Here is a 144,179-nt window from a genome sequence, read left to right on the forward strand (position 1 = left end):
AAATGCAAATTGAAGTTGCTGTGAGATGCAATGCATATCCACTAAAATCAGAAAGATATTTGGAGAAATGGAAGAACTGAAATTCTCATATAGAAGGCTGAGTGACAGAAACTAGATGCAAAAGAATACATATCATATAAACACCAAAAAATAGATTGAATCAACCTGTGGTCTTAGAGTCAGTATAGTGGTCACCTTTGGTGAGGAAGGAGATATTAATAATTGAGAGTGGGCATGAGAGGTCCTACTGGGATTCTGGTAAGATCACATTGCCTAATTAGGGATTTTACTTTGTGAAAATCTAGCTAGCTGTACACTTATGATACTTCTTTTATTCTAAATACGTTATCCCTCAATAAAAATTTTATTTAAAAAATAAAACTAAATATGAAAAAAAATAGATAACTCAATAGAAATTTCAGAACAAGACCTGAATATACACTTCACAAAAAAGATAATCAACTGACACATAAACATATGAATAAAGTTTCTCAACTTCCTAGTAATCAGGAAAATGCAAACTAAAGCCATAATAAGCTATTTCTATGCACACACCAAAATGGCTAAAATTAAGAAAACTGACAACAGAGACTCATGTACTCTGATGGGGTGTAATTGGTGCAACTACTTTGGAAAATATGTGTCAATATCTCCTATAGTAAAACATTTAGAATTTACACTTTTCTCTGTGATTCAGAAATTCCATTTCTAGGAAATATACTGAATGGAAATTCTGGCACATGTGCACCAAGAGTCTTTTACCCAATGTTCATAGCAACATTATCCATAATAGCTAAACACTGGGCAAAGAAAGGATAAATAAGTGTTGGTTTATTCATACACTGAAATACCATAAATCAATGTCAATAAATGATCTACATGATTTATATGAAATAGCATGATTGAATCTCACAAATATAATCTTGAATATGTACCGTATGATTTATATAAAGTTCAAAAATAGGCATAAGTATAAAATTAGACGTCAAGATAGTGGTTACCATTAGGGAAGGAGACAACCAGAAAGCTGAGAAGGAGGCTTCGAGGGTATTGGCTATGTTCTTTAAAAACCTAGACAATTGTGAGAATCCATCAAGCAGTACATTTACAATTGGTGCACTTTTCTGCATATGTGTTTTATTTCCATTTTAAAAGTTTAAACAAAGAATAATAGATGATAATTGTCAAGAAATAAAGAATTACAGGAATCTTCACTTTGAAAGAACACAATAGCACCCAACAGAATAGAAACAAATCACATTTTATTAAACTGATGAATTTAAAAGGTAAAAATAAAAGCTGCTAGAGAGAAAAAAGATTACTTACAAATAAATGCCAATTAGATTGATAGCAAAGTTATCAGCAGCAAAAATGAATAACAGCAGAAAAAAGATTAATCTTCTAAATACTAAAGAAAAAATAAACATTAACTTAGAATTTTATCACCAAACAATCTTTCAAGAGTAAATATGAAATAAAAATGTTTCCAAACATACAAAGTTTAAGAAAATTTTATATCACTTACAAAACTTCTGTTGAAGAACTACCAAAGATTATATTTTAACAAGAATACAAAATCTATAAAAGAAGAGATTTTCGTCTCCTTTAATTTGAATTTAAATTATTTGAAATGTTAATAAAAATATATTGAATATTTATTGAATGAAGAAGAAAAGCGAACTCAGAGGAAAAGAATAAGTGGTAACAAGCAAAGTGAGGAAAAATTTAAAAATATGCTGGTAAATTTAATTATAACTATTAATTGTTAATTTTTACTTTTAAAAGGTTTATTCTTCTATTTCAAAAGGAATTAAATTCTAGTGAGCAATAATGAGGAATTGGAAAGTGTAGTTCAACGGGTAATGAAAGCATGCTAAAATGATTAGTTTTAGGAAGAGAGAGAAACTCAGCATAACTCTGCGTTTTGCTTGTAAAACATATATTTAAGTACAAATAAGAAAAATTTGATTGTTACTACTATCAGAATAGAAAGAATATATACAATGTTTCAAGAAAAATTAGATGAGAATAGTACAGAATAACTTTATCAATACAATAGAAGGAGGGAAAACAGGGGGAAACGCAGAGAAAGGTGATGATAATCAGAAAACAAAATAATATGATCGAAGTAAATCCAACTTTGAAAACAGATAAATAAATCCAAACAATTTATAATCATAATGTTTGTGGACAGATGAAACTTGACTATTAAAATACAGGACCGTCAAATTATATTTAAGAAAAAATAAAGAAGTTTTATAGTCCCTATACAAACAGCCCTATAACAAAAATATCCAGAAAAGTTGAAAATGAAAGTCTGGAAAGACATAAACCAAAAATAAGCTGCCTAAAACAAAGCTGGTGTTGCAATACTAATATCAGCCCAAATAAAATTTCAAGTAAAGATCCTTAACAGGAAAAATGAAGGGACATTGATGTGGCAGACACATTTTCTTGGTCTGCCCCTCAGCACTCTGAATATTACAGAATGAATAATCACACGCTGGAATGACCCTGGCTACAGCATCAACATACACAGTGCAATAGCTGTCAGAATTATAAGGAGAAAATGATATATCCATAATCATGGTGGAGGATATTAAATTACTTATATCAGAAACAAGTACATCAAGCAGACATAAAATTAGTAAGGACAGGCAAAATTTTCATAACAAAACTAATATGCTTGATGTAATAGATGTATAGGAATCCCTGTGCCCAATAAACAGAGAATATGCATGTTTTTCAAGTACATATGAAACATTTCAAAACCAGCCATATACTAATTTCAAAGAGTCAATATCATATAGATGATTTCCCCAGATATCCATGTAATCAAACTACATATCAAGATTAAAACAATACCTTAAAATTTTGATACTAAAAAAAATCACACTCGTAATTAATTCATGGATAAGGAAGAAAAACATATTGGAATGTTTGAAGTGTTTAGAACTGGATGTCTATGAAAGCACTATGTAACAAATTAAACCCTGGGGGGTGTTAAGTGGAATTTTGAGGCAAATTTATTACTACAATTGCATTTGGTTTGAAAATAAATGAGTAAAATGTCCAGTGGTGCACATCCAGCATGCCAGAATAATAACATCAGAGTAAAACTAAATAAAGTAGAAAAAAAAAGAGTAAAGGAAAGAGCAGAAGCTAATGGAAGAGAAAGCGTAGTAACATATAAGGAAAATTTGATAAATTGAATCTCATCAATAAGAGCTGTTACTCTTGTTAAATGCACAAAAAGAAAAGCTAAAAACTGGAAGGAATTCAAAATAGATCAAAGACTTAAACATAAGACCTGAAACTATAAAACTCCTGGAAGAAAATATGGGGCCAAAGCTCCTCAGTGTTGGTCTTGGCAATGATTTTGGGGGTATGACATCAAAAGCACAAACAACAGACAACACCAAACAGCAAGTGGGATTAGAACAAACTTAAAAGCCTCTGCACTGCAAAAGGAAAAATCAACAAAATGGAAAGTCAACCTACAGAACAGGAGAAAGCATTTGCAAGTGATGTATCAGACAAGGGGTTAATAAGCAAAATTTATAAAGAATTCACACAACTCAATAACCAAAAAAACCAATCTGACTTAAAAAATGAGCTGAGGAACTAAATAGACATTTTTCTAAAGAAGACATTCAAAAGGCCAACAGGTACGTGAGAAGGAGGTCAAGATCACTAATCATCAGGGAAAAGTAGATTGAAATCACAGTGAGATATCACCTCACACCTGTTAGAATGGCTACCATTAAGAAGACAAGAATAACAAGTGTTGGTGAGGATGTGTAGAAAAGGAACCTTTGCCCACTGTTGGTGGATTGTAAATTGGTTCAGCCACTAGAACAGTATGGAGGTTTCTCAAAATATTAAAAATAGAACTACCATACAATCCTGGCAATCTCATTTCTGGGTGTATATTTCCAAAGGAAATGAAAACAGGTGATCAAATAGATATATACACTCCCATATTTATTGCAACATTATTCACAATAGCCAAGATAGGGAAACAACAAGATGTGGATTAAGTGTCTGTCAATAGATGAATGGATAAAGAAGATATGATATATATATATATATGTTGGAATATTATACAGCCATGAGCAAAAAGGATATCCTGACATTTACAACAATATGGATGGACCTTGAGGACAGTATGCTAAGTGAAATAAGTTAGAAAGAGAAAGACAAATACTGTATTGTATCTTTATATGTGGAATCTACAAAAACTCAAAGTCAACAATATGGAAAGTGGAATGGTGGTTACCAGGGATGGGGGGTGGAGGAATGGGAGAAACCTTGTTTAAGGATATGGACTTAAAACTTGTAGATAAAAAGTTTTGGAGATCAAATACACAGTACAGTGATTATAGACAACAAAACTGTATTACAAACATTAAACTTACTAAGAGATTAGATCTTAATTGTTGCCACCACTAAAGAAATGATAACTATGTGATGCATATGTGATATATATATGTATATGTGAAGTCTATAATTATGTGATATATATATCTCAAAACTTAATCGCAAAAAAAAACAAACAATCCAAATAGAAAATGGGCAAAAGACATGAACAGACATTCAGTAAAATCACTGAAGATATACAGAAGGCAAATAAGCACATAAAAAGATGTTCAATGTCATTAACCATTAGGGAAATGTACATTAAAACCACTGTGAGATATCATTACACGCTTACTAAGGGCTAAAATAAAAACGATAGTGACAATAGCAAATGGAGAGAAACTGGATCACTCATACATTGCTGGAGGTAATGTAAAATGGTACTGCCACTCTGGAAAATAGTTTGGTGGTTTTTTATAAACTACACGTACTTACCTACAATCCAGCAATTGTGCTCTTTGGCATTCATCTCAGAAACGTGGACACTCAGGTTCACGTAAAAACCTGTACACAAATGTTTATAGTACCTTTAACTGGAATAGCCCAAAACTGAAAACAACCTATTTGTCCTTCAAAAGGTGAATGATTAAACTGGTTGTGGCACATCTATACCATGCAATACTGTTCAGTGATAAGGAGGAATGAACCAGTGCTGCATGCAACCACTTGGACGAATGTCTAGGGTATTACGCTGAATTATAAAAGTCAATCCTAAAGAGGTCACTGTGTAATTCCTTTTATAGTATTTGGAAATGACAAAATTTAGAAATGGAAGAGAGTAGTTGTTGTCCTGGAAGTGGGACAGGTAGGGGTGGGAAAGGGAATGTAAGTGGCTACAAAAGGGCAACATGAGGGATCCTGGTGGGGATGGAATGATTCTGCATGTTGACTCCTCAATGTCAACACACTGATTGTACCAGGGTTTCACAAGACGTTATCAATGTGGAAACTAGGTAAAGAGTACATTGGATCTCTCTGTATTCTCTCTTACAACTGCGTGTGATCTATAACTAACTAAAAATAAAAAGTTTAATTAGAAAAGCTAATTAATTAAAGATAAATACTGACAAAATGAAAGTATATCTAGAACTTAATAAAAAAAGGAATGTCATCAAACTTCTAGAATATAGCTAACATGACACTTAAAAATAAATCTATATTCATAAACACATTTTAAAACATAAAAATTGAAATTAGTTACCACAAGAAAAAGCTAAGATATTAACTGCAACGGTAAATCTAAAGGTGGGAGAAAGAAAGAAGGAAAGAATAAAGATAATGACAGAAATTAATACAGTAGAATACAAATAAGCAAAAACAACAAAAGAGATGACCAACAAAATCACAACCAGTGTTTTGAAATAAAACATAGCCCATTTGAAGGGCTTAAGAAATTAAGACATAGGGAGAGAAAGAGGATTTAAGAAACACTAGGAATAAAAAAATAGAGTAAATATTTTCAAAGTTGTAAGACAATATTATGAAAATGTATATGACAATAACTACAAAAAGTTAGATTAAAGTATAACAAAAAATTAAAACCAGAATAAACTGTGAACTATGAAAAAAATAGAAATGATAGACTAAACTTTCCCCTCCAAAAAGACATTAAGTCAAATGTTTTATACTTGAGTTTGTACAACTTTCAAATAACAGGAGTTCCAACTCATTTAAACTGTCCCTGAGAACAGAAACGCAGGAGAACTAGATATCAGTTTTTTCAGCTAGTACAACTGCAATTTCAAAGCAGAACAAAGACAAGCTAAGAAAATGCAACCATAGCCCAATCTTACTAGCAAATACCACTAGAAAAAGATTCTAAATAAATTACAAAAAATGAAACAAAATATATGTAAAAGAAAGTATTATATTAAGGTCAAGCAGTGTTTAAATCAAGAGTGGAAAAATTATTCAATATAGGAAAATCAATCCACATAATTCACTATATTAATAAATTAAAAGTGAAAAATCATACGATCATCTTAAGAGCTACAAGAATAAAAAAGCCTCTTAGCAAACTAGAACTAGATGGAAACCCATTTAACTGAGAAGATTATTATCAAAAGATATACAAACATCATATTGGAAGTCAGGAAGCATTCTCATTAAAGTAAGGATTAAAGCAAGAACTCATATAATCATCCCTAAAATTCAGCCTTATACAGGGCCTAATGAAATACAAAAAGAACAAGAAATAAGAGGTCTAAACATTTGAAAGAAAGACACAAAATTGTTATTAAATATAATTGTCTTTGTAGGAAATCCAAGATAATTCACAAATTAAGAAATCAATACTAATTTTTAAAAAAGAAAAAGAAATGCAAGAAATTTGGCAAATAAGATCAATATACAAAAGTTAATACCCCTCCTATATATCAACAAAAAAAATTTTTAATCTAATAGGAAAAAGACACCATTTATAGTAGGAATAAGAACTATTAGGCATCTAAAAATAACTAACTAAAATCACGCAAGATGCTTATGAAAAATTGTTTAAATGTTATTGAAGAATGTATTATGAGTAAAAGAGAAAATATTCATTGTAGCTGATAGAACCATCATAAAAATGTTAATTCTCCATAGATTAACTCTTAAAATCACAATTAATTGCTGTTGGAAACCAACAAGCTAATTAAAACTTAAATGACTCATTTAAAGTTAAATTTCTAGCGTCTGGAAACGTTGGAATATTCTTGTAATAGTAATCCTTCTGCACATTACAATTATAAATCCTGGATTATCTATATATGTGGTGTGCATATACACACTGCTTGTGTTTCTGTGTGTGTGCGTGATACACAGATACACACACAGTTTATTCTCATTTGTGGTAGTTGTATTCTACAAAGTCACTGGGAACACTCAATTAATGAATACTGAACCATTGCTCCTACAGGAAATACGAGGTTCGTTTCCTGCAAGCGTCTGGTCACATTTTCATCAACTGATCAGTACATAACCTTGTTGTATGCATATTTCTGTTTAAAAACATCTTATTTAATATATATTGTTGATTCATTAACATTGAACTTGTGGCCAATTGTACTCATGGTTCAGCAAAGCTGATCTGACATGTGCGTTTTCTCCATAAGGCACATCACAGCTTTCCCGCACTTAGGAACACTAGAGAGCACTAAGCACTATGCTTGCGGGCCATTTTAAAAAGTGAAATCACCACCAAAAAGCACAAAAATGTGAAAAGTGTGGCACTAAATAGACCAGAAAAAGAACACTTATTTATAGTATGAAGCTGAAACAAGAACATAGAACATCACCTCGTTTGACCTAAACCGGGAACATGCACATAGAGCAATGAGTTTTGCTGTTTTGTGCAAGTCTGTGAATGACTGCAAAAGCACAGCGAATATTCACTTAAGGATTTCAAATAAATTTCAGCAAGTTCATTGATTTTCAAATATGGGATCTGAAAATAATATGGATTGACTGGATATCTACACACTTTGTGAAGGTACTATAGAGTGACCCAAAAAAGGACAGAAACTGGAGGCAAGTCCATCTTTGAAAGACGGAAATTGCACCAAGTGAGATTGTTTATCTGTGTTGTTTGCCTAAGGGCACTTCCAGTCCTTATTGTATAGGGTGACAGAAATCTCCAGTTTTACTTGCTTGAGGTGTCAGAGGACAGAATTCAAAGCTGGCAGAGCAGTTGAAAAGTTGAGGGGAAATCCCCAAAAGGAGGAAGTTGCAAAGGGCACGAGCACTAAAATCTGCATATAAAATCTGCTCAAATTCTTGGCTGAATGCTGAGTTATTGGTACACAGGGGAGATTCCAGAGAACTCTGTGAAAACTAAGGTGAAATATAAAATAGCTGAGAGGAAATTTCAGCTGCTGTCCACCACAAAAGAGACAGAGCTTAGAGTTGGGGTCCTGGCAAGTTAATTGCCTGCTGCAACAAAAATCCACACTCGTCAGAAGAACATAGCTACATCCAGAGTCCCTAAAATGTATCAACATGGTATATAATAGAAATTACTAGACATTTGAAGAAATAGGAGAATATGATCTGTATTCAAAGGGGGTAAAACACTGAATAAAAACTAATTCCATTATGACTCAAGTGTTGAAATTAGCAGAAAAGATTTAAAATAACTATCATAAATATATTCAAGTACTCAAAGGAAAATATAGTCACAGTGAATGAAAAGTTGAGGAAGCTTAACAAAGAAATTAAGACCAAAAAATATACAATAAGACCTTTAGAAATAAAAAAGTCACTAACAGGGAGCTGGCCCCGTGGCCGAGTGGTTAAGTTCGTGCGCTCCGCTGCAGGTGGCCCAGTGTTTCGTTGGTTCGAATCCTGGGCGCGGACATGGCACTGCTCATCAAACCACGTTGAGGAAGCATCCCACATGCCACAACTAGAAGGACCCACAACGAAGAATACACAACTATGTACTGGGGGGCTTTGGGAAGAAAAAGGAAAAAAAAAAAGTCACTAACAAACTAAACATTGCTAGATGGTCTAACAGCATATTAGAGATGGTGGAAAAGAAGAGCCAGTTAACTTGAAGATAGATCAACGGAAAATTTCCAATCTGAAAAAGAGAGAAATAGATTAAAGAAAATTAACATAACCTTGGAGACTAGTGAGACAACACCAAGTGAAGTGGTCTAACATACCTGCAATTGGAATCCCAGAAAAGAAGAGAGAGAATGAGTTAGCAAAATATCTTTAAAGAAATTTTCCCAAAGGTAGTGAAAAACCTAAATGTATAGATCCAATAAGTTCAGCAGGATAAATACAAACAAAGCCATACCCAGACACATCATAGTCAAGCTGCTGAAATCCAGAAAGAAAGAGAAAATCTTAAAATCAGCTAGAGAAAAATTATATATTATCTACAGTGAAAGAATGATATAAGTTTGGCTGACTTCTCAGAAACAATGGTAGTCAGAAAACAATGGAACATATGTACTCTGGAAAATAATCTTGATCTGTTATATATTTTACAATATTTGCTCCCAATTAAAGTTATAATTTAACCTTGTCCTTTTTATCAAATTGAAAAGCATTGACTATTGATGTAGTTAAATTTATTAATTTTTCTCAAAAATTGTATTTTTTGTAGCTTATTTAAAAAACATTTCCTAAATCTCAGTATGAAAATATATTCTCATATATTTCTTTTTATTTGCTTAAAATTGTGTTTTTTACATTTAGATCTTTAATTTAGCTTTAACTATTTTTGTGTATAGTGTGAGATAGAGATCGAATTTTATTTTACTTTTTCCAAATGGAGAACCAAATGTCTGAGCACCACCAATTAATCCTTCTTCAGCTGAACCCTTTTCCTTGTGCAATCTTTTTCTTGCTTAGACTCTAACCAATACAGGAACTGACAAACTATCTCACCAAGAAATTTAACGAAGATCAACAATCATTTTGGATATTTTGGTTTCCCCAATGTCCCCATTATCATCATTGCCTTGATTACCCATTTTGCTTTTTCTGACATAAATCGTGGGTAGTTATATAATTTCTACATATGGGAACTGAGAAGCACAATCTGGTTGGAGAGGAAGGCTAGGGTTCTTGCCTTGAAGTTGAGTTTACATAGCAAGCACATTTTTTAATTTAACATTTCAGGAGGAGCCATGGAGAGAAGGCTAATAGAGATCAAACTTTCTACACCAGACTAAATTGATGTTTAGTTTGCTTAATTAAAAACTTACTTTCTTTATCTTATTTGGAAACTTACTTGTCACTGAAATACCAAACAGATGCTCAGGATCCTCAGCTTGCCAGTTCTTTTTTCAAATTTCTCTGTTGATAATTTAACTCTTCTTTCCAATAATGATCGGTACTTCTGATAAAATCAGATTGGCCTGGCTTCTGACGTTTTTGAGTGTTTTTTCTTATGGTCTTGTTATAACTTATTTAACTGGGCTCATTTGATTACCATAAGGGAATTAACAAAAATGATGAAGTTGGCTGCAGAAAATGAAAAAAAAAACAGTAAAAATTGCTTTGTTTTGCTCTTTTCTGAGACTGGACAGAGCAACAAGACCATTTTATCATTTTATGTCCTATATCTTATAGAAGGCAAAGAAACTGCATTAACTGCAGGTATATTAACAAGTCTGGATTAAAAAAACCCTCCATTATTGATCCAGAACTTAAGCTTATCCTTCAATAAGAGAGAAGAGACACTCTTGTTTTAAGCCCTTAGCATAATCATGTATTTTCTGCTGACCTGTGGCCAGAGGAAATTAAGGGACCTCTCCTTCTCAATACTTACTCTATGTTTTCATTTTAGAATAATTTTAAAATTAGTGCAGACTTCATCTGCTTCATGTAGGCTCAATTCAGTCCTAAAAGACTCAAGTGTGGAAGGAAAATCCCCTGAGTAGAGAGAAATACAGAAGTTCCTCTAGCTTCTTTCATGAGGTCAACCACTCTGACCATGAAGAAAAGCACTGACTAGTAAACTCTAAAACATGCACAAAATAAAAAAAATTTTTAAAAATGCACAAAACATAGGCAGGTTCAGTTCATAGATTGCCAAGGTGCAAATAAAAGGGTCACTTTCTGTTGATTATGGGAGAACTTAACCTGGAGAGCCTTTCTCTTTATATAAATTCACGAAATGTTTTCCTTCAAATATCTGCGACGGGAAGAAATGACAATGAATATCACAAAAGGCTAACATCCTTAATATTTGTGTTAATTTTGTTCCTCCAAGAAGCAGACACCAAGATGTGATTAACCAAATGAAAGATTTATTGTGGGAAATTCCTGTGAAGGAAAAAAGAGGAATTGGAGAAGGAGAGCCTTCTGACTGTGATCCACCTCAAAATCCTATGAAGCAGAGGGGAAGGAAGGAAGATTTGGAAAGAAAAGTGTCAGACTGTTGCACAGTTACAAGAAAGTTTTGTCTGACCCATGGGGAGTCCTTGAGACAAAGTCTCCTATTCGAGAAATCCTGTCTAGTAAAAACCAGCCTGCCTTAGAACTTCTGCCATGCTCAGCCATTAGCTGAGCTCCCATATGGGATGGGAGCAGCCTATAGGAAGTGTGGCATGAGCACAAGAATGGATCGAAAAGGACAAAATCTGGGACTGTCACTCAGTTATGCTGAATTATGCAGCAGGAGATCTGAAAGGCACATTTTCATGACTGCTTTAATATACAAAGAATTCTTGCAAACCAATAAGATAAACGGAGGAAACACCAATATAAAAATGGGCAATGGACATTATAACAAATTGTCTTCAGACACTCAGAACCATTTCTTCCCTTCTATGTTCTTCTCTGCACCGAAATGGCTGGAAGAAACTGTCAGCGGGATTCTAGTTTACAAGCCACCAACGAGAGGAATTTCTGTGAGATTTCTGAGAGTAGAAGAGAAGCAGAGGCCATTGTTCACCCTGTAACAGTGTTGTGCAAGAATGAAGGCTTCAGCCAACAGCACACGTGAGGTTTGCCAGGAGCTTCTGTGTTCTGCACGTTATTAATGCTTCGGGCTGCTGAACTCATCAGTGTGGTTTCCTGATATCCATGTACTTCTAGAAGTCCTGAAAGCAAATAGCAGCTTTCCCTGATCTGTTTCTCAATCTTTCCTAACTGTCTTATAAGAGTCTGATTCCTTGTATTAAATCACTTCCTGCTTGAAATACCTACAACAGTTTCTGAATAAACCCTGACTGACAGGAGCATGGACAAGCAATCACAAAAGAATAAATGGAAATGTCAAATTGTATGAAAAGACACTCATAATTAAAGAATAAAACTTTTTAATGAGATATTCTTTACTTATCAAATTGACTAAGGTTTACTTCATTTATAAATACTTATGTACTTGGCAAGTGGCAAAAATAATCCAGATTCTGTCATACGCTACTTTTACAAGTTTACATTTTCCATTTCCATTTGTGAAACCTTTCTAAAAGGCAATATGTGTTATAACCTTTCAAGTGTTCATGATTTTGACCCTTTAATTTTACTTACAGAAGTTAATCTTAAGAGAAACTTAGAGCACAACGCTATATATGAGTATCACAGTAAAAGTTATAAATCACACATTTTCAAAAAAGCTAAATATCCAAATACTAAGTATCCAAATACTTAAATTTATCATGACATATACATTTAATGGAATTACTGTGAAGCTGTTATAAATCATGTTTTGGCAGAAACCTAGTAATATGAGTATGTGTTCATAAAATAATATTAAATGAAAAAGATATATAACTGTAGATACAGTAGGATCACAGTATTGTATATAATGTACATATACACAGATAGTAAATACATATATAATATATTATATATATATTTCTATGTATATCATTCATATACATAGGTTAAAAAATGGGAAAATGTACCAAATATTTAACAGTGGCTATTTCTCCAAGAATAGAATTATAGACTTTTTATTTTTATACATTTCTAACTTTTCAAAGTGTGCTATTATGAACATATATTTTATAATGAAATACAGGTCAATAAGCATTTTAGTGTGCCTATAATAGCACATCAGCAGGTGGAAAAATGAAATAAAGCATTTCTATATTTGGTACAGACATTGATTTAGGTGTTTCACTCTCCTGTCAGATGATATTTGGCAAAGGTATTGAAAAACTTTGATTGATCTGTCTCAACTCACATTTGCTATGCAAGAGCAAAGTTTTATTATTTTAAAGGAATAATTTACCTGATCTAGCTATAGGCGCACTTGGCCTCATAGTCCCACCATAACATTAATACACTGTAGGGATGGGATGTCACCACTCATAGCTTGGAGCGAGTTATTTTCTCAAGGTGATGAGAATGAACAGGATGAATGATGCCAAAGGCAGAATTGTTATTTCATCCAAGGCTTCCTTCGGCAGTGTCTGAGCACTGTGCAGTTTTCTTACATTGATAAAGAATTAGAACACAATGCTTGTTTGGAAAATTGTGACTTCATATTGCATCAATATTGTTGTGAGCAATATTTTTCATTTTCCTCCCACTTTAGCTTTTTAAGCCTTTGGAGAATTGGTTGAAAAGCCAGGTCTTTTTGGTGGATACTAACATTAAGCCCTCTACTCTGTCACTTGGAATCATAAGTACCAGAAAACAGCTCCTAATTCCATTGTGTATTGTCTTCTAAGAGAATGATTGACAGATTCTTTTTTTTTTTATTTCCTTAGATTCTCCCACACTTGCTGACTTTCTCGCTAGTCACTAGCAGAGTGCTGCCAATTGAAGGCATCAAGTGCATGTTGATTGTGAGCCTCTTTTGTCCAATTACACTGGTTCCTCCAGTGTCTTTGAACTCACACACACACACACCACTCTACTATACAACCAATATCGACTTGCCTTCTTCACTTCGCCTACCAATCTGAATCCTGCTTCTCCTGGAAGTCCTAAAACAAGTAACATCATCCCATGAGCCTTCCCAGAACCTCCCCTGCAGCGGACTTCTCAACTTCCACCACACAGTGGTGGAGTCTGAAGTCTACAGAGTAGCACGCGTAGGTCCAGGCAAGAAGACCCCTGCCTTGTGTTTCGGGTTTTCGAGAGCCCAGCTCTGACTCCCTCTGGCCATGGCCCTTTCCTTGGGGCAAAGGGTCCACAGGACCACAGGACTAAGGTAATATCCCTGCTTGGAGCCTGCGCCCTCCCTTCTAGATCATGCTTTGATCTAGACCCAGGGACCCAGAATCTCCTGCTCCAAATGGCCACACAGCCACTTTCAGGGCCTTTAAGCCTTTTTCCTGGGCCTATCCTCTGAAGGAGAGACCACACCACAGGTGTGTGCACCCTGAGACCCATGGCCAAGAAGCAGCTGTCTGGATGTGTGGACTGAAGTGTTCACACATATTTGCATGGCCCTTCAAGATGTGGGACGAGGGAAGTGGGAAGAAAAGGAGGAGTAGCAAGCGGCCAGGGCCAGCTCTCCCACTCTGCCATATTGGGTCACTCTGATTACATCAGTGGGCCCAGGCATAATTCTCAGGTCACTTTGCACATTTCTCCAGCTGAATATACTATGCCCATGTTAAATGTGGGATTTGGACCACTCTGGGTTAGAAGTATGTTTCGCTTTAAAGTAGCACACAAAAGGAGCAGAAAGGGAAAGGATTATTAATAAAATTAATAACAAGTAGGTCGATAAGCTCTGTGAGATATACTCTCACTCAGTCTTAACAACAACCCTGGGGAGTTTTATTGTCTCCCTTCAAAAGTTAGGGAACCAAGGCTCAGAAAGCTGAGTTCTTCCCTGGTCTCATAGGAGGGCAAGGACAGCATCCTTGTGACTCCACAGCCTACTCTCTCTTCACCCCACCTCCCCAGGTGTTTAACTCAGCACCTTCTGGGACATCCATGTCAATCATTCCTTAAAGAGTAACCAACAGATGGACAGTTTCCTCTTTGAGAGTCTATGGTTAACTATAGAAAAATTAGTTCTGAGAGTTAGTTTCACAAAGATTGATGTTCACAAGCTGAGAAGCAGATTTGAAAGACCTACCTGGTAGCATAGAGAGGCCACGCTAGAAATAAGGAGCTGCTCTTCCCAGTCTTGGCACTAGCTATGGGGAGGGGGAGATTGTGAGTATGCTTCTTTGTTGGGGTGGGGGGGGAACTGGGAGTTCCAAAGACCTTTGTACATTTTGACCTTGCAGAGCTGAGCAATCTTCAGTTGCTTTTCTTGCTAGTAACACAACTTCCCTTATCTACCATGGAACAAATCTTAATGGAAAACTCTTATTCATGGTATAAGGTTAATGAATATGAAACTAAACAATAATATCTCGCTCTGGTGGATGGGATTTCCGAAGAACAGACATTACACACATATTTGATGATGAGATGTCAGAGTCACCGGGAGCTGTAGTCCAGCCTTCTCCACCTGAAGGGACTGAATCCCAGAAACAGCAGGTGACTTAGTGTTAAGAGTGAGCCCAGACTTCCTGTCTCCTCACCCGGTATGCTTCTCCTACAACAAAAATTGCAGGATTTGGATGAGCAATCCAATTGTGTATATTTTTAATATAATATTAAAGTCCAATCAAATAATATTAAGGTCTAATCAAATGTAATAGGTGTGAATAGTACCCCTATAGATCTGCGGGGTGGAATGGCATCGTGCGCAAGAAAGAAGGAGATGGAAATCTTAGGTCTTTAATGAAGTAAGGCCCCCTCATCTTCTCACTGGCATTCCTCCAAGGCCTTTTTAGACGCATTGCTATATAAAAGCCTCCCAAACATCCCCGCTGGAAAAAGCAATAACATAATAAACTTTTGTTCGGGGGAGGGAACTCAAGTGCAAACCACTGCTCAAAGTTATCTCTTTGTTACTAGGTTTAAGGGAATCTAGTAAATACTTAAAGCACAGTGCGTTTTGTCTGAATCAATAAAGATGAGAGAAGATGACTTAGGAGATGGGAATCAGAACGGAGAAAATTCTAATGTTTTTCCAATGTCCCAAAACACGTATGGCGTCATTCAATCGCGAGGTAAACAGAACACAGAATCTACCAGAAAAAAAAGTAAATAAGCTTTTCAAATTCCAACTGTTAATGAATCAAGAGGAATTAAAGAGAAGCAATATGCCTTCAAAGGATACATTTTCTTGTAAAAACTGGAAAAGAATGTGTGGCACTTTAAAAACACTAAACTGTGTAAGAAACTAGAGTGGGACTATAATGCTTTCTAAATCTATTTGTCTAAAGAAATGAGAAGTGAATCATATTTAATAAGGTTTAGATATGCTCACTCTATCCTCCTGGAATTATAATTTTATTGCAATCAGATTCATTGAATTTTATCTGATTTTACTTGTATCTTAAAACATCTGCAAATAATATAACTTACCTGCATATTTGGCATAATAACACACTTCTTGATTTTAACAGAACCTAGCCCAAGTATTAGCCGAATCAAGCTGTTGAAAAGTAGCTTTATTGGGCATTTCTTTGAACACACCAAACACTCGGTAATATCCGTCTGGAGAGTGTGAATTTTTCTTTATTTTTAAAATCAGGGCATTCAAAGACGTTATTTACTACAAATAAATCCGGCCCTCCCCCCCCCCCCAACACACACACACAACCACCTTTTTAAAGTAAAGCGAGAACCCAATCCACTCAAGGCAAGTGAAAAAAAAATTACGGCTGTGCGCACTGTGCTTGTTGCCACAGAGTAATACGGTAACAGCGGAGATTACGGTACTAGCTGGGGCTACTGCCTGTGTTACGTCAGCGAGAGCTGCAAAGTTCCTTGCCATTCTTTGCAGATGTCGGGGAGCTGAATATTAAAGGGGTGAATGTGGAGTTATTGGTTGGCAGCATTTTTTTTTCCTGTTCCTATTTCGCTCTTTATTTTAAAATCTCCAGGTAAAGCCATAGCAAGCCAAGAGCTTAAAAACATCTGTGGTGGAGGGGTGAGTCAGCGGGTGCAAAAGGACTAGAAATTGGTTCCACGAAGAGACGATACCCTCTCCCCTCACGGAGGAGGCGTCAGGGCTGCTCCTGGGACCGAAACCCCGTCTGCTCCCCGTCGTGTGCCGGTGGTGGCTCTGCATCTGCGCTCCAGGTGAGTGCGCCGCGGCGCGGGGCGTCCAGCATGGCTGGGAGGGTGAGGACGAATCTCTTGTGGCCTCCCGGTGAGACTGAGCCCCCACTTTCCCCAAGCACCTCCCGCTTTTTTCACCCGCTCTGTCACCGGCATCCCCACCGCACCCCGTTCCCATTCTGGGAAGTTACCTCCTAGTTAACAAGTGTGTTTTTAACCCCGTAATTATCGCCCCGAAGTAGGAGAAAACCGCTTTCTGCGCTTGCTTTTAGTATCACCTGTGAACTCTTGAACTTGTGATTTTCACAATAGCCATTGCCCGGGGGGTCTCACTTCAGGGCCCAAGCCCAGAATCCTTAGAAGGCAAGATGGGTCCCCACTCCAGTACTCCTGCGTGAGTCCCTGGGGTCGGCTTGCGATTGTGGAAATCGAGGTTTCTTAAGCAGACTGTGGCCCCCAGCCCAGAAAATCCGAGGCATCCTCTGTCCACTGGCGCGCGGGCGTGATTTTTACGCCTACAAAATCCGCAGTGACTGCCACCTGCAAAGCCCCCTCTGCAGTGATTCTCACCCCCACCCCCCGGCCCCAACTCCTCCCCCTGGACCCCAGCAGCCCTCCTGGGTGTGGCTCGAGGCTCAAGTCCTCTGGGACCGCTGACCCTGTAGCTTAGAAAGGAATCCTGGACCAACCTAGATCGCGTTCAGCCCCGGGGACCCGCCGGGCTTTGCTCGGGACCTGGCCCTCAGGCCGGCTTGGCTGGGCGAGAGACCGGCGCGCTCCGCATACCCAAGTGTGAATTCCTCGGGCGTGAGCGTGCGCGCGGTACTGGCCCTGCGGTGCCCGGGTCGCAGCGGTTCCCTCTCCCAGGCCGCCCCCTCTAGGTGACTGCGAAGCAACCTGTTCAAATGGCAACCGGGTAGATCTTCCAGTTTCCACCGGCTTGGCTCGGTGCGACACACGCGCCAGCGGCAGTCGCGCCTCGCGGACTTCGGGGATTTTCATTTCGCCGTACCGCCGCTGGTAATCCGGCCGCGGCTGCCGCAGTTTGGGATTTGTTCGCTTGGGATCTTGAACCTTGCCAAAGGCCGCGCGCGGCGGAGCGCGCAGAGCAGGTTCCTAGCGGCGGGGACGCGGCGCGCAGTCCCCTCCCGCGCCACCTCTGCTGCGGCAGGGCCAGCCGCTCCGGGACCGCAGGTCGGCGGGCTGCGGGCCGGGTCCGACCGCCCGTCGAGCCGGGCACGGCCTCGCTCTGCAGGTCGCCTGGCTTACGCCCGCCTTTCTCTTTGCGCTCTTTCAGGAGGACGCGGGCAAACAACGCTCCGCAGCTGCCTCGGTCTTGGCAAACATTTCGCATCCACGTCCCTCGGCCTGCGCGCCTGGAAGCTGGATCTAGCACAAGTCCACCGCGAGCCAGCCACACGGTGGGTAACTGCGGGCCAGGAGAAGTGCCCAGATGCCAAAAGCGCCTGCCTTTGAGAGTCGGCGACAGACCGGTTCCTGCTTGTGGTTTGGAAGGAGGCTGGCGCTGGATTTTTGAATTCCAAATTATGCGCAGAATGCTGAAACTTCTAACCAGGACGGATCAGACAGTGCAGAAAAGCATACTCCCGTAACTCTGGAATTGCACTTTGCACCGTGTCTTCTCGAACTTCGCGCCAAACCTTGGGAAGGGAGGGAGTTGGGGCCTGGGGCCAGCGCAGCGGTTAGAGAGGGTCCGCGGGCAGCTCCGCGCGACCCTGGCCATGTTGCCTTTAATGCCCTGCCCCTTTGCGTGGCCTTCTGAGCGTTTCCAGTGCTGGCCGGGGTTGCTTCCCATCCGCGGGTTCTCTCTCACCCCTAGCCAACCCCAGCGGGCAAGGCTCCCCCGAGCCGAGACCTTTTGACTCCCTGCTCCCCCCGCTCCGGCCTGCGCCCCCGCCCGGGGGTGGCCCTTGAGAGCCGGACCTTGTCCGACCCGGCTGGGACCATGGTGTTTCTCTCCGGAAATGCTTCAGACAGTTCCAACTGCACCCACCCGCCGGCTCCAGTGAATGTTTCCAAGGCCATTCTGCTCGGAGTAATCTTGGGGGGCCTCATCATTTTCGGGGTACTGGGGAACATCCTAGTGATCCTCTCCGTGGCCTGCCACCGCCATCTGCACTCGGTCACTCACTACTACGTTGTCAACCTGGCGGTGGCCGACCTTCTGCTTACCTCCACGGTGCTGCCCTTCTCCGCTATCTTCGAGATCTTAGGCTACTGGGCCTTTGGCAGGGTTTTCTGCAATATCTGGGCGGCGGTGGACGTCTTGTGCTGCACCGCGTCCATCATGGGACTCTGCATCATCTCCATCGACCGCTACATCGGCGTGAGCTACCCGCTGCGCTACCCGACCATCGTCACCCAGAAGAGGGGACTCATGGCTCTGCTCTGCGTGTGGGCGCTCTCCCTCGTCATCTCCATCGGGCCTCTGTTCGGCTGGAGGCAGCCAGCCCCCGAGGACGAGACCATCTGCCAGATCACCGAGGAGCCGGGCTACGTGCTCTTCTCGGCGCTGGGCTCTTTCTACGTGCCGCTGGCCATCATCCTGGTCATGTACTGCCGGGTCTACGTGGTGGCCAAGAGGGAGAGCCGGGGCCTCAAGTCGGGCCTCAAGACTGACAAGTCGGACTCGGAGCAGGTGACGCTCCGCATTCACCGGAAAAATGCCCCGGTAGGAGGCAGCGGGGTCAGCGCCAAGAACAAGACTCATTTCTCCGTGAGGCTCCTCAAGTTTTCCCGGGAGAAGAAAGCAGCCAAAACACTGGGCATCGTGGTCGGCTGCTTCGTCCTCTGCTGGCTGCCTTTTTTCTTGGTGATGCCCATTGGTAAGTCTTTACAACACCTCATCTTAGCAGTTGAGGGAATCTTGACCCTCTTTCCCTTCAGCTGTCCCACACTCACAGTCTGAGAACGAGAAGGGAACTGCGTTTCAAACGGCAAAAGTGGGAGGGTGGTTAGAAAAGGCTCCCTTGCAGAAAAACGAATTTTCATTCCATTTCTACTCCAGTTTCATTTATATTATTTCCTAGAGCACTTTTTCAACTAATGTAAAGTGGCTTCCAGCCAATTCAGATTAATTGGCCTCCTTAGTAAGAATGTCAGCTTTTCTCACTGACTTTAAGCCTGTTTAACTTAAATACATGGTCCTCTTTCAAGTCTGGGAATCTCTGTCAGCGCCAAGGCAGGGCCTGGGAAGGCCACTTTCACCTCTGCTGCTGTGGACCGCAAATTCCCTAGGCCTGAAAGTAAGCAACATGCTTATTCTGAACAAATGTGTAATTTTATTATTAGATTAGATTATTCCTGAGGGTTAGTTAGTTATAATGGTCTGCTTATGTTCTATATCTGTGTTAATTTTATTTTCTGGATTCAGTATGGATGAAAGTATGGTGAGCCACTGACAAGAAAAAAAAAGATTTTATGTCCAAACTAATTTAAGCCTTAAAGAATTCAACATAGTGTTTCCAATAAGTAAATACTTTTCCTTTTATTTTAATAATAAGTATTAAAGCCAACATGACTCTTTATCTGAAATCATTTGGGAAGCTGCAGATGACAGTGTTTGAAAATACTACAGTAATGTTACAAACCCAATTTTTGCAAGTGCTGAATTAGCTGTTGCCAAAACTAATGAGCTCATTGTAAGATCGGCAAGCTGTCCACTCGGAATAGTCCTCTATCTCCGAAAGGCCTGCGTGAGATCCCAAAATGGTTGTTTGCTATTTTTAGTTTGTGAGCTCAAATATAGACCCACACATTGGTTATCCACTAACTCTAGCAAACAAAAAAATATGATAAAAGTTAATAAAAGTGTGTCTCTGGCACTTTAGAGTCAAATTTAAATGGCATGTTCCTAAAGTACTTTAATTTGCAGCTCTGTGTAATAGTCACCGCTATTATTCTTTGAGGGCCAACTATGTTTCAGACACTTGACAAGGCTTTTTATTTTGTTAGTCCTTTCAACCACTCAGTGAGCTGTGCGTGATTCTCCAGAAATCGTAAGTCAGGGGAGAGATTCTTCAGGTTCTAGAGCTCCGCTGTCTAGTATCGTAGCCACACGTGGCTATTTAATGTGAGTTAAAATTAAAGAAAATTGATATTCAGTTCCTCAGTCCCACTAGCCACATTTCAAGTGCTCATAGCCACATGTGGTCAGTGTCTTCTGTTTTGGACAGCAGAGATGTAGAAATTTTCATCATCGCAGAAATTTCTGTCCAACAGGGCTGCTTGAGAGGCCCTTCCAAGTCCACTAACTGACCTTCCATTGTGTCGGCCCATCATTACTGCTTACTTGGCTCCTGGCATTACATCACAGCTTTAAATTTATTTAAATAATGCTCTTTACCTGAGCCACTGCCTGCTTACCCACCTTCCCGTATCCCATATCCTACTTCATCCTGAAGTTTGCACCCTTATTCATGCATCCATTCACTCGGCAGGTATTTACTGGGCATTTGTTCTTAGGATGAACAAGGCAGAAAAGTCCTTGCCAGTAAGATGTTTGCATTCTTTTGGAGGAGATAGACGTAAACAAGTAAATATATCCTAAGAAGTCAAAGATTAATAAGCACTATAAAAAAGTAACCAGGATAAGAGGATAGAGAGTGGCGGGATGACAGGGTGGGTGGTCAGGAAAGTCCTCTCTGAAGAGGTAATGTTTGAACAGAGACCTGACTGCAGTGAGGGGCAAGCCTTGCAAAGTCTGGGAGGAAGGGCTTTCTGGGCAGAGGGAACAGCGAGTACAGAGATGCAAAAGAATCTGACTTGTTCAAGGCAGAGCAAAGAGGCCATTGGAGCTGAACTACAGAGGATGAGGGCGAAGACACGTTAAAAAAGATGCTGGGGAGATAGACAAGCTCAAAGTAATGTGGGTCTTTTAGGCCAAAGTAGAATTCGCCTATTATTCTAATCGTGATGAGAAGCCATACAATTGGAGGGTTTTTAGTAGGTTGGTGACCGGTCTTATATTTTTAAAGGGTCCTTCTGGTTGCTGGGTAGAGAGTGGGCTGTTTGGCAGCAAGAGTAGAAGCAGGGAGACCGGTTAGGAGGCTGCTGGAGAAGTCACGGGGAGCGAGGTCAGGCTGCCTTACGCTCAGGTGAGACGGGTGGAGTTGGTGAGAAGTAATCACACTCAGCACTTATTTCAAAGGCAGAGCTGACAAGTTTGGACATAGGATGTGAGAAGAAGAGAGGAATTAAAGAGAACTTCTGGGTTTGGGGCCTAAACAACTGAGCAAATAGTGAATTTCACTGAGATTGGGAAAACTAGAGAATGACAGGGTTGAAGGGGCTGACGGGAGTGTGAAATACGGGTGTTTATTTTGTATAGCCTATGTTGAGAAGTGTCCGTTAGACATCTAAGCAGAGATGCCAAGTAGGCAGTTAGATGTATGAATTTGGAGCTAAGAGGGGAAGCCTAGCTACTATATAAACTTGGGGCATTTCAACGTAGTTAAAGCCACAGAAATGGAAGGATCTGCAAGAAAGAAAGTATAGAGAGAAAAGAGAGATAAGGACTGAGCCTTGGGACATTCTGATATTTGAGGGTGGGGAAAAGGAGGAGAACTAGCCAGCAAAAGAAATTGAGAAGGAGTGGCCAAGGAGGTAGGAAGAAAACCAGGGGGGTGTGGTGTCCCTAAAGCCAAATGGAAATGTTTCATGAAGACAAGCGGGATCAGCTGTGTCACATGCAACTGCTAGGCCAAGTCGGATGAGGACTGGGAATCAACTTTGGACTTGGCCATGTGGAGGTCTCTGATGATATGAGGAGGTCCTTTGAGGGTAATAGTTTCAGTGGAGTGATGAAGACAAAAGCCCGATTGTGTGTCTTCTTGAGAGAATGAAAGATGAAGTGGGAACGGTGAAAATAGACAATTTTTTGGAAAGGTTTTGCCAGATAGTGGAGTAGGGAAATGGAGTGTAGCTGGAAGGATCTAGAGAGAATTTTCAAAGATGGGAGATAGGATATCATGTTTAGGTTCTGATGGGATTGATGGAATAAAGTGATGCTGGTGGTACAGGCACGGGAAGAGGTGGGATTCAGTGCCCACATGGAGGCCTGGGAAGTGACGGGGCAGCCAGGTTGTATGAGCCCAGAGGCAAGTAGATATGGAGGGAGAAAGGTAAAGATCTCTTTGAAATATATTTATGTCCTCAATGAAATAAGAAGCAAAATCATCAACTGAGAGTGAGGAAGGAACAGGAAATGATGATGGTGTGAGGAGCAAAAGAAGATGTGAAATGTTAGTCTTTGAGGTGAGAGAGTAAATATATAATGGAAATTTTGTAGAGCCACCAGGGAGTCCTGAGGACATGTTTGAGACTTACGGTCATAAATTTAAAGTAAGACCTGTCAAGAAGGTTGTATGTTGCTCTCTAACAGCTAAGAGGCTGAGGATTATAGGGAATGTTGCTGATGACTGACTATATCTAAGAACCATAGTAAAGAGGGGTGTTTGTGAGGGGACATAAACGGGATCAGATTAGGGCTCATACAGAGTCAGATGGTGGAAAAAGGTCAGGAGATGATAAGTGACTGGGAGTTTGGGTCTTCTGGTGGTGACCGAGCTGTCCGGGGAGATGAGCACGGTGGGCTGGGTCCTGAGGTCCTCTGGGGAACAGGGACTCTGGTCTAATCACAGCCTCCCTCTTGGATCTGCTGTCTTGGGGGGTTAGTAATGTTGAGGTGAAGATGGTATGGTGGGAGGGAGTTGTGATAAGACAGGAGCTTCCAGAATCCATGGGCTTCCTCTAAATCCTAATGACGTGATGCGACAGGAGGAAAATTGAAAACTTATGTTAACAGTGCACGACCAGGCTGCTGAGTAGGGCAAAAGATCCCTAAACCTACCAAAAAAATGGCCTACAGTTTCTTCTTGACACCAAATGAGAAAAAGACTATTTCTTCCAGGATTTATTGACTATGTAATAAGTACCAGGCACAGAGTTAGACAGAATAAAAACATAATCTAGTTACGGAGACAGATTAGGAACAATTATCACAAGTCTGTAAGATTGGTCCTCAAAGTGGTATTACAAGTGCTGAAGAATATAACAATAGTTCACTGTGTCTGAAGGTCACTGCAGAAGTTTCTAGAAGTATTGCTGTTGACTGAGCAGGGACTTGCAGACTGCACTGCTTCTGCTGGGCCATCAGTGAGACGTTATTTATTTTTAGTAAGTATCTTAAGTACATTTTTCATGCAAAATGTGGACGAAAGAATAAATAGGCCATATATTATCATACGCGAGGGACATGAGCTCTTAAGTATGACAAGCACCCTCTTGGGAAGAAGAGGTTATCGGTCTGCGCTAGGCTACCAGAGGACAGTGGGATTAGAAACTGAAACCAGAGCAGAGATGAGTGTGGTATATGAAGCTGAGAAGTGAAGCGCCCGCCTGCGCGTAGAAACTGGCCCAGGATGATCAGGTGAGTGAGTCCTCTCCGTCTTGTCCCCAAACGTCACTCCTGTGAGAAGGCTCTGTCTCCTTATTGCCTCCCCACTCCCCTTCTTCCTGCTCCTCCCCACCAGCTCTGGATTGGTTGCTGGACTAAATAATGTGACTGCAGGTAGGAATCTGACCTGCCTGCTCTCAGGTCTAAGTCTTACTAGTCTTGTTTTCTTTTTGCATCCTAAATGTTTGGTTGAAATTCAGAACCCCTCCAGGGGAGGGGGATTACGTTTGAAGTTGTTATCAGTCATTTATACCTTGGAGTGAATGTTTTTAAAAAGAAAAGTTTTGATCATGGTTATGAGTAGAGAGAATATGAAGTTGTTAGCCTTCAACATATGAAAGAAGGAAGGGCGAAAAATGCGCCTCACACAGAAGCCCTGGCACCCGAAGAATGTGCATCCCTTTCACCTATTTCATCTTTTTGCCTAGAACCCACTAGCCCCAGAGGCAATGTGCCAGGTGGAAAACATGTTGGCCTGATATTTAAACCTAGGCTTTCTTTTTCCTAAACTAGGGGACGTTATACAAGTCAGCTGCCTAGCATAGTGCCTAACATAGAGCAAATGGCAATAAATGTTAATCTTATCAGAATGCATATGAGTCACACACCATTACTGACATATGTCAACATAAGGATGTTGCCATGAGGAGTGGATGCCCTTGGAGGTCTGAGAAGCAGAGAGTATCAGAAAGAAAGGGATGAAGTGGGGGCAACATTTACTGAACACATAGTTATGTGTTGGAACTCTGGACACAGTGTCTGATCAAAATACAAAGTAGGCATTATTATTGGACCTAGCCATTTCTGTTATCTCTAAATCAAAGGAGGCAGCATTGGGCTGAGTGGTGGCTCATGTGGACGTAGAATATTTGAGAATGATGTTAAAACAAAAAAGACAGCAGAAAACATCGTGGTGAGAAGGAGAATGTGTTTTAAAATGGGACACTTGGGGGCAGGCAGAGCTGGCAAGGGACTCATCAGGTGGAAGCAGTGAGGCAGAGAATGATCCATTCATTCATTCATTCATTCAGCACAATTTCATTGAGCATCGACTATTTCCAGGCAGCTGGAGAATCACTGGAGATAAAAACAAACAAACGTCTGCCCTAATGGAGCTGAAAATCTGCACAGTTAAATACGTAGCAAAGTTTCAGATGGTGAAATATGAAAAACAGGAAGGAAAAAGGGCAAGTACATATAATAACATGTAAATGACATACAATGACTCTGATCCTTGTGGGTCCCCAAGATCACTTGAGATTGTTGCTTGCTGCAGGTACAAAGGGATCAGGCCCCTGATTCTTAGGGCAGAGGTTGACTCCTGAGAGAGAATGGTGTGGAGACATCTACCTCACAAGTACATCAAATAACATTTCTCGTTCATCCTCCAGTTACTGAGAACTTCCCACGTGCTGGGCTTTACGTAATGCACCAAGCAAAAACAGTCTGAGTTCTTGCCTTCTAATCTCCGTGGGGAGATAGACATTAATCAGATAACCATACAAAAATTCCAGAACTATGTACAATAAAGAAGATGTGGATGGTGCCTTGAAAACATATACTGTGGATAAGGGGGACCCTGGGCAGGGAAGTCAGCAAAGGCTTGCTGGGAAGGAGGGCTTGACTTTGAGCTGATATCTGTAGAATGAGGAGGGGTTCAGCAGCTGAAATGGGGAGGGAGGGAACAGAATGGGCAAAGACACTGACAGGGCTGGTCTGAGGTTCATGATAATTTTCCAGAAGGCCAGTGTGGCCAGAGCTGAAAGGCCAAGAGATAATTGGAGTCAAACGAAGCAGGAGAGAGACGGACCAGACCGACATAGACCTTCAGAGCCATTTTATGAGTTTTTGTTTTTATCTGAAGAAGACCAGGAACAGGGATGACACGATCAAGTCTGTATTTCAAAATATCAAGGCTTAGTGAAAATAAGACTGTGGCTAGACCAGTCGGAGACCTTTACACACGACAGGTGAGACATATCCTGCCAAGTACGAGCCTCCTCATGTGTGGCTGGAAATCTTTACTTCCGTGAGCTGCTGCAGAGTTCTGGAATGCCTCTTCCGTCGCTGCCTCTAGAGCAGATTTACAAGAAAACCTTTCTCTGGTCACAAATAGGATAACCAGACTCGGCTTTGAATCAATCTGGCTCTTTCTACAGGACGAATTTGTCAATGAAGATTTACCATCATATTCAAGCTGGAGGCTTGAGGACATCTACAGTGAGTTCTAGCTGTGCTTGAACAATAGCCGACTCAAATCCGGCCACAGACAGGAAGCCGTTAGTGACAACACTTAGTGACCGAGGCATTAGTGTGTTTTGTTATTTCATAGTTTCAGGTTCGGATGTGAGGACAGTTTTCCAAGGCACTTTCCGTGTCTAGCAGGTTCACCGTGTGTCAGCCCTGCTGTTTGCGTTGCCAGCTGGACACTTGCATAGTGACTTCTCATTTCTGAATTATCTATTTCTTTACTATTTGAAAATTTTCGTCCAATATTTTCATGCGTCATTTATATTTTGACTTTTGTGATGTGAAATTGTTTGTGCTTTTTGGCCACTTTTTATAAAGCCATTTATTTTTATTTCTTTTCCATTTGTAAGCTCATTTTATACGTTGAAGATATTAATAGCATATTTGTTGAATATACTAGGTTGCCAGTTTTCTCATGCTGCATTCAGACATGCTGAGAAAATGTAGCTTCTTTATTTTCCAAAAACCAATGTGATCTTTTTCATGAACTTCCACAGAAATACACACACACACTTTTAGTTAAACCCAATAAGCTCAGGCAGATGCAATGTTTTAAGCAGCGTCTTTCTATATTCAGTCTTTTTTGGATAACTCAGCCTTTCAAATCTGCCCCTCTAAGTTGTTGACCAGGCCTGGAGACTCCCATAACGTCATGGCAGTGGAACAGGGGATAGGAAATTAGGGTGCTGGGCTCACCCTTCAATGTGAATTTCAGTGTCCTGCACTGGTGGGGTTGGCTCAGTCTAGCAACTGGTGCTTAGGCACTGGTGCCCAGCCATCTCTCTGTTATCCCTCAATGAGTGTGAGGCTGCTTGCCCATGGGCCCTTGTCCTGTCTGATGACTCAGCCCCACTCAGTTCTTACTGCAATGACAGACTTTCAGGGTTTGTCTGTGACTCCATTTGGTTCCTGGCTGGAGTGACACCTGCTCTGTTACAGTTGACTAAGGAGTCACTTTGTTCCTACAGCCCCATGATCCCCTTTCAAAAGCTCCTCAGCCAAATCCTCAGCAACGTTCCATCCTTATCTCAAGACAGGGAGAGCCCTGTGGGTTCCTTCCACAACACACCATACCAAACCACACCACACGGCACCATGCAGGCTTGCCGACCCTGGCTTGCTCTCTGCCCAGCCATGCTGGCTGCCCCTTTAATAGGTGCTGTAGCCTTCATTGCTGTGCCATCTCCCAGAGGCGCAGAACAGAGAGTGGGAAAAGGCACCGTCACTCCCACTTTTATCTTCTTAAATGCTTCTATGGTCCTTGTTGAGAGAGGAGCTCAGAACAAACACTGGCTGCCTCTTTCCATCACCTCCTTCCTCATTTTACCCCCGCAGTTCCCCTGTAGGAGGCAGGTGGGGAAGACTTTCCCTTCCTTTGTCTGGCTAAATAGGACACTCCTCTGAATCATGTCCTCCTGCTTTCCAGAGTGGCATCCACCTTCTATGGAAGAGTAACGAACTGCAGGTGGAGAGAGAGACAGGCTTACGAAAAGAGAGTAAAGATGAGGAGTATTTAACAATCTTATAATCCTTATACATATTTAGCAATGATTTCTCCCATTGGCTTTTTTGCACTTTATTGTTTCGTGGTTTTTACAAATATAAGGACATTTAAAATTTTTACGTAGTCACATATTTTAAACTGTTTCTTCATGAATTGTGCCTTCTAAGGGATGCTCACAGAGATCTTCCCCAATGTAAATCAGATAACCTCCAGCTTCTCCTGGTTCTTTTAGAGCATCATTTGTAGTCTACCTGGAATTTGTTTTTGTCTTTTGGTAGGTGACGTCTGTCTATATTTATGTTGAAGTTGTTACCAGATATTCTTAAAAGATTTATTGAATAATCCATCCTTTCCTGTTTTATTTGGAAAACCACTTTTGTTATATTAGAAAGGATCTTTAATCTATTTTGAGACTCCCACTTCTGTTCCGTTTATCTGTCTCTCTACTTCAGCAGTGGTGCCACATTATTTTAATTACTGTGGTTTCATAATATGTTTTAATATTTTCTGGTGTAAGGCCTCTGGATGAATATTCTTTTGCAAAATTATTTATTTCTTATTTTTGAGGGCGATCAGCCCTGAGCTAACATCCACCACCAATCCGCCTCTTTTTGCTGAGGAAAATTGGCCCTGAGCTAACATCTGTGCCCATCTTCCTCCATCTTACGTGTGGGACGCCTGCCACAGCATGGCTTGGTAAGCGGTGCTGGGTCCACACGCGGGATCTGAGCTGGCAAACACCTGGCCGCCAAAGCTGACAGCACGAACTAAACCACTACACCACCAGACCAGCCCCTCAAAATTACCTTGTTTGTCTTCGTACATTTATGCTTCCAGGAAAGCTCAAACTCCTTTTGTCAAGTTACACCCCCTCCCCCACCGACACCACACGCGGGCACGCACGCAGACACACACAAATCCTATCATATGCTAATCATAAGTTTTTAGAATATATAGGTAATTTGAAAAGTGACACCTTTATCATGCTGAGACCTCTTCTTAAGACATATGACATGTCTCTCCAGTTACTTCCCAAATTATTTGAACTATTGTTTACACTTTACTTTTAATCACACTTACTAACACATCCTGGAAAAGCGATTTTACAATGAAGTGAGAAGCGCTGCGTTGGTATTTCAACATTAGCTATGACATGATTGTTGGTTTTAGACCAATACACTTCATCAGATCAAGGAAGTATCTTTCTATAGTTTATAGAACAATTTTACCAAAAACGAATTTTTAATTTTATCAAATGCTGCTCTTTTGATATCCATCAATATAATCTTTTTTTCACTGACGTTAATTTGATAAATGTTTTTCATAACATTAACCTATCCATATATTCTTGGATTAAATTTTATCTGATCAGTGGCATTATTCTTTTTTGTGTTACTGCGTTATACTAAATATTTTGTTTCTGGTTTGCATCTGTATTTCTATGTGAAATGAGTATATTGTTTCACTTTATTGTGCTATCTTTGTCACATTTTGGTATCAAGTTTATGTTAACTTCATAATGCAAATTGTGACACTTTTCATTTTTTTTCTACAATCTGTAACAGTTTAAATAGCATAAGAATTATGTGTTCTTTGAAGGTTTGAAAGAACTTGCCCATAAAACATTTGGGCATAGCTCCTTTTATGGATGCAATTCTTGGAAACTGGTTTCTATTTCTTCCATGGATAGTGGTCTATTCTGATTGTCAGATTTGATAATCTTTGTTTTCTTACTTTCCATTTTCCTTCTCATGGAGGTTTAACATTTTAGTATAGACTTCTACATGAAATTCTGTAATTGTTCATTTCTTCTCTATCTTTCTTATTTCCCACATCAGGCACTTGTGTTTCGTTCTTTTTTCTTCACTGAGATATCCTGGAAGATTATCTATTTTATTAGTTTTTTCAAAGAACTCTGGTCCTGGGTTTATTAATCATTTTAATCTGTTTTTCAGTGCACTAATTTAATCTCTAGAAACTTATTTCTTTTATTTTTCTGGTTATATTTTGTTCTTTTATATTAGCTTGGGTAGAATGTTTAGTTCAGGTGTTTTAATTCTTTCCTGTCTAGGATTCAAAGTGATCAAAGCTGTGCCTTTTCCTCTCAGCAAACTTGGGCTCCTTGCCTTAGGCTTTGCAAGGCGGTGCTCTCGCCCCGTTGATCTGTGTTTCCACTTTTAAGATTACCTTTGTCCTGTGGAGACAGGAGAAGATTCGTTGTGTTGTTGTTGTTTACTAATTTGAAAATAATTGGTGTTTTTAATCCCCCACTTTTAAAAATTAATTTCAAATTTACTGCATTGTGGTCAGAGAATGTGAACAAGATAATTGCTAGCTTATAGAGTTTATTGAGATTTTCTTTGTGACAATGTATGATCAATAATTAGCATATTTAATACATATATATTAACTAAACTTTTATAATGGTGTTTTTAAGATCTTCTTTATCCATTATTCTGTATCTTTACCTTTATCCATCGTCCTCTTTATTTGTCAAATATTGAGAGAGGTATAGTAAAACTTCCCACTGCTTCTGGGAATAATTCTTTAAATTACTTCCTATATTTTTAATAGGTGTTGCTTTATATATGTTGATGCACTTGCTTGATACGTAAAACATTGAGGGGCCAGCCCTGTGGCGCAGCAGTTAAGTTTGCATGTTCCACTTCAGCGGCCCGGGGTTCACCCGTGCAGACCTATGCACCACTTATCCAGCCATGCTGTGGCAGGTGTCCCACACATTAAAAAAATAGGAAGATGGGCACGAATGTTAGCTCAGAGCCAATTTTCCTTAGCAAAAAGAGGAGGATTGGCAGCAGATGTTAGCTCAGAGTGAATCTTCCTCAAAACAAAAAAAGATTGAGTCAATAATATCTTCATTTAAAGACAGGCCTTTTGTCCTATTTATTTTTCCTCGACTCCGATATATTTTTGTTTGCATTGGCCAACATACCTTTGCCCATCTTTTTACATATCAGCTTGTGTATCTTGTGTCAAATGGATTTTTCATAGCCTATGTGTTGAATCTAGATATTTCTCTTAGTAAGGATTTAACTAATTCCCATTGATTGTAACAGATATTTGATTTTTATCTTCTCATTTTATGCTTTCTGGCTTTATGTTTTCTTCCTTTTCTTTGTTTTCTGCTTCTTACTAATTGGACCGTTTTCTTTCTTTCCTGTGGTCATTGGCTTAGTCAGTTTAAGCTGCTGTAACACAATACCACAGACTGAATATCTTAAACAACAGACGTTATTTCTTATAGTTTTGGAGGCTGGGTGCCAGCATGGTTGGGTTCTTGGTGGAGGCACTCCTCCTGGTTCACAGACAGTGGCTCTCCCGCTGTGTCCTCACATGGTGGACAGAGAGCAAGCTCTGGTCCCTTCCTCTCCTTATAAGGGAACTGATTCCATCCTGGGGGCTCCAGCCTCATGACCTCATCTAACCCGAATCACCTCTCAAAGACTCCACCTCCTCATAAGATCACATTGGGGGTTAGGGCTTCAGCATATGAATTTGGGGGGCACAAACATTCAGTCCATAGCAGTGGTGCCTACGTGCCACTTATTGCATCTAATTTAACTCTTAGAACAAGCCCGTAAGATAGAAATTGCTGTGCTCATACGGAGAAGCGGAAACAGGCCCAACAGAGATGAAGTGTCATCTTGGGGGAGCTGCTTGGCTGCCTTCCCTGGAATAGACAAGGGAGGTCTGGCCATGAGTTAGAAGCCTTGGGTTTCTTCTAGGGTCATCAATAGAAAAAGGGGCTTGCATGGAGTCAGTCGCCTTCAAACTTCTCAGCTTCAGAACTTCTTGTTCAAATGAAATCCTACTCAGAAGCCCAAGAGGTAAAATGGGTGAAAGTGATGCCGTGCCCGTCGCAGCCGCCCGCGCACCCTGGGTCGGGCCGCAGCCGCGGAGGGGACCCTGGAGCACAGGTTGCTCTCTGCTAACGGTATCTGATTCCAGACTCAGTAAATGGTATCAGAAGAAGTTCCGGAAGGAGTTCGGTTTGGATTTTCAAAGAAGGGGGGAAGTTGACAAAGGGCATGTCAGCTGTCATTATTCTGGAATGCTGGCAGAGTGGTAGTCTTTGCCCAAAAAAGGTTTGAAAAGGGAACATTGCACACTAACTTTCTTTCTTTTTTTTTATGTGCTATCCACATTTAGCTCATTGCCAGGGCAGTTAGTTGCCAGTGAGAAACCTGCTGTTTACAAGTTGATCCTGTAGTTTGACCCCTTATGTTGAGAAACGTTTTTGAAGTTTACCTGCAATCTGTAGTCGTGTTGTTTTGCAAAGTGATTTCGCTGTCATTAGGAGATAACGAAAGAACAATCTCAGAAATGGAGTTTTTTAGAGGAAACTCTAGGATAAGATGAAATCCCAGAATAACAAACCATTCCTGAAGGAGTCATAGCAGTAGTTCTCAACCAGGGACAATTTTGCCCCCCGGGGGACATTGGCAAGTGTGGAGACATTTTTGGTTGTCACAGTGTCACGGTTGGGGTGGAAGTGCTTTTGGCATCTACTGGAGAGAGGCCAGGGATGCTGCTAAACATGCTACAATGCCCAGGAAAGCCCCCACTACAAGAACCATCCAGCCCAAAATGACAACAATGCCAAGACTGATAAACTTCGGTTATACTATAAGAATTCCTAAAATCTATCAAAATCTTTAGAAACACCACATTGAAAACAGAATACCGATTTTGATTATCATTCAGATTTTTTTTAACTGTCTTTCCAACATCTTGGTTAGTGATTCAGAAAAAAAGCCTGAGGTCTCCAGATGGCTCCTAAAAAGGTAATAGTTGTCTACCCACTATTTTTTTTATTTTAGTAAAATTTACGTAACATATGATTCACCATTTTAACCATTTCAAAGTGTACAGTTCAGTCGCATTTATTACATTGACAATGTTGTGCAATCATCATCACTATCTACTTCCAAAACATTTTCATCACCCCAAAATGAACCCCCCCCGTATCCATTAGCATCCCTCTCCATTTTCCTCATCCCGAGCACCTGGCAACCATCAGTCTCCTTTCGTCTGTGTAGATTTGCCTATTCTTGATAGTGCATATAAATGGAATCATGCAAGGTGTGGCCTTTTGTGTCTGGCTGCTTTCACGTAGAATAGTGTTTTCAAGCTTCATCCATGTCGTGGCAAGTGTCAGCATTGTAATTCCTTTTTATGACTGATTAATATTTCATTGTATTGATAGACCATATTTGATTTATCTGTTCATTAGTTAATGGACATTTAAGTTGTTTCTACCTTTAAGCTATTGTGAATAGTGCTGCTATGCATATTCATGTAAAAGTTTTTATTCAAATACTTGTTTTCAGTTCTTTTCAGTGTATATCTAGGAGTAGAATTGCTGGGTCATATGGTGCTTCCATGTTTAACTTCTTGAGGAACCAACAAACTGTTTTCCCAAGCAGCCACCCCAGTTCACATAACTGCCAGCAATGTATGAGGATTTCAGTGTCTCCACATCCTCACCAATACTTATTTTCCTTTTTGGTTTCTTTTAACCGTAGCCATCCTAGTGGATATAAGGTAGTATCTCATTGTGGATTTGATTTGTATTTCCCTTTCATGTGCTTGTTGGCCATTTGTACACCTTCTCTGGAGTAATGTCTGTTCAAATCCTTTGCCCATTTTTAAATTAGGTTGTTTTGTCTTTTTATTGTTGAGTTGTAGGAGTTCTTTATATAGTCAGGATACTAGACCCTTATCAGATACATGATTTGCAAATATTTTCTCTCATTCTGTGGGTTGTCTCTTCACTTTTTTGATAGTGTCCTTTGATGCGCAAATGTCTTTATAAAGTCCAATTTATCTACTTTTTCTTTTGTTGCTTTTTGGTGTCATATCTAAGAAACGGTTTCCTAATCCAAGGTCATAAAGACTCATCCCTTTGCTTTCTTCTCAGAATTTTATAGTTTTAGTTCTTGCAGTTAGGCCTTTGATCCATTTTGGGTTAATTTTTATACATGGTATGAGGTAAATTTCCAACTTCATTCTTTTGTACATGGAAATCCAGTTGTCCAAGCACAGTGTGTTGAAGAGACTATTCTTTCCCCATTAAGTGGTCTTGGCACCTCGTTGAAATTTGATCGACTATGGTATATGGGTCATTTCTCGACACTCAGTTCTTTTCCATATTCCATGTTTCTTATTCTTATGTCAGTATCACACTGTTTTGATTACTGTAGCCTTGTAATAAGTTTTGAAATTGCTCCCCACTATTTTTTACATTCCCAAAAGCTTAATGGAAGTTTTCAAAAAGACTCTTCTTTTTTTAGAAAACTACATAGAATAGTACAGGTACAGAATTCCTTTGGAATTCCCAATTTAAAAAGCTCTGAAGATGGAAAGTTCTACAGTACTAATTTGGGACCAAAACCTGAGTAGATCAGAACTCATTTAGCAGCAAACCCAATCTGAACTCACATGAATCTACAGATTCTATGAGATCTATGAGAATATAGATTTCAGAATATAGAGAACATAGAATATAAAATCCATGAGAATATACATTTTATATTCATACATTGAGTTGCAGAAAGATTTATGTGTTTGATTGAGGGGTGCTGCCCCACACCCCACTGGTGGTGTTATACAATGTGCAGTATATGACCCATATTATCTTTAGAAAATCTGAAAAATCCTGAATTATAAAACACACGTGGCTCCAAAGGTCCTGGAGAGGAATGGTGTACCTGTATTATTTAACTAGAGCTATTATTGTTTAGGGCAGCGCTGCTCATGTTGTAATGCTCAAAACTGCTGATTTTCTGTCTTTGGTTAGAAAAACGTGAGAAATCAATGATCACGATGTGTTTTATGAACTGGCATTTGTGACGCAACTGATCTGTGTTAGTCAATGTGTTAGGCACTTTCCCTATTCTAGTTCGTTTTAAATCATTCAAAACACAGATTCTGTGGGGAAAAATAATAAAGTGATCTTTGGCAGTGAAAAGTTGGGAGTGGTTTTTCTGACCTCTGTACATAAATCAGGAGAGACTGAAAAGGAAAGCTCTGTTGTGGATTCAAGGTCCTACTTAGCTCCTGTGGGTGGGAAACCAAAGAAAGTCTGCCTCCCGCCGTTGGGGCGCCGGCATCTGATCTGGCTTCTGTGTGGGGACTAGCCCCGGCCCTTTTCCAGGTGTCTGCCTCATCGCTCCAAGAGGAGGCAGACCTGCCAGGATCCCCTATCACCTCTCTGTGGCCCTCTGCAGCCATCATGGGCTGTTTGTGATTTCCACATGATTCTCCTCTTTTAGATTAGTTTGCATAGTCTGGAATTTTGCTCTTCCCTGAGTTATTTTGGTTTAAACATTGCCCTTTTGGCTCATTCTTTAAAATGAAAGTACCCAGGCCATCCGTGAGTGCACACATTCTGCCTCTGGTGCATCTAACCCTATAGCCTTAGCTCATTATTCAAGTGTCATTCTATTTAACTCCATCATTCCCCTATAAAGTTATGAGGAGGTGTTTTTGAGGCTCGTAGAGGTCAAATAGTTTACCTAAGGCCACCAAGCTAGCAACAAAAGGTCCATCATGATTTTTCCCCTATAGCATATAACTTCCTCAATAGAAACGTATTGATTGTATGGCAAACAAAGCATGAGCTGTAGTCACCATCTCCAGAAGAAAACAGAAAAACCTACCCTTTCTACCCTGACCGTGTCGTGATTAGCTTGAATAGTGTCCTGGATGAAGGGAATAAGCAGACGAATGAGAGGAATTGAAGCTGGGAAAAGCCAGGACAAATAGAGGGATGAGCAGAAAGTGAGGGGGAGCAAGGAGTAAATCATTAACAATGTGAGTCTAATGTTCACTGAGTCGTCAGCCCAGTACTTATCCTGAACTTGCTGATTCGTCAAGAAGTGTTTCTGAAGCACTCAGCATGTACTGTGTGCTCAGTTCTGAGCTACGTCTTATGGAGGATACTGGATATGACCCACTGCCTTCAAGTCTAATTGGGGAGAAAGGCATAGTTACCAGGACAAGATAACATCCCTTATAAATGCTCTAGGAGTTCAGAGGTGAGATATGTCAGGCAGGGCTTAGAAAGTCGTGGAAATCTCTGTGGAGGGAGGGAGTCTTCAGTTAGATCTTGAAAGGTAGGATTTGAAAAACCAAGATCCAGGGAAGGAGTGAGCATGGCATGTTCATGGTCTAATGAGATAATCCCCTGGAGAGGTGCTTGAGTGTGTGTGTGTGTGTACACGTGTGTGCACATGCTCGTGTGAGTGCATATGGAGAGAGCCATGGAAGGCAACATTGACCAGGCTTGGTGGGACAACATTCTCCAGGATGTGTTTTTGAAAACTGTACAAGGATTTTGTCCTTGAATTAAGAGGATGTGGGGAGCCACTGTGGGTTTGGGCGGGTAAGTGACATGGTGAAGCAGTGTTGGAATAAGATTAGACCAGCAGTGATGACAAGATGTGTTGAAGTGAGAGACTCAGGCTGATTGTTTAGGTTTGAATGAGGACCTGAACAGAGGAGTGGCCATGAGACACAGAGAGAGTGGGGATATTTCAAGGCAGAGTCAGTGAAAATCAGAGGCTGCTTATGAGGAGGCAGAGTGGGAGAAACAAAAGGTAGCATTTGTACTTTGAGTATGGGGTGGGGTTGTGATGCCATGGACAGAGATGCTGGGAGGAGGAATATATTCTGGAACTCCTTTAGTTTTAACCATGGTCAGCTTGAAATCATGGTACTTAAGTGAAACTATCTAGCACTGTCCTGTTCAATATGCAGCCTCTAGCCATGAGTCATGAATTAAATTTAAATTGAAATTGGGAAAAATTAAAAATTCAGTTCCTCAATAGGCTAACCACGTTTTGAGTGTTCAATAGCTACATAGGGCTAATGGATACCATATTAGACAGTGCAGATGTAGAACAATTTCCATCATCTCAAGAATGTTCTATTAGACAGGACTGATCTAGAGAACAGTAGCAAATGTTCGCATTATGGTGAGGAGAAAGTCTTGAGATGAGAATGGGAAAATTGTGATGCTAAGTCAATGGGTCATCTCTCAAGGAGGAAAGCCTAAGGCTGAATTTAGGACATGTATGAAGTTGGGAAAAATAGGCAGACGAAGAATAAACAAAAATTGTCTGAGATTTTGGAAAAGTGGGAGACTCAGCATAACATAAAACCCTGGCAACAAAAAGAGGAGAAAACGTCAGTGAGGAGGGAGTGGTGCCAGTGTTAAATGCTGCAGAGAAGTCAAGGAGAAAGAGAACCAGGAAAAAAGATGTTTTTAGTAATCTGAGGTCATTTGTGACCTACAAAACTCAATGGAGGAGTGAGGGAGAGATGCAGTTAAATAGCAACGCCACCAGCTTTCTCTGAGACTGAGGCAGGAGTTCAGGACTTAGGAACAGCTTCAGTTGAGTAGTGGGGATGGAGGACTTGTTCAGGAGGATGTGGAGAGAAGAAGGGAGAGGAATGAAGGAGACTGAATTGTCACCACCAAGAGCTTCATGGTCAACTATTATTTTTTTCCCTAAGAAAAGGAAGATGAGTACAGAAGAAGAGGGACTCTTCAGGGGTTGATTGAGAGGATTGGAAGGAGAGTGTACCTGTGAAATCCAGGTGCCTTAACAGTTGTGATGGGATGAGAAAGGGGGCATGAGGAGGGGGGTTAGACTTTGGGGGACTGAGGAGATAAGGGAGAAGGGGCGCTGTGGGTGGGCTTGCTGCCGTTGTCTTTGGTGATTGGAACAGTTGCTTGAAGCCAGAGAATGTGTCGGCTTGGTCTGCATGCTTTGGCTCTCCTGTCTTCCCCACTTCCCTTCCACGGGATTCTTCCTTCTGATTGACTTAATTTTGATTTTTTTTCTAATTAGACCTTAACATTTATGCATGGTGTTACTATTGAGCTTTCTAGATTTCTCTAAAACTGTTGCCACTATACACGTGCATTTACTATTGGTCTATGTCAGTGTCATCTGTTTTACATTGTAAGGACAAGAACAGGGTCTGTTTAATGTATGCTGTACAGAGCTCATCATACTGCTATGAACATATGGGCAGCTAATTCAATACTACTTAATTACAAAGATCAATAATTACACTTGTATTTGAAGAGCTTCTTTTAAAAATAGATGTATACAGTTGAATATGTCTGTGTGCGTGAGTGCATGTGTGCATAGTGTATTGCCAACTCCGCTGACCAAAGATAATTCGTCCTCCTTGCCACTGAAGAGTTGTTAGGGATTGATTTAATTTTGAATTTTAGTTTATCATGGGCTGAAACTAAATGCTTTGTTTGCATTATTTTATTAAGTCCTTGCAAACATTTGGAGCGATAGGTATTCTGATTCTCATTTCAGAGATGAGGAAATTGTGGCAGAGGCTGCTTAAGAAGCTTGCCCAGGGTCATGCAGCAAGTACAAGTGGCAGAGTGGGAATTGGAACCTGGTGCTCTCTGGCGTGCAATCTTGCCTGCCCTTAATGTCCTCTGTGTTCTCAGGCCAGTGTGCTAACGCGACCAGTCTATTCCTGCTATCATGACTGGGTTGGCCACAACTGTGATCATGCCCACATAAGGTCTTGTTTGCTCTCTATAGCCATAATTCTCCTCTCGTTACAAAGAGGTGGAAAAATGGTTATGGGGAAGTAACACAAATAACGCCTCCTGGTGTCAACCCAGCCTTCATGGGGGACAAAATGCTTAGCAACTCTTTCAAAGTATCCAAGACAAAACTTGACCTTTAAGCAGTTTCTTCATTTAGAGTTAAATTTGTCTTCAACAAATATGGTTTGAATAAACCAAGACCTCCTGTTTTAGCTTTTTAACTGGGAAGGTAATATTTCCAATTTGATTTTAAATTTTTCTTTTCCCAAATTCCGCATGGCAAGGAAAGAAAAAGGAATCCTAAAGTTCTTGATAAAATAAAACTTCCCAGGAAGTACATTGGTATAAGCCATAGCCGTGGTCGTCATAAATGTCACTTTTACTTTCCAAACCAACGTCTGGGGTTTCCATAGTAACTGCTTTTACCCCAGCTGGTTTGCATCACAGTTTTTGTATAGAAGCCAGTGGAGCTGGATCCAGCTATGCCACAAAGTTCAGGTGTCACTATCAAATGGATCTCCTGGGACAAATACCAGAAAAAGAAATATTGCATGCGACAGCCTCTCCCACCCAACCGCTACCTTCCCAAACACGCGCTCTTTGCTACTGTGCTGACCAAGTGCCCGGAGCTTCCCAGGGTCTGCCGTCCTCTCAAAGTCAAACCATTGGCAGCATCCAGCTGTCACTTCTCTCTATGTCGAATTGTGTGCATTGAAAGGGCATCAGAGCCACAGGCTTTTGATTTTCTAATGTTGCACCCATTGGAGTGTTCTTGGGTAATAGTGTTTCATAAGGGTCAGAATGTAAATTTGACAGTCCAGGCCGAATGCAAACTGGAGGAATTGCATATTGCCTTCCTGTGACTCATCCAGGCTTCCAGATGGAAATGATTTCCCAAGGTCACTGCAAAGCTCGGTACAAAGGTGTCTCATATGGAGAACATATGGCCTGACAGCACAAGTGAAGTTGTGCTGAGGGTCAGGACTTCCTTTCCTGTCCTCACCCTTGACCTTGGAAGAGTGAGCCTGCCCCTGAGAACTTCTCTGCAGTCGTGGGAGAGTCACAAGAACAGCGTGTGCCTTTCCTTCCCCCAGCCCTTCCCACCACCTCCACCCTAGGCCCTGCCCCTGTTTTCTAGGTGTAGTGAAGGAAGGAACTAAGGAAGAAATGTGCCTCCTTCCACCAAATCATTTCCATTTCTTAAAATAAATCTCAGCTTTCTTCTTCTGGGAAGCCACCCCAGAGTGGACTAGGATCTCAAAATATCTTTTATTTACTTTATGCAAGAAACATATTGCGAGCCTACTGGGTGGCGGACGCAAGCAGACCCTGACTTCTAGATGGAGCCAGACAAGTCCTTGAGACCAGTGAGGGGCTGTGATAATTACACAGGCACAGTTGGGAGAGGTGGCTTTTCCATTGTAGGGGGGCAGGGTGTCAAAAAAGACTTCATCAAAGAAGTGACTTGACTAGCATGATCTGTAGCCTTCTAATATATTTATCATGCACATTTCGTAATTATAACATCGCTTTTAAATACATACATCCACGTGCAAATCTGTCTTGCTATCTCCTTAGATTACATAAGTCTTGAATGTGAAAACCTGGTCTTTACTATACTGGGTTCAACCTGACTTGCTTAAAATAGAGCTGAGAACATGGTGAGGGTCGTCGTGGCCTTGACGCTGCCTTCAGTACTGCGTGGACAGATGGCAGGATCTCAGGCAGTTTATGTAGGGGACTGGCCCTGTGCAGACCGTGTGCAGACAGCTGAGTGTGCTGTGCCCAGATTGAGAAATGGATTGACAACTAAGCCCACAGGATAGGGGACTTGCATACAGTCCTTTTATTTCCTACCGTTTCTTTGATACCGTGGTACCTACGTTTTACTCGAGATTTCAAACTTTTGAATTACCATGGTTCAGAAGTATGACTTTCAAAGTTTCACACTTGTTTACTGTGTGACTTTGGGCAGGTTCCTTCTCTTCAGGCCTCAACTCTCCTTCAGTAGAATGGCGAGGTTCGCTTTGATGATCATCTGTTAAGCTATAAATTGTATTCTACAGACCTAACCTGAATCAGTCTGCATCAGCTTTGAATCCTCAGGGCCAAAGCACAGCACTAAGTACTGAATAAATATTTGTTGAATCAAATTAAAGAAACTCAAAGTCCAGTCCTACATGTGAGTGATAGCACTGGTCTGCATGAAGAGCATGGAGATCTTGATGGGCTGAGCCATGTTTTCTCTGACTGACAGAATCAAGGGTTTGGGTTTTCTCCCTGTCACAGAGCCTCGTGTAAGCCCCTTCCAGAGCCTGCCTCTCCTGGTGAGGCAGCGCCCTGGACCCTTTTTGCTGACATTCTGTATAGATGCATGATTTTATTTCACACCACGGTTCAAAAACGTCTCCAGGAGAATCAGAGATTTTCCAATTAGTGACTCAAACTGAAAGATGGACATTTATAAGGTTCACACCCCGTGTTAACTCAAGAAACCTGATCTCTGTGGGTTTTACATCCCAGGGAGCAGTGATCTGATTGTTTCTGTTGGAGTGAGTCAACTTTTGGGTACTTGAGCTGAAGTGTGATGGGCAAGGTCATAAAGCTGCACCTGAAGCCTTGAAAGGAAACAGTGTATTGAATCTGTTAATTTAATGGTTAAAAATATGGAAGGTGGCCTCCTTGGTGACTTGGATCTTGAAGCTGGTCCTTCAGATGTAGATTCAAGCAAAGGCTGGCCTAGGCCTTGTGTTAAATATTTAAATAGAAAAGGAAAAAAATTCAATTATCCAAAGTAGTTAAATGTGGTCTTGTAAACTAAAGAAGGTCTCCGAGTTTCTTTTGTTGCCAGAAAAGAAAACATGGTGTGAAACATCTGTATGATTGAACGCCTGTCCTAGTTTGTACTCAGTTACTTGGCTTAACTTTACACAGCCTGAGAAACAGGAGTCTTGTATCAGTGTAGACAGCCAACTAGAACAACTCAAGCCAAAAAAAATCTGAATTGTCCTGATTGTATGTTGTAGTGCTTCCGGTGACTTAAAGACGATTCTATTTCCCTGTCCTCCGAGTTTCCTTGATAGAGACTAAAGTAATGTGTTAGGATAGGAATCAAAACCAGCAAGGGTGGGCACACTCTGAGCCATAGATCCATTTTCTCCATATGTGTTAGCTTGTTTGGGTGGGCGTTAGCAGATTCATTGCAAACTTGTTTCAGAAAGCAAACCCTTTCTTCCGGTACTGAAAACATCTCCACTGTGGACGTCAGTCAGCCCTCAGGCTATCTGGTTAGAGTAGCCACCAGCTATTGTAGACTCTTACTTCTCCTTTTAACTGTGTTTTTTCATGTAGATTCCACACCCCGCCTGAAGCTATTTTAATTCTACTTAATCAATTGGAGGCAAAAATAAATCAAAAATCTTTTTAGAAGGGGCTGAAAAGATGCAGGCAGACGCATAGTAAAGGAGGGTGAATGCTATATGCTTTTTTTCTATTCACAAACATACATATTTTCCAGCACTTACGTGCTAAGCCATTTTACAGGTATCTTTGTTTAATAGTCACAGTTCTGTTAGGCCCAGCGAGGTCAAGCCCACTGCAGGAGTGGCAGGGCTGGGGTTCAGGACCCTCTGACTCAGGAACCGAGCCCTTTCCGCCGCACAGCGCTGCCTTCCTGGGCTGGTCATCTGCTTCTCGGCGGCTCTTTGAAACTGCACTGAACTGCCTGAAGCCTGAGGGGACCTGAGCACTTATCTTTGCTATCACCCACAGCAAACACCACTGCTGGCCCCTCCCGCAGAAGGCGAGGGACGGCATCGCCTTCTGAATAATGAGCAGAGATTTTGTTAGAACTTTCTGAGATCTCTTTGTAGTTTAATTTGCAATCTTGGCATGGGAGAGAGGCCACTCATTTGCTCTTACACAATGTGCTTGCAGTTTGAGAAAACAGCTAGGAGGGGAGCAAAGCCACCTCGGTTATGGCCACGTAGCCTAAATAATTTGCTAGACTTCTCTTCGTAAAGCGTTTTTAGTGACATGGCTGCAGTTTGATATTTGCTATTATTTTTGAGAACTGTGGATCATTTGAAATTTTTCTCCTAACACAATGATACAGTGTAAGAACAAAGTCATTAGTCCAGGGGCTCTGGGTAATTTGGTGGACTTTCTCTTCGAGGATATGGAGCAAAGAAAGGTAGAAAGGGACTTTTGCGGTATTAGCGCTTAAAATGATTTATTGGCCAGAGCCGTGCGATTAGACTCATACAGTAGATCAGTAGCGAGTTCATCGCCACGTATGTGGCTCAGCTGAGGAGTGGGAAGATCCCACATCATGAACGGGAACACCTCAGGTGAGTTCCAGCGTGGTCACTAACCACTGACCTTGAGCACGTCACCAAATGTCTCTGCAAGGATCTGCATTTCTTGCCTGACAAATGGGGTTTGTTTAAAAACTGCCCCAATTACCTCAGAGTAATGTTATAGGAGAGTCACGTGAGGGAAAATATCTGAGTACTTTAAAAGGCTAAGTGCTATAAAAATATAAAACTGTCTTGTTACATCAACCACATGGCGTGAAGAATCTTCAGTTCGAGGGGTAGCCAGTCTGTCGGTGACGAGGTTGGAGCTGGGCAGTCGCTGGACAGGTGCCCAGCCACTGACAGCTTGTCAGTGATCTGTGAAAAAAGTAAGTGTTTAGAGATGTATATAGCAATATGACACAGCAATTTTGTGTCTATTGAATATAGTAGCAAAGATTGTGGCTTATATTTGCTTGGTATTTTCTTTTTCGTTTCATTTTTAGTCATTTACTTTTCTTACATTTAAAAAAAGTACTGGCGCACGGTGGACTTGGAAAAAACTGGCCCTTCGCACAGATGATGTGAGAAGCTGTGGAATGTGAGATATCAACAGTCCAGGAGGTGACTGAAAAATTAAAATGAGTCTGCATATTTTACTCATCCAGAGAAAGGCTGACAGGAAGTGGAAAATGTAAGAGTTCGTTCCAAATGGATGGGTCACTTTTCTCCCAGATGTTTGGCGTCCTGTAGACGCAGAGCTCAGGCTCTGGTGTCTGACCTTGGAGACTCAGTGACTCAGTGTCGTTAAAAGGAATATAGATTGGAAGGTTAGGGCTGCAATTGTTGTTCCCAAGATGGTGCCAAGGACCACGGGCGCTCCTGGCTCTCTTCCTTGGCTGATGGGACCTGAGTGGAAACTGCCACGAGACTGAATGGCATTCACAAGACTCCGTGGTCAACTGAGGAAAGAGAAAACACTGATTCCCTGTGCAGACACACCTGACGTGGCTGAGTGCTCAGCAGACAGCCTAATTTCCATTTTGGTATTGATATTTATATATCAATATAATTTTAAAATATATTTTAAAAATATCAAATAGAACAACCCCCACCTCATTTTGGCTTTTCATCCATATTTATTTCTCCAGATGAAATTTAGAATTGTCTATTTCTAAATAAGTTTGCTTGGAATTCTGTTAACTTATATATTAAAATGAATGAAATTAATATCATCACCGTATAAACACATCCCATCCAAGAATGTTATCACTTCATTCAAGTCAGTTAGTTTTTGTAGATTTCTCTTTGTTTATTCTATACCCTTTTGTTAAATGTATCCCTATTTTATATTTTTATTGTCACTGTGCGTGGAATCTTGTCCCCCATTACATTCTAATTCTAATTATTGCTGATATACAAGAAGGCTATAGACTTTAATACGTTTAATGATTAACCAGTCACCTTCCTGCTCTCTTATTACAGTTCTTTTGGGTTATCGAGATATAAAAAAATCATTTAGTAACTCTAGTCCTCCTTTCCAATACATGTAACTCACCTGTTTCCTGGCTAATTGCATTAGCTCCTGTATTCAGAACAATGTAAATAAATGAAGACATCCTGTCAGAACATGACAGGCTGCTGGATCTTTCTTTCCATATCAACAGAAACACGGAGCCTTGCAGCTCTCTGCCAGCCTCCTCTTCCCCGCCACTGTTCCTCAAACACTTGCTGATGGAAGTCAGATCTCGTTCAGATGACCGTGAAAGACAACCTTGGGAGAATTATGCAAGTTGAATGCATTGTCCCCACTTTGCCTTAGCAATACAGTGTAAGAAGGAGAAGGTGGGATCGAGGGACGGACTATATGTATAATCATGAGGTTCCTACATTTTTTATAGCATCTTAATTATCTCAAGAGGGTACCTAACTGAGTCACCGGGCTTCCTAGTTAGGGCTGCGTCAGAGCAATTGCCTCAATTTTACGCCATCCTGTATAGCTCTGCCTCCCAGGGAGACGGCAGGTGTCCTTCTGAGGTCTTTACTTTGTATTTTATACTTGATTTCAATTCGAACCCGTATTCAAGGTACCCACCCCTGACAAACAAAAGGGAGACAAGATTTATCCCTTGGTTCTATTTCCAACCCATTCAAAAATAGAAGGCAGTCAGAGTTCTCAGGAGTAGACATTAATTCAGCTGGGAGGCTGGGCGCCTGGTTTCCATTGTGACGAGGTCAGGGGAAATCATCAGGCCAGTGTTACCAGCAGAACTGCCCAGGCTGGGAGTCTCGTCTGTTTCCCTTGGTACAGAGTCTGGTTAGGCTTCAGAACTGTCAGCATTAGAAAGAAATTTAAAATCCGAGAATCAAAGAGGCTGCTGTTTCTTCTGCTTACTCTTTTTCTCTGTTCATCAGCACACACCCTATCCTTAATTTCACAGATATAAGTAAATGCGATCATGCTCCCGTGCAGCGGCTGCTGCACTGGGCCGTTGGCTCCCTTCCCTCCAGGGCTGAAGCGCTCATCCGCCCAGTGCTGGCAGTGCTGACAGCTCACAGCTCAGTCTCACCTGCTGGTGATCGCCTTCTGCTGATGGGAGCTGCCTCCCTTCTGGGGGCAGCCCGCCTCCAATGACTGGTCTTCGTCCTAATTTGGGACAACTGTCCAGAGCACTTCCAGCTCTCCTGGGATTGGCAGAGGCCCAGCTTGCTTCACTCCCCCACAGATGTGATCCTGAGGGCACATCCCCTAAACCTCCTTCAGGCAACCCTCTGTCTCAGAATTCCTTCCCGGGGAGCAGAGTCTATATCTCAATCCACTTCTCTGACCTACACAACCAGCTTGAATTTTTTAAGTGTCATTCTTTTGCTTTCTTTTTTTTGGCCAACTCCTCCCATCTCTTGTCCTGTGTAGCAGAATAAGCCCCACTGACGTCTCCCAAGAAAACACATGTTCACAACCTGTTCTGTACCTGCCTGCATTTCTCTTCTGTTCATTTAGTTCTCTGTGAAATAATCTGTAGTCTATTGCATTCCTCTGTCAATGGCTCTCACCTGGTTTCCAAGCTTTTGCCTCCAGATGGTGCACATCGTTTTATAAAGGTGCATATGAACGTAGGTGCTTTTGCTTCTATGGGATAGACTCCTAAGAGGGGGATTGTGGCTTAAAGGATATGCGTACTTTCATCAAAAGATGTTGCCTGATGACCTTTTTAAGAGCCTGTTACACCATTTCACCAGCAATGTCGGAGAGGTCCCTGCTGCTTCTGTTCCCACCGAAGATGAGAGGCCTAGTCTTTGATCAGAACTTCGTTTGGGCCTTCACCATTTCTCACTGCAGACCCAAGCTTGTCTCTTCCCTGAGGAAAGGAAGGAGAGTTTGGTGAGGGGAAGACAAGGCCAGTGGGCTTGAGAAAGTCCCTAGGCCTCCAGGTTTCTCCTTCCTCTACATGCATGAGAAATACGGCGTGGAGACCAGCAGGAGCTCTTCTCCTGCCTGCTAGCCTGGAGCATACGGCTGCACAGGGCTCCCTGAGCAGGGGCTGCTGCGGCAGTCAGCTCCAGAAATGTGAAAGGGCACACTAGAGAGCAAAGGGGGGCAAGGATGGGCCTGGGAAGGAGAGGCGTGCCTCGTGTCCCCCTGCCCTGCCGAGAAGCGTCCTTAGCTAGTTCCCTGTGAGTGCAATTATGCTGCTCTTGTCCCTGAAAACAAGCTGGAAGAGAACTAGCCAGTTACTGGTGTGCCCAAAACAGGGAAGACTGAGGTGACTATTCTTAAACTGAGGGAAATCTATTTAGGTTTTGGGGGCACAGGTGTACCTCCTCCAATGTCCAAGATGTCAGATGTGACCTGGCACCTATGTGACCTATATACCTTTCCAAACCGACCATGATCAGTGACGGGGTGCAGTGGGGGGCTCATTGCCAGCTGGGTGTGGCTCTGCCTGCCTGGTTGGGCACTGGGCATGAAGCATTGCTGATTCTGTCTCTCCCCGTCTTGCCATCATCAGCATCTCATCTCCTCTTTTTGGTGTATGAAATGAGACTGACCCTACGTGCTGTTATTGTAACAGAGAATCATTATCCCAAATAAGCATTTCATAACTCAATCTATTCTTGCCAATTGTTTTAAGTCTTTCTTATTAGCTATGTTAGGCATGCTATTATCTTAATCTTCTTAACGTCCATGTGAAAGTTTGACAAGTCAGCAGAGGATCCTGCCTTAGCTGCCAAGGATACATGATTAGGTTACAGCTCCAGAGCCCCCGCCCCCTAGCAGACTCATCTCCTGAGCATATTTCTTTATAAAAGACCTCGGTCTCCTGGAGTCTGCGGAGGCACAGTGCAGCCATGAGAACAAAGACACTTATGAAGACCAATATCTTGGGCTTTCACCAAATCATTTAATCTGGTGAGAAAATAAGTAAAGAGGAAAAAAAAGGGGTGTGTGTGTGTGAGAGACAGACCCCAACCAACCCCATCTAGGAGGCTACAGCAACAATCCAGGCCAGTTCTGAGAGCCTGCAAAATCATACTTTAACAATCTGAAGAAGTTAACACAAAGTCCAGAGGGAGTAGTTGACACTGTGGTCGAACTTGGACCATTCTTTTCCTGAGATCATCTCAGGGTAGGAAAATAATTGGGTTTTGGCAGCTGAGATGACTGTGGGCAGAACAGCTTATTTCTCAGTTAATTCCTTAAGTAAACCATCATTTCTGAAAACTCTTGCCCTGGCCACACTGAGAAAGCTTCGACTGTGTTGTTCCTTCAGCCAAACCAGCTTTCGTTTTACCTTCTGGTAACTCCTTCCCTTTCTGTGTTAAAAGAACACTGTCTGACCCCAGAGCTTCACCCTTTCATGGCCATTTCCCTATGGTCCAGACATGTGTCATCCTCACACTCAAGAACAAAGGAGTCCTGACGACCAGGTTTGGGGTTCTCCAGACTGCAGAAGAAAGCAAGGCTCAGAACCGGGTTGACAAGAGTGAGATCATAGAGAGCATCATGACTTCACAGTCATGTTCCTCCAGGTCCTCCCCTTTCCTTGGAAGAAGGGTATCCATGGGCGCCCCCAAGATTCGAGGGCAGGTACAGACGGAATAGCTATGAAGCATCTTCTGTCTGGCAGGGACAGCTCTGGGCAGGAGCTGCTATAGCAGTGGTTCTCAAACTTTGGTGAGCACAAGAATGACTTAGGACGCTTAGAAAATGTATAGATTCCCAGCCCCACCCCCAGAAATTCTGCCTCGTGCAGGCTGGAGAGGGGTCCTGTGCTTCTGACGCAGATAGTTGATTGAACTGAGTCTAGTAGAAGCTCACTCTCACACACACCTGACGTTCTCTTCAAGCATTCGGCGTTTCTTCTCCCTGCGATACCACAATCCACCCCCCACACACACCCTCGGCATTTAGGAATGTGGAGCCGCTATTTCCCTAACGAATCAGCCTCTGCTCAGCTTGCCTGAGCCTTACATCAGGATTTTCAGTATTTCCTCTGTAGACACTTACCAAGAACATACAGGGTTGTCTGTAAGTGGAATGATGGGTGATGGAATTACTGGTCTTTCTCTAGGTTTCTATTTTCTGTTAGGCTATTCTTCTGAATCCTGTTGCTGCCTCTTTGCCCATGTTCATAATGAACTCCAAATGCGGGCTCCATGTGTTCAGAAGTGGAATCAGGAGTGTGCGACTTCCAGCCACAGTTCTTTGACACATGATTAAGCATTTTATCTTTTTGCCTATTTTTCATTGGTTGTTGTTTTCTTTCTGCATTTATTGAATTATCCATCTTTTCCTTGCCATTTTTTCTTGCGGATATAATTTATAACATAATTTTAAGTGCCAAAGAAAACTCCATTAGAATTATATTTATTAAAAATATGGGATGAATTGGAATCTTTGCAATATTGTTCTTTGCTTTAAGGAAATTCCATCTCTCCTCATTTTCTCATTTTTCACAATGTTCTTCAGGACTTGTCTTGTCTTCCTGTAGCTCCTTTCCCTGGCAGCTCTGTTATATGGATACTACTAGTAGCCATTAGAATTTGCCTTGTTTTGTGGTTGGTTTTTGTCAGCACTGTATTTCTTCCTCTTGTCATATGGTCTTGAATCCAGCAGGGTTTATCCAGGCTCTTGCTTTGCCAGCAGGTAAGGCAGGCAGGCTGCCTGTGGCTCTAGAGGTCCGTGTGGGTGATGGTTCAATCCCCAGGCTCAGATGACAGCTGGAAGGCACCCCCATTCCTGGTGTGTTTCCCAGCTTCAGGCAGTTATTTGTGTAGTGTGGCTCTGCTGTACTGAGATGTGTTGCTTTTGCAAAATTATTATGTGCCAGACACCATAAACTTGACATGCACTACCTCATGCATACAGCCTCATAAGGTAGGTACTGTTATTGTTCAAATTTAAAGGAAGAAACAGAAATGGAGGAATCCTAAGATTAAGTGAGGTGGCTCATAGAGCTGCCATGTGGCAAAGGCAAGACTAGGATCAGGTCCTGGGCTCTAACCTGATGTCCTGCATGCGGTTATGACACGTCCCTAGCAAATGCTAGGCGTTCACTTGGGTATGGGCATGGTTGCTGTTTTCAGTGTTTAGGTCAATTGATTATTAGGCCACTGACCACGAAGACTCGAAAGAACTAAACTTCACACCCTACGGCTTCATTTAGTAGAGAAGAGTTCTACAGCAATGTAGTCACTCTCAAACCAGGAGGAATGCATCATATGTGGCAATGCCAGTATCACAGAAAAAATATGTATGTGAAGAAAGAAACAAAGTCAGTCCTCGGTGTCCTAGGCTTCAGCACCCAGCCCTGGGATCTTACAGCCTTCCTTTCACCAGCTGGTGGAGCTGCTCCCTGGATACAAGAAGCATGGACGTGTTAAAGTGTTCACCACTGATGAAGGATTTATGCGTGACTCCTTCCAGGCGTACAGTGTTTTTGTTTTAATCAGAATAGGCACTAGGGAAGGCAGCTAGCATTCTTGAGCTTAGCGTCAAATCTCCTGGTCTCCCATGAGGGCTCAGAGGCTCTCAGAACCACAGGCGAGTAGGATGTATTTGGTTAGACACCAATCTTCCTCAACAAAAAAGGGAGACAGCCTGGTGATAGGGAGACCCGAGACGGTCTTTCAGCGCTTGTGAGGGAAGTGTTATTATGAGTTGGTTTTACAGATGAGAAAACAAAGTCTCAGAGAGATTAAGTCTGAGTTACATATCACCCAGCTGGCCAGTGGCAGCATGGGATTTGAGTCAGCATCTGTCTTGGTCCAAAACCTTTCCGTTAAACCTCAACATTTTCTGTGACTCCAATGAGACATGAAAACCAGAGCCATGGTTTCATCCTGTGGTAGTTCTGTGAGAAGCCAAGTATTGTATAAACATGAGTTATTGTCATAGTAAATCATAATGATTAAAAAGTTAACATTTATTTGGTGCTTGCTATGTGCCAGACGCTGGGTGAAGCATGAGTCCTCTCCTGTCGTCCTCACAGGAATACCATGAGGGGGTTGCAAACCTTGCGCTCTGTTTTACAGATGAGGAAGCTGAGGTTTAGTGAGTTGAGGAAATTGCCCAATGGTACACAGCTGTGTCATCGATACATACAGAGCCCTGGCTCCAGGCACAGCACTGTGCAGCGTGCTGGCGAGCTAGCAGAAGGCCCAAGGCCCTGCTGTCTGTCCGGCTAGGCTGATGTGTGCGTATCAGGTGGGCGGGGTCGGGCAGCGTGAGCTGGGTGCCAAGGGCCTGGGGCAGACCAGCACTGCAGAGGTTCAGACCAGGAAGAGATGAGCACAGACTTGATGAGCTCAGTACCTAGGGACCAAGATACTTTTAAGGACTCATGGAAATCTTTTAATCTCCTTAAAATCAGAATTAAAAAATAAACTTTCAGGTCAAAGAAAGTGTATTAATGCACAATACATTCATCTTTATGCCAGCAGAGTCATATAGTGTGATTTTTAATATTTCGTATGGAAGAAGGGGCCCGTGAGGGCAAAAGCAGCTAGAGCCACGGAAGTCACCTCATGGCTCTGCTGCTGCATCCTGGATGCAGGTCGCCCCCAGGCCTCAGAGGGCAGCAGAGCCACAGGTGGAGGGAGCTGGTAGGAGAGCTGCCTGCCAGTCAGAAACACCCAAGTCTAACTGGAAATCAATTCAGAAAGTCATCCCATGAGATGATCGCCTTAGTCAATTACTCTAGCATTCCTTATTTCATTTTCTTAAGAAAAGTGAAGGAACTTATGGTTACACAGTCTAAGGAAGTTCACAGAGGGAACTTCAACTTGAGCTGAGCCTTGACAGGCATGAAGTACTGGCTCAGCTGTAAGCACCCTGTTTTCATTGTCTCCATGATGAGAATAAGGCCACCTTGTGGGTGGGTTGGCTGTCTCCTTAGGAAGAAGAGGCGAAGACTGCGCTGGACAGAATGTGTTTCTGATGTGGCCAGTGGCCAGCCCAGCACCTGGAACATTGGAGGGATTCAAGGAATGTGTTCTGTGTTGAACTGAACCGTTGCACCGTGGAAAGCTGTTTCTGCAGCTTACCAAGCTCACGCCCTCATGCAGACACCAGAGTGCAGAACTCGGAAGTGGGTTTTCTGTTTTAAGCAGGTATCAAATAGGCAACCAGCTCTGTGCCCAGCATCAAACCAGGACACCTGTGGAAGATACAAGAGAGATGGGAGATTTGGTCCTCACCCTTAAAGATCATTACATCAGAATGGGGAGTCTAAATTACATGACAATACAATTCATATATAATTATGAACTAGATTTTGATTTTTTTCTAAAGAAGTGTCAAGAGTTGTATGAGGGCTGAAGTGGTTAAGGAAGACTTTCTGAGGAGGTAGCATTGACCTGGGACTTAGGGAATCACCAGGACTGAAGTAGGAGGGATCAGAACATTTTGACGAGAATAGCTTATGGCTTGCAGGTGGGGTGAACAAGCCTTTGGGGGATGCAATACCCTAGGATGACCAGTGAAAGTGCTTGTGGGCACTTCACAGGTCAGGCAGTAGGACAGAATTAGGAAGTAAAGGAGATCTGTCTTCCTCCCTACATGCCTTCCACCTTTTTCAAAACAACCAAACTCTCTCACGTGGGTGTGTGATGGAAGGAAGTATGGTTAAAGGCAGGAAGCAGAAAAGAGAATGAAAGACAAGAAGCTACAGTGGAAAGTGGAAAACAAGCTAGGGGGTGGAGGGTGACGATTCCCAGTAGCCCTTAGTGAAGAGATCTCATAAAACTCTCTTAAAGACAGGGCTCTCTCAGCACAAAAGAGGGGACCGAGGCCCTGAAAGGTCTAGCAAGCTCAAGGTGAAACCTGTGGGTGTCAGTGGTTTCTCTGCAGCATGCAGGCATCACTGTTTTATGCAGTGCTTGAATTCAGAAAAATAAAACGCTGACAGAATGGAGCTGGCACGTTGTTACACTGCTAATTCAGTTCCACGCTGTAAATCTGCTGGCTAGTTTAAGAACTGATGCAATCAAAATCCAATGTCCATTTGGAAATGGAAGCCATTCTCTCTTTCTGTAGAAGATTAAGAAGCAAGCTTACTCATGGATCAGAGAGCCTTGCTGTCTTTTTCCCCAGAAATAAAGATGGGCTCATTTAAGCCCATCTAAGATGGGCCAATTTCTACCTGTTCTCCTGCAATTAGTGTTTAAGTGACTGTCACTGAGTATTAGTCACTCCAAGGAAATGAAATGATGCTATGGTAATTGGCCATGTGGGTTTCTTCCCTTCCCTGGGGACTTTGCTTGGCTCGAAGAGCATTTTTTTACATATGCCCTGTCTGCACTCTTTATTTAGCTAATTAGAAGGCTTAAGGGAATGAGCTGGCATTGGGGTAGAAAGAAGGGAAGAGGAGGGGCAGCATATTATAAGGGGAAGATCACTTGATTGAAACAGAATATCTGGGTTCTAGTCCAAACTAATAAATTTTCTCTTCTCTATGTGCTTATCTTTGACAGCTGTGTTACATACATTATCTCGATTAATCTTCATAATAACCCTATGATGTTGGTATCATGACCCCCTTCACAGAGATGAGAAAAATAAAGTTCAGAGAGGCTGCCCTAACCAAGGTTCCCGAGCTGGAAAGCGGCCGAGCTGGGATGGGCACTCTAATGGGCCTTAATTCCCAGCTGTGGTGTCCATGCTTAGTAGCTCCTTACCAAACAGACCTCTGTTACCTGGAAGAAGTCACCTCACTTTTCTGTCTTCACTTCCTTTAACTGTTCATGATCCCATGAAGATGCTGGCTCTTCTGGAAACTCTCAGGGCCTTTTGTTCTAACTCATGGAAACTGTCAAGCATCCTTCCTTCCTTTCTCTTTTTTTTGATCCCTGTCTCTTTTTTCCTGCTTTTTTACCTCTTTCCTAAACATCCAAACAAGGGCTGGTGTTAACAGGTGCAGGCGTTGAGCAAGGAGGGGCAGGAGAAGGAGAGGGAAGCAGGTCTGTTCATTAGGTGCTGAGTTTTTCAGCCCTGAGCAATACTTCCTTCTAAATGAGCTCAGAGCAGCATGGTACAGGGCAAAGACCCATGGGCTTGGAGTTTGAGGATTCCGTTTTCAGTTCTGCGACCATCGTATTGTGAGGCTTTGACCAAATGACGGTCTTGTTGCACCTCTGGTTCCTCATCTCCACAACCGTAATCGTAATATACATCAGGGAGTGGTTGTTTCCTTGAAGTCGCAAAAACGTACAAGTGTCAGGTGTAAGTAGTGGAACTGCGGTCCTGCTGGAAGTTTTGGGCCATCAAGTTCTAATCCTCCATTTTACACAGAAAGAAAAGGAGTTGAGTTTCCTGGTGCCACATAGATAGCTAGTGGCACAATATGTCAAGAACCCAGGCAGCCTGACACGCATCCTGGTGCTCCTGGAGCCAGACTACTTGTCCTCACTTCCAGGGCGGAGGAAAGGTTCTTTTTCTTTGTGTAATTCACAGCTGTCCCGGAGAATAATGAACTGTCAACAAATCTCATCTACTTTCCTTGGATAACTTTTTGAAGGGAATCAGAGATAGGGCTCCCCAGGGACCAGTTTTTCATACCAGAGCACATTCCCAGTGGTGACCTATCTCCATAATGAATTCTGTGAGGCAGTGCTCCATGAAGAAGCAGATGGAAATTGCTACCCATGCCCAGCCGCCAACGCAGAGCCAGCGTGTGGAGCAGAGCTCAGCAGGTGGCAGAGTGTGGATGGCAGACACTGTACCGTGTGACTGCATGAGTGTGTTACAGAAAGGAGCAGGCAAGCCACATATTTTGCTTCCCGATGCTGTCCTCTCACATTTTGTTCATTTCTCGCTCGTATTTATTCTTCTATTCATGTCTATAAAAAAATGTCAGTTCTCATTGGGAAGGGGAAAAAGCTTTCTTGGCCTGTGCTCAAACTGTACTTCAGTTATGATATTGACTACACCTCACCTTAGATTGTATACTACAGTGTCTTCAAAGCATATTTTGTCTTCCATATTTTTATTTGCTCTGCATTAATCCCCTGAGGGTTATTGTTATCTTCTTTTACAACAATGTAAGTGTGTGTTGTCTAATATAGTACCACTAGCCACATGTGGCTATTTAAATTTAAATGACTTAAATTGAGTGAATTAGAAACCTTCCCTTTCTCAGTCATACTAGCCATATTTCACGTTCTCAATACCCACACACTAAGTCTTACTATGTGTAATTTCTTTTAGCACTCAAAGCAATTTATGAGGCAGGTACAACTTTACAGATGAAGAATTTAAGTCTTGGAGATATTTGCTCACTTGCCAAGATCATATATGGCAGAATGGTGGTGGATATTGGCCAGTCTGACTCCAAAATCTCCTCTCTAAACCACCATACTATACTGTACTCCTCATGGAGAAATAGAGACCAAAAAATTGCTTACACAACGTGACCGGTGACTCCTGCTTCCAGGAAGATGGAGTAGATATACTTCTACTTATTCCTTCCACTAAGTACAACTAAAAATCTTGGACATCATATATAAAACAAACATAGGAAGATTCTGAAAGATGGAGAGAAGAAAGTAGACCAGCTATAGACCTTCAGCTCTGAGGAACAGCACAGGGATAAATTTCCTGGGTTTTCTTTTTTGCCTCATATCTCACGGACTTGGCAGAGTTAATTGAAAGAACATAACCCATTTATATGCTGTCTACAAGAAACTCACTTCAAATATGGTGATATATGAGAGTTGAAAGTAAAACAATGGAAAAAGACAGATCATGCTAACATTAATCCAAAAAAAAGCAAGAATGGGGGCCAGCCCAATGGCATAGTGGTTAAGTTTGGCGTGCTCCACTTTGGCGACCCAGGGTCATGGGTTTGGATCCCAGGCATGGACCTACACCACTCATCAGCCATGCTTTGGCAGCGACCCACTTATAAAGTGAAGGAAGATTGGCAACAGATGTTAGCTCAGGGCTAATCTTCCTCAGCAAAAAAGAGAAACAGAAAGAAAGAAAAGAAAAGGAAAGGAAAGAAAGAAAGGAAGGAAGGAAGACAGAGAGAGAAAGAAAGAAAGAATGGCTATATTAATAGCAGATAAATTAGTCTTCAAAGCATGCAAATTAATCTGACAAAAAGTTCGATCCAACAAGAAGACACAGCAGTCCTAAATGTGTATACACCAACAAACAGCATAGCTGCAAATTATGTGAAGCAAAAACTGATATAACTGAAAGGAGAATTAGACAAACCCACAGTTATACTTGGAGATTTCAACACCCCTCTCTAGACAATTAATAGAACAACTAGACAGAAAATCAGCACACATTCAGAACTCAGCACACTATCATCAAGTGGGTCTAATTGACGTTTGTAGAATATGCCACCCAACAATAGCAGAATAAACACTCTTTTCAAGCACTCACAGAATATGCATTGTGATAAACTATATTCTAGACCGTTAAACACACATTGACAAATGTACAGTTAAAATCATACATGTACATGTGGTCTCTTACCACAATGGAATCAGACAAAAAAATCAGTAACAGAAAGATAGACACTTGGGAGACTAAACAACACGCTTCTAAATTATCCATGGACCGAAGAGGAAGTCTCAACAGAAATCAGCAAATACATTGAACTGAATGAAAATGAAAATAAAACTTATCAAAATGTGTGGGACACAGCTAATGTAGTGCTGAGATGGACAATTTATAAAGACTTACATTATCGAAAAGGAAAAGTCAAATAACCTGAACTCCTATTACAAGAAACTAGAAAAAGAAAAGCAAAATAAACCTAAAGCAAGAAGAAAGAAGGAAATAAAAAGATATAAGCAGAAATCAATGAAATTGAAAACAGAAAACCAATGACACAAAGAGCTGGTGGTTTGAAAAGATCAATAAAATTGACAAACATCAACTGGCAAGACTGACCAAGATAAAAAAGAAAAGGCATAAATCAGCAATATCAGGAATGAAGCAGGATATCACGACTGATCCTGCAGACATCAAAAGGATGAGGGAATGCTGTGAACAACTCTACACACATCAATCTGACAACTTAGATTAAATGGACTAATTTCATGAAAAGCAAGCTACCACAACTCACACAGTATAAAATAGATAATTTAAATAGCCCTATAACTGTTAAAGAAATTGAATTCATAATTTAGAAACTTCGGAAAACAAATCTCCAGACCCAGATGGTTTCAGTGAAGAATTCTGTCAAAAGAAGAATTGACACTAGTCCTACACAATCTCTTGTAGAAAACAGAAGAAGATGTAACATTTCTTAACTCATTTTGGAGATAGTACCAAAACCAAAGACAGAGTAAGGAAGGAAGGAGGGAGGGAGGGAGGGGGAGAGAGAGAGAGAGGGAAAGAAAACCACAGTCTAATATTCTTCATGAATATAATGCAAAATTCCTTAACAAAATAATAGCAAATAAAATTCAGCAATATATAAAAAGAAGTATATGTCATTAGCAAGAGGGATTTATTCCATAATTCTTCATATTAACACACCAAAGAAGAAAAATCATGTTAATTAATATCGAAAAAGCATTCGACAAAAGCCAACATGCAGTTATGACAAAAACTCTCAAAAAACTAGGAATAGATAGAGGAACTTCCTCAACTTGACACATTATCTACAACAATCTATAGGTGACACTAAACATAATAGTGAAAGAATTAATGCTTTCCCCCTAATGTCTGGAACAAGGCAAGGGTGCCCACTCTCACAACTGTTATTCAAAATATTGCTGGAAGTTCTAGCCCATGCAGTAAGGCAAGAAAAGGAAAGACAAGACATACAGATTAGGGAGGAAGAAATAAAACTGTCCTATTTATAGATGATATTACATCTATGTTGAAGATTCCAAAGATTCTATTTTTAAAAAATCCTGGAACTAATAAGTGAAATTACTGAAAAGTCTCAGTAAACAAGATAAACCAAAAAAATGTATATTTATATACTAGTAATGAGTACATGGACACAAAAATTAAAAATACGATACCATTTACAATTGATCGTAAAAATGAAATACTTAGGTTTAAATCTGACAATGTATGTACAGTATTTGTATGCTGAAAACAACAAAATGCTGCTGATGAAAGAAGTCAAAGGAGATCTAAATAAACGGAGGGAACTTTGTGTCCATGGACACAACATGGTGAAGTTATCAATTCTCCCCTAACTGATATCCAGGTTTAACACAATTGCTCTCAAGACTTTTTTGTATAACACTCTTCTAAAATTTATATGGAAAGGCAAAGAAACGAGAATAGCTAAAAACCATTTGGAAAGAAGTTTAAAGTAAGAGGAATCACTCTATCCAATTTCAAAATTTATTTAATAGCAAGAGTAATCAAGACTATCATAATTTATTTTATAGCAAGAGTAATCAAGACTATGTGGATTAGCAGAGGGATAGACACACAGATCAGTGGAACAAATTGGAGAACCCCAAAATAGACTCACACAAGTATATCCAACTGATTTTTTACGAAGATGCAAAAGCAATTCAATGGAGGAAAGAAAGCCTGTGTCAATAAATGATGCAAGAGCAATTGGACATCCATAAGTAAAAACTAAACCTTGACCTAAACCTCACACCTTATACAAAAAATAACTCAAAATAGATCATGGACTTAAATGTAAAATATAAAACTATAAAACTTTTTTTAAAAACAAAGGAGAAAATCTTTGGCATCTAGGTCTAGACAAGACTTGACACCAAAAGCATTATTCATAAAAGTAAAAATTAATACATTGGACTTTATTAAAATTTAAAAACTTTTGCTCTGCAAAAGACCCTGTTAGGAGGATGAAAAGGTAAGTTACAGACTGGGAGAAAAGTATTTGCAAACCACATATCCATTGATAGACTGATGTCTAGAATATATAAGGAATTCTCAAAGTTCAACCGTAAGAAAAAAAATCCAAGTAGAACATGGGGAAAAGGCATGAACGAATATTTCACTCAACAGGATATACAGATGGCAAATAAGTACATGAAAAGATGTTCAGCTCGTTAGCCATTAGGGAAATGCAAATAAAAACACCAGATATCATTACACAACCATCAGAATGGCGGGTTATAGAATAGTGACAACTATTTATAAATAGTTATAAAATAAAAAACAGTGACAACATCCGATGCTAACAATGATGCAGAGAAACTGGATCACTCAAATTGTGGGTGGCAATGTAAAATGATACAGACACTTAGGAAATTTTGATAATTTTTTAAAAATCTAAACACGCAACTACCATACAACCCAGTAATTGCATTCCTGGGCATTAATTCCAAAGAAGTAAAAATTTATGCTTACACAAAAATCTCCACGGGAATATTTACAGTAGATTTCTTTGTAACAGCCCCAAACCAGAAACAACCCAGATATTCTTCAGCGAATGAAAGGTTAAACAAACTGTGGTACATTCCTACTCGGCAGTAAAAAGGAACTATTGATACATGCAACAGTCTCTGGATGAATCTCCAGAGAACTGTGCTGAGCGAAAAAAAGGCAATCCCAAAATGATTACGTGCTGTAGGACTCTATTTATATAACATTCTTGAAATGAGAAAATTATAGAACTGGAGAACAAATTAGTGGTATCCAGAGGTTAAAGAGGAAGCGAAGTTTGGAGCAAAGTAGGGGTGGTATCTTTGTGGTGATGGAAATGTTCTGTATCTTGATGGTATCAATGTCGATATACTGATTGATATATTGTAGTATAGTTTTGCAAGATGTTACCATTGGAGGAAACCTGGTAGTAAGAGATCTCTCTGTACTGTTTCTTACAACTGTATTTGAATCTACAATTATCTCAAAATAAATGTTAATTTTTAAGATATGACTAGCTTTATACGCCTGTTACTTATAGAAACTGCATGTTTTCTGAATCTCAGTGTAACGAAGCCAATTCTCTTTTGTAACGGTGTTCATGTATTGGTGTGTGCATGTGGGCATAGGCACACATGTGCCGACAAATGCACGGCTTAGTAAGGTAGGAGGTGGTAGTAGAGAGGCAGAGTGTGTGGTGTGTGCCCTAGGGAAGATGGTGAAAGTCCACACAGAGAAAGGAATGTTTGTGCTATCCAACTGAGTGGATGTGCGGTTGTAGGTCGAAGGAGATCAAGGACGTTCCATCAAGAAATTATTCCTAGGGAAGAGATTTAAAGAATTTTTTAAAAGAATTTAAACAACTTTACAGAATAAGAGAAACTGATGGATGGTTCTGTCTACTAATATTTTTCACTTAAATAATTATAGTGTCTATTTCATGAGATGATTATGAAAAGTTAAAAAAATACATGTAGGAATACTAACCACAGTGCCTGGCACATACTAAGAGATTATTAATGGTTATTTTTTTAATAGAAAGTTCCCTGTGAGCATTTTATTGAGGTATAATTTCTATATAGTAAAATTCATTATTTTTTGCTGCACAGTTGTATGAGTTTTAACAAATGCATACAGCTATGTAACCACCAGCACAATCAAGGCATTGAAAAGTTCCATCATCCCCCAAACTTTCTTCATACTGCTTTGTAGTCAGCTACTCTCCCCACCCTCAGCCCTTGGCAACCTCTGATCTATTTTTTGTCTCTATAGTTTTACTGCTGCAAGAATGTCATATAAATGGAATCATATGGTATATAGGCTTTTGAATCTGGCTTCTTTCACTTAGCATAATACATTTAAGATCCATTCATTTTCTTGCATGAATTAGTATATAGAGTATAAAACATGGTCTTTGATCCACCTAGAATTATTTTTTTTTTTGAGGAAGATTGGTCCTGAGCTAACATCTATTGCCAACCTTCCTCTTTTTGCTTGAGGAAGATTGTCGCTGAGCTAACATCTGTGCGAATCTTCCTCTATTTTATGTGGCATGTCGCCACAGCATGGCTTGACGAGCAGCGCTAGGTCCGTGCCTGGGATCTGAACCTGGGAACCCTGGGCCACCAAGCAGAGTGTGTGAACTTAAACCACTACACCACTGGGTGGGCTCCTAGAATTGATTTTTAGGTATGATATGAGATTGGAATCCAGCTGAACTTTTTTCCCCATTTAAATAAATGGTTGTACTAGGACCATGTATTGAAACATCTGTCTTTTTCCCACTAATCTGCAATGCAACCTCTCTCATACATTAAGATTCCATATATGTGAGATTGTCTCTGGACTCTCCCTCCTTTCTCTTGGTCTGTTTGTCCATTCCTAAACCAATATAGTCCTAGCTTATTTGATAAGCTTGATAATATCTTGATATTTAGGAAACTGAGCTCCTCTTCCTTCTTCTGTTTCAGATTTTCCTGGCTATTCTTAGACCTTCCCTTGACCATGAAATAGTCTGTTGATTTATGTTATAGATTAATTTGGAGAGAATTGATATCTTTGCAATAATGAGTCTTTCCATGCAAAAACGTGATACATCTGTGATGGTTAATTTTATGTGACAACTCAACTGGGCTAAGGGATGCCCAGATAGCTCGGAAAACATTATTTCTGGGTGTGTCTATGAGCATGCCTCCAGAAGAGATTAGCATTTGAATCGGTAAACTGAGTAAAGAATATGGACCTCACCAATGCCAGTGGGCCGCATCCAATCCGTTGAAGGCCTGAATAGAACAGAAAGGCAGGGGAAGGGTAAATTCACTCTCTCTACTTGAGCTGCAACATCTATCTTCTCTTTCCTTTGGACCTTGGTGGCTCCTGGTTCTCTGGTCTTAGAACTCAGACTGAGATTTACAACATTGGCTCCCCTGGTCCTCGGGCCATGGGGTTTGAACTGGAACTACACATCTGCTTTCCTGGGCCTCCAGCAAATCTGTAGATAGCAGACTGTGGGACTTTTCAGCTTTCATTATCCCGCGAGCCAATCCCTCATAATAGATCTCTTTCTATGTATCTATGTATCCTACTGGTTCTGTTTCTCTGGGGAACCCTGGTTAATACAATACCTCTCAATTTATTTAGGTTCTCCAAAGTCTTTTTTAGAGTTTTGTAATTTTCTTCATAAAGATTTGTTAATTTTTTATTGGTTTTCTTAGATGCCTTATAATTTTGTTGCTATTGTGAAGTGTATTGTATTTAAATACGTGGGCTAATAGTTTGTTGCTAGGTATAGGAATAAAATTTATTTTTGTATATTGGCCTGATATCCAGGAAAACTGTTGAGTTTTTATGAAGTCTAATGATTTGTCTGTTGATGCCCTTGGATTTTCTACATAGCATTCAGATCATCTGTGAATACAGGTGACTTGTTTCTTCCTTTCCAGTCTGTTGCTTTCTCTTCTCCTACCGCGTGGCCAGGACCTCCAGCACAATGTTGAAAACAAGTGTTAGCAGCAGCCACCGCTTCTCACCTCCGACATTAAAGAGAATTGAAGAGAATGCTTCTAACATTTCACCACTGAGCCTGGGGTGGCCATAAGTTTTTGGTAGATGCTCTTTATCTAAAAAAGAACTTCTTTTCTTTTTCCTCATTTGCTAAGAGGTTTTGGCATTTATGGATGTTGAATTTTATTAGTGCTTCTCCTGAATCTTTTGAGAGACACAAGGTTCTTCTCTTTAATATGTTAATGTGGAGAATCATGTTAATAGACGTTTCTAATATTTTCTAATAGACAAAGCAATTCTCTAAATTTAAACCATTCCTAGTTTAATAATAACAATGTGTATTATTAGTATAATGATATATATTTTTTAAATGTATATTATATATTGTTATGTGTGTAATTGTACTAATGAAATAGACTTTTAAGATATAGTTCTGGGTTCAGTTTGCTAGTACTTTGATTAGGATTTTCCCCTTATCTTTGCGAGTGCAGTTTCCCTTTCTCATGATCTTGCCTGGTTTTGTATCAAGGATACACTAGTCATATAAAATGAGCCAGGGAAATGTCACCCCTTTCTCTATACATTGTGCTTTAAGGTATTTTAAACATCAGTTCTTTGAATGTTTGGTGAAATGCACCTGTAAAATTTTCTGGGACTATTATTTGTGAGTGGGAGGCGGCAGGTATGGTTTTGTTTGTTTGTTTTTTCTTTACGATTCTAGGAAATGCTAAAGACAAAAAAACGTTAATGTTGTCTTTGGATAGTGAAACACTAGGGAATTTTTTTAGTTAATATTTTTCCTTTTTTAATTAAAATTTAACTTACATAGAGTAAAATTGACCCTTTTTTCTTTGCATGTTCTTTGAATTATGACGTGTCAGGGTGTTTTTCTTTGGGTTATTTTGTCTTTGTTTTTAGCCATTCTAATAGATGTGCAGTGGTATCTCATTGTTTTAATTTTCATCTCCCTAAAGACTAATGATGTTGAGCATCTTTTCATTTGTTTATTTGTCATTAGTACATCTTTTGTGGTGAAGCGTATGTTCAAATCTTTTCCTACATATTTTTATTGAATTTTGAGGTTTTTAAATATCCTGGATACAAGTCATTTATCAGATATGTGGTTTGCAAATATTTTCTCCCAGTATGTGGCTTGCCTTTAACTTTGATAACAAAAATGACAGAAGTTCTTCATTTTTAGGTAGCTCAATTTATCATTTTTTCTTTAACGGCTCATGCTTTTGGAGTCCCATCTAAGAAATCTCTGACTAACCCCGTAATCCGACTAACTCCATAATCCATCACAAAGATTTTCTACTAAAATTTTTTCTAGATGTTTTATAGTTTTAGGTTTTACATTTAAGTTAATTTTTATGAAGCATAGGAGGCATGGAATGAGGTTCATTTTATTGCGAATGAATATTCACTTTTTCCAACAATGATTTGTTGAAATGACTATGCTTTTTCTATTGAACTGCCTTGAAACCTTCATTAAAAAATGTTTTGGCCAGATATAAATGAGAGTATTTTTCTACTCTCTATTCTGTTGCATTGATCTATGTCTTTTCTTTGTCTAACATCACACTATCTTAATTACTGTAGCTTTATAGGAGATCTGAAAATCAGATAATGTAAGTTTTCTGGCTTTGTTCTCTTTTTATTTCAAAATTATTTTGGCTATCCTAATTCCTTTGCCTTACCACGTGACTATTAAAATGAACTTCTACAAAACATTTTTCTGGTATTCTCACTGGAATTGTGTTGAATTTATAGATCAGTTCAGGGAAAATTGACATCTTAACAATATTGAGTCTTCTAATCCATGAACATGGTGTATCTCTCCATTTATTTAGGTGGGATTTTTTTTAATCTGTTAAACTATTTTTCCCCTTAAAAATTTTTTTCTTTTTTTTAATTGAGCCATAGTTGATGCATAACATTATGTTAGTTTCCAGTCTACAACATAATGACTTGATACTTATATGTGTAGCAAAATGATCACTCCCCTAGTCTAGTTAACGTCTATCACCACACATGGCTACAATTTATTTTCTCGGTGAGAACATTTAAGATCTACTCTCTTAACAACTTTTCGGCCATTTGTGACAACATGGATGGACCTTGAGGGTATTATGCTGAGTGAAATAAGTCAGGGGGAGAAAGTCAAATACCATATGGTCTCACTCACGAGTAGAAGATAAAAACAACGACAAACAAACACGTAGCATTGGAGATTGGATTGGTGGTTAACATAGGAGAAGTGGGGAGGAGAGAGGGCAAAAGGGGTGATTAAGCTCACGTGTGAGGGGATGGACTATAATTAGTTTTCGGGTGGTGAACATGATGTAATCTACACAGAATTCAAAATATATTATGATGTACATCCGAAAATAAACAAATAAATGAAAAAATAAATAGATAAATAAAAGAACGAAAGAAAGAAAACTACTTTCAGATATACAGTACAGCATTATTAACTATAGTCACCAGGCTGTACATTACATCCCCAGGAATTATTTATTTTATAACTGGAAGTTTAGGTGTTTTTTTATTTCTTTCATTAATATTTTGGCATTTTCAGCTACATATCTTGTATATATTTTGTAAGATATTTACCTAAGTATTTCATGTTTTTTGGTAGTATTGTAAATGATACTTTTTAAAAAAATTCAATTTTCCACGTTCATCACTAGTATGTAGAAGTGCAGTTAATTCTTATATATTGCCCTTGTATCTCATGACCTTGTTAAACTTGCCTGTTAGTTCTAGTAGGTTTTTTGTAGATTCTCTGAAATATTCTATAAACAGAGACAGTTTTAGTTCTTTTACTTTTTTCTTTCCTGTCTGTGTGACTTCTATTTCTTTTTCTTCTCTTACTTCACTGGCTAGGACCACCAGTACAATCATGAATCTGAGTAGTGAGGGGAGGCATCCTTGCCTTGTTCCTGGTATCAGAGAGAAAATATTCAGTCTTTCACCATTAATTACAATGTTGACTGCAGGTTTTTGTAGCTACCCTTTATCAAATTAGGGAAGTTCCCATCTATTCCTAACATCCTGAGAGGTAGTAATAGATACTAAATACTATTAAATGACTTCTTGCATTTGTTGACATGATCATATGTTTTTCTTCTTTAGCCTTTGATATGGTAAATTACATGGATTGGTTTTCAAATATTGAGGCAGGCTTACTTTTGTGAGACAAACCCCACTTGATCATGTTATATTATCCTCCTTATGTATTATTAGGTTTAATTTTCTCGTCTTTTGTTAAGGATTTTTTCATTTTTGTTCATGAGGGATGTTTGTCTGTAGTTATTCCTTATTATTATGTCTTTATCTGGCATCAGGGTAAAGTTCACCCCCAAAAATGAGTTGGGAGATATTCCCTCATCTGTATTTTGAAAGAGTTTGCATATAATTAATATTATTTGTTACTTAAAAGTTTGATAGAATTTTCCAGTGAAGCCATCTGAACCTGGATTTTTCTTTGTTGTAAGGCTTTTAACTTCAAATTCAATTTCTTTTACAAATATAGGACTAGTTAGGCTATTTATTTTTTCTTGAATAGGTTTAGCAGTACTGCTTTATCTTCAAACCACATTTTTTGATGTTATATTTTCATTGTCATTCAGATAAAAGAGTTTGTAGATTCTTTGTGATTTCCTCTTTGATTCATGAGTTATCTATAAGTAAGTTGTTTGCTTTCTTAGTAATTATAGATTTTTTAGTTACCTTCTCTAATTGATTTTTATTCTACTATGGTCTGAAAACATAGTAGCATAATTGTAATTCTTTTAAAATTGGTAAGGTTTGATTTATGGCCAGAATATAGTCAATCTTTGGGAATGTTCCATGTCCACTTGAAAAGAATGTGTATTCTGCTCTTGTTAGGTGGAGAGTTTCATAAATTAGGTCACATTGTTTGACAGTGTTGTCTAGGCCTTTTATATCCTTACTTATTTTCTCTTTACTTGAGAAGAGTGTTGAAGTCTCCAATTGTGGATTTGTCTATTTCTTTTATTTCTATCAGTTTTTGCTTATGTATTTTGAAGCTCTGTGATTAAGTGTATACACATTTAGGATTGTTATAGCTTCTTAGAGAAATAGCTGTGTGATGTCTCACTTCATTCCTGGTTGAAAGCTACTTTTTCTGACATTAATATAACTCCTCCAGCATTGTTTTGATTATTATTTGCCTAGAGAATCTTTTTCTATCCTTTTGCTTTTAACATATCTATGTTTTTATATTTAAAACTGGTTTCTTATAAACAGCATATAGTTAGGTCTTGCTTTTTGATCAATCAGATAATTTATATCTTTTAATTAGTCTCTTAAGTCTTTACATTTATATAATTATTGATATGTTTCAGTTAAAATCTACTACCTTGCTAGCTGTTTTCTACTTCTTCCATCTTTGTTTTTTTTCTCCTCCGCTTTTGCCTTCTTTTGTATTCATTGAGTATTTTTTATTATTTCAATTTATCTCCCCTATTGACTTATTATTTAGGCTTCTTTTAAACTTTTTCACGGATACTCTATCATTTACGGTGTACATCTTTAATCATACTCTGCCTTCAAATAATCTTATATCAGTTGCCTGTAATGTCAGGACCTTATGACAGTGTACTCCCACTCCCTTTCTCCCATTCTTTGGAGTAATGTTGTCATATATTTTCCTTTTACAAATGATATAAACTCACAATACATGGCTACTATATTTGCTTTAGTCAGTTATCTTTAGAACGATTAAAATAAGGCTTTATATTTACTTTCAGTTATTCTATTTCCAGTGTTCTTCATTTTTTGTGTGTAAATTCAGATTTCTCCTTCATTAACTTCCTTTCACATTTCTTGTAGTGCGGGACTGGTGGCAATAAGTTCTCTTAATTTTCATTTGTCTGAGAAAGTCTTCATTTCTCCTTCATTTTCGAAAGATATTTGCTCTGAGTATAGAATTCTGCAGTGACTTTGTGTCAGCACGTTAAAGATGTCACATCTTTGTCTCCTGATTTGCATTGTTTCTGACAAGAACTCTGCTGTAATTCTTATTTTTGCTCCTCTACATGTAATATGTATTGTTTTTCCTCTGGCTGTCTTCAAAATGTTCTGTTTGTCTTTGGTTATCAGCAGTTTTTTGTTCTTTTTTGTTGTGCTTCACTTCCCTTTTTCTCATTCTTTCTGCCCTGGGAAGGAACCTTCCAAATAAAGCTTTAGCACTTAATCTTGCATCATTCTCTATTTTATAGGGAAGAGAGACAAATTTTTCATTAATTTTCAGCTTTCTCCTTTCCTAATAGAAGTATTAAAGGCAGTAAATTTCCCTCTAAGTACTGCTTTGGCTGCCTCTTACAAGTTTGGATATATTTAACTTTTGTTACTGTTCAGTTCTCAGGAGAGAGTTTTCTGTCCCATAATCAGGATCCAGGCTGAGGCTGATAAGGTTCCCAGGCAACTACTTTTCCATGAAAGGCCTAGTTCTTTGAAGGTTCCAGCTTTCATGCAGGAATCTCAGTTTATATTCCCCCCAATCTTAGGCAGGCCTGAGGCCCAATCTTCTGTCCCCATATGGTTCACAAAACCCACGTCTCTTGATAACCAAGAACAACAAATGCCAATAAGGCGGCTTTAGGTGAGTGTTATGTAAATAGTCTGTTTTCAGATACCTCTTGTTGCTGGGCTTTCGAGAATTTTTGCTGTCTTGAAACCTAGCTGTGTATTTAAATTAGGGGCCTATTAAATTTTATCTATTGTGTCTAGATTTTCTGTTACAGGAGGTTTTTCAGTATATCTTGCCTGTCCTATTTCCAGAAATGGAAGTCTACATGTGATCTTTAAGTCTCTTTAAGACTATTATTTTACTATCTTTTACCATAGAATTTAGTCCAGTATGTCTTGATGAGAATTTGGTAGTGAAATTTTGATATTTTGTCCCATAATGTCTAGATGATATTGAAAGGAATACCAATATTCCTTGATTAGAAGGAAAAGGAATAAAACACATGTCTTTCTAAATCATTAAAATGAGTTAGATATATAATGGTTAGTATTAGGGGAGGAAGCTACCTAATAGAGAAATTCTGGTTTTTAAATTTTTCTTATAATCTGAAAAATGACATTTATTATTAATTTAGATTTAATGAATGACATTGATTAAAAGTTAAGTTCAAGAGATAAAAGAAAAAGATATATTTGAATTTTAAAGGAATGTTTTTAATGACAAGGACTGTTGTTATGTAAAGATAATATGTGTTGAATACTAAAAATGACAGCAACTCAGAAAATACAAAAAAAAATGTTAAAAGACAACTAAAATCCCACCATCCAGAAATAACCACCATTATTATTTGGCCAACACAGTCTAGATATCTCTCTAGATGGATGACTGGATGATGAGTAGATAGAAAAAAAAGAAAATTATAAAATTGTGTCACATATAGTGTTTTATTTTAAAATGTTTAATTTATTTAACAGAAGAAAAAAATACAATAAAGCTAACTGAAGGAATTATTTAATCCCAGAAAATGTTTCTTCACCGTATTAAATAGTAGTCACTAAAGATATTTTTTAAGTTAAGAAAAAAGATCAGGAAAATCATTAAGCACTCTCTTTTTGTTAGATAAGCCAGACTCAAGTTTTGTGTGAAATAGTCTAATGTTAAAATTTTGCAACTGATTCATTATTTTAGAAATATCATGCTGGCCAAACAAAACACATCTGTGAGCCCCAGGTTGCAAAACTTAACCTAGTAAGAATCAGGACCATGTAACTGGAAGAGAAATTATTCTCCTCCAAATCTTATACAAAAATTTCAGCTCCCAGAATTGTCCTTCTCTTTGTCTAGGTTTTGGAGTCCAGTCTTAAAAGACCATTATGTATGAAATTGCCTTGTGCTTATGGTGTGCTATTACCCAGTGGTTGAAACAACTGTTATAGCAATGAGGAATAAAATAATGAGAAGAATAAAAGAATGGTAACTTATAAAGCTATGTGTTGAACTTGTTACTTTGTCAGGAATGAGCTGGCTGCTTGGTTTGTGTGAGTCTCATAACACTGGAAATAACTAAACATAGACTGAAAGTCCACAATGTGGAATACAGGTCTGGGATCCAAGCATCGGATGGATGGGTGGGTGGATGGGTGGATGAGTGGATGGATGGATGGATGGAGGGGTGGAGGGGTGGATGGGTGGATGGATGGGTGGATAGGTGGATGTATGGGTGGATGGGATAGGTGAGTGAATGGATGGATGGAAGCAAGGGTATTTAAGATCCCTTTCAACTATAGGTTCCCTTCCAAGAAGAGGCTTCATTAGTTCACTCCTTTGTAAGGAGTAGGATCAATGAAGCAGAAAGTTTGGGTGGGGAAAAGGAAAGACAAAAGGTGCCAAATATTTGTTTCCCTTCTTTCTAATCTTGCCCTGAAACGTTTTGTCCTAGTCATGTCACTGAAAATCATTTTACGTGCTCCCTTGGTGGCTTAGACTAGGTTGCCTACCGCGGATATAATTAGATGACACAAATATTTATTGTTTTTGCACTTTCAGAGCAACTGGACAGCTTTCACTACTCTGAAACCCTAACTGAAAAACTTTCCTCTAGTATGTTTTACTATTAAAGCAAGTATAATATTTCATAACCTGTCTCTTGGCTGGCATTTGTAGGAAGGACATGGTTGTTATTAATGCTTAAAAATTGTAGTTAAATTATGTTTCATTTGTTTCCCGTTAATATGCGTGTATCATCAGGAAAGTGGTGTCATTATCATTTAAACCTAAGTATTAGTTACTTGATTATAATTTTTTCTGGGAGATACAAGTTAAAGGAGTGTGGAGAAAGCTGGGGAAAACCCTAGAACAAAAATGCATGAGTAGGAGTTGCCCTTGCCAGGAGTGGAGGCGGAAGGGGAGGAAGAGGCAGGAGTGGGAGCATCAAAGACGGGGAAACAATTTGCAGAGGTTACCTCTGGATTCACCCAATCAGAGTCCGGTTTTCTCAGCTTCCCATTTCAATGGACCACAGTGTCTTCTTCTTCCAAAAAGAAAGTACGTAAAATATACCTAATTTATGAAATCAGACATTTTGGTTTTTTTCTAAAACATGGCTATGTCTGCCAAAATATGTTTATAAGAATATTTGTAGCTGCTTTATTTGTAATAGCCCAACAACAAAAAACAACCCAAATGTCTGTCACCTGTTAAATAGGTAAATATATCGTATTATATTCCTACAATGGACTACTATACAGCAGTAAAAAACCAACTACTGATATGTATAACAAGTGAATGAAACACACAGACATGATGTTGAGGGAACAAAGCCAGGCACAAGAGTGCATACTGCGTGACTCCATTTATATAAAATGGTAAAACTAAGCTATAGTGTTTGAGATTGGAATAGTCATTACCTTTATGAGGAACATTGACTGGGAGCGGGCAAGAGGAAGACTTCTGAGGTGCTGGAAATGTTCTGGGTCTGGATCTGGGTAGCAATTTTCTGTGTGTATACATGAGCATAAAACCATTGAGCTGGATACTGAAGATTTGGCTACTTTACAAATCTTAGGTTATACCTCGATTTTTTTTAACTGCAAGAAATTTGAGAGTCAGTCCCCACTTACATGCTCCCATGGGTTGATGAAAAGTTTTGCGAACGGGCTCTAAGTGGACAGGAGTTTAGCAGCAAAGACCAAAGAGAGATTGGTGTAAGGACCAGTTTGTCTTTAGACAGCTAGATGGTGAGCCCCTTAGAGGCAATATCCAGCTTTCTGCCTCTTTGTTTCTTCCCCAACAGCCTCACACAAAACGATGATGAACAAATAAATGCACCCAGAGGGAGCCTGTGTTCGTTGGTGGATTTAGTGTTTGACGTAGAATGCCCTGCATGGATTCACAGCCTTTCCTTTAAATTCATGTATTCGTATTAGTTAACTCCAAAAACTGGTTGAGCACAGAAGCACGTTTGGAGGAAATGATGAAAGAATAAAATGTCATGCTAGGTGAATCTTGATTTTTTTTAGGTACTTTTTCAAATAATTGGTTAATCATAGTTCAAATTAAGGCAACTCTATTTATTTTACTTTCAAACTATTTGGGGTCAGTCAAATAGGAAGCATACTAGTTAAAAATAGTTATAAAACCTGCTATCCAAGGTACAAAGATGCGTTGGCCATATGTGGTTCTGTGGGAGTGGGCACGTTGGGTTTGGAGAGTGGATCTGAAATATGGGTTCTGGTCTCTGCTGAAGTTTCCATGCCGTCTCTCCAGTGAACTAATTGATGTTCTGCAAGAAAGTATCACTGGGACTATTTTAGGCTGGAACATGCCAGGTCTGCCTTGCCAGTGTGACTTTGGAGTGGGATGTTAATAAGGGCTTGCCTTCTTATTTGAGATGCTTCAGATCATCCCTTAAATACTCAATTGCCTTTAACTGAGGTTCTTGAAAGATTCTCTACCATTTCCTTCCTTGGCACACTGCTGGAGGATTCTAACAGATGCTTTCATTCAGAGTATACATGCAGCTTCTCTCCCTAGTGAAACAGAGCAGCTGTTTTAAGCTTGTTGCCTGTCATCGTTCTTGGGATGGAGGAAGGAAAAAATCCACACTCATGATTACGTTCAGTCAAAATTGCAGTGGGAATTCAGAAATGCAGCGTGAAATTAATGCAAAGTGGAATTTTCCTGAATTACTAGAACTTGCATGACTACTCTTTTGCAAAAATTGCTTTGGTAGTTGAGATGACCACTCTCAAATTAGTCAAGATGTTGGCTTTATTGACTTGACCTATGAGTTTAAAATATTAATAGTTAACAGGAAAAACGTGTACATGCCAGAGGAGCTCGGTTAAGGGAAGGGCAGCCAGTTTTCAAGGGAAATCGCCCTCTGAGAGCCTGAGTTCCACTGCTGTGATAAAAGTTTCAAGCTGAGACACAGAACAGAGTATAATAATCTAAGAAAAAAGTTCCATTAGCTATCTAGGAAATCTGAGGACCAAATTGTTCAAGAGACTTTGCAAAATTTATATGGCAAGCTGTTTACAGAGGTAAGCCATGACCAGGATTGTCACTCTTTCATCTTCATCTGAGTAGCTGACATCACCTTGCATTTTATGAGGCTAAATCAGTGGTCATGGCTATCTCTCAGCCCTTGAGGGAAGAGACCATCCCTGAACTCCAGATATAGCCCAATACCCAGTGTATAATAGAGGTAGGAGCTTAACGCATGTTTATTTATTTGGATTTAGGTGCACTATATACTTCACTAAAGTAGATAGGATTTTGTGTTTTTACAAATGGTTACTATCTATTATTCTATGAGATCTTCCCTATTCTCCAATAAAAGTTGCAAAGCAAGTATCAGTCTAGCCTTCTGGGGCAAGATGTCATGGCTCACTGGGAAATAGAAATGAGCAGCACCCGATCAAAGAGTCTCTACTATGTCTTTGCTCATGGAAGCTGGGACACCAGGATTCTAGTTTAATTTCCTCTACTTGTGTAAGTTACTTCCTTTAGGGCCTCAGAGTTTTTAGGGTAATCAGATAGCACTTCTCAGAGCTTCTGAGCCTTGGAGACTAATGGTTTTTCAGTATGTGGCCAGCATGGCATATGAGGGAAGGGGGAAGAATATTCCAGGCAGAGAAAATGGCATAATCCAAGTCATGAAAGCCAAAAAGGCATATTTCACTGTAGTTCAAAGTGACTTTGGTGTAAAGTTAATTTGAGAGATTAGCGGAAGGTAAGATTGGAAATGCCCATTGAAATTATATTGTAGAGGTAAATTCAGCAGTTATTTACCTAGCACATACCACATGCCCCACCTCATGGGAGATGCTTGGGATAAGACAGTAAACAGGCAGGCAGGTCCCTACTCTTACAGAGCTCACAGATCAACAGAGACATCTAAGTCTCTGATTACAAACAGTGATGCACACTTTCTTCACTAGGCAGTGGGACATGCCTCATGGCAGGAAATAATCCCAACAAAATTGTAAGGATTTGCCTCCCAAAGTTTTCTAGATGGTTATAGTGGAAAAACTATTTATATATTGTTTTTAAAAATGTCCAAGTATGAGTTAACAAGGACCTGAACTAGACAGTAGAAATCAGAATAGAAAGAAAGGACATATGCCCAAAACAGTTGTACAAGAAAAACAACTGAGTTTGTTGCCCCCCACCCATGGATGTAGGGGTGGAGGAAGGGAAGAAATCACAGGCAACAGAAGTTTCTCATCTTAATGAGGAAGAGAGCAAACATGATGTCTCAGTGTATACCTTTTTATTAGGAAAACCTGCTCAGCAGGGAGAGTGGAGGGAGAAAATGAGGTCAGTTTTAGAGCTGCAGTTGAGATGTTTGTGAGGGAACAACATCATCATACTGGGCAGGCAGCTGGAACACACAGGCAAGAGAGCTGTGTCATCAGTGTGGAAGTCATCTATGGAGTCCAAAGAATGACTGAGGTCACTGAGGAACAAAAGGCAACAACAAGTAAGAGACCAAGTTCAAAAACTCTTCAAAGTTCCTAGGTTATCCATGTCCACATGTATATAGTAGGAAAAATAAGGATCAAGCTGAGTATTCAGCAATAGGGGGCTGGTCTAATAAATTGTGCTAAATGCACCCAATGGAATACTGTTCAGCAATAAAAAAGGATGACAAAGTCTTTACACATTGGTAGAGAAGAGTGTACCAGGATGTATTAAGTGAAAAAAGCAAGGTGTTGAAGTATATAATCATATGCTACATTTTGTGTAGGAAATGTAAGCAAATAACACTACATAGACATACTTTCTTATATTTGCATAAAATAAAATGTTGGAAGAATGAACAAGAAACTAATAAAAATGGTTACCTGTAAGGGTTGAGGGAGAACAGAGTAGATGGCATCAAAGGGTATGACATCTCAGTGCATACCTTATTATATTGTTCTAATTTTTGAACAAAGTAAATGTATTAGCTATTCAAGTATGAATTTAAAGAAATAAGGAAATGCAAAGTGCACAGCCCTGTGTCTGGCATAAGGGGCTGGGGACTGGTTCTCTTGCCAAAGAGGAGAAGGAGGCGATGATGGAGAGAATCATCCATGTTGAGAGGAGGGAGGGGCAGAATTTATAGGTGAGGAGTGAAGGCGGGTGAGTCCTGGCATCCCTGATCTATCTCCTTCTCAGCCAGGCCGTCCTACCCCACTTTTTCTGAATATTCGAATATGTTCCTGTTTTTGTTCATGCCACATTCCCACCAAAGGGAGCACTCTCTTCAACGTTTCCCACCAACACAAATCTTCATTCATTCCTTCAGTCAATAAATATCCAAGCACCTCCTTTCACTGCACACAGTGGCAGACCCCAGACCCAAAGAAGGCACAGTCCCTCCCATAAACGGGCTCACTGTCTATGAGGAGAGACAGACGCGAGATCAGTAGTGCAGCGTGGCATTCTGGAACCGCGTCTCAGGTAGGTGGCATTGACTCTAAATGGTAAAAATTTCTAAGACTTGACCAGGAGAGAGATTCCCTCTGGTGAAATCAGAAAGAATCCGAGTGATCCCACTCTTTCTAACTTAATGGTGCCAATCATTTGCATTACTTTCATTTCTTAAATTAGTATTTCTAACCACCTATGTGCTTGGTCACCCTCCTTGATTCTTGCACATACATTGTTATTAATTGCTCAAAGAAGCCCTGTGAAAATAGCTATGAGCTTCCTCATCGTATCGATAAAGGAGGAGACTTGGAGAGGTCAGTGGCTCACCCAAGGCCAGAAGCTAATTCCTCTCAGGAGGCTATGCTTAGTGAGAGGGGGTTAAGTCTGTGATCCTTATGAAGGAAAATAATTATTGTGAAAACTATTACAAGGTGCTCTCTTCTTATATTGATTCTGCCTGGTTCTAGGACCTGATGAGACAAGAGTTTCTGGAATTTTAAGCTCATTCATTGAACACATTTACTTTTGTAGCATTTTCCCCTACGTGAGTTTTACATTATGAACAAAGCCAAAGTCAAGCTCTGTCGGCCCTCAGTAAAGAAACAGATAGTTTATTATATATCTGAGCCCCAGCCCCTTCCCTCCCACTCATCTTCTCTCAGAGCTCACCAGTGTCTGCTCCCTCCTCGTCCACTCTGGTGACCCAGGGCTGTGAGCTCTTCCCTCTTTCTGCATTTACTTCTCTTAAGCGGAGTCCAGAATGTCACATCCTTTCTTGTTTCCGTGACTAGTTCTTTCTCCTTTTCCAGGACTTTCCCTCAGGCCATTTCTAACCAGAGCCAATGGCACTGGTTTCCCTGTTTCATCCTTCAAGGCATGTGGCAGCTTGATTTAGTGACTGAACTCTCAGTTAATCCAGAGCAAAGAGACTTGGGGAGCAACCCAGATTCTCTGGCAATATCAGCGGTTCCACTCTAAACTCTAAGCCATTTTCATTTACTGCCGCATGTGAGGCATGACATCGTCCCACTAATTAATAGCAACTCTTCTCAGGGATGAGTTACTATCTGGATTCCCATGCACCATCTGGAAAAGAGCCTGGACACCGGAGAGTTTCTATTTTTATCCGGCTCTGGCATTGCACTCACATTCCATTAAAACTGAGCCAGAAGTCACAGAAAACTTGAATTGTGCTCCTTTTTTCCACCTAGGGCCACTGTATTAACTTGATAAAGAGTGTTTACACCCTCTTATCTATTCTACTACAAGGGAAGAGTAAAACAGAAGCCTGCTTTCAATTTGAAAAATAAACTCTTTAGCATAAGTACTTAGCTTCTGGGATCAGTTTCACCACATCTGAAGGAAGGCTGTGGGGGAAATTATTTTGATACAAACACAGTTAGGAGGCTGAATGAATTGCAGCCCAGTTAAAAATAGGACATGCTTGGGGTCGGGGGAGAGCAGAGGTGGGGCAGAAGTAGGGGCATGATATAGATTTTCTCTTTTCCTTCAGAGGAAGAAAACTGTTACATTGGCACGCCAGCTCATTCTCTACAGAGAAAGGATGTGGCCACCTGTGGTGAGGTGAGGTAAGGGTGGAGAAGCTAAGAGCATCAGCTTGGGAGCTGGGTTGCAGGAACTGAGATCCACTTCCATTTTCTTTTTGTGTGGTGTCAGGCAAGTTACTTAGCCTCTCATGCCGGTTTCCTCATCTGTAATAATACTTTACCTCATAGAATTTTGGGAAAATTAAATGAGATAATACATGGAATGCATTTAGAAATACTGGACACTGAGTGAACATGCAATAGTTATAGAACTTAATTGACCTAGAGTCTTGATCTCCCTTCATGATGGCAAGCAATCTGCCTCATCTCTAAAATGGAAATTATACCCACCTTGTAGATCATAAGCAGGGAATATTAGTTCAATATTAACTTGTTATCCAGCCCGCAACACTTCGGAGAACAAAAGGAAGTACTATGGATGGTCACAATTAGGTGGTATCTAACTGATCTTTTAGGATTTGATTCTTAGCTTAAAATGAGCATCCAACTCACCAATGGCATTAGAAAAAATTTCGGGGCTATTCTCAGATTTCCAGAATCAACATCGATGGAACCCGGGTGATGTGTGAGTGTGTACATGTGTCTACACATGTGTGTACGTGTGCGTGTGTGCATGAGACTCCAAAGCTGATTTTAATGCACACCCATGGTTGATGGGCACTGATGAACTATGAAATCCCAATTTTATGGCTTCTCTCTAGCTATTAATAACAAACAATGAGAATAAATTAAATTTCTATCAGACCTTATAATTGTTGTTATTTTGCACACATTTCATCTCATTAGATCTCTAATACGAACAACCTCTAAGGCATCAGATATTCTCCCAATGGGACACACCGGGGTTACCTGACTTGTCCGTGGTCATGCTGGAATTAGGCCCCAAATTTTTAGTTTAGATATCTTCCATTTTATTTGATCATTTCTTCATTAAATAAACAGTGACACACGTTAGAGTAATTCAGAGCACGACTCTGGCACTCACGGAATCATGACCTTCTGCTCCCAGACAAACACTAATCTGTTTTCTGTCACTCTATATTAGCTAGGAATTTCTAGAATCTTGCAAGAATGAAATCACACGGTACATACACTTTCTTGCCTCTTTCCTTTCATTCACCATGATTTTGAGGTGCATCCATGTTGTGTATCAGTAGTTTGTTTCTTTTTATTGCTGAGTAATACGTGTATCATAATTTCTTTCCACTTCCACCTATTCATAAACCTTTGGACTATTTCCAGTTTGGGGCTATTACAAATAAAGCTGTTTTGAACATTCATAAATAAGCCTTTCTGTGGACACATGTTTTCATTTCTCCTAGGGGAGAAATGACTGGGTCATATGACAGGTGTGTGTTTTAACTTTTTAACTCCCAAAATATCCTTTTGCAAAGTGATTGGACCATTTTACGTTCCCACCAACAGGGTATGAGATTTCCAGTTGCTCTTTACCAACAGATGCTGTTGTCAGGTTTTTTTTTTTAAGTTTATCCATAATAATGAGTATGCAGTGGTATCTCATGGTGATTTTACTTTGTATTTTCCTAATGACTAACAATGTGTATTATCTTTTTATGTGCTGATTGGCCATTTGTTTCTTTTTTTGGTGAAGTGTATCTTCAAATCTTTTGTACATTTTTGTTGTTGTTGTGGCATACATTGTCTTATTGAGGTGTAAGGGTTCTTTGTATATTCCAGACACATATCCTTTGGTTGATATACACGTTGTACATATTTTCTTCCAGTCTGAACTTAGTGGTTTAAAATAATACAAATTTATGGTCTTACAATTTTGGAGATCGGGAGTTTACAATGGATCTTACAGGGCTAAAATCAAGGTATCAGCAGGGCTGTGTTCTTTATGAAGGTTTTAGAAGATTCCTTGCCTTTTAGAGAATTCCACAGACTGCTTGCATGCCTCGCTTCATGGCCCTCTTCAGCACTCACGTCGCTCTGACCTCTACTTCCATTGTCACATCTCCATCTCTGACTCCAGCCCTACTGCTTCCCTCTTTCACTAATAAGGAACCCTGTGATTACATTGGGTTGATTTATTTATGTATCCTAAATATCCCAGGATAATCTCCCCATCTCAATATCCTTAACTTAGTCGCCTCTGCAGATTTTCTTTTGCCGTGTAAGGTAACATATTCCACAGGTTCCTGGTATTAGGGCATGGACATCTTTAGGGGGCTGGTATTCGGCCTCCCACATAGTGCCTTGGCATCCTTGTCAAAAATCAAATGACAATATATGTGTAGATCCTCTTCTGGGCTATCTATTATGTGTCATTGATCTGCATACCTAATGTTTCACCAATACCAAACTGTCTTAGTTCGTCTGGCTTTCTACAGTCTTGAAATTAGGCAATGTGAATCTTCAAACTTTGTTCTTTTAAAAATTGCTTTGTTTATTCTAGATGCTTTGTGTTTCCATATAAATTTTAGAATCAACTTGTTGATTTCAACAAGCAAAAACCTGCTAGAATGAGTTTGGAAGTGTTTCCTCCTCTTAAATTTTTTGGAAGAATTTGAGAAAGATTGATATTAATTCTTTTTAAATGTTTGGTAGAATTCACCTGTGAAGCCATCAGGTCCTGGGCTTTTATTTGTTGGGAGATTTTGATTACCTATTACTGATTACTCCTTTCTCATTATTGATCTGTTCAGATTTTCTATTTTTTCGTGATTTAGTATTGGTAGGTTGTATGTTTCTAGGAACTTATCCATTTCTTTTCAAGGCCAGCCTTACCCCCACATGAAAGCCAGACAAGGATACTACAAGAAAAAAATTATAGGCCAATGTCCATGATGAACATAGATGCAAAAATCCTCAACAAAATACTATAAAACTGAATTCAACAGCATGTTAAAAGGATTGTATGCCATGATCAAGTGGTATTTATCCCTGGAATTTAAGGATGGTTCAACATATGCAAATTAATAAATGTGATGCACTACATTAACAGAATGAAGGATAAAAATTATATGATCATCTAGGGGGCTGGCCCCGTGGCCGAGTGGTTAAGTTCGCGCACTCCGCTGCAGGCGGCCCAGTGTTTCATTGGTTCGAATCCTGGGCGCGGACATGGCACTGCTCATCAAACCATGCTGAGGCAGCGTCCCACATGCCACAACTAGAAGGACCCACAACGAAGAATATGCAACTACGTACCAGGGGGCTTTGGGGAGAAAAAGGAAAAAAATAAAATCTTTAAAAAAAAATTATGTGATCATCTCATATAATCATATGCATAGATGCATAAAAAGCATTTGACAAAATTCAGCACCCTTTCATGATACAGTCTCTCAACAAATTAGGTATAGAAAGAATGTAGCTTACATAATAAAGGCCATGTATGACAAGTCTATAGCCAGTATCATACTCAGTGGTGAAAAGTTGAAAGCTTTTTCTCTAAGATCGGGAACAAGACAAGGGTGCCCACTCTCATCACTTCTACTCAATATAGTACTGGAAGTCCTAGCCAGAACAATTCGGCAAGAAAAGGAAATAAAAGGGATTCAAATCAGAAAGGAAAAAGTAAAATTTTCTCTGTTTACAGATGACATGAGCTTATGTGTAGAAAACCCAACAGACTCCACAAAAAAACTGTTAGAACTAATAAATCAATTCACTAGATTTGCAGAATACAAAATCAACATTTTGACTATCTGTTTCTTTACAAGTATTTTGTTGATTAAAAAATGAACAAAGAACCTGAATAGTCATTTTTCAAAAGAAGACATACAAATGGCCAACAGGTATATGAAAAGGTGCTCAACATGACTAATCATAAGGGAAAGGCTAATCAAAACCACAATGAGATATCACCTCATACTTGTTAGAATGGCTATTATCAAAAACAAAAATGATAACAAGTGTTGGCAAAAATGTGGAGAAAAGGGAACCCTTATGCCCTGTTGATGGGAATATAAGTTGATATAGCTATTATGGAAAATAATATGGAGATTCCTCAAAAAATTAAAAGTAAAACTACCATATGAAGCAATAATCTCACCTCTGGGTATCTACCCACAGAAAATGAAGTCAAGATCTCGAAGAGATAACTGTCTCTCATGTTCATTGCATCATTATTCCCATTAGCCAAGAGATGAAAACAACCCAAGTCCATCAACAGATGAATGGATAAAGAAGATGTGGTATATATATACAACGGAATATTATTCAGCCATGAGAAAGAAGTAAGTCTCGCTTTTTGCAACTACATGGATGAAACTGGAGGACATTAAGCTAAGTGAAACAAGGAAGATGGAGAAAAACAAATACAATATAATCTCACCTGTATGTGGAACCTACCCAAAAAAGTTCAACTCATAGAAGCAAGGGTAAAACGGTGGTCACTATGGGCTAGAGGGTTGGGGAAAATGGGGAGATGTTGGTCAAAGGGATACACAGTTGCAATTATGTAGGATGAATAAGTCTAGCGATCGGAAGTTATAGATATGATTACCATACTTAGTAATACTGCATAGCGCTGGAAATATGCTAAGAGAGTGATTTCAGGTGCAGTCATCACACACAAAAATATACCGAAGTCCTTGACAAGTTTTTAGATGTATTCCTAAATATTTTAGGTTTTTAGGTGCTACTGTAAATAAGATTTTTTTTAACTTTTTATGTTACAACTGTTTCTTGCTGGTGTCTAAGAATACAATTGATTTTTATATATTAATCTTGTATCCTGTGATTCTGCTAAATACATTTGTTAGCTCCTGGAGTTGTTTTGTACAGTCCCTGGGATTGTCTATATACACAATCATATCATCAGCAAATAAGAATAATTTTTCTCCATCTTTTCCACTCCTCTGCCTTTTATTTTCTGGTATCCTGAGCAGTTATCAGGTGAAAACAATTCAGTATTTCACCATTAGCTACAGATTTTCCATAGATGCCACTTATCAATTTACTATTCCTAGTTTGCGGAGAGTTTTCACCATGATTGAGTATTTAATTTTGTCAAATGATTTTTCTGTGTCTATTGAAATGATCATATGGTTTTTCTCGTTTATTCTGACAATATGGTAAGTTTTATTGTTTGATTCTTTGAAGATTAAACCAATCTTGTATTGCTGGGATAAACTCTAATTGGTCATAATGTATTATCCTTTTTATATATTGCTAGGAACTTGTCTAATTCATCTAAGTTGTCAAATTTGTTGACGTAGAGTTGATCATAATATTATCTTATTATCCATTTAATATCTATATACTATGTGGTGGTAGCACCATTCTCATTCATGATATTGGTGACTCCTGTTCTCTCTGTCTCTCTGTCTCTCTGTCTCTCTGTCTCTCTCTCTCTCTCTCTCTCTCCCCTTTTCGGAACAGTCTAGCTAGAGATTTGTCAATTTTGTTGATCTTTTCAAAGAGCCAACTTTTGACTTTGCTAATTTTGTCTATCATATGTCAGTTTTCTATTTCATCAATTTCTCCTTTTTGTTATGTTCTTCCTTCTACTTATTTTTGAATTTAATATTTCTCTTCTTTTTCTAGTTTCTTGATATAACCTTAGGTCATTGATTTTAGATCTTTCTTTCTTTCTAATGTAGTCATTTGAAGCCCCAAGTTTCCCTCTAAGCTTTAGCTGCATCTTTGGATGCTTTAGCCGCTTCCCACTGATTTTGGGATGTTTTATTTCATTATTTGTCAGTTCAAAATATTTTCTAATATCTCTCCTGATTTCGCCTTTAATCCATGAATTATTTATAATTGTGTTATGTAATTATAAGATAGTGTGGGTTTTCTTACATAACTTATTGTTACTGATTTCTTACGTGGTCAGATTTTGTATGATTTCTATCCTTTTAAATGAATTGAGACATTTTTTGTGAAGCAACTTAGGGTCTATCTTGGTGAGTGCACCATGTGCACTGAAAATGAACGTGTGCCCTTCACTCCTTGGATGTAATGTTTTATGTAAATGATGATAGATTTTGGTGGTTGACAATGTTCAGAGTGCATATGGCTTACTGAGTTTTGTCTACTCATTCTTCTTTGCTGAGAAAGGACTATTAAAATCTACTTTAATTGTGGGATTGCATCTATCTCCCTTTAAGTTTGTTGATTTTTGGTTCATGGATGTTGAGAGTCTGTTATTTGGCAGGCACACATGTATAATTGTTACATCTTCCTGAGGAATTCTCTCACTTATTGTTATAAGGTATCCCTCTTTATCTCTTGTGTTTGTCTTGGAATCTACTTTCTCTGTTATTAATGTAGCCACTCCAGCCTTCTTATGCTTACTGACTGCATAGTACCTTTTTCCACCCATTTACTTTCAAACTCTCTGTATTTTTTAAGTATGTCTATATATATATCTATAAAGTGTCTGTGTGTATGTTTAAAGTGTGTCTCTTATAGGGGGCATATAGTTGAATTTTGATTTTTTATCCACTCTGTCCATCTTTGCCTTTTCATTGGATGATTTTATTAATCATTAATATCAACTAATTAATATCTGATTTGATTATTTATGGAGCTGGATTTAGGTCCACCATTTTATTTATTTTTGTTTGTCCCCTGTGTTTTTGGTCTCACTCTCCTCCTTTTTATGCTTTCTGTTGGCTTCTTTGAATATTTATTGATATTCTTTTTAATGTACTTATTGGATTTTTTCTATATGTTTTCATAATTTTTTGAGTGGTTGCTTTCTATATATCTATATAAAACTCCATGAAACATTATCATTTTTGTCTTCAGCAGTCATAAATATTGACTTAACTTTAGAGTGAAAAATAACATTATAGTTACCATTTCTGTTACTTCTCCTAAGGGTTCAGGTTTCCCTCTTGTATTATTTTCCTTTATCCTAAGGAACTTCCTTTAGCAATTCTTGTAGAGCAGGTCCACTGATGACAAATTGTCTTAGTTTTCTTTATCTGTAAAAGTCTTTATTTGCCTTAGTTTTTGAAAGACATTTTCCCTGAATATAAAATTCTAGGTTGCCAGTTTATTTCTTTCAGAATTTTAAAGTTGTTGTTTCACTGTCTTCTGATCCACAGTTTCTGATAAGAAATTTGCAAGAATTTGAATCATTGTTCCTGTGTGTAATCTTTTTTCTTTGGCTATTTTAAGATTTTTTTCTTTATCTTTGGTTCTCAGCAGTTGGATTATTTGGCATGGTTTTCTTCAAGTTTCTTCTGTTTGAGGTTCACTGAGCTTCTTGGATCTGTAAATTTATGTCTTCTGCCAAATTCGTGATATTTTTGGCCAGTATTTCTTCAAATATTCTATTCTGCCCCAATCTCTTTCTCCTCACTTTATGGAATTCTGATGATGTCTATGTTATATTTTTTTGATGTTGGTCCACAGGCCCCTGAGACTCTTCATTTTTTTCAATCTTTTTTCTCTCTGTTCTTCAGTTTGGCTAATTCCTATTGATTTATCTTTAGGTTCTGTTACCTTTGTCCTACTGCTGAGCTTCTCCAGTGATTTTTGAATTTCAGATATTGTATTCTGCAATTCTAAAATGTCTATTTATGGTCTGTTTTTCTGCTGAGAACTTCTATCTTTTCATTCACTTCAAATATATTTTCCCCTCTCTTACAGACAATAGTTTTAACAGATACTTTAAAGCCTTTTCTTGTAATTCAGACATCTTGGTTGTCTCAGGGTTGGCGTCTTTTGATTGACTTTTCCTTTGACAGTCACATTTTTCTGCTTCTTTGTATTTTGAGTAATTTTAGACTGTATCAGGGATATTGTGAAGGTTGTGTTGTATAGACTCTGGGTCCAATTGTTATCCTGTAGAAACTTTTTTTTTTTTTTTTGGCAGATTGGCCCTGAGCTAACCTCTGTTGCTAATCTTCCTCTTTTATTTCTCCCCCAAACCCCAGTATGTAGTTGTATATCCTAGTTATAAGTCCTTCTAGTTCTTCTGTGTGGGATGCTGCTGCAGCATGTCTTGACATGCGGTGTGTAGGTCCGCTCCCAGGATCCAAACTTTTGAACCCCAGGCTGCTGAAGCAGAGCATGAACTTAACCCCTTGGTGATGAGTTTGGTCCCTGGAAACTGTCGATATTTTTGAATGTCGAGTTTCTTTGAGACTGAAAATTCCTTCTTACTTTCTATAGGAAGTGATTCTGTTCAGTTCTCTAAGCCTTTGTTATATTTGTTTGAGACTGTCCCACACATATGCAGTGCATGGTGGCTCAGATAAAAGCGTGAGACTTCTCTAGGTTCATACAAATAATTAGGGTATACACTTCTCCAGTTGTCTCTTTTTAGGGATTTCCCCCATTCTCTGACCCACAAGGACTCGTTTTAATGGTACCTCCGGTATGAAGTTTTTATAGGAAATTGAGCCACTCATATAACCACCACCATTCAGCTCCACAACTGGGGCTCACCTTGAGGGCAAAGCCATGAGGAAGAAGAAAACAAAACAAATTGGACTCTCCTCAGCTCACCCTACCCACAATTTGGAAATTGCTTCTCCAAATTTTGATACCTACCCACAATTTAGCATCTTTTACTTTTACTTTCTATTTACTTTTCTGAGTCTTCAGGTAAGTTTTTTTTTTTGAGATATTTGTCTCGAAATTTTAGTTTTAATCAGCGAGAGGGGCAGAGTATAGAGGGATTATGCTGCTATGTCAGGGCAGGAACTCTCTCTGTTTTTTCCTAACCTTTTATGATGAAAATTTTCAAATACAGAGAAAAGTTAAAAGAATTGCACAGTGAATTTCCATATTCTCGCCCTTACCACCTATCTATCCATTCGTTCATATAGCCTTTAATCTACTTTATTTTTCACTGTGCCTTATTTTTGTCCTGTTTCTCATATGGTTTTTTATTGAAATATAATCCACATACTGTAAAATTCACATACCTTTTTAAGTGTATAATTCAGTGGCATGAATTACATTCCTAATGTTGTACAACCATCACCACTATCTATTTCCAAAGTTTTTCATCACTCCAAACAGAAACTTTGTACCCATTAAGCAATATGTCCCCACCCTCTTCTCTCTAAGTCCCTAGTAACTTCTAATCTACTTTCTGTCTCTATGAATTTGCTTATCCTAGATATTTCATATAAATGGAATCATACAATATTTAACCCTCTGTGTCTGGCTTCTTTCACTTAGCATAATTTTTTCAAGGTTTGTCCATGTTATAACATGTATCAGTACGTCATTACTGTCTATGGCTGAATGACATTTCATTTTATGGATATACCACATTTTGTTTATTCATTCATTGGCTGTATACACTTTTTGGTTATTATGAATAATGGTGCTATGAGCATTCATGAACAAATTTTCCTCTAGCCATGTTTTCAGTTATCTGGAGTATATACCGAAGAGTGAAATTGCTGAATCATATGGTAATTCTATTTTTAAATTTTTGAAGAACTCCAAAACTGTTTTCCAAAATGGCTGCACCAGTTTACAATCTCACCAGCAATGTATGAGGGTTAAAGTTTCTCCACATCTTCACTGACACTTGCTACTGTCCATCTTTTCTATTATAGCCATCCTGAAGTGGATGTGAAATGGTATCTCATTGTGGTTTTGCTTGGCATTTCCCTAATGACTAATGATGCTGAGCATCTTTTGATGTGCTTATTGGCCATTTGTATATCTTATTTGGAGAAATGTCTATTCAAATCCTTTGCCTATTTTTTAATTTTGTTATTTATCTTTTTACTGTCAAGTAGCTCTCTGGTTTTGAAGCATACTTTACATATAAGTAAAATACTCAGATCTTAAGTTTCCATTTTGATGAGTTTTGACATATGCATATACTCATGTAAATTACAGGCATACCTTGTTTTATTGCACTCCACTTTATTGTGCTTCACAGAAACTGTGTTTTTTTACAAATTGAAGGTTTGTGGCAACCGTGCCTCGAGCAAGTCTATTGGCACCATTTTTCCAACAACATTTGCTCACTTCATGTCTCTGTGTCACATTTTGGTAATTCCTGCAATATTTCAAACTTTTTCATTATTATCATATTTGTTATGGTGATCTGTGATGATACTATTGTAATTGTTTTGAAGTGCCACGAACCACACTCATATAAGACGGCAAACTTAGTCGATAAATGTGGTGTATGTTCTGACTGCTCCACCGACTGGCCATTTCCCCACTTCTCTCCCTCTCTTCAGGCCTCCCTACTCCCTGAGACAGAACAAAATTAAAATTAGGCCAATTAGTAATCCTACAATGGCCTCTAAGTGTTCAAATGAAAGGAAGAGTCTCACATCTCTCACTGTAAATCAAAAGCTAGAAATGATTAAGCTTATGGAACAAGAGCACTAAAAGAGTCATAGTGCTGAAATATAGTGTAAACAGCATTCCCAACAAATTTAAAGCACACATGAAACGCAGATTCACATTGTTAAACTTCATTGACCAAGAACCAGAAGAAGTAAGGACTGAAACTAGAAATATTATTAAGGAAGAAAGCAAATAAACAATGCCTGAGATAAAAAGAAAAATGGAGATGGATGACAGAAGAAACACTACAAATTGCTAAGGACAGGTGAGAAGCAAAAGTAAAAGGTGACAAAAGTAGGGTTAGAATCCTGAACACAGTTTTTCAGGGACTATCACATAGAGATAAAGAAAACTGTTATAACAGCCAATGCAAAGAGAAGAAAACAACAGAAAAGGAAGAACAAGAGGTCTCTTCCAGAAGATTCAAGAAATCAAAGGGAAATTTAAACCTAGGCTAGGAATGCTGAACAAGCAATGAGGAAGCACACCAGCTGATCAGGAGAAAATAAAGGGAATGTGGAAACAATATACTGAAGATCTATACAGAAGAGACAAAAAGACGATAAGATTCCTTTGAAGAAGATTCTTATGAGGAAGAACCTGTAATTTTAGAAAGTGAAGTGGAATCTGCCCTGAAAGCACTGGGAAGAAATAAGTCACCAGGGATAGACAGGATATTGATAGAAGTATTGCAAGCCACAGAGACTGACTCTGTCAAACTCCTAACAAAGATGCCAACAAATATGGGAAAAAAAACAGTGGCCCACAGACTGGAAACACTCATTATATATATCCCAATCCCAATGCCAAGGAGTACAGTAGCTATAAGACCATTGCTCTAATTTCCCATGCAAGTAAAGTGATGCTCAAGGTGCTGCAACAAAGACTTTTACCTCATATGGAGCAAGAAATGCCCAATGTCCAAGCTGGATTTAGAAAGGGGAGAGGCACAGGAAATCTATTTGTTATTATTTGTTGGCTGCTGGAGTGCTCCAAAGGATTTCAGAAGAAGGTTAGTCTATGCTTTATAGGCTACAGTATAAGCCTTTGACTGCATTGGTTGTGAAAAGCTATAGGCTGCTCTGAATGAAGCAGGTGTGCCTCAACACTTGACTGTCCTGATGCATAATCTGTATTGTGAACAAGAAGCCACTATCAGGACAGAATGTGGAGACAGAATGGTTTCCTATAGAGAAAAGTGTCAGACAAGGGTGCATTTTACCTCCCTATCTGTTTAATCTGTATGCAGAATATATCATACAAAAAACTGCGCTAGACTCAGATGAAAGAGGAGTGAAAGTTGGTGGAAGAAATATCAACTATCTAAGACATGCAAATGACACCATCTTACTGTCAGAAAGCAGCAATGACCTGAAATAACTTCTGATGGAAGTGAAAGAAGAAAGTGCCCAAAGCAGAACTACATTTGAACATCAAGAAGACAAAAGTCATGATTACAGAAGAAATACACAACTTTAATGGAGACAGTGGAGACATTGAAATTGTTAAAGATTTTGTTTACCTTGGTTCAGTCAGCAATTTAAATAGAGACTGCAGTCAAAAAATCAAGAGGAGACTGAGACTTGGAAGGGCAGCAATGAAAGAATTAGGAAAGATCATCAAGTGTAAGGAAGTGTCACTAGATACTAAAATCCAGCTTATCCACACTCTCGCCTTCTCAGTTACTCCGTATGGGTGCAAAAGCGTGACAGTGAAGGAGACTGACAGGAAAAAAATTGATTCATTTGACATATGGTGTTGGAGGAGAACTCTATGGATAGTCCAGACTAACAGAAAGGCAAACAAGTGAATCCTAGAGCAAATTAAGCCTGAACTATCACTGGAGGCAAAAATGATCAAATTTAGGCTTTCTTTGGGCACATCATGTGACAGCAGGATTCTTAGGGAAAGACAATAATGCTGGGAAAAGGAGAAGGTAGCAGGAAAAGAGGAAGACCAAATATGAGATGAATTTACTCCATAAAGAAAGGCATGGGCATGAGTCTACAGGAGCTGAGTAGGGCTGTTGAGCAGGACACTGTGGTCATCACTCATTTGTAAGGTTGCCAGGAGTTGGAGCCAACTTGACGGCACATAACAACCACAGTGAGGAAGGCGTGTTGAAAGCCAAGATAGACTGAAAGTTAGGCATCTTGCACCAGTCAGCCAAGTTGTGAACACAAAGGAAAAGTTCCTGAAGGAAATTAAAAGCGCTACCCCAGTGAACTCACACATGATAAAAAGTGAAACAGCCTTAATGCTGAGATGGAGAAAGTTTTAGTGGTCTGGATAGAAGATCAAACCAGCCACAACATTCCCTTAAGGTAAAGCCTAATCCGGAGCAAGGCCCTAACCCTCTCCAATTCTATGAAGGCTGAGAGAGGAGGAAGATGCAGAAGAAAAGTTTGAAGCGAGCAAAAGTTGGTTTATGATATTTAAGGAAAGAAGCCATCTCCATAACATAAAAGTGTAAGGTAAAGCAGCAAGTGCTAATATAGAAGCTGCAGCAAGTTCTCCAGAAGATAAGCTAAGATAATTAATAAAGGTGGCTATACTAAACAACAGATTTTCAATGTAGATGAAACAGCCTTCTACTGGAAGAAGATGCCATCTAGGACTTTCATAGCTAGAGAGGAGAAGTCAATGCCTGGCTTCAAAGCTTCAAAGGACAGGCTGGCCTTCTTATTAGGAGTTAATGCAACTGGTAACTTTGAGTTGAAGCCAATGCTCATTTACCATTCTTAAAACCCTGGGGCTTTTAAGAATTATGCTAAATCTACTCTGCCTGTGCTCTATAAATGGAACAACAAAGCCTAGATGACAGCACGTCTGTTTACAACATAGTTTACTGAATGTTTTAAGCCCACTGTTGAGAACTACTGCTCAGAAAAAAAGCTTCCTTTCAAAATATTACTGCTTATTGACAGTGCACCTGGTCACCAAGAGCTCTGATGGAGATGTACGAGATTAATGTTGTTTTCATGCCTTCTGACACAACATCCTTTCTGCAGCCCAAGGATCAAGGCGTAATTTCAACTTTCAAGTCTTATTATTGAAGAAATAAATTTTATAAGACCATAGCTGCAGAGATAATGATTTCTCTGATGGGTCTGGGCAAAGTAAATTGAAAACCTGGAAGGGATTCACCATTCTAGATGCCGTTAAGAACATTTGCAATTCATGGGAAAAGGTCAAGATATCAACATTAACAGGAGTTTGGAAGAAGTCGATTCCCACCCTCATGGATGACTTTGAGGGGTTCAGGACTTCAGAGGAGGAATTAACTGCAAATGTGGTAGAAATAGAAAGAGAACTAGAATTAGAAATGGAGCTTGAAGATGTGACTGAATTGCTGAAATCACATGAAAAACTAATGGGTGAAGAGTTGTTACTTAGGATGAGCAAAGAAACTGGTTTCTTGAGATGGAATCTCCTTCTGGTGAAGATGCTGTGAAGATTACTGAAATGACAACAAAGGATTTAGAATATTACATAAACTTAGTTGATAAAGCAGCAGCAGAGTTTGAGAAGATTGACTTCAACTTGAAAGAAGTTCTGTGGGTAAAATACCATCAAACAGCATCACATGCTACAGAGAAATCACATGAGAGGAAGAGTCAGTCAATGCAGCAAACTTCATCGTTGTCTTATTTTAAGAAATTGCCACAGCCGTGCCAACTTTCAGCAGCCACCACCCTGATTAGTCAGCAGCCGTCAACATCAAGGCAAGACCCTCCACCAGCAAAAAGATTACCACTCGCTGAAGGCTCTAATGATGGGTAGCATTTTTTAGCAATAAAATATTTTTCAATTAGAGTATGTACATTGTTTTTTAGGCATAATGCCATTGCACACAATAGACTACAGTATAGTGTAAACATAACTTTTATATGCACTGAGAAACCAAAAAATTCGTGTGACTCACTTTATTGCAATATTTGGTCTATTGCAGTGGTCTGGAACCAAACCTGCAAAATCTCCAACAAATGCTTGTATACTCTATCAAAATATGGATTATTTCATTGCTTCCTGCCCCTTCTTAGTGAATCCTTGCCCTTCTTAGTCAAACCACAGTACTGATTTTGACCTCCACAGATTAGTCTTACCTATTCTTAAAGTTCATGTAAATACAATCATACAGTGTATACTATTTTAAGCTTGACTTATTTCACTCAGCATGTTTTCTAAGATCCATCCATTTTCTTACAAGTATCAGTAGTTTGATCCTTTTTATAGATGAGTATTTTTCCACTGTGTGAATTTATCATAACTTATTCATCCTTTTTCCTGGTGATGGACATTTTGGTTGTTTTCAGTTTTAGGTTTGTTATGGATAAAACTACTTTGAACATTTGTGTACTAACCTTTTTTGTGTGGATATATATTTTCATTTCTCTAAGGTAAATACCTGGGTGTAGAATTGTTGAGTCGTATCGTAGACATAAATTTAACATTATAAGAAGCCGTCAAACAGTTTTCCAAAGTGTTTTTACATTCCCATCAGCAAAGTATGAGAATTCTGGTGCTCCACCACAATTTGGCGTTGTCAGTCTTCTTTATTATAGCCACTGAAGCGGGTGTGTGGCACTATCTTCCTGTGCTTTGAAATTGCACATTCCTGATGACTAATTGTGTGGCACATCTCTATATATCGTCCTATGTCAAATGTCTATTCAAGTCTTTTGTCTATTTTTTATTGCATTTTTTGTTTTTTATTATTGAGTTGTAGGATCTCTTCATATATTGTGTATACCAGTATTTTCTCAGGTATTTATATCGCATATATTGTCCCAGGGCTGTGTTTTGTCTGTTCATTTTCTTAATGTTATCTTTTGATGAGCAGGAGTTTTGATTTTGATAAAGTTTACTTATCTGCTTTAATGGCTATTGCTTTCTAAGTCCTGTCTAGAAAATGCTTCTCTACTCTAAGATCGTAAAGGCATTTTGCTGTGTTTTCCTCTAAAAGCTTTGTAGTTTTAGCTTTAACATTTAGGTCCATAATCCATATCAAATTATTGGGGTTTTTTGAGGAAGATTAGCCCTGAGCTAACATGTGCTGCCAATCTTCCTCTTTTTGCTGAGGAAGACTGGCCCTCAGCTAACATCTGTGCCCATCTTCCTCTACTTTATATGTGAGACGCCTGCCACAGCATGGCTTGATGAATGGTGCATGGGTCCACACCCAGGTTCCAAACCAGCGAACCTCAGGCCACTGAAGCAAAACGTGTGAAGTTAACCAGTGCGCCACCGGGCTAGCCCCTCAAATTACTTTTTGTGCATGATGTAAGGTACAATTCAAGGCTCATCTTTTTTCCATATCGAATATCCAATTATTCTTGCATTGTTTGTTGAAAAGACTTTCCTTTCCTCCATTGAATTGCTGTTGTACCTTTGTTGAAAATCAGTTGACTGCACATGTGGTTTATTTCTGGCGTCTCTGTTCTCTTCCACCATCTATTAGTCTATCCTTATACTCATACAATACTCTTCTGATTATCATATCTTTGTAGCAAGTCTTGAAGTTAGATAACATAATCCCTCCAACTTCATTCTCCTTTTTCAAGTTGTACTGACAACTTTAGATCATTAATATTTCCATACAAATTGATATATTCAAATATTCTATTTCTTTGCCCATCAGATTTGAAAATTTGTATATTTCAAGGAATTTATCCATTTCATCTAGGTTGTTGACTTCATTGGCATAAAGTCCAAAAATATTCACTTATTATCCCTGGGAGCTAGGTGTACAACAGAGATTCCAGAGGTCACACATGTGTGGACACGTTGAAGGAATGTGGAACACACTGAAGAAATCAGAGTGGAGATGTTGTTCCATACTTGGGGCTCAGCTGAGACCCCAGAAAATCTTAACTTAGGAGCAGGGCTGCTCTAGCCCTAGAAACAATGACAAAGCCTAAAGCCAACTGCAATAGAATCAGACTAACCTGCTTGCCGGGTCTTCTTATGGGCACCTGCCCTAAGCTTGCATGGCTAAATATTTGGCCCTAGATTCAAGGGGGCACATCTGCAGATTGCTGGGACTTCCCTGCCCAGCATTCTCCTCTCTGGAACCCTGCCCTGCAGATTTCATCCATCTCGGTCTCTCTGAGCAACAACCTCCTGTCTACTCCACCCAGACAGATGCTCTCTACTTGAACTGCACTTCTCTGTGCCAGAGTTTAGAAAATTCCCTTAGGGAGAAAGCCAGGGTGAATGTGGAGCACATCTCATGCATTTCCTTCTGTCAAGGATCAAAACCGTCCCTACCTAAAAACAGGCAATTCATATATTGTATCCAGTTCTGTCATTTTTCATGCCAGGAAAGGATGTTGATACTCATTATTCTGTCATGGTTGGAACCCAGTAATAAACATTTTAACAATTACATACATTAAATAAACAAATGCAATATAGATAACTCTCAGGATTTTTTTAGCTAATGAAATTCAACATCTGTTATTGAAACTTAGCACCGTGTAAAGCATTGTTGAGAATCACATGAATAAAGTAAAACACCTGCTCTGAGGGATCTCCCAGGACAGGGAGGGAAAACAGATAGAAACGTAGCCAACAGTCATATCCCAACGGTTAATAAACGCCATAAGACAGAGAGCACAAGAGAAATGTTTAATTTTGACCTGGGGATGGTGATGGGTAAGTGATGTTTTGGAAAAGTTTTTTAAAGAAGTAATCTTTCATCTGAATTTTGGAGAATGGGAACTTACAAACCCCCCAAATATCCTCTTTTTGTAAACTTTAGAATCTTTAATAAGCTCTGTATCTTTTTTGCAGGCAGATACCATCCTATCTCTATTTTTTCATTAGACTCCACATCGTCAAATGAGATGGCTTTCCTACACACGTGTTAAATGACATCAAGATAACTGAATTATTATCTCTGTCTAGGGAAATAATTTGGGAATGAAAAATGAGAATAAGGAGGAGGTAGTGAGAGTTGACAGTGTTTGTGACTTGTGTAAGCAAAGGGACAGTCTATCTGGATCTGCTTAATATATTAGGAGTCCTTTTTAGAACATGTTCTTTCTACATGAGTTAACAAAGCTATATTTTTCTGAGTGAGAGAGGTTCAAAACGTTGCCCATCCACTCAGCTAGAAGAGCAGATAATTTGGAGCATCACTGGAAGTTGGTCAAAACCACCTTGTCAGTGCAGATAGTAGCTTATGTCTGACTTTGAGTGGGACAGCCAGCTTGACCACCGGAAGACGTCTTGTCCCTCCTGCTTCCTCTCAGTGCCTTGGACGCAGCGAGTGCTTGATGACTATCTACTGAAGGAATCACCATGTCTTCATCACTTTTCCCTTGAAATTCCCCTTGAATCCCATTTTTTCTCTGTATCCTTAACAAACGCTCAACTACAGCAGTTCTCAAACTTTTTGGTCTCAGGCCTCCTTTACGCTCTTAAAAATCATTGAGACCCTCAAGGAGCTTCGTTTGTGTGGATTATAGCTGCTGATGTTACCATATTAGAAGCCAAAGCTGAGAAATTTTTAAAATATTTATAAATTCTTTTAAAATAACAATAGTCAACCCATTACATGTTAACATATTTTTGCGCAAAGAAACTATATTTTTCAAACTGAAAAAAAATAGTGAAAAGAGTAATAATGTTTTACATTAGTGCAAATCTCTTTTATATCTGGCTATAAAGGACAGCTGGATCCTCATATCTACCTCTGCATTCAATCTGTCTCAATAACACACGTCAGGTCATCTCTGGAATATTCCACAGTACTCTCGCAAAAGGATGAGAGTGAAAAGGAAAATAATGTCTTAGTATTATTATGAATATATTTTCCACCTTGCAGCCCCTTTGGAAAAGAGCTTTGAGAATTGATGGTCTAATTTCACTCCCTTCATTTTACACTCGATTCTAGTCTCATCTCTATAAACATTTGCTCAGGGAGTGAATAAACCTCTCCAGTATATCCTGAACATAAAAGCAAGGCTGTATCCAAGAGTTTTCTGTGATCACATGTTATGGAGGCTGCTGGATTATCACTGTATCAAATCTTAATGCCTTTGCCTGATTTCTGGGGCCTCCTTTCATCTCTGCCCAACCTTTCTAACGTAATCGCATTTCCACTCAGGTTCATTGTGACCCTTCCCTTCTCTTGAAACTCCCTCCTCCCTTGTCTCATAGGTGCACACGTTATCCATTTTCAGAGGCCACATGTAGGGTACATGGGTCCTCGAATCTTTCCTCCATGAATGCTTTCCTGCCTCACTGCTCCTCTCCTCTGATGCTTGTCATGGTGCTCAGTGCTCTGAATTACTGGTGGGTCTCTACGAGTCTTGGTTCAAAATGGACCCAGGAGGTGAGGAACAAAGTCTCACCTCTCCTTGTCCGTCACTGACCCAAACATGTTCAGTCTTCAAGCAAGATGAATTAAAGAGCAAACTCACTTCAGAGAGTTTTAGGAAACTTAGAAATGCAGATAAAAGCACAAAAATTAGGTAATGTGAACTATTTTTATAGTTATATGCTTTCATTCTTTTTTAATTTTTACATTTTTTCTTATCAAAATTATCAAATAGACACAAAAATAGAGAGAGTAGTATAATGGGGATGCTATGCCTATCACCCAATTTTAACAATTATAATTAGATATGTAGGCAGTTTTGTTTTATTCAAATTTCACGTTCCACACAGATTCATTTGAAGCAAGTTCTAGATGACACATCATTTCGTCAGTAAATGTTTCACTTGTACCTCTATACAATACTCTTTTTTGAAAAGCATAACCATAATACCATTATCATCTCTAAAGCAAAAGTCATCAATAACTTCTTGTTATCAAATATCCAGTCAGTGTTCACATTTCTCTAATTTTCTTATAATATTTTTAGAATCTTTTTATTTGAATTGAGATCCAAATAAGGTCCAGATATTATGGTTGGCTTTATGTCTCTTAAGTCTTTTTTACTCTGCAAGTTCTCACTTCCCCTCTCTTTTTTTCCTTTTCCTTGAAACTTCTATTTTATTTTATGTGAGCAGACAGTTTTCCATGGCCTGAGTTTTGCTAACTGCATCCCTGTGATATCATTTAATATATTCTTTTTCTCCTTGTATTTCCTGGAAATTTGTTGTTGGACCCAGAAAGCTTTATCAGATGTTTGTTAGTTTGTTTTAAAATTAATGTTTAGATGGTGTATACTTCCATCAGAAGGGACATAATGTTTTATTGGCTCTCTTTTTAAGATATCAATAATGATGGTCATTGCCTAGATTCATCAATTTGCCTTATTTGCTAGGATTGCAAAATGGTAATGTTCTAACTCTATCATTCTGTCTTCACTTCTTATTAACTGGAAAGCATCTATAGGGAGCAACCTCCATTTATCACACTTATCACTTATCGGGTTAACTGAGGTGTAGATTTTACAAGAAAGGCTGGGTAAATGCCTGATTCTTTACTGGTTTACCAATTTTAAAAATAATAAAGTGGTTATTTAGTCTCCTTCAAAGGTAGTCAGTGACCCCCCGGCCCCCAGCATCATTAAAACTTACGGATTGAAACACATTATTAATCCTTATTGTGATGATTAGTGCTTTTTCAATCCATTTTGAGTCTTAAACTGTGGCAACTTTGGTCAGTGGTAACTTCTTCAGGTTGGTTCATGAGTCCTTTTGACGTGAGCCTGTGGTCTCTCATGACTGCCCACCTGTATCTGTTTTCGTCTGTTTCCTGCCCAGACCTGGCATCAGTCATTTCTCCAAGAATTCTTGAGTTTTTCAGCGGGAGACAGTATTTAGAGGACACAATATAGTGGGGTGCTTATTACGACTGCAATGATCATTGTTTCTAGGTCTTTTAGTAGTCAAAGCTAAGAAATAGGATTTTTTTAAAGATAAAAGACACCATCTGTTTTCCAGGTAACAAATCATTAGTATACAGTATGCAAATAATAAATTGTCTTTCCATTATGTGTATCTCTTGTTCTGTTCTTCTGTCATGCATTGACTTAGTCTTCTAGAACGTTGTTCATTAATTAGTATTTTAGACACTTTTGTTTATAAAAAACATTTTTAATAATCAAAAGATAGAAAAAATACTTCTGCTCTCAGACAAATGCCTGTTAAAGTAAGGGGAAAATCTTACTTCAGGTGTCAGCAAACTATGGCCCCCAAAGCCAAACTGACTCCTTTTTCAGTATGGCGTGTGAATTAAGAATGATTTTTACATTTTTGAATGATTTAAAAAATCAACAGAAGGGTATATTTTATGGCACACAAAAATTATATGAAATTCAAATTTCAGTATTTTCGAAGTTGTCTGTCATTGCAATTTTGATTTACTCTTCAACTGGAAAATTTTCAGTAGATATTTTGCTATGTCTATATGTTTGTCATTCTACTTTGAGTATAGTTTTATCAATTTTTTCTAAGAGCTTTTTAAATATGCACACATATACGCACATATACACACATGTATAGACACATCTCTATATGTATTTGATATCATTTGGAACATAAAATTTAAAAATATAGCTCTATAGGGATGTGTGCCTTTTATCAAAATAAAATAATCATCTTTATCCCATGAAATGCCCTGTGCCCTGGATTCTGCTTTGTTTGATACTGATATTGCTGTCCCAGGGGTTTTTTGCCTTGGTTTGTTATAAAGTTCCAAACCATATTATTCTTTTAACCATGTGATGGTATTTTGTTTTTTATTTTGTTTGTATTTTGGTTCTTTCATAAACAGTACATATTTAATTTTTTTGACTCTGAAAGGCTTTATCTTTTTTTTAATAAAATTTTTCATTTTTTTTAAAGCAGTTTTTGGTTCACAGCAAAACTGAAAAAGTACAGAGATTTCCTACATACCCCAAGCCCCTGCATGTGCATAGCCTCCCGATTATCAACATCCCCCACAGGGTGATACATTTGTTATAGTTGATGAACCCACACTGACACATCATCATCACCCAGAGTCCATAGTTTACATCAGGCTTCACTCTTAGTGTTGTATATCCATGGGTGTGAATAATGTATAATGACACATATCCACCATTACAGTATCGCACACAATAGTTTCACTGCCCTAGAAATCATCTGTTCTCTGCCTATTCGTCACTCCCTCCCTCGATTCCCTTTACTTTTTATGAATCTTTTTACTGTCTCCATAGTTTTGCCTTTGCCAGAATGTCATATAGTTGGAATCATATAATAGGTAGCCTTTTCAGGTGGGCTTCTTTCACATTTCCCTTTCAAATGTATTATACATTTAAAGTTCTTTCATGTCTTTTCATGGCTTGATAGCTCATTTCTTTTAGTGCTGAATAATATTCCATTGTCTGGGTGCACCACAGTTTATGGAAGGATACCTTGGTTGCTTCCAAATTTGGGGAATTATGAATAAATCTTCCATAAACATCCATGTGCACGTTTTTATGTGGACATGTTTTCACCTCCTTTGGGTAAATGTCAAGGAGCACAGTTACTGGATCATATAGTAAGTTTAGTTGTGTAAGAAACCGCCAGACTGTCTTCTGAAGTGGCTGTACCATTTTGCATCCCCACCAGCAATGAACGACAGCTCCTGTTGCTCCACATCCTCACCAGCATTTGGTGTTGGTGTTGCTTTAGATTTTGGCCATTCTAACCTCAATTACAAAAAAATCAAATGTACATTATTATTTGTCGGTCATCTTATAGGTGCGCCCCTTCACCCTTTGTGCCCGCTCCACACCCCTTTCCCCCTAGAAGTTTTTAATTTTAATGAAGCCCAGCTTAACAATTATTTCATAGATCACGCCTTTGGTGTTGTATCTAGAAAGTAATCACCATACCAAGGTCACCCAGGTTTTCTGCAATGTTATCTTCTAGGAATTTTGTAGTTATGTGTTTTACGTTTAGGCCTATGATTAATTTTGAACTAATTTTTGTGAGGGTAAAGTCTGTGTCCGGATTCATTTTTTCGTATGTGGATGTTCAGTTTTTCTGACACCATATGTTGAAAAGACTGTCAGATTCTCTTTTCACACGACTTTAAGCTGTTTACATGGATCTTTTCAACTGATATATTTGAATATCATTGTAATTTATTTTACTCCTCAAAGGATAAGCATGGAAATATTAAAAATATAAACATGAGTTAGCTGGTAAATAGTTACAAATTTATTCCTTTAATGTTATATGTTACGTAAGACCGAGTAGTAATAATCACCAATGTGTGTGACCTTTCTATGTGGCAGACACTAATCCCAGAACTCTATCATGTTAGTTCATTTGATTCTCATAACATGAGGTAAACGTTTAATACATGAGGAAACCGAGGCAGAGAGAGTTAGTGAAAAAGCACCGACTATATTTCTCAGTCAAATATTATTATAGAACTTGATAGATCTTCTTTGTGCTGCTAAGGGCGTGTCCTCCTAGTGATTGAGCACTAAGAGGGTTTTATCAGGGAGCAGTGATAAATTGCACTAAGTGCCTTTTTATATCTATCAAGTTAATCATACATTCTTTTTTTTATCTGTTATTCTTACCTCTCAAGGAAATATTTAATAGACCTTGGGTACATTTTACAAATAATGAAAAAAGATGACCTCCCAATGGAAAAATGGGCAGAAGTAATTAACAGGCAATTTTCAAAAGCAGAAATACAAGTGACTAATAGAATATAAAAAGATATCACATTTTGCTGATCAAATTGGCAAGAGAAAATGAGTACATAGTGCTGCTGAGGGTGGGGAAGGTGGGTGTTCTCTGTATGTCGCCGTGCTAAAAGCAAGAGGGGATCTGGGTTCCAATACTGACGGCTCTTTCTAGCTGCTGTTTCATACAGGCATTTATTCATTCAGCCTGCAAGCATGTGTGGAATTCCTCCTGTTTACCAGTGCTAGTGCTTCTTGCGGTTAAGGTGATTACATTTCGTTGGTGGAAGAGACAATTAAAAAATGTTTCAGAAAGTGACAAGAGCTGATAAGGAATAAAACTAGCTGATGTGTTAGGGAGGCTGACGTGGGAACCAGGGGGAGTAAAGATGAAATGGGTGCCCCTTTACACGGTGTGCTCAGAGAAGGCATCTCTGAGGAGGTAGCCACAGAGCTGAGCTGTAAAAGAGAAAAATCTAGACATGCAAACTCAGGGTAAGAACATCCCAAGAAGACAGGACACAGGCACTGAGGCTATGAGTTTGGGAAATTTTGGCAGTTTGAGAAATAAAGAGATTCAGCATAGCTGTGAAGTGCTTTCTCGCCAAGTGGCAGAGGCTGGGTCACGCAGCCCCTCATAGTCCTCGGCAGGGATTTCCTTCTTGGCTCCTAGGAGGGAAAGAGATGCCATGTGTGATGGGCGTCATGGCACCCAACCTCAATGGGCAGATGTGAAGATTACATCAGTTGCTTCATGTGAAGAGCTAGCACAATGCTTGGCACATAGTAGGACTCATCATAATTCATTGTCATCATCATCACCATGTTGTCATTATTTTTCATTAATGTATGACTGCAAATAGTTGTATCCTCTCCAAAGGGAAATTTGTCAATATGTATCAAAAACCTTATAAAAATTTATATCATATGACCCAGAATTCTTTTTCCAGGAATTTTTCTTGAGAAAATACTCCATAATATGCCTCCAAATCTATCCACACAAATGTTTATTTCATAGTTTATTCATAATACAGAAAACTTTGAAAGTCCAAAATTTCAAATTAGCAAGAGCGGATAAATAAATTTTGTTATATTCATATGATGAAATACTAAGATGCCATGAAAAATAGTGCTCTGGAATAAAAATAAAATAGAAAAATGTTCAAGATACACCAAGTGAAAAAAGGCTGATCACAGAATCACGTGCTGTAAATACCATCTCAGTTGCTTAAAATGTGTTCTTATTTCTAGGCTGTAACTTTATAGTTGATTTTTATTTTGTGTGTGTGTGTGCATGCGTGCATGTGGGCACACATATTGTGGATATTACAAAGTGTACAAATTTAGTTTGTATTAATTTTTTAAGTTAAAAAATACAATAATTTTTAACTTAATTGCTTTGGCCTTTTTCAAACTGTTTTGGTGCCTAAATATGGATAAACTAATTCCAAAAAGAAAGTCGCTATCGATTTTTGCGTTAGGAAGTTTCCGGCAATTTCTTAAGAGTCGATTCAATACAACCTCGTTTTCATGCTTTGAGTCTGATTTGGGCTGTGAAATGTAGCGGTGAGCACTCAGCCCCACACAAAGAGCAGTGGTGCAGAGGTTCGGCACGTCCCGTATCGGGGTGCAGTGCAGGCTCCAGAGCCAGGCAGAGTTGGGTTTGAACCCAGCTTCACTCTTACTGGCTGACTGTTCTGTGGCAAGTTATTAAACTCTCTAAGTCTCATTTTCCTCAGTTGTAAAATGAGGATGAACAGTATGTACCTTATAGGGTTGTAAGGAGATAATGAGGTAATGCATGAAAGGCACTCAACACAAAGCTGCTGGACACCTGAAAATGCTCAATAATTTGTGTCTCTTATTATAATTATTACTGCTAGAACTGCCATCATCACCCCCATGGTGCTCTGAAGACCTCTTGTAGGTTTTATGGGATCATGAAACTTTGAAACAAAGCAAAAAAACTATGTCTAAAATCCAACGAGCCTTTTCGTCTAAAACAGACAAAAATAAGAAAGAAAGTGCCAGATGTGGTAGAAAGGCCAGATGGCTCTTCATGAGGAAGGCCTTCCAGAGAGAAATGCAATGTAGTAAACATGTGGCCCTCACTCTAGTCTGGACGGAGCACAACTTGGAAAAGCACCTATTATCTACCTAGTTAGACTCAGCCTAGTCCTGGGAAATTCTCAAGCGGGCAAAATTATCCTTTTCTTTTTTGTAGGCAAAATTAGATATTATTGGGCAGCAGGGTATTCAAGAAACGTGAACACATGCCACTGTGAATGTCCCTTTTCTCCAATACACTGAATAAGAGCCAAAGTTCTCTCGAAGTACTTGGAGATTCTCAGAGCAGCTGCTCTGAGAAAGGGACAGGTGAAGTGCCCGGCTGATGATCGTTTAAGGAGATAATCAAGTGCACAGGTTATCGGGGAGGGCTCACGGGTGGCCAGAGTCGTAGAGCCAGAACCAGAATCCCCGACGCATCGTGGTAGGAAGATAACTCGTGGATAGTCAGAAGGTCTGGTTTCTGACCTCAGAAAGTATCCCTGAAGGTTAAAAAGTGACAAGATGAGCACTAATGGAGGAGCAGTAGAATGCAGTAGATGCAGAACTGGTATATATGGAACAAGAAATGGCCCAAATGTAATGAGTGCTTACAGCCAGGCTCTGTGCCCATAAGCATGAGGAAATGGAGGCACAGAGAAGACAAGAAACTTGTCCTCGTCAGTGGACTGGTAGGTAAGTTCTCAGGGTTTCCTTCCCAGGGACAAGGAGCAGCTCTAAAAAGCCTGTGGCAGGAATTGGTATTTTTATGCAGCACAACTGATGGTGACTATTTCCATTTTCGTCTCCTTCAACTTTCCCTTACTCTCCATGTTCGAGAACTGCAGATTTCAGTTCTCCTTTTAGGCCTGCACTTTGTCTAATGCTTATTTACAAATGATGAGTCATATGTTCTGACCGTGTCTTACCTGATTGTTTTCTAAGCATGCTTTATTAATAGAGTTTTGTCGAAAGTTTTTTGACAGAACATAATGTTCGCAGGTTTTCACATGACCAACCACATCTATCCCGAACAAACAAAATTATTAACTTTCAAGAATTTATTTTTGTCTTAATGACTTGAGTTATACATGTCTCTGCTGTCTGAAAAATAGTCCATGAAATGTGTGATTAATTTTTTTGGCCATTCCAATGATTGTTTTGTTTTGAACTCTAAGTACTGTAACACTGTGCACTATTTTCACTTTAAAGCCAGCAAAGCAGAGCCCGACCCTTAGATGGCATAATCTGGAATTTAAAAGAATGAGCTTTGGCGTCAAATGGGCCTGGGTTTGAATCTGAACTTAGCCAATTTCTTTAGCTGTGAATTCAACTCCTTAAGCCTCATTTCCTTCATCGGTAAAATGGTGTTGCTATCTTCACATAGGGCTGTAGGGGGGAATTAAATTGGATAATTTTGTGAAATATATTGCTTGATGTCTGGCATATAATAAGCACTCAATGAATGTTAATTTTATTCATGAATAGATATTTACTAAACACCTACAGTGTTCCAGGCATAATTCCTCTCTTGATGAAATTTATATAGGCAGAGACACTAAGCAAGTTATCCCACCAGTAATCATGCGAGAACCGTCAGGACAGGCACTGTGAGTGAAGACTGTAGGCTGCTTTGGTAGCTTTTAACAAGAGAACCTCTCCTAGTCTGGAATCTGGGCTGTGTAGATGGGTGCAAAGAGATCAGAGATAGTTTCCTTGAAGCAGAGGAATTTAAGCTAAGACCTAAAGCTTGAAGAAGAGTTAGTGCCACAGAGGAGCTTGGGGGGGAAAGAACATCCCATGCAAAGGGAACAGCAGATGTGAAGGTCCTGGGGCAGAGAACATTCCAAAATCAAGAGAGGATCAGGGTGATCAGAGGAGGTGTCATAGAAGGTACACAAGACTGGCAGGTGAGGAAGGCAAGACAGATCGTATGGACTGATGAGTCATATTAGTGATGCCGGATTTCATCTAAGAGCACCGGAAAATGTTTAAGACATATAAGCAAAGATGTTACCGAACTGGAGTTGCATTTCATACAGATCATAGTAGGGAAAGGGGAGGATGATGCATGCACGTAGAAGACCGGAGAGGTGTGAGCAATGTTAGGTGGTATAATCTTCTGGAGCTATCAAAATGGAGGTATAGGGTTGACTGCCATGTTTTTGTCACAAACAAGTGAGTAAATGTTAAATGTCACCTGTAAAGATAGAGAACACCAGAAGACAAACAGATTAGGGTATGTCATTCGGACACATTAATATTAAACTTCTTGAGAGACATCAGAGTGGATATGCGTGTATGGGTCATGAGCTACAGAAATAAGCAAGGACTCAAGCTATACGCTGATGTCTAAATGTTAGCCACAGATATTAATCTTGAAGGTGTCCATATTTTTTAGAGTAAGTTCTCTGAGTGCTCTCAAATAACTAGAGATATTCCTACTCTTGCAATTGAAAACTTCAGTATATTAATTAATAGAATGATTTCTGAACTGGGAATCTGAAGGCCAGAGTTTTTAGTCTAGTCCTTCCACTCACTGTGTAACCCTGGCTAAGTGCCTTACCCTTTCTGTGTGTTCACATCCTCTTCTATTTGTAGCCCAGATGTCAGCTTGGCTCTTGGAGCCTACAGGGTTTACAAGAGGTGATTATAAATGATTTCAACAACAATTTAGATCAAAATGTGTGTATTGGATCCCAAATAGACTATGAAGAAAATTTAGGAATTATTGAAATACATGTAGACTAGTCCCACTCCCAGAAAAAGGTATATCACACTAAGCATATCATTTGTCAGATCCAATAATATGTCCATATTCTTATATGTGTGTGCGTCTCGCAATGCTTCTAACGCCCAATTTCTTTATTGCAACATTAAAGAAGTGAGACATTCAGAACGAGCAACTTTTTCTCCCCTAGTAGTGTTTGCTTTTTCAGGAAATTCTAAAGCTTCAGCTTAGCATGTGCCGTAAAGAGTGTTTTAATAGGATGCTTTATGATGCTTGAATCCTAGTATGATAAACCTCAATGCGTGGTTATCCATCCTGTCCTAGGCTATTTTCATCGGTGGGAAGACCAACTTCCAGGGCAGCCCAAATCTGTCTTCCTACAGCTTTTAGCTATTGGTCAGAATTCTACACCAGACCAGTGTGCTAGTCTCCTTGTTGGTCTCCCTGCCCCTAGCAGCCTCCCTGTTTAGTCATTCTTAGACAAATGTAAGCCTAAGAAAAACTTAGGAAAGTGGAAACCTGCCAGAGCCCCCGGGTTCTAACATGTTCCTAAGCCAGCCTCTTGCAATCACTGATACCTGTCTTGAGACGTAAAATGGAGCTAACTTCTAACTCACCAGAATCAAACTGGAATAAATGAAAATGATGAGTATCATTATTTTCATTTTGACAAACTGTTGTACCTTTCTTCTCTTCCCATGAAAATTTTTCTGTGCCTGAGAGACAGACAAATTGACAAGAACAGCCAGGTAGAAGTTCTGTTGTGTCAGCACTTGCCTGGGGAGTGAACACAGCTGTGCTGGAGCTGCTGAGGAACGCTGCTGTTCTGAACAGCACAGCCAGAAACTATCGTTTGTGGTTATCTGATGTGTTCTGAATTAATCACCTAATTTAAGCAAATATTGGGTGGGCATTTCAGAGGGGAATCAAGACAGTGGGAACAACCTTTCCTTAGGAGCACGACTTTTGTTGGTCATAGAAAATCACACCGTGTGCCAGGGACTAGTGCTTTTTGGGCAGCCTCGAAGGCACTTGTCTCTGTCCTTGGTTATTCTTCACTGCTTTCCATGTCTGTCCTTCAGTCGTGTTTATTCCTGACCCAGGCCTTTTGCAAAAAGTTCTGACCCATGCTGTTACTACCACTGAACAGTTGGAAATTCATGAGTGGTTTCTACTCTTTGCCCTGGGAACACTTTTTAGTGGACATGCTGCCTTCTGGAAGCCATGTGTTTATTCCTTAGGATTAGACTATGATATATCAACCACTATAACCCTGAACCACATCCTTGTGACCTAAAGATGCTGCATCACTCAATTAACAATTACACAAATGTTCAAATCTTGTTGATCATTCTGTAATACTAACTAGAGTCTTTGAATGGACACTTAGATCACCATATTCCACTAACTAGCGATCCAGTAAAGTGGATTTTCAGTCTCTCAGACCTGTGGACCTAATAAGTCCTAGTACAGAATTTGTACTTTGTTTTGAATTCACTGAAGAAGAGTCATTGAAATGATTTGATTAAGGAAGATATAATCAGGTTTGTGATCTCAGAATCTCTCTGGCTGCAATATGGGAAGTGGGTTGGAAGGATGTCAGACTAGGAGCAGGAACTCAGAAGATAAGATGATACAGAGTCCCACCTAGAGATGATGGTGGCCTGAACTGGGATGGATGGTGACAAGGAGAATGAAGGCTCAGTGGTCTGGGCTGGGTGATTGGATGTAGTGGATGAGGTGGGAGAATGAAAGGTTGAGGATGACAGTGAGTTTCTGGCTGGGACAACTTAGGCTAAGGGGTGCCATCTGCTGAGGATGGAGCAGAGAAGAAAGAATAGGTTTTGTGAGAGACAGTGGGTTCAGTTTGGTTATGTTAAGGATGAGAGGGTTTGGGAACATCAGCAGAGGTGTCTGGTAATGTTTGTGTATGCAGGACTGGAGCTGGGGAGCCAGATATGGGCTAGACAGAGAGATTTGAGAGTCATCAAGGTAAAAAAGGGAATTGAAGCTGGGGAAATGGATGAGCTTCAATGACTTCTATCTTCTCCCTTAGAGTATCAGTTTCAGTTGAGACTGCAGAAGACTTAGTTAAGTTGGAAAAGAATGAGGACGTCCTCTGCAAGCAAAACTGGGATTTCTCAACACTGCATTTATTATGAAAGATGGAGACGTAGTCAATTCTTTTTTTCAAAGACGTTTGTAATCAAAACGGTGCCATTCTTTATTGCCTTTTAAAATTAAAGAGTAAATGTCCCAAATCCATTTCTGCACTTCAAAATTGGTTTGCTCACCTGTATTTAGAAGCCATACTACAGCTTCCAAAAAGACACCTTTTATTTTGAAAATAAGTTATTAAAATGCCTATGCATATGTGTTCTGTCAGTTTGAATACCACCCACTTTTGATGGAGATCAGACCCTCTGCTGGTCTGATCCAGCTCGAGCCCGGGACTGGGGAGAAGTAGCAAGGGTCTACAGACAGCCTCCACCCCTGACTTAACCCAGGCAAGGGAGGGGCTGTGCGGGAGCTGAGAGCGGAGAGCAAAGTGCTATTCATATTCCGCCTCGTGCTGAGCTGGATAATATTCCTGGAGGATGGCTGCAATATCAGAGAACATGCCTCTGGGTGAGCCGGTGGCCAGTGAGAGAAGCTGGAATGTCATTTCCAAGTAGGGAATTGTCCAGAGAACGCAGATGCAGGATCTTTACAGGCAGTCCAGAAGCAAAAGTCCGTCTGCCTTCTCCCCTGTTCACCTCTTACTACATAAGCACCAGCCAACTCACCCATGTCCTTGCTGGGAAAACTCTGGAATGGAACCTACCTTAGCCCTTAAGCTGAAAGTGAAGGGACATCATCCTGAAAAGCTCCTGCACTTCCCCCTGAGAACCAGTTTTCACTGTTTATGTCACTGCTTCAGATTTGTGGCGTTTGGCCTTGGATTCACGTCCCACAAATATGAGAGCCTGCTGATGACTATCGCCTCTTAATTATAGGCTTCGGCCTTTCCTACAGGACCCTATAAAATGTCTTTATAAGTACTGGAAGTAATAATATTATGAAGTGCCTGCAATGTAGCTGTATAAAATTATTTGTAGAATGATTTTGTTTTTATGTAAATAGGAGTGCTTGAAGATCAGGAAGATAAAATGTTGGAATGTGGGTTAAGACAGGCTCTCTTTCTTCACTTGAGTATTTCCAGCTGTAAGTAGTTGAAGCAAGAGTTTTATTCAAAATGTCACTTTCTTCCATCAACAAATGTCATCTGTTGATTCAATAAACATTTATTGAGCATTGTGTTCATCACCGAGGGAGACGTAACTGAAGGATAAGAAGTAGTATGTGTCTTTAAAGAGACTAAAAGCATAAGGATTGAACGTGTCATTCATTCAACATTATTTGTCATGAGCCTACTATATGCTGTAAACATACAGTTTAAGTAGGTATTGCGGATACAGCAGTGAAATGAGCAGACAAAACACTCTGTCTTCAAGGAGTTTGTATTCAAGGAAAAGAACAAGAGAAGCAATAAGTACGGCAGATGGTGATGAGTGGTATAGAGAAGAGTAACTAAAGGTCATGCTTGGAGGAAACAGTGAGAAAACACGTCAGACTGTAATGAAGGAGGGGCCCGTGGAGGAGCTGGATTTTGAACACAGCTTTGAAGGTGGACTGAGTCTTTGAATGGATTGAGGTTTGACTGGGGAGAGGGGAGAGGGCCAGGTCACTGCAAGAGGAGCAAGAAGTGAAGTGGAGAGCCATGCAATCTGAGGCCATAGTCAGCTTGGAGGATCAACAGAGTCACAGTAAAAAGTCTACCATGGCAAGAAGAAAGGCTTGGTGTTGGAAATTAATTCAGTTTAACAGGCATTTATTGGAAATATTCATAGAATGTAAGCTCCAAGGGCAGGAACCTTATGCATTTTCCTGACCATTCTTTCTCTAGTATCTACGACAGTGCCTGTCACACAGAAGGTGCTAAGCAAATTATTCGTTAAGTGAGTGAATAGTGAGGGAGAGGATTGTGTAGAGTTATGAAACCAAGTGATTAGGGACCTTAAACAACAAGGTGATGAGCTTGAACTTGATCGTATCAACAACAACAAAAAAATGCACAGCACATGTCTTGGCAGATCTCACTATTATGAGGTTCCCTTAACTGTGTTACTGAGCCCCTTGAAAAATCTCCCTTCCCTTTAGTTATTTCTGGGAATTTTCCCTCATGGCTTCCACTACTTTCTTCCCTGTCTATCCTCTCACCTTGAAGATGACCAGATGACCAGTAGCCATAGCCTCTCCGGCCCCAGATATGCATGTGTGCAACTCCCATATTAGCAAGGAGTATGGGAGCTCTGGAGCTGCCAGCAGCCTGGACCACGCCATGCTCCACGCAGAAAAAGAGCAAACACCATTCCTACTCGGTGTAACCCACTGTCAGGGGGCCTCGGAGTGTGGCTGCATGTGCCCCTACAAAGGTGTGTCTCATGACAAGAGCCCTTGGGTTTCTCCTCCCAGCCCTTCTTTCCCGCCTTCTCAGACACAAATCTCTAGGACAAACATCAGGATGTCCTCCTGCAAACCTTGGGTTCCCTCCCCTCCATTCTGCCCTCTTCCCTTCTGGCCATCTCCCCACAGGGTTCCTTAATCATCTGGCTTGACACACTGGTTTTCACTGTTTCCTATTTCAGTTTTCCTGGAAGCATATGCTTCTACAGAGGGAAAGGAGTGGTAACAATTACCTGGTCCAAACCTTTCATATCACAGATGAGGAAACTGAGGCTCAGGAAAGGAAAGTGACTCCCCCAGCCTTAAACAACCCATCTAAGCCTTACTGATTCCTGATTCTGAGCCCTTCCTTGATTTCTGAGCAGGAAAGTGGCACCATCCTGACGAGGCTGCAGGGTGATGAGATGGGTACCATGGGCTTAGCAATGAGTGAGGCTGGAAGTGAAGAGACCCCTCCACACTCTGCTGCACAAGCAGGGGTGCTGGGGATGGGGTGAAGGGGAAAGGAAAGCCTGAAAGATGTTCCAAAGGAAAACATTAGTGGGGCTTGGTGACTGGTTGGAATGTTAGAGACAAAGAGGAGGAGGAGTCAGATACACATTCTTCTTTCAGGAACTGAGCCAGGCCTTGCGCTCACACTACAGCAAGAAAGACAGCCTGGCCCCTGGCATGGTAGGGCTTCTTGAACAACCTGGAGGATGAGACAATCAAAGAAAACAAGAGAACAAGAAAACATACAGGGGGGTGGGGGTGGGCGAAATGGTTGAAGAGATCAAAAGGTGCAAACTTCCAGTTATAAGATGAGTAAGTCCTGGGGATGTAAGTACAGCGTGGTGATTGTAGCTAATAGGACTGTCTTGCATATTTGAAAGTTGCTAAGAGAGTAAAGCTTAAAAGTCCTCATCACAAGAAAAAAATTTTTGAAAAAAATTTTAAAAGGAAACTTACAAACCATGATATGTGCCATGAAAGAAAGAAACCACACTAATGGGTGTGTGTCTGAGGCCTACTCTTCCTTAGACGGGGTGATTGGAGAGAGCTTTCGTGTAGAGATGATTAGAGGATGTTTCAAATGTGTGAGACTCATGAAACAATGGTGACCATGAAAGTGGCGAATTTGGAAAATCAGCTGGTTTATGAAAGGCGAATGCTTTTAAGGAAACAACCTATAAAAGAACATGATGACTGCATTGCTAGCATTTTCCCCAATCAAATTATCTTTTATTAAGTAAAGGGGAAAAAAATCTTGCTATCCTTTGAAAGTGTTTGAGTTATTTATTCATTTCAAAGGGGGACACACAACACAAGGAGCTCTTCCAGGAAAGTGTGCACAGCAAGTTACTGCAGCTGGGTCACGGGTCCTCTCTCCCGAGGTGTTTGGGCCAAACACGCTCATTCTGAGAGACACAGTCCCCTCTTCTAAAGCAAGAGATACTGAGGCTGGCCCAGTGGCATAGTGATTAAGTTCACGTCCTCTGCTTCAGTGGCCCAGGGTTCATGGGTTCAGATCCTGGGCACAGACCTACACACCACTTGGCAGCCATACTGTGGCAGCACCCCACATACAAAACAGACGAAGACTGGAACAGATGCTAGCACAGGGACAATCTTCCTCACCAATAAAAATAAATAAGTAAATAAGTAAAAAGAGAAATACTGTTTGGGGCTTTGGTGACTGAAGAAACATTTTGAAGAGCTTTCCTTCAAGCATCTTGGACTTGTCCAGGGTAAAATCTCTGATTATGCAGAGCTACCCTTGGCCATCAGAAGGACCCCATAAAGAGTGTCTCCCAACTCCAGAAGTCTGAGGTATGAGAGAGCGTCTCCCCAAGCAACCTCTCTGTTTGCCTGGGTTGGAAGAAGCGGTGGTTCTTGACAACAGTGACTATGGGCCAATATACCCCAGCCCCAGGCAAAAGGGAGGCACTCCCACCCGACACTGCACAGTCCCCGAAGTGCCTGGGTGTGCTCTGTGTGTAGGCAGCACCCTACTCACCACACCCCCCACACACCTCCACCCTTCCTCACCTTGACTACTATTCTAGCTTCCTGCCGGAAAGTTCAGAAAAGACTCAACATATTAACTCTCTCAAGGGAGCAACCAGATTACTTCCCTCAGAGGCATAAGGTGAGAACTATGCTGTTTCAAGCCCCAGTTAAGTAGAAGAAAAGAGCAGGTTCTTCGAAAGAGGTGTTGACCTAACATCCTCTTGCCCTGTAAGTTTGATGCTCTCAGCAGGACATATGGGCCAAGTGAGCTGTGCCAACCAGAGGTAAGGCTTGTTCTCAGTAACTGGGAGTGAGGCTTAGCCATCCTTTGTGTCTCCAAGACCGCTAGGAGAAACCCATAGAAGCTGGAGTCCTCTTCTCAGGAAAATGAATCTCTGTACATACACAGACGTGTATTTCATTTCCTGGGAAGTCTATTGATGAATCTTGGGTCGTGAGTCTAGGGCTCTAGTCTGCAGTTAATCTGGCCAGCATTCTTAGAGATTCCTGACCACCATTCTAGGTAGATAACCTGAAGACTATCTGGGTGGCCCCTGGATGAACCTTAGGAGGGCTTAGGCAAACAAGCCAGCCCAACATGGAGGCATCTAGTAGACGCTGGGATGATAAGAAAATTGGGGCTATGCTTACACCCTGATTCCTACAGTTTTTCTCTAGGGTTTAGTTCAATGGAGCAGAGTTTTCTTCCGGCAAGAAGATGCCAACTGCTCTGGCCTAAACATTGCTTGGAACTGGAGCACCTTGGCCTGGGGAACTGGCAGCCTATTTGTGTGACAGCCTGTGTCTGTCCTCTGTTGATTGGATGTACACCAGTCACAGTGGATTGGTACCACATGCACAGAGAGACCACTGGTTGGACAAGGAGAAACAGTTAAAGGTTATTTTCTCCTATAGTCACACAACATTAGGTTCTCCTTTGGAGTCCAGAGTTTTTTAATTGGAGCCATTTAAACTCCAGTTTTTAGAATGTGATACCTTGCTAATGAGCCCTTCCGAGATCATCACCCACTGTTCTTTTTTCCAATGTCTGAGCAGCACATTATGGCTTTTTAAATGATGTAGTTATTGATGGTGCCTCTCTCCTCCTCCTTCTTCCTCATTATCTCTGCAAATTCTGACAACAGCTGGACATAGTGCCATTAACATTTCTCGTGCCATTGTGGGGTTGCTAAACGGCAGAAAAGATCAGGAGCGGAAATGGGTGAAGCAGAGGAGAGTCTGGGTCTAGTCCTGACTGGACTACAAATGAGGCAGGCAATTTTGTGAAAACCACTTCACCTCCTCAGCCGTACTCTCTTCATCTGTAAAGCAGGGGCTGACAGTCCTTGCTGGTCTCTAAGTTTCTGCCAGTCTTCACGTTCTGGCATTCGATGACTGTAGTTAATTTGGGTTTATCATAACACAATCTCTCTCAAAGTTGTCATTAAGATGTCAAGTTTTCAGGTAGGTGAAGTGAAGCGTGGATGCTGGGAGACTACAATGAAGAGGACTGACTCATAGCTTTCTGCTTCCACACTGAGTCACCTTGATTCTGAAAGGGTTGAACTGAAGAGGAAACTTCTAATTATCAGTGCTGGATTGGAATTTGAGAACTCCACTTCTGTCTTCACTGCGTGTCAGAGTGAGCGCTGGTGGAGAAACTCACTTGGAGACTAACATTGGGAGAAAAATGGTTTTCTCTTGTATTGGGGGCATTGAGTGCAAACTTTGCTGTAACTTTGTAGCTAAAATGTGACTATAATGGCCAAGCCTTCACTAGGATGGCTCCCATTGTCATCCATCATAATCCTACGGATGAACCCCAGATCAGAAATGGGAAGTCAACTGTTCCCAATTAGGAGGACATTGAGTGATGAGACATGAGTCGTGTCACTTGAAATTATCAGTTTCAGTTACCCCTTGGAATCTAGAGACCTCAACAGTGGAGTGAGGATTCTGAATCTCTAAGGGTGAAGACGTTGATGGTGTTCAGGGATACACTCAGGCTATACCCATCTCAATCTGGCCAAGGTTTAGTTGACCAGATGTTTGGAGGGTCCTGGAAAAAGAAGAGTCAGAAATTCTTCAGCAGATCAAATAGGAGAAGAAACTCAGTGAAGGGAAGAGTCCCTAGGGGCTTGGAATCTTCCAAAGCTCAGGAATTAAACCAGGCAGACTCACATGCAAGGATGACCTGATCTGCAGGGCGAGGGCTTGAGGGAATTAAGCCGGGCACTGTTTATTCCTCTTGAAGCAGAGTCTGGGCAGAGTCTGTTGAGGAGCACAGCATACCTATGGTGACAAGAGAAATAGGAGTCTCTGTGCGCATTTGGATGATTCCAAAGTCTAGCTCTTCCTATGAAGCATTATGAGAGAAACTAGAATGTTAGATACCAGATAATGCAGAAGGAAAAAAGATAGTGAAAGATCATCACAGAGAAAAACCAGAGGATTGAACAGAAACTGGGCAGAAAAAAAGGAAAGACAAGAGACAGAAGGCACGGGCAGGAAGGAAAAGGCTACAGCTGTCCAGGCCACATGGTGAGTCATAGAGAGGACAGGGAGATGGCCATTCATTCAGCAAAAACTGGGAGAATGCCTTCGAGATGCCAGCATTGTGCTGAGTTCTGGAGCTCCATGATCGAGCAACACTGACATGGCACCTGCTCAGATGAAACTTACAACCCAGCGACTGGGTCAGAGGTCCCCATCCCTAAACCAGGCAGGTTTAACCCTGGTGCTCCGTGCAGTGATGGGTGGAGGACAGGGAGGAGCATGATCCAGCTGCCTCCCATTCTAAAAAGTATCATCATCCTCAAGGAAAAAGGGATCTGAGAAGAATTTGAGGTTGAGAATAGAAATACTGGAGAGTTCAGAGAAGATGGTGCCTGAGCAGGGAGGTTTGGACAGGAAGAAGATAATGGGATGAGGGGCCCCTCACTGGGACAAGGCAGTGACAGCTCTTTTTCAAGCCTGATCCTAGCTCAACGTCTGCTTCCCAGGAGAGGAAAAATGAAGGGAAGAAAGATCTGAGGACGTAAATGATTCAAATGAGGAGGGAAACAGCCCATTGCTGTCTCTTCTTATCTTTTGGAAAGTTCCTGAAGGAAGTATATCTATGAATCCTTCTCCTAAGCCCAGCCAGCAGCTGCTGAAAGAGAATCACCCCCCAAGAGAGAAAGAACACTGCAAGGAAAAACGGATCCTGTGACCTGCCCCTGTGGAACTGTCAGAGTGGGAGTGGGCAAATCGTGCTAGGCTTAGACACACCTAGGTGCTGCTGCACATGTCGTGGGATAAACCACATGGTGTCATTTATGGTAATGCCTCCTGTCCAGAAGCATCTCCCACTCACTGTCTGAAAAGCCAACATCTAGAGATGTGGTTGGATTAGCTAGACAATATCCCCAGAGGGTTAAAGCTGGAGACCATCCGACATTCAAATCTTAGTGTAAATTCATTTTCACCATCTCCCTTTCTCACCCTATACTTCAGCTGCAGGGAGGAAATAGGTGTTTTGAACAGGACGCATAGAGGGGAAACCAGTATTTACCTCTGAAGCTGTGGACACAGGAAGACAGACAGCCAAAGCAGAAAGAGCCTAAGAGCTCGGCCCTGTGTCAGCCAGAACTGGAATTAAGCGGAGGCACTTGAGAGAGGGAAGAGGAGAGAGGGAAGAGGCTAGAAAAAATGTTGAGATTTATAAATGCAAAACTGGGCTCTGTGAGCACAAAGAGTGTCCTTGAAGGAATTATGGGAAATTCCAAGGCTCCCAAATCACTTTATTAGTATTGACATTCATGGTTTATATATTCTTTCTTTTCAATTGAAATTATTCAAATAAGGGAAATACACCCCTTTCTCTAGATGAATTACAGAATAGTGAAATACCCAGACAATAGTTTTTGGTGCACCCTGCTCATTAACCCATTAAGCCCAGGCCAGGATGTGCCTTTGTGAAGCTGGTTCCCTTAATCCCAGGCAATATATAGGCATCCTAACATAAGATGAATTTTTATGTTGTTAATGATTATTAAATTGTAGGTAAGATGTTTAGCCTAGAGCCTGGCTCCAATCAGGTACTCAATGAGTAAGGTTTATTATTATTATAGGACAGCATTAAAAACTTTGGAGGGGCCAGCCTGGTGGTGTAGCAGTTAAGTTCATGCGCTCTGCCTCCACCGCCCGGGATTCGCCAGTTTGGATCCCAGGCACAGACCTACACATGGCTTATGGCTGTGGCAGGTGTCCCACATATAAAATAGGGGAAGATGGGCACAGATGTTAGCTCAGGGCCAGTCTTCCTCAGCAAAAGGAGGAGGATTGGTAGTAGATGTTAGCTCAGGGCTAATCTTCCTCAAAAAAAAAAAGCTTTCGAGCTAGAGAATAATATTTTCTTACTTAACAACCATCGTGTGTGTGTGTGTGTGTGTGTGTGTGTCTTAATTTCTTGGAGACCCATTGAACTTAGCAGAGAATGTGTTTTAGAGATAATAAATGCTCCCACTGACCACTGTACCATTTTGTCTTCTTTGGTTCTGCAGTATTTAAGTGTACTCTTGGTTTATATTTATGAGATCCTCTACTAAATGTCAAGGCATTGTTTGCCAGAGTAGATTTTAAGCACACCCATCAGTTTGTCATGGCTCTGATGGGTCTGTGGAGCAGAGGGAAAAAGTGAGACATAAACTCAAAACCTTAGACCGAAGTAAAAGAAAAAAGTTGTGCAAAGAAGAAGGAACACTGGACTTCATCCATCACTTTATACCTTTATCCATCACTCTATTAGTGCTGTAGCTGTCATGTTTGTGACGACCTCTTTAATCATCATTTTTTATTTAGAAATTGAGTAATTGAGTTAAATAATCCCTAAGTTTGTTCCCTTTAAGGTTCCATGGTTTTGCTATTTTGCTGCTAAGGGCTATGCAATAGTTACTGTAAAAGATGTAAAGAAACTGGATTCCTGCTGTGTAAATTAATGGATAAGACTTGAGTAGATAAAGAGAATGGGAAAGGGCATTTTAGACATAGGGACTCAACGTGAAAGGACAAAAAAAGATGAGCAATGGCTTGGAGAAAATTTTGTAGTGAGCCAGGCTAAAGTAAAAGTGTTAATGTTAGAAAGCTGTTAGGTTGCATCTGTGGAGGACCCTGAATGTCAAGTAATCGACAGGCATTTGACAAGCATTTGGCAGCCATTGGAGTAGGTCAAGTAGGGGAGTATACTGTAACTTTGAAAGTTATCATCAAAGAAAAATAGTCAAAAATCACTGGCCAAAAGTTGGCAAAGCGAATATTTTGTAAATTTGAGATTCTCATTAAAATAGACAATTCCAATATTCAGGAGAAAAGGAATTCATAATTATTTAGGCTGTGCCTATATAACACTGTGTCAGAGAACAAAGGAAATACTTATTAGGTGACCCAATTTTAATATGGATTATTTGAATGGATTCCAACTTATTTTTAAGTTCAGGCAAACAATTTGCATATGTCTACTCAGCCAAAATTTCATGTTTTCATTATTTAAAGCTTCGTAGAAGACATCAAGTTATATTTTATCACTGAGAACTGATGCAACCCTATCTGTTGAGTCAGCTCCCATAATTGATCTTGTACCTATGGACCAAGTGAGAATGGTCTTTGAGGATATTCACAGGGGCTGGCCAGTCAAATGTGAGATACTCAAATGCATTTGGAATCATTTGAAACTTTTTAAAGATATAAAATGAGGTTTGTTGGTTTATTTGCTTGTTTTCCTAGCCAATTGGCCTATTGGCTTGCAAATAATATGTATGAATCTGTGTGTTTTCTTGCAGGGTCTTTCTTCCCTGATTTCAAGCCCTCAGAAACAGTTTTTAAAATAGTATTTTGGCTCGGATACCTAAACAGCTGCATCAACCCCATTATATACCCGTGCTCCAGTCAAGAGTTTAAAAAGGCCTTTCAGAATGTCTTGAGAATCCAGTGTCTCCGCAGAAAGCAGTCTTCCCAACATGCCCTGGGTTATGCCCTGCACCCGCCCAGCCATGCCCTGGAGGGGCAGCACAAGGACCTGGTGCGGATTCCGGTGGGATCGGGAGAGACCTTCTATAAGATTTCCAAGACGGATGGGGTCTGTGAATGGAAATTTTTCTCTTCTCTGCCCCGTGGATCTGCCAGGATTACCGTGCCCAAAGACCAATCAGCCTGCACCACAGCCCGGGTGAGAAGTAAAAGCTTTTTGCAGGTCTGCTGCTGCTTGGGGCCCTCAACCCCCAGCCTTGGCGAGAGCCATCAAGTTCCAACCATTAAGATCCACACCATCTCCCTCAGTGAAAATGGGGAGGAAGTCTAGAGGACAGGAAAGGCCAGAAGGAAGGGGAGATGATCTCAGGTTCACTCTTCCTGGATGACAAGACAGGACCATCAAATCAAAAGGGGGACCATCTGGGAATGGGGTGGCAGAGGAGACTCAACTCATGGGCAGTAAGTAGGACTGAGGGAAGCAGGAGGACATCACACAGCCATCCAGTTCAAAATGATGATAAACAGCATTTCCTTGAGGCTAATTCTCTCTCTGTTGTCCTCTGAGCCCGCTTTCCACGTCTGGCTCTTTCAATGAAAAACACCATGGGAAACAGAATTTTATACACAATCCAAAAGACTATAAATATAGGATTATGATTTCATCATGAATATTTTGAGCACACACTCTAAGTTTGGAGCTATTTCTTGACGGAGTGAGGGGATTTTATTTCCAGGCTAAACTTACTGACAGCTTCATTGGATATTTACGGGGAGCAGGCCTGGAGAGGAAGAGCCTTAAGATGGTGGCCGATATCCAGGCACATTATTTTTAGAGCAAGTTTTAAACTCCACCATTTCTGATATTTCCAGTTTCTCAGCTTGGGTGAAACTTGACAGCGGGATTTACCTTTTGCTGCAATTTGACTGGACGCTGGTCCTGATTCCCTGAGGATGAGAGTGGGGGGCACGCACTGTGTCTCTGAACTAATGGAGGCTCACCCTCTATGCGTGGGTCCAGAGAGTGTTTAAGGAACCAGTCAGGGAAGAGATGACTTTCGCTACTGGAAAATAGTAGAGATGAGAGTCGTCTTTTCAACTTAATTACTACAGACAAAATTCCATAAAGCTGTTCCAAGATCAGATGGAGGAAGGCTGCTTGTGTAACATATTTAAAGACCAAGAGGTTGGGGTGGGGGGTTGCTGATTTCATGCTAAGATAGAGGCTACAAAATTACTCCACAGCCTTTTTGACGTGGCCTCGAAAGGCCTTTCTTGGCAAATCACTTAGCTTTTCCAGCACTCCATTATGAAAATCCAGAGCTTATAATATTTTGAAAGGCACATCTTGACTTCCGTTTTTTTCTCAGCTGCTTCACTATTGCATAATGAATGAGGTTCAAGGTCCCAAATGCTGGTGCAGCATGTTGGAATGAGCCTATGATCCAGGTATATCCTTCCTGAACTTTGAGAGATGCAAATGCCTAACTTGGAAGGATACTGACTGGTCACCAAAAATCATCTAAAGTGGGAGTTTGCAAACAGCTTTTGACTGAAGCTCATTTGTTTTGGTAAAAAATCCAGTAACCCATTCATTTCATCTATTCCCACTTTTACAAGAACTTGGGAAACATACTATTTTTTGCTTTATATATACACCAAATTTTGGTAAACATTAATAACTCAGTATATTAGTAAAGATGAAGATGGTAACTATATGTAAATATTAAAATATTTTTCACATTCCACAATAAGAATGTAAAGTAAGATTTGTGTTTTGGGGATAATTCTTGACTCAAATCACTGGTCTAAAACACCTGATCATTTCTGTGGCCTCTTTCCCCTGTTAGGATAATTTCCTCTAAGAATTTCAAAGCAGACTGTAGCCATTATTTAACATAAATGGCAAAGGTAGCAGCATCATCATCTTTTCCTTCTTCCCTTGCAGCAAAATGATAATTTCCTTGAATCTTTCTAAAAGACTAATATCTTTGTGCACTGCCCTGGAGGATATGTTTGCATTTAGAATTGATTTTGCTTGTTGGTTGTGATTGGACATAGAATATTACTGCTTTCTCAGCCTTTTCTGGAGAGTGTCTTCTTGTTGACCAGACAGACACTCTGCCTGGTGCTCATAACTTGGGTTTTGGAATTAGATGTTGGCTGGATTTCTAGACTCTTCTGGTCTGCCTGCCTGTCCATAACAGCTCTCCCAGATGTAGATGTCCTAGGATGGGTGTAGGCACCAGGGAAGGACTTGAATGTGCAAACCTCACTTCTCTTCTGCCTTGATAGGAAACTTAAGTTTCATTGTTGAGAAGAGCTTCTTTCAGAATCTGAATTTAAGAAGCCACTTTTTCCAGGCTCCCCCTTACAGGAAGAGCATCCCCCTGAAGAGAATGGTAATAGTTTTTCTTCAGCAAAATATGGCTCCATATTTGAGATGATCTTTAAACACCTTTACAGACAAATTTAAATTTTAAATATTAGAATGCTTAGGATCACCAGAAAGTTAACATTAAGGGTACCTCTAATCAAAATAAACATCTAGAAAATGTTTTGTTCATCAGATAAAGGCCACGACAATTGTATTCATGCAAAAGTATCCATAAATAATTGTCTCCTACACTCTTCTGCAAGCCTACTCCCTCCAGGGAGGCAAACTTTAACATTTTTTTCCTTTCCCATAACACAATATTACGTACAAACGTGCCAATTTTACAAGAAATTGACAATGTCACCCAAGACTTCGTCAAAGTGGGATAAACATTATTGGAGTTATTTTTTACTCATCCACAAAAATCTCTGTACCTTTGAGCATGCCAAAAACTATCTAAAATTGTCACAGTTAAACAAATGATTGTCATATTTATACTCACATGTTTACTGCTTCTATTTGGAGTTTGAAGAATTCACCCGGAATAATAGTGGTCAAAATGTGTTCTCTAATGTGTTATAAAAAGCGGTTGCTTTGGGATTGTCTAAACGTCACAGAAAATCAGTTTGACATTATGGGATAAGCAAAATTTGAGTTTCTTCTGCAACTCAAATTGCATGCATTAAGAGAGACCTTGAATCTCTTTATTCAAAAATTTCTCCAAACTATCGCAAGGATTTCAGAAAAGCATCTTACTTGTCATAGTTTGCTTCCTTTTGCCTCTCTCATGTCTCATCGAAGACCGCTTCTGCCTGTAATCACTTAGTGTAGGCTAACACTCTCCAAAACATTAAGGCTTCCAGCTCTCTCACACCTCTTGGACTGGTCCATCTTTGGTAGACAGTGATATGTGGGTAAATAAGTATTTTCTTAAGACTTTTTTGTTAGTTCCTACTGTGTGCCAGGCATCCACAGGGCATTTTGCACCCATTGTCTCTAAACCTCATAGCAATTCCACATTCATATTTCAGAGATAAAACTCTGATAGTTAAGAGTGATTAAGGGCTTTCCCAAGGCCAAGGAGGAACCCTCATACGATCCTGGGTCTCCCTAACGCTAAGGTCTGCGTGTTTCCCCCAGCACCCCTGCCTCATAGTCAGGGTGAAAGTCCTCCATTTGGGATTGGGTGTGCTGAGGATACTAAATCATACTCCAACTGTTTAATGTTTCATTTCTTTGGGATTTGCCTTCCAATTAACCTCAGTAAATATACTGCCAAATCTCCATCCCAGCCAAACCCCGGAGCAGGTCATAATTGGAAGGGTTTGGCGTCTATGATTCTAACTATCAGAATGTACCTCTTTTTTAGGGGATAATGGCCTGGAATGTTTTTCAGGCCTTGCAAGAAAGACAAGTTAGATCAAATTGGAACAAGAGGGACATACAAGAAAATGCAGAAGAGGCTGCATTAGCCTAGAACAGCAACACAGTGTCGACACAAAACACTTCGTGTACTGTGTTGAAGTTATGGGCTCCCAACCACAATTAATTGGCACACCTTTGAAAGTGTGTCCCTTTTTAAAACAAATAAAAACAAATACGACATCACTCTCACTCATCGCTGTATTCCAAGATCTTTTTTTTTTTTTGAGTTGGAGAGCGAGACAAGGAGTTGTAGGTGTTTCTCTAGGAATCATGCGGAGCTCAACGAGTGTGTCAAACATGTGAATTTCGTGTCTGTCACGGTGGGGAAACGGTTCAGAACGCTGATGCACGGGCAGCCAGCGGCCCAGGCAGTCTTTAAAAGTGAAGACTCGGTTTTTGGCTGCAGCATCCACTTGTTCCTGGATCTCCTTTCACAAGTGAAAGCTTTATGTCCACAGCATCTCAGCTCCCTCCACCCCCTCAAAGTGAACCGTGCCCAGACCTGGCCCAGTAGGTTTCCTGGTTGCGGCCTGGGAGTGGGAACTTGTGAGGAACTATTTGCTCGGGCAGGTAATTATTCATGCTTTAACCACAGCTACTTAATCACAGCTTGACAAACATTCTCACTTGCTTCTGGGGCTGGTTCTGCTCAGGTCCTCTTGCCAAAAGAGATGCTGCCTCTGTGTATGAGTACTTGTTGACTTAATTAAGGAAAGAGCTCTGCTCGTCAGCAAAGGGAGAAGGGAGGCCAAGCGCGTGGAAGGTAAACTCTGCGAGCAAAAGCAGGGGAACTGAGAAGAATGCAGAGGTAGCAAAGATGGAGGCAGCAGAGGTATGCTCACTTGCTACTCTGATTTCTTTTTACACTACTAGGACTTTTAACCATGAAACCACCTGCACACAGCGCTGGTCAAGCCCGGTTGGAACACTGTCGGCACCTGCTCTTGTCTACAAACTGTGCTGTGGAGCAGGGCTGAGCCAAGACTGCTGTGGGGTCTACCATCTTCAAAAAGCAATGGCAGCAGTGGCCTCCTGGCCATCCAAAGTCCCTGCAAGATGAGTGAGTGGAGATGACTGTCGTGGGCCTGGGCTGGCAAAAGCAAGTTAGGATTTCAGCAGAGGACACCTGGCCCCTTGCCAGTGCTCCATCAGCAGTGATTCATTCACACTCCCTCAGACCCAAACGTCATGGGGGCTGAGGAAGGACCGTATCTGCCCTGTGCAGGAAAATGTCATTTCTTTGCTACTGCAACGTGGATTACTGAGTCTCCCACCTAAAGAGAAGGCTATGGCGGTGGAGAGGAGGGCGTGTTGAGAAGGAGGGGGAGGACTTACCACCGACATCGCTCAAAGTAGGATGGATGGTTTAGTAATACTTTGCTGCAACTGATAAGCAAGGAATTGCCCTCAAACTGGTTGCTTATTCCTTTCCAAAGACAAAATAATTGTCTTTCCTTTTCGTGTGGCTCAGGAGTTATATTACTTTCCCTCCATATCATAGTCAAGGTAGCCACATTATAAGCTGGAAATGAGTATTGCTAATCTATGAGAAATGCAGACTTAATTAGGTAAAAAATCTAAGAGAAAATTTATACTGTCTTTGGAGAAAAAATAATGAAGGTGCTGATCAATGAAAAAACCTGAATACAGTAGGTAAATTCAGATGCAATAGAAAAGAAACTAAGACAAAAATCCCAACATGAGTTTAATATTTTGTTCCGTTTATATAACACTCTGTATTATCAGTTTTGCCTATCTCAAGTCATTCCTGTGAGGCATAAAGAGAAGAAAGGGATTATTATCTATGCTTAGCATAGGAAGAAATGAGGAGGAATAGGGAAAGCTTTAAGGATTTCTTTGGATAGTCCCAAATCCAGCGTCTGACTCCTTTTTCCAGGATGCCTTCAACATCCCCGGGGTCCACTGTGTTTCCTGAGACCCTGGCTCTCACGTTTCACTCAGTCCTCACTGATCCATGCTTTCAGCTCTCTTCACACCTTCTCTCCTCTTATATCTCTCCAGCAGCTCAGGAGCACAAGATTGTTCCAGGGGCTGAGTGCATATTTGTCTGTGCTTCTCTCATTGACTAAAAGACAAGCAGATGTAATTCTGCTCTTCCTCCCTAGAGAGGCAGCCACAGAGCTAAGGGAATAAGCAGGGCAGAGGTCCCTTGGCTTGCTCAACGGGTGACATGAAAGGCAAAGCCATCAGAGATTGACACCTTAAGGACCTCAGGAATGCAAAAGTCCCAAAGAGAGTTTTGGGAATGTTCCTTTTCCAGTGAGCCTAAGAGTTGGATACACCCTGATCATCATCGTCAGCAAGCTGCTCATTTCCCTCCTGCACCAGGCGCTGCACTTGGCACGAAAAATAGAGAGAGGGACAGACAGTCCCCAGCTTAGGAGCTGGATGCGTTCCAAGCTCATCTGTTGCAAATCAGGAATGCATTTCCCCAAGATGGGTTGTTATAAATTGGGGGGTGGGAGAGATGTTCCCAGATGAACTAAAAAATAGAAATCTATTTAATGTACACCAGGGATTGGCAAACTTTTTCAGTAAATGGCTAGATAGTAAATACTTCAGGCGTTGTGGGCCATATGGTCTCTGTCACACATTTTTCTTTGTTTGATATTTTTTTTTTAGACAACCTTCTAAAAATGTATAAACCATTCTCAGTTCACAGGCCACACCCAAAACACAGGCTGTGGGCCTAATTTAGCCCATGGGCCATAAATCGCCGTCCTTGATCTATGCCATCGCTAGCTTACAGTGCAGTGCGAATGATGCTAACCAGTGGATTTGGTGCTCATCATACAAGCATCTTTTTTCTTTTTTGAGGAAGATTAGCCCTGAGCTAATATCTGCTGCCAATCCTCCTCTTTTTTCTGAGGAAGTCTGGCCCTGAGCTAGCATCCGTGCCGTCTTCCTCTACTTTATATGTGGGACGCCTGCCACAGCATGGCTTGCAAAGCAGTGCCATGTCCGCACCCAGGATCCAAACCAGCGAACCCCGGGCCACCGAAGCGAAACGTGCAAACTTAACCACTGCGCCACCGGGCCAGTCCCCAAGCATCTTTTTTTTAATATGCCATTGACACGTCTCCACTTGACTTCATTAATGTTCCCAACCTGCAGGTGTTGGTACATAAAGTGACAAGTTCATATTCAGGGGTGGGGGCTGCTCCACATAACCTGCTCAGCCAAAAGACAGACTTTAGTATTTATCATTGTGATTCTCTCCGTAGGCATCAGGCTAAGAGGAAAGCACCCACTGTTGTATTCTGTAGAACTGGCAGGTCGGCAGAAGCTCAGGGGAGTCCAAGGAGGTCTTTCAGCTCTTCACCTCCTCGGCAAATTCCCCCAGCACACTCTGGCTGACTCGGAGAGTAGCAACAACCAGTAGGTGCCATTTGACCAGGGCCGATGTGAACCCTGGAGCCTGCTGAAGTGGAGGTCCCCACAGGCTTTGGGACCATGCTTGGCTCCTTGGGCAGACCTCCCAACCACAGCGCCCTGCACCAGGGCATTTCAGAGTCTGCCCTGCAGCTCACCGAGAAGTGGGGAAAAGAAAGAGGTGCTGGATGGGAGGGACATCTTCCAAAAGACGAATACTAGTTTCTAGCAGGATTTCATCTCCTACCCCTCTTCCTCCTTGTCCTTTTCCTTCTTCTTTTCCTATTTTTCCTTTTGTTTAAGTCTGAAATTATCTAACTAGACTTGAAATGGCATCACTATGGGGAAACATAATTAACCCTGCACTGGGACGATGAAGCCATCTTTCTCTGAGCTAGCACTGTCGGAGGGACTTCCTTCCCAGTTCTCTCTCCAGTCCTCATGGGCAGTGAGGGGAGGAGGATGTTCCCAGTTGGAAACAAGGTGGGTGGTTCCGTGGCCTAGGACAGGGTGTCCACAGCATTAGAGATGAGACTGTACAGCAGGGTTTGGTGATAGGGCATGGAATGGTAGTGGGTACAGAACTAACATGGAAGGACGTGGAAATATGGAGGCCAATCAATAATAACACCACCGCCCATGCTGGGCGCACAAAGGAAGGCTTGGGCTGACACTGTGTGGCAGCTTCCCTTCTCCTCCTGTCCCCTGTCTGTCTTGATCCTTTCCTTGTCCCCTCCTCTCTGTCCATAATTCCACCCTCCTCTTCTTGCCAAACTTACAAGCAATGCATGATGTTGGGGTAGATGTCCTCACTCCAGAGGTGCCAGCTCCCGTGGGAGACAGTGCTCTGTGCGTAGCCCTGGGTGACAAGACGGGGCTCCCCTCCACTGCTCCGTCCCCTCCCCGTGTGAGGCCTGGTGCTGCAAGCTCGGCCCCACAGCCTCCAGTGCACCGGGGCAGGAGGCGCCCACGGGTGGGGCACACTCGAGGCCCCGTCCCCAAGGGCTTTTACCCTCTGCCCGTATTGCTGTCTTTCTGTTCTTAAGCTATTTGTTCTGAATAAAGGGTGAAACACAGTGTGCAGCCACCCTGGAGACAGAGCTGGGAGGCAGGAGGGGTTTCTGTGGCATTTCTCCCCCACCACTGCACGTGCACCCCTCTTTTATCAGGTGCCACCTCTCCCTCTGACAGTTCAGAAGTCTCTCTGAGCCCTGCAAAGCCACTTTCTCTCTCTCTTCTTCTTCTTCGTCTTTGCCTCTCGCCTTTGTTGTTTCTTTCCCTTTCCCTTAGGGCCTTCAAGGCCTCTATCAATCCCGTAAAGTAAACTTGGGTCCACATGAGCATTAAGCGGAGATTACGCCTTCTGCAGCATCCCTGAGGCAGAGTTGACTAGGCGAAGGCTGGGCCATTCTCTTCTGCTGCCCTGCTCCCTGGCTCTACCCCACCAGCCCATCTGCTCCTGGAACTTGCTCATGGACTCCCTCAATTCTCTCATCGTTTCCTCCTGCCAGGAGCTTTTCCACTCCAAGCAAAGGGTTCTGGCCTACCCGATGTGCTCCTGCTTTTGCTGATGCAGCTCCATGCATGTGTAATCCCCCCGTATTAGTGTGCTAGGACTGTCATAGCAAAATACCACAGACTGAGCGCCTTAAACAACAGAAATTTATTGTCTCACAGCTCTGGAGGCTGGAAGCCCAAGCTCAGGTGTCAGTAGGGCCTTCTGAGACCTCTCTCCTTGGCTTTCAGAGGGCCACCTTCTCCCTGTGTCTGCACATCACCTTCCCTCTGTGTGTCTGTGTCCTGATCACTACTTAAAAGGACACCCATCACATTGGATTTGAGCCCATGCCAATGACCTCATTTCACTGTAATCACCTCTTTAAAGACCCTGTCTCCAAATCCAGTCACACTCTGAGGTACTAGGAGTTATGAACATACCAAATTTGAGGGGACAGAATTCAGCCCATATTTCCCTTCCTACTCTCTCCTTTCTGCCCATAAAAATTTATCCACAATTCTTTTCCCAGATCAGAAGTTCAAATTCAGCCTTTCCTGGTCATCCTCTCCAAGTTCCTACAGCAATTATCTATAAAATGTATTTAGCAACTAATTATGTACTTTATTGCAATCTTTCTGTTGCTTTTTACTCTTTATTTATTTATTTTTTTGCTGGGAAAGCTTCACCCTGAGCTAACATTTGTTGCCAATCTTCCTCTTTTTTTTTCCATCCCCAAAGCCCCAGTAGATAGTTGTATATTCCAGTTGTAAGTGCCTCTAGTTCTTCTATGTGAGCCACCACCACAGTGTGGCTACTGACAGATGAGTGGTATGGTTCCATGACCGGGAACCAAACCCCGGCTGCCAAAGAGGAGAGCACAGGACTTTAACCACTAGGCCATCAGGGCTGGCTCTTCTGTTGTGTTTTAAAATCTATATCTATTTTTTCACTTTAAAACCCACTTTACACTGTACCTGTATATGTTCCACCTTCTCAACTAGATTAAAACTCCATTGGGGCAGGAACTGTCATTATTTCATATGCCCACAGCAGTCCTTGGCCCTGAGTGGCCATATCTGAGGACTTGGGCCCCTCCTGAGCAGGCAAGCAGACTAGGAAAAAGAGGAACAAGGGACGAGATCCAAGCACTAGTTACAGGCAAAGGCTGGGAGACCAGGTCCACAGTGACTTGGAAATACCAGATGACCTACCAGGAAGGCTCAGGTAACAGGAAGTGGGCTTCTGAAAGGTTACAGTAAGATTCTCATCAAGGGTGCAGAGTGCAGCAGTGGGGAATCTGAAGCCAGCGACCATCTGGAGTCAGGCAGGTATGGGATCCCCTCAGAGACATGGGCACCAAGGAAAGCAGAGTGCCGTTGCTGAATGGGACAGCTCTTTGGCCCTGAGAGCAAGGTGAGACAGAACAAGATGGGATCAAGAACCAATGGCAGGACCCAGTCTTGGGAGATGGGTCACGGAAGACCACATGGGAGGCCATGATCACCACGGGGCCTAACCCCGGGAATGAGTGAATTGACACTGTTTCCATGATATCTGCCCTCCATCAGGATTAGCCTGGAAAATGGGTGCCAACAAGCCTTCAGATAGCGTTTCCTCAGTTCTGTCTCACAGCCTAAGAGAGAGTAGAGGAAAGGAAGCTGCGCTTACTTGACTGGACAGGAGGCTCTAGACAGTTGTTCCTGCTCAAAGGCACTTTACTTCAGACCTTCTGAAGACCTCCTCCCGCTGCCACTGCCTAAGCTCTCAGTGACTATAACAGGACACTCTTAGCTGCTGCTGCTCCTGCCTCTCAAGTCGGCTGCCCATTCTGTGTGGTCTTAGAGTATCTTTGCCTGGTCACCTTGCTGCTCTTGAGAAATTCCATCCCATTTCTGTTTCGCCAACCCACCCAAGCCCCTTGTTGTAAACAAATTCATTGCCACCTGGTGCTTCCCTGAAAACCCTAGAGTGACGTCTTCTCCTCTGCCTGGTCCCTGCTGAGAAGCGAAGCGCATTGATCCTCATTTGGAAATATCAGCGCTGCTCTGACTGCACAGCATCTGCTGTGGTGCTTTCTGGGTGAGAACCGATGGCACGTTGGTTTCCCGTCGTGCCCCTCCCTGGGGATCTTATAGTGGAGGTGTTTCTGGTCCCACGATATCCATCACGATGGAACACCCTTGTCCAGAGTACTGTGTTTTGCCAGCTTCAATCCAATCTAGAAATTACAGGAGGAAAACTCACACGAAAAGGCAGGGCCTACAAAAGCATTAAGTGTATTTAAGGCAGCCCATCCAAAAACAGGTCTGAATGAGTGTAGCAATGGCTTATTGATTTATCCACTAAAAAAATTTGTCTTTCTTCCCACTCTGTTTCCCATTCCTTTTGCTGAACCCAGCCTTATCTTCCCTAATGAAAAGATCTCAGCTCTGCAGCTTGGTAAATTGAAGTCTCAAGAGTTGGAAAGCCCGTGGCCCATTAATCAAAAGCCGAGCATCAGGGTGAATGTGTCTCAGTCCACAGTGCCCCCCAACAGCCTCTGTGTCACAGCAGAGGTGACAGTTGTAAAGTGCAGGGAAAAAGGGAGCAATGGTGAATGCATAGGGAAATGAGCAGCTTTCACCAAAAATAAGGATGCCCAAACCCAACCTGACAGTAGGAAGGCTATTAAAAAGTAAGCTGATGAAGTATTTTTAAGAAAAACACAAGCAAGTATTACAAATATTTAAATAATAATTTATTGCTAGTTTTCCACTTACTTCCTTAAAGGAGTTACACATTTATTAGGGAGCAATTGAATGAAAAAGCAGAGTCCCACGCTCGCTTTTGTCTCTGCGTCCAGCAGCTCACCTGATCCTCCTCCTTCTGAACATCACACGCAGCCCTGATGCCTCAGCCTCAGTACACAAGAGCTAACGTTCTGCAAGAGAAATTTTACTTTGGCTTTTTAAGCCTGAATCAAAACACATGCTTTCTTCATCAAATGTGAAGGGAGAAAAATAGCTACTTTTGTCTCTGGGGTATAAGAAGTCACAAGCAGTCCACTTTCCAGTATTACCACACCTACTTGACCCAGGATTGCAGACCATGGACGGAGTTTGCTCCGTACCATGCACTGGGATAAAGTATGCAGAGAGAAATCTTAAGTAGTAAAAATTACAATTTTGGATCATCTACTATGTCAAAAGCCCTTTGCACATTTTGATACCGTAAAATATAAGATTTTGCAGTCATATTACAAAAGAAATATTTTCACAGAGAACAATACAGTGATGTGAGAAGAATAAAGACAGAAAAGTCTGCAGGGAGTTCAGGAAAAAGAAAGACTAGAACCAGTTGAGCCTTCTGCGTACCTCTTCCTGGAGTTCTCTTGTCCTGGCCACCTGCCTTGCTGATGCCCTGGCTTGATCTGACCAGCTCCACGGCAGAGCCAGTCGTAGGAGGGGAACTTAGTGTGAGCTTGTACGTGGTGTTGTGGGAAGAGCGGTGGCCTGGGAGCCACATGGCCTGGGCATAATTTCAGGTACCATCTCTTTACTAAGTGACCCTCGACAAGTCATTTGACCTCTCTTGGCCCTATTTTTCTCGTCTGTGAAATGGGGTAAGCAAATGACGTGGTGTACATGAAAATGCCTTGTGAGCTAATAAAACATTTCAAATCACAGTAGACCCCAATAAATGCTAGCACTCTTCCTTGTCTTCATTTCCCCTCCCAAATGCTATGTAAATAAAACATTATTCTAAATTAGCACCAAGAACTCCACATGCAGGAGTAACAATGGAATAAGTCTTTCTGTTTCCTTTGCTCTTCATTATAGTTCAGGCTGATATGTTTCCAGAAGTTGGTCATCACCAGTTCAAGACTCTAATCACCCTTTCATTAGAAAGGAAGTCACAAAACTGTGGTGTACCATTGCTTGGGGGCCACCATTCCTAAATTTAGAGCGCCAGGAAGCAAATTCCAAGTTTTGGTTATTTCTCTCCCTACCCCAAGGAAGCTATTTTCTTTGGGTTGGAAATATCCCACCGGAGCATATTGTTTTAATTTTTAAAAATCAGACTCAGTGTACTACTTTCAGATTATAGACAACCCAGAACAAGAGTACCCAGGGCTGGTGTTGCTGTCTTTCTCATTCTCATGTTGACTTCTTACCTGGCAATAGGAAGTATTTTGTCATCATAGTGCTTCTATGAAAGACACTGTATAGAGTGCGGTCACTATACAAAGGATGTGTGTGTGTTTGTATAACTGATGTTAAGAGAAAGAGAAGTAATTTTGACCACTGGAAGACAGGAGAGCACTTAAAGCAAAGCTCGAGCTTAAAATCACTGCAGGAAATAAGGCTGGGCACCACGTGGCCTGGGTAACTGTCACAAGTTAAGTGTTCACAAGACAAACAGCAAATTCCCAGTCGCGACCCACAGGCAGTTTTGATTTCAGTTGGAATTAAAGCCCACAGCATGAGAGCACCGGATCACAGTCTCAGCTCTAATGTCAGGGTCTGCCGGTGAGAGCCCCGGCATTTCTCTGGACCCCTTTAAATGATCTCCAGGACCCTCCTGGGCAGGAGGCTTGACAGGAAAGTTCGTACAGCAGGCTCAGCTCACCACAATGCAGTCGGCCAAGGGCAGCCATCCATACTCAAAGGCTGTGTTTGGCAGGGACCTGCCACCAAATCCCTGCCAAATGGTCTCTTGTGACTTGGAATCTCAAACTTGTTTTAAACAGAGGGGAAAAGTCACTTTCGGGGAAGAGGTTCTTGGCCCAACTCTGCTTTGTATAAACACCATCTATGGCTGTTTCAGTCTTCTAGACTTCGAGAAGCAGCTGCTGAGCTGTGGCAAGGGTGAAAGGCTTGGTATTGGCCCAAATTGAAAAGAAGAGTTTTCTATTCTTTCAGTGCAAGGAGAAGGAAAAGCGAGAGCATCAGCTCATGGGGAGCAGGACGTGCCTGGGCTGGCTCACGGGAACGAGTGTGGGGCTCGATTTACAAAGAACCAGCCCTACCACAATCTGAACTTGTCAAAATGGATACATTGGGTTTCGAGTAGGAATTCCTACTCTACAGAAAGATAAAATTTTGTTCACATTGATGCACAATACCTAATATGTAAAAAGTATTAATATGATTCATTAAAGGTTGATCTGCCTTCTTTGTTGAGGGGACATGCTCCCATTACAACAGCCAGCTTCACGTCTGTGTGTGCTGTCCTCCCACCCACTGAAGGGGGCACCCAGCGCAGCCCCGTTTCCTGCTCCCCACCATCTTCTGAATCCACCTCAGGAGCCTGTAAGTCTTACCTGCCACATAGATTTACATCCTTATCAAGCATTAGTCTAACTAAGGCACAAATCTAACGTATTACTGTTGTCAACACTGGGACAATAGTGACTTAAGCAGTGATTGTGGATGTAAAAAGAAAGAAGAAAACAGGTTTGGGGGACAATTAGCTCAATTTTTTGAGAGTCAGCTGAGTACAACTCCCCTGTTGCGTTCTTAGAAGTTAAACACTGAGGGTCTCTTCGTGCCCCTCAAATTCTAGCACAGCCGTAGGAGCAGAAGCAGCCCTGCCACAGGGCAGAGCCAGCCTCCTCCAGGGGGAGCTGCCATTGCACACAGCGGCGCTTCCGCTCACTTATCCATTCTGTCACATTCAGGAGGCTCCAGAGGGTGAGAAGAACCATGGTGGACACATGGTCCTTGCCCTCAAGGCACCCATGAGTACAGGCAAGTCAACAGTTGCAGAGGGCACGGTATGTGACAGGCATATTCACGCCGCACCATGGGAATGTGGTAGAAGGCACCCAACCCAGCCTCGGAGTTAGGCTTCTCAAAAATGGTGACCTCTCAGCTAGGTCCTGAAAGGCAAAGTAGAGTGAGGAACAGAAGGAATTTTCTAGGCAGGGAAGGAATGAACCCATGCAAAGGCCCAGGGGCTGTGAACCTCAGGCATGTGCTGGGGCTGCCCCCACTCCAGTCTGTCAGGGCACATGGAAGTCAGTCTTGCTTACCATGGTGGCCACTTGGCTGTGCAAACCCCATCCCTCAAGTCCCCTGCAGGCAAACACACCTGCTTTCCTTCTCGCTCTTTTTTAAGCCGAGGAAGAATCAAGGAGCAGCCAATAAATGATGAGTTCAGCGGCTTTCCTGACAGAGCTCCAGTGTTTGGCTTGGCTGAAGATCAAAAGGCCTTGATTTCTTAGTTGTCCGATCCTTTTTGTTCTTGAAGCTTAGCACAGCATTACAAGTGCTAGTGAGCGGCTGGACAAAAAAAAGTCCATATTTTCTCATCGTTCAAATAAACACTTGCTCAAATATGAAGTGGTTAATCCATAAGAATAACCAAGTGCTTTGGGAATCTTAACAAGCAAATCTTTATACAATGTAATTCAGTATTTTTTAAAATTGAGGAATTATTTTTTGCAGAAAATGTTGTGCAATAAGTTTTAAAAGAAAGAGTTTTTCCTTCTAAAAAAAAGGCAGAAAATAATTGGATTCCTATAGCACCCCCGAGGCTGGCTTTCACGTGCTGCATCCTCGAAGGGTCGGTCTCCCAGCTCTTTCGGGGCACCGCTGTAGTAGCAGAGGGCGCCTGGGATTTCAGTACACACCCAAAGCAGCAGAGGCGGTGGGAGAAGTAAACAAAAGTGAAGGCCTTGGATCTGCACTTTTCCCGTCAACTAGCAGTTCGGAAGGACTTGACTTGCTGGGGCTAAGGAAGACAAATCTGGAGATTTGCTCTGTCTGTGGAATTACAACTGTATTTTAGTAAATAAAGCCAATGCCATTTAACCGTAAAGCCCATGACGTTTCTTACCTTACTGCAGCTTTTCTGCTCATCTCCTCCTTAGATCCATTCAAAACACAAACACGCATTTCCACACTGCCAGAGACGCAGATGTGGGCTGCCTGGCTGATTTTAGCTGCTGTGGTTTCCCTGTAATCCTTATGATTGTTGTGGCAAATAAGGTCTCTGTAAGGTACAAGTTCTACCTACGCAGTGCTGGTGAGCCCACCTCGTCCAGGTTGTGGCACTTGGTCAGTTGAGCTGATCTGACCTCCTTCCCCTCCAGGTAACAAACAGAGCTCATCTGAATCGCACTGAGTTTGGGCTGTGCTCTCTGCTATAAGAAGGAGATTCTCTCCTATGTCTATAGTGTGAATTGTTATACTTGAATTTACTGCACCAATTTGTACAGATGCATATATATGACACCTAGGCTGCCTCCAATGGCTTCTAAAGTATTTAATTCCTTTGAAATGGACTCAGTATCCTTGGAATGTGCTGTTTAAGTGTTTATGAATTTTCTACATGCCATTTTTACAGGTCCATTTGTTTATGATGTGATGTGGTGATCAATCACGTTATTTTGTGGGGTTTCTTTTTGAAGAAAACATATATATATTACCAAGCAGATGAATAAATTATTGAAATAATATACTTTATGGATAATGCAACCCACTGTTAAAAAGGAATTTATTTTATTTGTTTAATAAAGTGACTGTTCAAATTATAAGCATTTATATTGTCCTTCTAAATATGGATGCCATAATATTTAAGTGTTGCTCAATATTGATGTATGTTCTCTAATAAAATAGTTTAACCCTCTTTCTTTAGACACATAATGCCCCAGTTCTTCAATCTAATGTATTATTAATATGTCTTTTGAGTGGAGTGTCTCCTTCTAAGGAGAGTTGGTGCCTTTGGCGAGCTAAAGCAGGTAGATTGTACATAAGATTTGCTAGTTGGCAATATTCAAGGCACAGGTGAGAGCCAAAACACAACAGCATCATCAGGTTTAGAGCCAGGGGAAGGTGACAGTGGAAGTCAGACACACAAAAACGTTGAATGTGTTCAAGGCTGGATGTATTAAGTGGTCCAAAGCCAAGACAATAGGTTAGGGGGGCTAGCAGTCAGAGAAAGTCATGGTCATCACAGTTCAAGGAGAGTTCTTGGATGGAGATTCCTGTCTGACTGTGCTTTCAGAACTGGAAGGCCCAGGACTACCCCTTCAGCTCCATTCCCTCAGTGGGACTCCTTGGCAGCATGGTGTCATCACTGGGGACAAGAACTCTGGAGTCAAATTGTCATAGGCTTCAGATTCCCTCAACCACTTGCCACCTCTAGTATCTCAAGCCAGTTATTAAACATCTCTAAATCTTATTTTCCTCTTCTCAAAAATGGGGACATCACTATACATCACTCAGAAGGTTGCTGGGATAATAAAACAATGCATGTCAAATATTTAGAAAAATGCCTAACATCTAGTTAGCACTCAGCAATTATTTTTACCCAAAGCCCTTAGCATCTGAGTCAAATGATAGTGCCACATCTCCTACACTGATTTGGGTTTTGCCAAATGGTGTCATGTCCTGCAGATGTTCTGCTGGTCACAATCCAGGCTCAGTTGGCATGACAATGGCCTGACTTCCTGGATCCCAGGTGGAGAGTAGAGGACAGAGCAGAGTGAGAGGGCATCCTAAGATACACAAAATTTTGCAGTTGTTCAGGCTTTCTTTTCATGGAGCTTGGAAGTGGCACAACTAGTTCATAGACCAACCTCACTGGATTATCCTGGTAACCTTTCTAACTCAGATTTTGCCCCAGGATATAGACTATGGAAGATGGATAATGGAGAAATATGGTCAGTTTTGCCACTCATTAGTCCCTATGGAGGTGGAGAAACAATTTGAAAAAGATGGCTATAAAGACATTAGGACTGGGTCTCTGCTGTGCATTTTTCCATGGCTGACATTTACTAAGGAAAGAGCTGTTCTGACTGGTTCAAAGACAGCATCTCATTTAGTCCTCCTAACAAGCCTATAAGGAAGTCCAGGAATCACTTAGAGTGTCTTGGCCTGAAAGGAATAGAATGCCCAAATAAAAGTGGCTCACACAGAAAGGAAATTTATAATACTTTTATCAATAATTTGGCACAAAAACATTCATCGTTGCCAAAATGCTCTGTAATCAAACTGCCTGGGTTTAAATCCTACCCGGTGATGTGTCCTTAAATGTTTAGCAACCACATCTCAAGGAAAAAAATAACGAAACAAAAAAAGCCACACGATTAGCAGCATTCGTCAATTCTATGATATAAATTCTCCCACAATGACCATATCAAGCTGCCAACATGCTGTCACTGAACACTGTGTTAGGGAGAAATGTACACAGTCATCTCACTGGAGCCTGTATGGGCCGACTTCAGCACACCACAGATCCACCCTGCCCCTAGGAGTGTGTGACCTGAACCTATGTGTGTGCTCATTTCCTCGTGTGTAAAATGGGATGGGAATAGTTCCTTCCCATTGGGCTAATATATGTAAAGAATGTCTGTGCTTAGCTCACAGTAAGCATTCAGCGGATGTTAGCTATTACTGTTGTTAATATAATACTGCTTCATGTAGGCAGAAAGCAGAAGCGATCTCAGAATAGCACAGGTGTTCATCCTTACTCATTTCCTAGTGGAGCAACTCTTCCGAAATACGTGTGGCAGTATTAGGACCCTTTTTCAAACATTCGATAGCAGCTGACTCCTCACCCCCACCCACACTGAATTTGTCAGTGTCTGTTTCAGACACCAAAGTTTGTCAGTGATAATTCCACTTCTTTACATTTTTATTTTAACCAAAGTATTTAATGATTCTATGAACCAATTTTCTCAAACATGGAGCCTTTTAATGCCAAATCATTCTGCCAGCCAATTATTATTATCTCTCCTGTTATACAAATTGCCTTCAACGGAGTTTATGAAAAGTTATTCTGTTGTGTAGGAGGACAACAATTCTGTTGTGTAGTGAGCACCATCCCCGTGCTCACTCCCGGCTTTGTGATTATGTTCTGATCCACACGCTCTTTTCAAAGATAACATATGCACGTGGTAAACGAAGTAATAAAAGCCCTACAGTGTCACAGGATTGGGAAGGGTCTGGGGTTCCTGAATGCCAGCAAACGCCACCCTGCAGTTCTCTTCTGCAGAAAGACAAGAGCCAAACGAAAAACAAAGTACCACTTTTATTAATCTCCTCGAGATTAGTAATCACTTGCTTGATTCTAAAACGTCCAGGTTTAAGGAAGAAACCCCAGTGGCCACTGCCATCCAGCCCCATGAGTAAGGCACTGGTAAGAAAGCTGAAATTGACAGTATAAATATGGCACACCTACTTCTAGAAGTGAGGCCTCGATTATAATGCAATGCGGATGCGAAATGGTCCAGAAAAAGTGGAATCCTGCCCACTCAGAATACAAGTTCCAAGAACAACCAGCCAGAATGTGCATTTCTCTTCCATTTGGCCAGGGTGGGGGAGGTCAAAAGGGCAAAGGACGACAGTGAACAAAGCCAGAAGTTTCTTCATCTCTGTAGGCAAAGGTACAAGTACAAGGAGAGAAGCAGACATTCTTCCCACCCTCCCCACATGAGTACCATATGTGGACAGAAGTTAAAAAGGAGTAGTTCTGTCAGCCTCCAGTCCTACTCTCCCGAGGGAACCACCATACCAGTTTCTTTTGAATTTTCTTCTGAATTCATTCATTCAACACTTATCTGTTGAACGTACAGCATATGCCAGGCATCATCTCTGGATACGTTAATGAACAACACAGAGGGAAAAAGGCTTGCCCCACAAAGCCTCCGTTCTAGAGCATCTTCTAGAAATGCTCTATGTGCATGCAAATATATGGATCCTTTCAATATCTTTATAAAAGCAGAATGAGCCAGATATTCTGATGGGTTACATTGTGCATTTTTATATGTCTGTGATTGAGTAATTGGTCAATCCCTGATTATCTTAGATCTCTGAAGTTTTGCCTTAACAAATACCCCACAAAGTTAATAAAGCAAAGTCCAGTCTCCTGCCCTTTGGAAAGTTACAATTTAATATTACGAGTCCTACAAAAAGACTTAGAGAGCTTATTTTAGAGCTTCTAGCATTTTTAGGGGCCATAAACTTATTTCAATCATGTTGTCACTGCCTGAAATATTCTTGGAACTCTTTTGAGATTGCCTTTGGAGTCAGTTTATGTGTGGCACCTCACCCTTGAAATCCCACATTATTGATGTGTTGCCGTAAATAGTACCAGCCTTGACCATGAAAGCTCTTTCTCAAGCACAGAAGGTGAGCCTTTCAGCTAACGGGACAACTTCAGAGGTCCTCTCTGTTTGACTCTGTGTGTGATTGGTGCCAATGCTTTGACCAAATTGCTCTGTCATCCTGTTGGCCAAAAACAAGCCAGAAGAGTCAAACCACTATAAAAAGCCGTTCTGAATAAATTCAGTGGAAAAAATTAGGTCAATGGTTTTTAAACATTTTTTTTTTTAAACAGTGAAATCCTTTCTTTGGATGGAGTCTTATGCAGAAGCCCAATATACAAAACAAAGAAAAGCAGAGCAGTTCTGGAATAACGTGGAGAGTAGGGTAAAACTCGAGCCACTCAGGCACCACCACCACTCCCACCATCTCCCTGTTGACCCCTGAGGGGTCTCTACAGGACCCTTAGGACTCCCCCGCCCCTACAGCAGGGTCTAAGCAACCCTGAACTACACGTTCTTCTGGCCGGTGGGCATCTCACCTTCGCATAGACTTGGCACACAGCAGTCGGCCAATAAAGGTTTCCCAAGGGAGGGAGGAAATAGGTAGTAAATGCTGTTGCGGGTGAGGTGTCTTCCCATAGAGCTCAGTTTTTAAAGAAGCCTGCTAAAGATCAGTGGAGGGCCACCAACGAAAGACAATTACCAAACAGGGGTTCGTATCTGCAAGAACGATTTCCTGAAGGTTAAAATGCAGAGCAAGCAGAAGTTTATGAAGACTGCAGAAAGACACAGAGAAGGCACACTAACTCTTTGAATGAATAATGTGAACGAGTAGAGGTCCACAGCCTAGATGAAAGATGTGATGATGACGGAGGAGAATACAAATACTCAATTTCTATTTTGCTCCCTTCTCCAGCAGAGAGAATAATCTATTTAAAAACTAGAAAAGGAATGCACATGTGTTTAAGGAAGTCCATGGGAATCGTCGCCAAGGCAGGTGGGGCGGTCAGGAGAGGCCCTGGCTCCAGAGCAGTGGTGATGATGGAGGGGACCCGTGGAAGAGCAGGAACTAGGATTGGGTCTCTGAGGAGCCCAGGACCCACCATCCTTCTTCCCAGAGCAAGTCCCAAATAAATTGATAACTAGGACCAGGGAGTGGCAATTGGTTAACACCTGTTTACTACTGACTGGGGGCAGGATTGTTCTAAACATTTTTCATATACTAACTCATCTAATGCTCCCAATAAACCTATGAAATAGGTTGTATTATTTGCCCCTTTCTGTAAAAGAGAAATTGAGGCCCAGCAGGGTTCAGGGGCTTGTGAAATTTACTGGTAAGTGGCAGAGTTAGAATTGGAGCCGAGTTACTCTAACTCTGGAGACCAGCGTCTTAATCAAGATGCCACAGTGCCTCCAGATATCGGACCGTCAGTTTTATTGCTAAAAAAGCTTCAAGTTAGGGGATACAGGTTCTATCAGCAGGCAAAAGAGTTTTGTGAGGAGCTGCCCTGTAGGCAGGACAGGCCCGGGGCATGTCGGGTGGGGGTGCTTCCCAGGAAAGACACAGGCCGCAGGAGCAGAAGGAAACTGCTGCTCTGTGGGGGCAGCTCCCTCCCAAAAGAATAAAAAGAATCTGAGCTGAGCCTACCCAGTTTGTCTTTTCCAAATTCTCCAATCAAATTAAGCTACTCAGTGGGATGGATGGAAGGAAAGACAAACAGGGGAGAGCTACTCCCTCTAACACGGAGCACACAGGCAGCTCAGAAAGGTCAGGGCAGCAGTGGGCCCCAAAGTCCGGTAAGAAGCAAAATTCAGGGTGGTACGAAGACCCAGTGATAAAGCAAGGTGGAGGGGCTCACGCCCTGCAGATGGTCTAAAACCAGGAGATATCCTGAGATTCAAGAAGCTGCCAAAGAGGGAGCCAAGGGGTGGGCATTCACTAAGTGCCTGCAGATGCCTTATGTGACAGGCGTGTTACACACACTGCCCAGCCTGCTCATAAAACCGGCCTTTTGAGCACGCAGGATGCTCCTTTCATAGGTGAGGAAACTGAGGCCAGCAAGCTTGAGCACTTGCTCCCAGTTCCCCAGCTGTTGAATGCTGGAGTCATGTTTCCTCTTTGCACCTAACAAACCTCACTTTTTGGCAAGAAACTTGCTGCAATGCAAAATATTCAAATGCTACCCTAAATCAGAACTCTGCTTTTAAAATTCTCCACTGTGTATAGTAAAGCTTTTAATAAAATGTTTAATGTGGCTTCTCTACAAAAGCACATTCTCTACCCACATTCTCTCATCCCAAAATTAGGACACGCGATTTTAAAAATGAGACAGGCTGTTTCCACATGGGAGCACCCCCGGACACACAGTTGCCGAACTCTGCTGATCCTCAGGTCCCACAGCAAGCGTCGGCCATTTAGCTCCCCCCTCTGCTCAGCTACATTCAGTAACCCCTCCATTAATTTCATGATCCCATGAGTGAGCTGATACAGTCTGATTTCCTGACTTTCTGATGAAGAAGGCAATGAGAAACCAGCACCAAGAAAATGTGGATGCCAGCATCGAGGCGCTGAAAATTATCATTCCTTTGCAGCCACTTCTGGCCTTGCTGCTGGACGCCTCCTTAAGGACTCAGATCTTGAAATTCTCCAGATGGTGAATATTCCTTCCAGAAAAATTTCCCCCTAGAATCCATCTCAGTAACACTTTTTAATTACTTGCAAAAACAGCCCCAGAGTTAACACACTGGCCCCCAGTTAGCTGTCTGTTGGAGAGCTGCTGATTTAATCACTGTTTGCTACCCACATGAAGCACCAGAGGAGGCCTGTCACATTAGGGTAAATATTCAGTAAGGAAGTAAGTATTCAGTAAAGAAGAGACTCTCCTGTCCAGCTCAGTACTCTGTGGACACTCGAGAACATCGAGGTGTGAGAAGAATTCACACCCATATTTGGAAGAGACATCTTCAAGTTGTGCCTGCCACTGTGAACCTAGAGGAGAAAATACTAGAACAAAGCAGGAAAGAGAAGATTCTCATGTCTCAGGCACAAGGTCCCTGTGCACTGCCTTAGACTGCAGTTGCCTGAGAAATAATCAATAGAAATGAAGGCAAATTACACTGACAAGCGCCACCTTCCCTCTCGCTTGGAGTTTAGAAGCTGTCTAAGCAGGCAATGGAGTCCTCAGCCTCCACCTTCTGAGACCTCTCTTTAGATATGGCAAGAAATCCATGAGGCCAGGTGACCCCCCCCCCCCAGCCTTCTAGACCACGGCCCAGGTAGCCTGGAATGCCCAAAATGCCCTGCCCAGTTGGCCCTGAGATTGCTTCCAAAGCATCCCCAGGCCTCCTCCTTAATCCACACACTTAAGCCCAGGCAGTGGCCAAGGGGGCTTGTTTACAGGGTTGTGGGCAGAGTCTGGACCCACAGTCCAGGGATCCAGACACAGGCACCCAGTAGAGCTGGAGGTGGAGAAGGAGAAGCGAGCTGCAGCCCAGAGGCAGCTCTCCGGCACAGGCTCGGTCGTTTGCACCTGCCCCCCAGGTCATTCTGAAGGTATATTTGTCATGGTAGGAGGCAGAACACATGGTCAGTTCCCATTATTCCCAGCAGTTATGTTCTATAAAGTCACCACAAACACTGAATTAGCGAATCCTGAACCATCGCCCTCGGGGGACACAGGGTCAGGTTCCTGTGAGTCTCTGGTCACTACTTTTTGTCAACTGATCAGTACATAACCATGTTTTATGTGTGTTTCTGTTTGAAGACTCCTTATTTAACACTAGATATTGTTGATTCAGTAACCTTGAACTCACGGCCAACAGCACTATAACTCATGCCTGAACGAAGTGGGTATTTTCTCTGTAAGGCACATCCCAGCCTTCTTGAACTTCAGCACTCTGCTTGGAGGTCATTTTAAACAGTGAAATCCCCAAGAAAAAGCACAAAAATACAAAAAACACGTCACTAAATATACCGCATAAAGGAAATTTGTTGACAGTATGAAAGCTGAAACAAGAAAGGAGAGGGTTGCCTTGTGCGACCTCAGCTGGGAATGCACGAATGATTGTGAAAATGCCACGAGCATTGATTTGGGAGTTACAAATATATTTTAGCAAGTAGACGAGTGTGCAAATACGGAATCTGGGAACAGTGAGGATGACTGTATCTGATTTAAGATGATGGCATGTGGGCCTCTGTTGATACAATTGCTTGGTCCAGAGATGTCAGAGGCGAGCCTGTAGACAAGAAATAGATTCTTCCAGAACTGTATTCTAACTAGTGCCCGGCCAAAGGAAAACTATCTGTCCACTCATGCAACTTTAAAATGGTGCTTCTACAAAGAAAAACAACATGACAGGTGGTTTGAGTTTCAGAACTTTCATCAATGAGAAGGCAGAGTGGACTCCTGGGGCCAGGGCAGAGCTATTGGCCAGTGAACAGCAGCCAATACGTGGACAAGCCTGATCTTGATGTAAGCAAATCGAAGGCCATGTGGATGACTCCTAGTGTGCTTGGAAATATCAAAAGAATCATCTCCATCTCTCTTGATGGCTCCAGGCTCTCTCTCCCTTTGTGGTCCTATTTCTTTCTATCATACCTGGAGCCCTGGACCAGAGGAGCCCTCAGTCCCCTGGCTCAGTCATCCTTCCCAGCACAGCCCAGCAAAACCAACCATCCGCCTCAAAAATAATCATTGCTACCACTTATGGAGTACTCCCCATGTGCCAGACAATATACTAAATGCTTTACAGGCACTACCATTTCTCGCTTGTAGCAATATTATAGTAATTACGGTAATCCACATTCTACATATTAGAGAACAGAGGTTTAAAGAGGTTAAGTAAGTTGCCCAGGGTCAAACAGCTAGAGAATCAGCAGTGTAAAACAATATGTATTGATTGATGAGTTCCAATTTGATTTAGGCCCTCAGCCACACTTGTCCTGATCGGCATCACTCTCCTCAGCTGCTGCTGCAAACCTTTGACATGCCTTGAGTCCCAAAACAACTCCTTCCCCTTTCCTACAGTTTACGTTAGTTGGACATGTTCCAAAACAAATAATAAATCACTGAGATTTTTATTCAAATTGTCTTAACTTCATAAATTAATTTAGGAGAGGTTTTTTACTATGAGCCTTTCTTCCTGGGCAGGGGGGGACCCTAAGCCCAGCCAGGCTGGAGGTAAGAGCCAGGACTGGCAAGGGTGTCTACATGTCTTTCAGTGGGGATACGGAGGGGGACAGCCCTCCAAACACTTGCCTAACTGCAGCAGCCTCACAGAGGGAGAGGAGAGCGCCCAATGCCGTCTGAGGCAGGGCCAGAGCCAGGGAGCTCTCATCCCGCATAGCGTGGTTTACAGGCCTTTCACACTCCCAGGGGAGCCCCATCCAAGCCTAGTGGCGTGCACCCAGGACCCGCTTCTCCGGCTTGGGATGGAGAGAGAGGGAGTGAGGTTAGAGGTCAGAGGTTAGAAGGACACTCACAGGATCCTCCCAACCCCAAAACAACCAAACAAGAATGGACGTTGCCCTTGTCTTTTCTAGCTTTGTTGAGATACAATTGACAAATAATATTATGTAAGTTTCAGGTGTACAATGTGTTGATTTGATGTGCATATATATTGAGAAATAATTTCCAAAATAAGGTTAGTTAACATATCCATCACTTCACATAGTTACTATTTTTTTGTGTGTAGTGAGAACATTTAGGATCCACTCTCTTAGCAAATTTCAAGTATACAAAGCAGTATTGTTTTTTCCTTCAATTCTATTAAGATATAATTGACAGACAGCACTGTATAAGTTTAAGGCATACAGCGTATGACTTGACTTACATATATTGCAAAATGATTACCACAATAAGTTCAGCTAACATCCATCATCTCATATAGACACAAGAAAAAAAAGAAAAGAACAGTATTGTTAACTATAGTCACCGTGCTGTACATTAGATCCCCAGAACTATTCGTTGTATAATTGAAAGTTTATCCACTTTGACCAACATCTCCCCGTCTTCCCTACCCCCAGCCCCTGATAACCACCATTCTACTCTCCGTTTCTATGAGACTGACTTTTTTTAGATTTCACATATAAGTGAGATCTGCAGTATTTGTCTTCTTCTCTTTGACCTATGTCACTTAGTGTAATGTCCTCAAGGTCCATCTAAGTTGTAGTAAATAGCAGGATTTCCTTTTTTATGGCTGAATAATATTCCATTATATATATCTCACATATCACATTTTCTTTATTCACCCATCAGCAGAGACTTAGGTTGTTTTCTTATCATGGCTTTTGTGAATAATTGTGTAACAAACATGGAGATGCAGATATCTCTTTGAGATAGTGATTTCATTGCCTTTGAATATGTACTCAGAAGTGGGATTTCTGGATCATATAGTAGTTCTGTTTTTGAGAAATCTCCATACTGTTTTCCATGGTGGCTGCACCAATTTACATTCCCACCAACAGTGCGCAAGGGTTCTCTTTTCTCCACATCATCACCAACACTGTATCTCTTGTCCTTTTGGTAATAGCCATTCTAACAGGTATGAGGTGATGTCTCAGTGTGGTTTTGACTTACATTTCCCTGATGATTACCGATGTTCAGCACCTTTTCACGTACCTGTTGACCATTTGTATGTCTTCTTTGGAAAAATGTCTATTCAGATCCTTTGATCATTTTTTCTCAAATTATTTGGTGGTTTTTTGCTATTAAGTTGTAGGAGTTCCTTACATATTTTTGTTGATGGTTTCCTTTGCTGTGCAGAAGTTTTTTTGTTTGATGTAGTCCCACATGTTTATTTTTGCTCTTATTGCTTGTGCTTTTGGTGTCATATCCAAAAAATCATTGCCAAGACCTATGTCAAAAAGCTTTTTCTCTAAGCTTTCTTCTAGAAGCTTTATGGTTCCAGGTCTTACATTTAAGTCTTTAATCCATTCCAGCTTGGTTTTTGAGTGGTGTAAGACAGGAGTCCAATTTCATTCTTTTGCATGTGGATATCCAGTTTTTGAAACACAATTTATTGAAGAGATGATCCTTTCCTTACTGAATATTCTTGGCTCCCTTGTCAAATTTAGTTGACTGTATATGTGTGAGTTTATTTCTGGGCTCTCAATTCTGGTCCATTGGTCTGTGTGTCTATTTTTTTGCCAATACCATACTGTTTTGATTACTATAGCTTCAGAAAGTGTGATGCCTCCAGCTTTGTTCTTCTTTCTCACAATTGCTTTGGCTTTTCATGGTCCTTTGTGGTTCCATATGAACTTTAAGATTGTTTTTTCTATTTCTGTGAAAAATGCCATTGGAATTTTGATAGGGATTGCGTTGAATCTATAGACCACTTTGGGTAGCATGGATATTTTAACAATATTAATTCTTCCAATCCATGAACACAGGATGTCTTTCCACTTATTTGTGTCATCTTCAACTTCTTTCATTAATATCTTATAGTTTTAAGTGTACAAATCTTTCACCTCCTCAGTTAAATTTATTCCTAAGTATTTTATTGATTTTGATGTTACTGTAAATGGAATTTTTTCTTTATTTCTTTTTTCAGATAGTTCATTGTTCGTGATAGAAATGCAATTGATTTTGGTATATTGATGCTGCTGCTTTCATTCATGGAGGCAATCAACAGATGTGCTAAAAACCCCACCTGAGCCTTCTGTGATGCTACTTGTCTTTTACCAAAGATAGCTTTGCTTTACAAAAACAAAAGCTAAAATAAAAGACATAGGAAGATACAGGCAAAAATCATCATTCAGTGACAATCTCTGTTAATATTTGTATATGTGACCTGTATGTTTTTCTTATTTTTTATAGATGTAGATATACGAGAGGATAAGGTCACTTACCCAAACCCCAACCATTCCAAATTTACATTCTTGGAGTTTAAATGGCTTATCTCCAAAAAAATGCAGTGATTTTAACAGTTATTTTGGCCCGTTATATGTGTGTGTGTGCTTCTAAGCTCCAAGAACAACTGTGACTCAGGCTCCCCTCTGGAGCACAGTCACTGCATCACAGCCAGTCGTACACAGCCCACCAAGTTGCCCCTTCTCCACGCTCTGTAATTATGTGATTCCTCTACGCAATTGAACACATAAAAAATCTTTTAGAACAATGCCATTTTTAATTCTTCTAGTGATTAGACTCCTGAATAAATAATATCTTCTGCAAACATTAATGTATATTTAACTAAAATATATCTTGCTTTATTCACTTAGCAATAGTATTTTAAAAAGCTAACAGTTTTGGGCTAATATTATATACTTAATATTATTCTAAGTGCTTTATTAGTTCAATAAATATTTACAACCAACCTATGATATATACATTACTGTATTTCTCCAATCTACAGATGAAGAAGCCAAGGCAGAGACAGGTTAAGTAATTTGCTGAAGGTCACAC

The 144,179-nt window shown here is 40.7% G+C and overlaps 1 protein-coding gene across 2 annotated transcripts; it reads left to right on the plus strand.

Moving 5' to 3' along the window:
• The first annotated feature begins 16,667 nt into the window (after nt 1–16,667).
• On the plus strand, nt 16,668–121,418 carry ADRA1A (adrenoceptor alpha 1A). 2 transcript variants are annotated; one of them, XM_014845391.3, is made up of 4 exons: nt 16,668–16,968; nt 18,245–19,793; nt 115,860–116,245; nt 120,722–121,418. In XM_014845391.3, the coding sequence occupies exons 2-4, from the start codon at nt 18,914–18,916 to the stop codon at nt 120,728–120,730; spliced, it is 1,275 nt and encodes a 424-aa protein (XP_014700877.2). In that variant the 5' UTR covers nt 16,668–16,968; nt 18,245–18,913; the 3' UTR covers nt 120,731–121,418. The 2 variants fall into 2 exon arrangements, with proteins under 2 accessions (XP_014700877.2, XP_044622790.1); XM_044766855.2 differs by lacking the exon at nt 120,722–121,418 and having other exon boundaries at nt 115,860–117,789.
• The last annotated feature ends 22,761 nt before the right edge of the window (nt 121,419–144,179 follow it).

This window comes from Equus asinus, chromosome 3, assembly GCF_041296235.1.
Source record: "Equus asinus isolate D_3611 breed Donkey chromosome 3, EquAss-T2T_v2, whole genome shotgun sequence".
In the NCBI taxonomy this organism is placed as follows: Eukaryota; Metazoa; Chordata; class Mammalia; order Perissodactyla; family Equidae; genus Equus; species Equus asinus.

What these genes read in the sequence shown, in the direction of transcription:
- ADRA1A (XM_044766855.2), top strand. Translation starts at nt 18,914, where the DNA reads ATGGTGTTTCTCTCCGGAAATGCTTCAGACAGTTCCAACTGCACCCAC. An exon ending in TTTCTTGGTGATGCCCATTG is followed by an intron (nt 19,794 to 115,859) that starts GTAAGTCTTTAC and finishes GTTTTCTTGCAG; the next exon opens with GGTCTTTCTTCCCTGATTTC.